Consider the following 144,179-nt stretch of genomic DNA (forward strand, 5'->3'; position numbering starts at 1 on the left):
TCGGCGCGCCCACCCGGGCCCCACGTTTGCCGTGAGGCACCATGAGGGCCTCCCCGACGGCCAGGGCCTCCGCACGGTCGGAGTGGGCAGAGGCCGGCGTTCGACTGGTGGTTTGAAAAGAACACGGACAAACATTCGAGCTCACGCTTTTGCTTTGGCAACAATTTTCGTTAATTGGGCTCCGAGCGGCTCAACAAGCCTGGAAGCCGGCGCATTTAATCACCTCCGAGATCGAAATGTGGCAAATTGCATGCTAATCAGGAGCAAGTTGGCCCAGGGATTGAGAATCAAATTTGCATGTGAAACGGCGGTGCAGGACTCGATTCGAAGGCGAGTGAATACTGCGCGGTGGTGCATTGCAAGTGGACATTATTATCATCCAACAGTGACCAGCATGGTCAAGTATGGTCAAACTAAACCTGACATCCAACATCACGTGGCGAGATGTTCATCCAGCAGTGGAAAACGTAACTTAAAGTAACCAAAATAACAGATGCATGGAAAATAAATCGATCTAATTTTGTATATAAACGCATATAACTCATGTGTACATGCTTGTAAATATACGATTCAGCTAAAAAATGTTAAACACATTTACACAAAGTCGCAAAGACATCAACTCGCTTAAATCTTTACCACTACTCCAGGAGCTTAGAATTATTGCCCAAGTACTGTATATACGTGAGCAAAGTTATAACCATTTACGAAACAATTTGAAAACGTGTCAATATTTTGTCAGAAATTATCTTTGCACGTCTAAAGGACAAGAGAAGCTGTAACGAAATGCGCATTTGTAAACGATTAAACCTTAAAATTTTCTGACACCGACATTTTTTCCAAAAACATTCCTTGTGTGATTGCACAGAGTCCGATGAGGGGTGGGGCAGCTGTGTAAAAAAAACCTGAGGTGAAATTCTCCGTTAAACCGACGATTTAAACAGCAACAGCTCGGGGAATTTTATACTCTGTTCTATGCAGCTGACCGCTGCCCCTTCATACAGTAAATGGCATCCTCACAAGAATAAGTAACCTAACATCCCTTGCAGGGAATCCTCTCGCGATAAAAAAATATCTTCCATTTGCCATCCATCACGAGACCCCTGCGGGTGTCACCGTGCACAATCATACTTCGAAGCTCTTGCTCGGATTCCCCAGAGCTTTGCCCTCTGAGTGGCCACCCTAATGGCCCACTCCGACAGGCCAAACCTGGCACAATTGTAGGTTTTCAACTATAATACACGTTTTATGGGTTAGATCGTTTAAATATATAAATGTGTTGTTAAACCCACCACCACCCGACAGTCAATTAGTAAGGTTTGTCGCGTAAACAGAACATGTCAATTCGTTACTAGTACAGTCCACCAGTGTGTTGGAGAGCAAAGCCACACCATTTACAATCTAAGTACAACATTTCGCCAGCACTAACTAGCTTCATCAGGCGACAGCCATCACTTGTGAGCACTTCTTTCGCGAATTGGGAGGGGAATCAATGAATGCATATGACTATGGGTATCTATTTCCGATTGGGTTATTTATATGTTAATCAACAAACATTATGCATGCGCATTAAGGGACGAGGATTCTCCACGAATCTGGCTGTCGCCTGATGAAGCTGGTTGTAATTACTGGTGAAACATTGTACTCAGATTGTAAATGTTGTGGCTTTGCTCTCCAAGACACCGGTGTGATGTTACTAGTAACGAATTGGCACGTTCTGTTAATGTGACAAACCTTTCGAATTGGCTGTGTCGGGTGGTGGCGGGTTTACCGACACATTTAAATATTTATTACGCGATCTAACCCAAAAAACCCGTGTTATGGATATTGGTCGCGAAAGCCTACGTGTTAAACTGGTTTTCAACTGTTAGATCAGTGGTAGCCGATATGTGAATCGCGATCCATGGGTGGATGATCGCAAAAGATTTTTTATTGTGGATCTCGGGACAAATAGGATTAAACACCTCTAATATAAAGCAATTCTTGTTATAGCAGATGGCAAAACAAAATCCTCGACTAAGAAGTAATGGATTAATAATATATATTTTAAACCAATAGATCGCACTAGCACTTGGCATGTCTACAGTGTTCTATTAGTCGGTGAAATCCATCCGGGTAACTGTTGGTCATATATTGCTGGTAGATCACGGAACATGTTGAGATATACCAGAATGGATCACAGTGCTTTGTGGGTTGGACACTGCTGCATTAGTCAATAAACACCACCGATTCAGTAACCAATATTTTTGTGAAATCACCTTCATCACAAGGGGGTCAGTGTCTTGGCTGGCAAAGAAGTGGGGCATAAGATATCCTAAACCTTTCATACATCTTGACGCGTATACACCTTAATTGGCTGATTGTACTGGTTGGTAAGGTAAAAATTCAAAAAAAAAATTGCGCTACCATTTGAACCGCTGCGACACGAGAACGAAGAACCGGTGACCTCTGGATTGCAAGTTCAGAGTGCAAACCGTCTGTTACTTCAGGGTAGCATTTCTCATAACCGCCACTGCTTTTTTTTCAATTGTTCACCTCTGCTTGCGAGCACAATGTACACTTAATTAACTCTGCAGATGTAAAACCCAGAGTGTGTGCCCACTCATGCACCTCCTCCGGCATCTTGTTGACACCGCATCCACGATACACTAGTGCTGTCTGGGTTTCTTAGGCCGGGGAGAAGGCGAGCCCCATGGGGTGGACTCCGTAGGGTTGTAGCCTGGAATCTGTGACAGCGGACACACAAATGGCACAAACGTACAACAAAGATAGTCACCCAAATAAGCCTTTAACAGACTGTGCTGCTGTTAGGCGGCATGGCCCACGAGGGGGTAAGTGGCCAACACCTCTCCCCAGTGCTGATATTTACACACTGCACCAGGTACTCATTTAAGAAAGAGTTGACCTTGGGTAGGCAAAACAGCAGTTCAGATAATCCTCATTGGTGTTGGCGGTGAGTGGGAATTGGGTTGCCGGGTTCATAGCGCAGCGTGCTAACCACTACACCAATGCTCTCACACACACACATGTGAGTATTTCCAACACAAGTGATACGTTATTATTACACTTAATAACACTGAAAAACTTCGCCAAGTCTGAAGACTTTTGAGGAACAGGGGGAGAGAAGATGACAACTCCACACAGTAACACACTCAAGTTGGGAATCAAACCCAGTTTTCTTGCTGCAAGATGCAAGGGTTTACCAATGTGCCACCCTGCCGCCCATGGCGATACGTAAACTACCTTAATACCAGTTTCAACGCATGCTTATTTTTAGATATGGGAGGAAACCAGAGAACCCAGAGGAAACCCATGCAGAACAGACTCATAGAGTTTTGTTAAGAAATCTGATATCTACCAAGGCTCCCACACCCTGACTTAGCTTGGTATCTTGAGAACTCGCATTCATCAACAACTGCCCCTAACGATCATTTAAATAGGTCACGTTTCAGATAATGGCCCTTCTTGTGCAATGAACTAGGGCCATAATAAAAATCTATTTTATACAACACCTTGCATATCGAAATATCTCAAAAAAGCACTGGACATTAAAAAACTACTCAAGTATAGATATAAGCCAATAGAAATAAAGTAAAAGCCGATAATAACAATAATGACAGTGATACTGACACTTTACACAGCATGCAAAATGCAATAAAAGCTAATCATAATGATTCCCCTCACAGTAATAACCAATCAGAATCCAGGAAAAGCCAATTAATAACGACGTTTTCAAGCTGGATTTAAACACACGAACAGTCACAACTGATATAGGTAGGGATAGTGTCCCATAGTCTTTGGATATACAGTCTGTTCTGTAATACGGTAGTTGCGTACCTCAAGAACACCGCGTTTTGGAAAAATCGTGTTATAATAAATAATATATTATATGGGGTAAAGCGCAGTCCGCAATAACGCGTGAGATGCGTAACACAGGCTGAACAAAGACTAAGGAACTTGGGTAGCATCTAGCAGCATCCAGCAGCATCCCGCCTTGTGTGATGCTACGCCGAGGCAGCCGTTACAACCGCTTATTCCTACTCGCGCGACGTAGTTCCATTCATTCAACCGAGTTATATCCAGTTTGGATCCGCGTTATACAAAAAATGCGTTCCTTCATACATTCATCATCGCGTTATATCCAATTTGCCAGTTACAGGAGGTATAGGACAACAGACTGCAGCTCAAAATGCTAGCTATACATATATTTTTTCCATCCAAGACCAGAGTTTATATTTTATTCCTGTGTTATAAGGGTATTACGTTCAGGGGCTAAATGCCAATGGATGGGTCTGATAGCCACGGGAGAGCCTCAGGAGAGAGTTTGTGTCATCTTGCCACCCCCTCCATTGAAGGAGCGCAGACTACAGTGGTGTAAAATGTGGTCCATAGTTTGGGTTGCATGGCCACAATCGTACAGTAGCTTGTTTTTAATGCACTGCAATGTATCTGCTGGAGTCTCTATGAATCTCTAGGAATCATAATGGGTCGCTCTGTATCTCCTATGTATCTCTGTGTCTCTATGGGTTTCCGATACGGTTCCACAGTTTGGGTTGCATGGCAACAAGCGCTATGCTGTGGCTTGTGTCATTAATTTTCGGCCCGCTGACGTTCCGATGCGGCGAGCGTTTGTTTTTTGTGCACTACTGCTGGCGCAGCAAGCAGCAACAGCAGCATGGTCACAATACAAATCGGTGGTATTCCGAGGTTTCGCGTCGCGCCGCACGGTGAGTACCTCCGGGCGGACGAGGTGCATGCGGATCCGCTGGTGCTGCAGGTTGGACGAATCCAGCGACACGCGCACGCACACGCGGTCGAACATGTTCAGCGCGATGCCCTCCACGCACAGCGTGGGGCCCTACACAAAACACAAAGACATATCTCCAATGTAGCCTTAACAGACTGTTGGGGCAAGTGCTGTTGGCGAGGAGCACAGATGAAGGCCGGCACGGCACACAAGGGGGTGGGTCGCCGGCGCCATGCCCGGCCGCCTTTGTCTCCCCAGTGGCGATGTTTACACACCGCACCAGGCGTTCAATTGAGTTCCGAGTCAACCTAGGGGAGGCCCAGGACCGGTTCAGATAATCATCACTGGTGTTGACTGTGCGAAGGAATCGAACCCATGTCGCTGGGATCGTAGCGCAGAGCGCTAACCGCTACACTACCGCTGACTGCTCTCTACCAAGTGCCCTGCACACAAGCACGGATTGACGTAAACCCAACGTTATTATTCCAACTATTACTGGGTCACTCAGAAAAGCCTCACTGATTCTCAAAACGTTTGCATTCAAGGTCACTGCTACGTCTTTGTAAAAGGAGGCGAACGATTGATATGTGCTCCCCAAATAAGTAATTTGCATGTAATTTGCCAACCTTGGACCATGATGCTGGCACACGAATAATGTTACAGGATCTTTTAACGTCCACTGTTAAAGCGGATAGCCTATAAATATTTTACGCTTAATACACACCACAGTATTAACCGGAGAGGCCACCGAGTTTGAAACGCAAACCTCCACAACACACAGCGAATGCAATACCGCTTGGGCCACCTCAGCGCGAGCTGAAAACCAGGCATGAGAAGCCCTTTTGAGCTTCTGGTCCAAATTAGGCTGTGTGCATTATCCACGCAGAGTGACAATGTAATGCGGCATGCAAGGCATGCTGGAAAGGACCGGATCCACTGGTCACACATGTGCTTTTTGCCATCTAGAGATCACTTTTTGCATCAACTACTATTTCCCTCATTTGTTTTTATTCTACAAGTACTTTTCTGCCCTTTGAGTTTCTCATTGTTTACAGAAAGCATTAGATCTTCTCTATAATTCTTCCGGATCTGAGGGATTTTACTGTATTTTTAATCTGATGTCCTCTCCGTGACAATACGGGCTCCGTCATGGCAGTTATTTCCAAAGCATATTTAATTGTGACCGTTTTATAATTGAAACGCATTTACATCATTAAATTCAGTTTCAGTTTATTTTGGTATAGCCCTGTGAGCCATCCGGCTCTAATGTATCCACTGGTGTAACTTCCTCTGTAATAGTCCACACTGCCAAATGGCAAAAAAACGGAGCTTCGTATCTCACTGCGTTCTTCCACCTTAAACCAAGTGTCTGTGTGTCTGATAGAAACCTAATCGTAGAGAGATGGTCAGGGGGCTTGGGTCCCAGTGCATTAAGCCAGTCCTGGGTTTAAATGCAGAATTCAGCCGTTCGGAAAATGCCAATGCCTCCCGGTTAAGTGAACACATGCCCTACCTCCTCGTCGAAGGTAACGTTGAGCTTGAGATCTTTGGAGTCAAAGAAAACCGTCCCCTCCAAGCCGTACTTGGGAATGAGCACCACCACGGCGTTCTTGCGCACAAACAGCACGAAGCCCTCTTCGCTCACCACTCCCTTGCTCTTGAAGAACAACTGAGACCACAACAACAGCAGCCGTTAATCACCGCTACGTTGCCAAGAGCAGACACACGCGCATCACTTACCAGGCCCACAATTATTTAACAAAATTTAAGGTATTTTTCTGCATCCCCCCCGCTAATTAATTCCAGTTGTGCTATTGGCATCATGTCATGGGGATTATTTTGAGTTCAATCGTGAAGGTACAATGTCAATTGTATTGACTATAATCCTCCATCACCTGACAGAGCCAATCAAATAAAGTTGTCACATCATGGGCAAATGTGCCAAGTAACCAGGTTTTTCAGCAAACACAGAAGAATGCTGAAAAGCAATGTCAAGTGTAGCCAACCAGTACAGCCACGGCACCACCACACGTAAGCGTGCGAATAGAAAACAATTGATTCTTACTACACGCACAATACGATGCCTGCTTTCGTGACCTTAAAAATGGTTTTCAAGAGACGAATGGACGCATTATCAGGTGCCTAAGCACACGCCGTGCAAGCTCCACGTGGCCCACACTTCCGCCTCCCACCTGCATGTGGAAAGCTACAGACGAGCGTTGGGCGTACTGCGCCATCTTGTGGCGGTAGTTGAGGTTGTTGCAGAGCTGCTGCTGATTCTGCTTGTCGGTGAGCGCCGGGTACGTGGGGTCGGCGCCCACGCACACGGCCAGCAGCCGGTGCACAATCACATCCGAGTATCTGTAACGGTACAGGGAGACAACAACAACAACAATATTCACATTTGTTGTAGCCTCTATTTAATATGAAGATTAAATTTACAGTAGATACAGGCTGCGGTATGGCCACGAGATGCCAACGGAGCAGCGGTATTAATCCACCAAGCACCGCGATTCATTCTGGTGGATCTCAGCGGGTTTGACGATCCACCAGAAAGCTACGCAAACAATGACTCAGATGGATTTAATGCTGTGATATAATACTGTACTCTGGCCATACCACGTTCTAGCACCATCTGCTGGTGGAAATTATCTTTGTTAATGTATGAATTTAATTCTTTGTTGAGGATTTTTTAGTTGTCAACAGATGTAGCGCAAATTGCTGCCTGCTCATATCTGTGTTCTTATTTAAGATCCACAACAAAATCGTTAGCGATCCATGGCAGAATTGCATTTCACTTTTGGCCGCCGCTGCAACACGGCAATGGATTCTTGATTCTGCACGTGGAACACTGTCACCCTCCTTGTAGGCGTTGGTGTTCTCCGGATCCTCTAGTTTTTCCCCAACACAAGCCAAACAACCATTTAAGGAATTGGCCAAACTTCCCGTTTATAGGACCTTTTAGAAAAATAACTCAAAATCTGAATCTTTATCCTGGAGAAATCCGATTCGCGATAAAAGCTCGTTTTGACAGATGTCCAGTAGGTATATGATAGGAGTGCTAAGAAGAGGAAAGGTAAACAAATCAGTAAAAGTAAATAATAGAAAAAAGATATACAAGTTGTATGTTAAACTTAATTCGCACCGTACGTAGCCAACCGTGCTAATTGGAGGTGTGCCGTAATCACAAGTTAACATTGCATAAGTACATCAATTAATAAATAAATTCCTAAACTTGGGAAAGGCAGCACAGTCCCAGACCACACCAAGACAACAACATAGTCCCCTCAATAATCGCGAAGGTCGATTTAACGCGTGTGCCTGACGCCAGAGCACGTCACCGTCGAATGGGCGACGTGAAGTGGGTGTAGATGGCGGTGGCGAGCCCGTAGTGGTGGGTGTCGGGCTCCATGCCGGAGCAGAAGTAGATGGCCTGCATCATGCAGCGCGTGGCCAGGATGCGCAGCAGAGTGTTGAGGTATGGTGGCGCTCCCGGCACCGCCGCCCGGTCCAGGGACTCGGCCAACGCCTTAGCCGAGTCCACCTGGATCTCGATGTTCTGCGCAAAAAAATCTGGCACACCGGCGTTTGTGAGGTGACTATCCCGCACGTGGCTTGTAGTTCAGTGCTGGGGAAGCAGCAAGGGTTGTGGTGTATTGGAAAGAAAACGTTATTCAGCGCACTTCCTGTGGGCATTCAGGTTTCCATAACCTGGCTTGCCAGGAGAAGGCAGTACAGCAAGTGGATTAATCTACATCTGGCACAGTGCCTGGCTGCCTTCCAGCGTTGTCTGTGGTTCGTCACACCTTTTGAGTTGTTCTGCCTCTAAGGGCGAGTGGAAACTATACGGCTACATCTCAAGATAAAGGTAAAAGGTGCAGCCCTGCAATTGCTCGCTCAGGCCAATACTGACATCGTTTCAAGACACCTCTGCTTCACAGTAGGGGGTAGCACATTCCCACCCATTTTGAGCATAATGTTCATCACAATAAGTCGACCTGATATTTCAACATTTCAGTGCTGGAATTTATCTAAAATTAAATACAGTACTACATTTATCGTGATGGTTTTTTGTTGCTTATTTCTGTGGAGTAGCTGGGAAACGAGCCGAGTCCTTCAACTCCCTACACTTGATAACACAGTATGTTCAATGTGGCTGCTGGATTTTGAAGCCAGGGTCCCAGCTGTAATCTCTGGGTCATAGGGTGACCCAGGTGACCCTTGCAAATGAGACTATTATGTTCTCTTGAGTTCTCACCCGGTTAAACCAAAAGACCTCAAACAAAAATTTGAGCCACCCGACGACCTCTGAATTCCTTGCGAGGAGGATGATATTGAAGGAAGGTTAACAGCAATCTAGAAACAGTAGAACCCCTCTTAAAGACGGTAATTGGTTCCACGAACACGAGCATTAAAGGATTTGGTCATTAAGCGAGTATAGGAAATACGTGTTAAAAGCTTAATTCGTTCCGATAGCATCGAAAGTTTCCCTTGTTCACCCAAAAAACGTACTTTATAATATTTAAACAATGGATATTAATACATAAAGATACTAACATTATAAACACATCATATTAAAATAAACACTGTTAATAAATGCATGAATTCATTTTGATTTAAAACTTTCGTGACTGCAGGGATTCATATTCTTGGTTCTTTCGGTAAATTCACGTAGAAGGGAAACAATAAAATAATAAAAATATACAACAATAAAATTCTCACGACGTTTCGACTGCAACACAAGCAATCATCATCAGGTGTGAAAACCACAACAAGAAAATTTGAAAAAAGTGGCGGTTATTTTAACGTTAGCACCACGGAGAGAGATTTGATAAGCCATTTCGGGTCTTAATTGATTGATCACGCTTAAGGTGGCTGTCAGAACGCATCCATTATTTTTTGTCTCCCCCCTCCTCTTTTCCGAACATAGATGGACTCGTCCATCTGAACAAACTGTCAAATCTCTCTCCGTGGTGCTAACGTTAAAAATAACTGCCACTTTTTTCAAATTTTCTTGTTGTGGTTTTCACACCTGATGATGATTGCTTGTGTTGCAGTCGAAACGTCGTGATAATTTTATTGTTTTATATTTCTTTTATTGTTTTCCTTCTACGTGGCATTAATTCATATTTACTGTACCTACAAGAGCCCGTCGTTAACAGGGAAATGGTCGGTTAAGCCTACACATTGAGCTCTATGGAGGCCCGTTGTTAAGCGATTAGTTAACAAGGGTGGTCGTTAAAAGGGGTTCTAACTCTACCTTTGATTTCGCCGCCTTCACCAAGATGTCGTAGTTGGAAGGTGGAGGCGCCGGGTGGCGTCGGAGCAGCGCACACTCGGGGAATTCGCCTACGATGCGCTCCGCCACGGAGATGTTGGCGAGCAACATGAACTCCTCCACCATCGAGTTGGTCTCCCTGTGTACACGCACCAGTTTCTGCCACCACAACACATCAACCACAAGGGTCAAGATTCTTTATCTTAGATTATTTTGCTGATAATAAATTTCCCACGTGATAAGCCACTTTGTTCAGCTATCATTTGTGGTCAGGGTTTTACTTGGTAAGATAAAAATAGTTTAGTTTTATTTGTATATTTGTTTAAGTTATTTGTTTACCTTTCCAATACTTTGCAATCCTAACGTGTGCTTGTATTGTTTGTTGTTGTAACGTTGTGACCTGCCCCAACTGGACATCTGTGAAAAAAGAGCTTTATAGCTCATCGGATTCTTCCAGTAGATATATATATATTTTGATTCTGATAGAGAGATCTGCACAACAGTCGGATCGCAGTCATGGGAGGTGTCTTGTTGACGAGACTCACTTGAGTTCCTTGGTCTGCAGGTCGATCGGGTCGTGGGTTTCGCTGTCCATGTGGAATCGGACCTCAGGGGATGCCAGAGTCAATGCCCTACGGGTGGAGAAGGGACATGAGCGATTATCATGTCCAGCCAAAACAACACAGAATCTTAATATAAGACACTTCACAAACTCAGATATTTGAGTTGAACATGCACAGCTCGTTAAGTCAATCCACTGCTGGATGAGGGCCGCCCCATGTCATACGGGTCGTGGGGTGGTTTTACCGTACTTAACCGTGGTGGTCAGTACGCGTTGGCAAAGGTGGGGGAGCACAGACATGGGAGCATTAAGAAGAGTAAAACAATTTTGATTTAAAGCTTTCGTGACTGCAGTAATTCATATTCTTAGTTTTTTCGGTAAAGTCACGTTGAAGAGAAACAACAAAATAACAAAATATATATAAAACAATAAAAAAATTCTCACGACGTTTCGACCATAACTCAAACGGTCATCATCAGGTGTGTCGGTTTGCATAAATTTATTTTGAAAACGGCATATTTATTTATTTATATATATATATAAAATAACGTTTGCGTCACGCGCAACGATTGGCTGTTTGCCAGGACTAGTCCATCTATTTTTTGAAAAGAGGAGGGGGGAGACGAAATTTGTTTTTATGTATGCTGTCTGAAAGCCACTGTAAGCGTGAACAATCAATCAAGAACTGAAATGATTTATCAAATCTTTCCAATGATTGCTAAGATAGAATCCATCTTCTCGGTTGAAATTGTCTCTGTGTTTGTATATGTGGATAGCCTCATGAACGAATCTCTTCAGCTGCTACTATGTCGACCAAATGTAAGGAAAACCTGATTTCCAAATTTAACCTCCTCTTCAACAAAAGACCGGACCCACACACCAAAAAGTTAGACGTTAATAAAGTCGTAATTAATCGCAGTAACAGTTCTATTTCCGATGGTCTGAAATCCGTTTTAGCTAAAGGTCTAAACTTTGCAGTCACACCTAAACACATACCAGTTAATGATATAATTGCCCAAGTAGACGTTGCTCTCAGGGGCCTGGGTCACATCGCTGCAGACGTAGCAAGATCTGAAATCGCTGCAACCCTCAAAAACGCTAAGATGCCAGCTAGCAACCTCAGCAAAGATGAGCGTTTTGAATTATATAAATTAAAAAAGAGGAATGATATTGTAGTTCTCTCAGCTGACAAAGGCAATGCTACTGTTATCATGGATAAAATAGAATACAACAACAAAATTAAAGAATTACTCGACGATGGTAGTTATACAAAAATAAAAAGAGATCCCACCAACAGCCTCGTCACACAAACCAACAAAATAATTTCTGATTCAACCGCATTAATTGATCAATCTAAACAGTTTTCGTTGAAACCTTCTGCTGCCAGGCCACCAAGATTATACGGCTTACCAAAAATACATAAAGTTGATACACCTCTTCGTCCCATAGTCTCTACTATCAGCTCCCCCACCTACAAACTAGCTCGTTTTTTGTCTGAAATCCTGCGTCCTTTCACTGGAAAGACCACCTCTGCGGTACAAAATTCTACTCACCTGGTATCAACAATCAAGGGTATTTCCCTGTCCCCAGACGACCTGCTTGTCAGTTTTGATGTAGTTTCCTTATTCACCAAGGTTCCTGTACCTGACACCATTGCAATCATTGAAGACTTGGTTCATCAAGGACTAAACACTGAGGTACCCCCCCTGGTGAGACACTGTTTAACCAATACATACTTCACTTGGAATGGAACTTTCTACAAACAAACTGAGGGCACCCCAATGGGCTCCCCCCTTTCTCCAGTTATAGCTAACATTTTCATGGAGAAATTTGAGACTGACGCCATCCAGACTGCCACTCTGCGCCCAACCTTATGGAAGAGGTACGTGGATGACACTTTTGTCATCTGGCCACATGGCCGGCCTGCTCTAGACCAATTCTTCGACCACATCAATTCCATACACCCAGCCATCAGATTTACCATGGAAGTCGAAATAGATGGCAAGATACCTTTTTTGGATGTCCTAATTAAAAAGAGACCTGATGGTTCAATGAGCCACTCTGTCTACAGGAAAGCTACCCATACGGATGCTTATCTGAAACCGGATTCCCACCACCATCCATCACAGAAGAATTCTCTCATCAAGACTCTGTATCATAGAGCCCAATGCATATCCGACCAGGAACACATAAGCAGTGAACTCAAGCACGTACACCAAGCTCTTAGGGCTAATGGTTACTCCGACTATACAATCCGCAAAGCTATCACTCAAACCATGAAGAAGAACCCTCTTGAGGAGCCTTTCAAAACCATCACTTTACCCTACATTGCTGGGATCACAAAAAAGATCTCCAAAATCTTGAATAAACACAAGATCCAGGTCCGTTTCAACACATTACATAAAATCCGTGATCTGGTTCCGTCTGTAAAAGATGTGATTCCGGACATACAATACCCTGGTGTCTACAAACTAAGTTGCCTCTGTGGTAGTAGTTACATTGGAGAAACCAAACGCCATATCTCGGACCGCATTCGTGAACATAAAGCAGACCTTAAACACGGTAGGACCAACACCTCGGCCGTAGCAGATCATTGTTCTAATTCAGTAGGCTCACATGCCATTGACTTTTCCAAGACGGAGGTTCTTTGTAAGCCATCTGGCTTCCATGAGAGATTCGTTCATGAGGCTATCCACATATACAAACACAGAGACAATTTCAACCGAGAAGATGGATTCTATCTTAGCAATCATTGGAAAGATTTGATAAATCATTTCAGTTCTTGATTGATTGTTCACGCTTACAGTGGCTTTCAGACAGCATACATAAAAACAAATTTCGTCTCCCCCCTCCTCTTTTCAAAAAATAGATGGACTAGTCCTGGCAAACAGCCAATCGTTGCGCGTGACGCAAACGTTATTTATATATATATAAATAAATAAATATGCCTTTTCAAAATAAATTTATGCAAACCGACACACCTGATGATGACCGTTTGAGTTATGGTCGAAACGTCGTGAGAATTTTTTATTGTTTTATATATATTTTGTTATTTTGTTGTTTCTCTTCAACGTGACTTTACCGAAAAAAACTAAGAATAAGAGTAAAACAATTTATGTCACTGCATTGTCCTCTATTGCCCACAATGTAGCCCCGCAGCAGCCTGTAACACTCCAATCTAGAAGGATGTTATTAACCAGGTAAAACCTTAACTTCTTTATTGTTGCCTTCATTTCCGCATCTCCAGCTTCTTCAGCCTCCCACTCCCAGCCCCACTCACTTCCCCCCCCCCGGCATTTTGCTGTGCTCGCCCCTTTAATCCCTCTAGCAGCACCCCACTTCCCCTACCCCACACCCCCCATCTCTATCTCTCCCCCCTTGCTCCCCCCCACTCTCTTACCTATATAGCCTCTTGTTACAACAGCCCTTTTTTGCCCACTTCAGCAATTGTTTCTGGCTGTGGTTGTCCCACCTGAAGAAGGACGCTTGTGTTGCGCCCGAAACGTCGTGATTTAATTTAGTTGTTATTTTATTTTATAGTTTTACCTACGTGACTTTACCGAAAAAAACCAGAGTATGAATCCTGTAACACTTGTTTGTGCATGATATTCACCCAAGCCTCATGCATCATGGGGTCAAAAAAGCAACAGGTGCAGCCTTGCAATTGCTTGCTCAAGCCACTGCTGGAAGAAGGGGGCTCCCATAAGAGGCGGCCCCTCTAAGGATACACCCTTTTACAGTCCCTCTCAATGTATTTTAGCCTACTCTTCCACGCTGGCCGGATGTCTTAGAAGACACGGGAGTAACCACACTTTACCGCGCCACAGGCGACCTGCCGATCGACTAAATGCGGTGCACACATTAATACGGCTCATCGCTCCAGTGGCGGTGGAGGGGATGAGGATCTTGACAATGAGTTACCCGTTTTGAATGCGCCTCTGCTTGAGGATCTTGGCCAGGGAGTTGAGGCCACGCAAGCTGCTGGTGACCGGATCCTTCCGCCCAGCGTCGTCCATCATTAGCTGAGCCTCTGCGTACGTCAGAGACGCCTGCGGGGATACGATGAACACACCACGGGTGAACCATGGGGTCCTCGCAATTACACAATGCCCACGCCTGATCCAAGCCCAAGCCAGAACTCAACAGATGTCTACGTGGCTCCCGATGACCACTGAGGGTTACACTCACCCAAAGAAAGTAAAATTGATATATTTTTTTAATTCTCAAAGCTGGAATTTAACCAAATTTAGTGCAATGTAATTTGGTGGTCTTTCGTGCAGTGAGTTTAACACGTAGGCTTTCGTGACCAATATCATCCATAATACAGGTTGTTTGGGTTAGATTGTGTAAATACATAAATGTGTCGTTAAACCCGCCACCACCCGACACAGCCGACTAGTAAGGGTTGTCACATAAACAGAACGTGGCCAATTCGTCACTGGTACAACACACCGGTGTGCTGTACTCGTGACGAATTGGCATGTTCTGTTTACGTGACAACCCTTATTAGTTGGCTGTGTCGGGTGGGGGTGGGTTTAATGACACATTTACATATTTACACGATCTAACCTAAAAAAACAAACCTGTGTTTTGTGCAGTGATTGTTGACTGGACAGAGACCATCAACTCACTACTTTCATGTCCTACCTCGCACCTCCGATTAGCACAGTTGGCTACGTACGGTGCGAAAGAAGTTCAACATACATACTACCACTTGTGAACCCGTTTCATCTCGCTACACTTGTGAACTCAGAGGTGCAAGCTCAACGCTCTGACCTCTCAGCCATCCGGAAACCTCAACTGCACTAACATAGCAAGGCACCGATGCAATACACGTGAAAGCAAACGAGAGTTTTACAAAAACTGAACGTCTGTGGGGGGGGGGGGGGAATCACCTTGGAATTGATGATGCTCTTGGTAAAACGTGTGCTCACAATCTCAGCCTTTGGAGTCATCTCCCATATGCACGAGAACGCCAGCCTGCACGCGCACAGCACATGCACCGTCGCCATTCACCGTCGAGTGGCAGAGTCGTCGACATTGGAGTGGTGCAGGGTGTTCACTCAGGAAAGCCTCGCAAAGTCTCGAGACTCTTTTTCAGGAGGGTCTTGCCAAGTTTTTGGTAGTCGAGTCATTCTTTCAGCAGCGGGATGTTTGGCCAAATACCGGTTTGGGTTGTTACAAATTACTCAACTGGAATATATATGTAGCAACCATTGTTCGACTGCAAAAGCTTTGCAGTACCCTCCCGAAGTTATGAGATTCAGTGAGGCTTTCCATGGTTAAGGATCATAGTAGTAATAACACGTTTATGTTAGCAATGAGAGGAAACCTGATAACCTGGAGTCAACCCATGCTAAATAGGGGGAGAACATACAAAATCTACATGGAAAGGCAACCAAGTCGGGCATCAATCTTAGGCCATTCTTGCTGTGAGACATGTGTTACCATTGTGCCATCCTGGTTTGGCTGCTTATGTATGTACACATGCTTGTGTGGATCTGTACAATGACACTTAAACAGTGCCACGCATCATGGGATTACATGTGCACCTGGCAACAACGCACGTTAGCTGCTGAGTATGGGTTGCAATGTGCACACTCGCGAGTTCACAGTTGTTGGTGCATCTCACCGGTCGACGTTGGATCTCAAGGAACACAGGTTTGAGCTCAATAACTCTGGCACCATATCAATCCTCTGCAGGCGCACAAACACATAAACGCAACAACTTCTCTGTCAATAAACACAATCTGGCAAATACATATGCACCAACTCAACGAGTGTTTTGCAAGCAAACCCACACATGATTAAGTCACCTGCAGGTAACTGTTCAGCAAGGGGATGTTTTCGCGAATGCCAGTTAAGATTGTATGGGTTTTATTTAGAAGAAATCTGATGAATCCAGAGGAAACCCATTCACTAACAGGGGGGAGAACAAACAAAGCTGCAAGCAAAAAGGCACAAGAGTTGAGTAATCAAACCCAGCGTCTCCTTGCTGCAAGGCACGAGTGTTACCACTGCGCCGATAGCCTGCCGCTCATGATGTCACGGTACATCATATTATAAGAAATCCACAAAAATCACCTCGTTTAAAACATCATGAGAGATATTTAGCATTGTTGTTGCACATTTTTTAAAATTCTAATTCATTTTTAAGTTATCGTTATTCATACGGGAAGTACTGAAAAGCACGCAAAAAAATGTGGTGAAAATGTCAAATACAATTACAAAGTTGTGGGGAAACTGGTACCGCGATGATCGTTAGATCGTAATATTTTACATCATGTCGTAAAGTTAAGAATGAAAGGATGAAATCGGCGGGTCGTAAAACACTTGATATTGTGGCAAGAAGAAATCCACATCTCACTTTCTCACACAGGTAAACTGTGGTACCACGCAGAGATGCCTCCTCATCCAAGGCATTCCCCGGCCGGATAAAATAGCTCACATCGGCGATGTGTACCCTAACCTAGAACACACATTAACACACCGTCACCACCCTCACATGCATGGATGTGTAATGACAGGGTGATACCTGCCGGCCTGTAAGGGTAATTAAGGTTATAGCTGCATTACATAATGCCTTATTATGAAGGGGCGTATCTGGGGTAAAGGTCAACGGCGGAGTCAGTCGAGAAGCTCCGGGAACCATCCCGAAGGGCCTAGAAGGTTCTAGAAAGGGGGCGTGGCCAGAGGTGGAGCTTGGCCACTCCAGGCAGATATAAAGAGCACCGAATCAGAACTTCGGGGCTGTTAGCGTGGGGTCTGGGTCCTGGTTGCGTCGCTACGGTCATCATCTCTTCGTCTCCGACCACGTGGCTGGTTCTTCTGCAAGAGCAGCTCTGTCTCCGCCGCTACGCTCGTCAACCAGCCAGCGTAGCTACGCAGGACGCAAATGGGCTGCGTGTTTGTACAGCCTAGGTGTAGCCGCGTTACGAAGTGTATCGCCCTGTGTGCTTTTAATAAATAAGACGCCTTCTACTAGACGTCTGGCGGAAGTCGTTCACTCCACATGCATGCATAACCTCCACCATAGCCACTCCAACCAAAGCACAATAATGTGAAATGAAATGCACACCCATTACTACCTGGTGCATTCATTGTGAACCAGGCATTCGGCCAGTGACGTGGACACTTAGGCCAGTGGGGTCTTAGCCATGGCTTGGCTCAGGCTTGGCTCTCGCGCAACATGCATTGAGATTATTTCTATTATTTTGGCTGCTATAAATGTCCAAATGATGGGCCACTTTGTTGAGCTATTCAGTTGTGGCCAGGTCACTAATCAAAAATAAATCAATACCTCAGTGGGCTTTTCCTGGTAAGATGGGGATGGTTTAGTTGTATTTGTTTGTGTTTGGGTTATTTGTTGATCTTTCTTGTACTTTGCACTACTATTATGTTTTTGTACTGTTTGCTGTTGTAACGTCCTTACCCGCCTCTACTGGACATGTGAAAAATAGCTTTATAGCTCATTGGATTCCTCCAGTATAAATATTCTGATTCTAATTCTCAATAAGCCACATCAAAGCAACGCTTAAAACCCAAGCTGCCTCTAAGCATGGTTCCAGCCCTGAGCCTCCGTGTCCCTTGTGCCTCCACGTATATCTCTGCATGCTCCCAGCCACGCTCAGAATTTCCGTGAGCTGAGCCTGAGCCAAGGCACAGCTGAGCCACTCATGCTTCTTTGGAGGCAACGGAGCAGATCAAGCCAGAACCAAGCCATGTTGAAGTCAGTCCTGAGCCGAGCAGATACCAAGAATACGGGCACTAAGGCAACAATGTTTGGAAACTTAATAACAGGAATATTGTCCACCCCTTTGTCAATCCACTGCAGGATGAGGGCTTCTCCATGCCGTAATGGGTTGCGATTGTCATTTGACCTTGCTTTGTTACGATGGTCAATGCAGGTGGTGAAGGGGAGAACTTGGGCAGTTTTTTTTAGATATCACTCTGTACCGGTGTTAGCCATGACTGGAACTAAACCAGCTTGACAGGATGAATGTGCAGTGCACTTATCATTGTGCCACTTAAACTCCCCTTGTAACCTCCGCTAGCATTGACAAAACCATGAAAGGAATAGGCACGAATTACCGCGACCGTGACCACGATTACCACCACCAAATGAATACCTCGGTGTTCCCATTGTCGAGCGGTTTGCAGTGTAGGGCATCGTCGATGTCTGTGCAGCCTGGAGGATCCACACTGCAGATGGACAACGCACGAAGGTCCTCCCTGCCAGCCTGGTCCTTGTACGGGACACACACAGCACCAGGTTCAACAAAACGCTGCCTTACAACAAACAAAACACAGGGTGAGCCATACATGGGTAAACCAACTTCATTCTAATGGCGTTCTATCTTCTCAATAGGCGACTGAATATTCTGAAAGTACAGTCCGTTCTCCTATAACTCTGCGTGTTTTCATATCGTGAATTAGATATAATGCGATGAATGCATTAGGGAACACATTTTTTCATAACATGGATGCGAATTGGATAAAAGGCGATCGAGTGAACAGAACTGCGTTGTGCGAGGCAGAATAAGCGGTTGTACGGTTGCCTCGGTGTAGCATCACACAAGACGGGATGTTTCTGGATGCTTCTAGATGCTACTCACGTACCCGAAGTCTTTGTTAAGCCTGCGTACGCATCTCACGTGTTATCGCGGACTGTGCTTTACCCTATATTATTTATTATGCGATTTTTCCACAATTCGGTGTTCTTCAGGAACGCAAGTACAGCGTTATAGGAAAAAAGTCTGTAGTCCCCTTGCTCCATTCATTTATGTACTGGACCATCTCCACGGCTACTGCAAAGTCCTCCATATCCTGGCTCACCACTTTGATCCGCATCTCTCGAGGCCTGCCTCTCGGGTCTCCGCCCTGGTGCTTCCATAAGTCCATCGCCTTCATTCCTCCGATGTGAATTTCCTCTCTTCTTACGATGATGTGTCCGAGCCATCGACTTTCTTTCAGGTCGACGGCTTTTCTATATACGGTCTGCGGTAAAGGTGTAGAGCCCCGTGGCGTCTCGTTCATGCCAGTGCAGCGGAAGGACCTCGACTGGAGGGAGAGCTCCAGAGAGGTCCTCTAGAAGGTATTCTACGCAGGCCAAACATCTTGAAACTATTGCGGTTTGACAGCACGATGATGATGATGGGGGGTGTTTTCGCATTTGTCTATTGTCGGGGGCCTATACGTCGGGGGCCACACGTCATGGGCCACACCAAAGGCCACCCAGGGGCCACCAGTGGCCCGTGGGCCTTGTAATAAAGAACATTGAAGTAAAGGATTCTCACATGCACGACCGAACACACCAACACACCGCAGGCGTAAGAATTGAACTCAATCGATGAATTGACATATCGTCACACGTCTCATGCGTACCTCTGCTGTGATGCTGAACGTGGGAGGGGGCAGGCATGCAAGTACGGCCTGGCTGAAGGGCTGGTGTGGCACGTCGTGCTCCAGCAGCAGCACCTCCGTCTCCGTCTCCTTATCCCCACATTCGCCCAGAGAGCGCACAAAATGGCCCTGCACAAGCACACCGACGATTAGCACGGTTGTCTACGTATGGTACGGAAGAAGTTCAACATGCATATGCACATACGTGGCCAATCGTCACCGGTATCCCTTTTCCACTGGTACATTGGAACCCAGACAGTGCAGATCTCTCGAAGTGTCTGTGGTCACCCACTGGCTTTTTGCCGTGTCGAACCAGAACCAAACCGTAGTATGCTGGCCCCACAAGGCATCCAAATATATCCGGGGGCCGAGCAGGGCCAGGGGCGGGGCTAGCGACACGTTAATTGTGTGACAGCAGTCAGTACACCGCGGGGACGTGGCACCACAGCGTCATCTGCATGTGCCTAGACTTGTTCAAAGCATTGACCGTCCATGGCATGGATCCGCTTTTGCAGTGGATAAACAACCTGCAGCCTACTAAACCGTGCCAGCCATGGTGTCGCTCGGTTGTGCAGTGGCAAATAGGTATGAAAAGCACAACCACAATGCCAACCTTGTACCTAACGTACATTATGTAGAATATTAACCGACATCTGTTTAAACAAAGATACAACCCAAAGAATACATCTTAACAATATATTTAACTTTTCACCAATTTTGTTTCTCATTGTGTTAATGGTATCGCACAAGACAAGCAATCTATACAAACCCTTCGTGGTCAAGGACGACCCACAGGAGCAGACATAACAGAGCTACTTCTAAGATCCATTGAAGTGAAATGCAGTCCAAATTGTAGGGGGGCAGTGCTTTTCCAACCACTCTGCCAATCAAAGTAATGTTCATCACATGGCAGTCAAACGCAGTAGTTTTCTCAGAGATGGAAATCAAACAATCGAAGTGCACGACCAAATTTAATATCGTTTTTGGTGCAGTTATTGGTGACTGGGCTGAGACTATCAACTTACAACACCTTAATAACCTAGGTTGAATCACAGGTGAGTTTGCCATGCTTTCAAACAAAAAAATATCACAGTGGTGCCACTTCATCCACCCTGACTTCCAATTCACCGTGTCACCGTTCGTGTTTTGGGTTCGACGGCTGTATTGCATACAGAGCCGCGTGGCCGCGCGTCAAGTGACAGAAGGATGAGCCCGACGATGCCGACCACGGGACAGACGGGTGAGGTGTCACGGCGTCCGGGGCGTCACGGTGCAGTCGTACGTTCGGGTAGCGGGAGTGTCGCAGCCAGCCACCGATGGCCACCACGATGCGGTGGGCCTGCAGGGACGCTGCTTGTCTTGTCTCCACCCGCACTCGTGGCATGCGGCGGTCCGCGGGCGTGAACAGGTGGCGGGTGGCCTGCAACACGCCCAAAAAGCCCCCAGTAAGGCATTCAACAAACTGTTTGGGCAAGTGCCGTCAGCACACACCTATTCAAGCTGGTACGGCAAACGACGGGGTGGGTACGGCCAGCACCATGCCCGACCGCCTTTGTCTCCACAGCGCTGATGTTTACATGCCACATCAGAGACTCATTTATGGCCGAGTCGACCTAGGGAAGGGCCCAAGACAGGTTCAGACATTTGGCGCTGTTTATTGGTTATGAGCGATAAATATAATCCAACTCGGGTCCCAGGATTCGTAGCGCAGCGCGCTAACCGCTACATTACCGCTCCCCACACGTACACACACACATGCAGATCAGCCCACCTCCTTGATTGGGCTGGGCATGAGCATGCCGCACAGCGGCCTCGAGTTCCGCTTGATGATGCCGACCACTTTGCCAGTGGGCCGACGCATCTTCCCACTTTCGGCTTTCAGCTGGAGACCAAAACAAAGGACAAACATCGTGTTGCGTAATCTAAGCAAGAGCGACGACAGCAGCAGCAGCTGGGATAGCACCGGGAGATGACAATGCAAACTCAAATGAGCACTCACCACAGTAGCGTCTCTCTCACACACTGAAATAATGAAATAACTATTTTTTTAACCAACTCACTGCATAACACAATACAATTTGGCTTGAAGGGGAAGGAGCAATCCAAAACAATAGCGCTTAACCTGCGGATGTGGTTTCATGCTGTGTCTCATCAGTGTCAATAATGAGACTGACGCTTTGTTAAAATGACAAAAGATCACAGTGAGGAGTCCTCCGTAAATATTTATAAGTTAAAACAGTTCTGGCGATTGATAGAATCAACCGGAACACGCCCATCAGATACCACACGTTTAAAAAAAAACGCGTAAGCTTTTGCGACCAATATTATCTACAACAAAGGTTACCCTCCCATCTAATTCACAATTTGATGCTTAATCTCTCGATTCTTTATGATTTCACTGATTGACATTTTCTCTTACCTGCTTAGCACATCAGTCACCCTATATGTGTTTAATGTTTACGTAACGTTTTAATAAGTATAACTGTGCAATGATCAGCCTATAAATAATCTGCCCAAGCCAACTTGCACTACATGCGATTTAATATCTAACACTTGTTTATGTTTGTGCAATATTGTCGACTTTTCATAAACCACAGTTGTTTTCGTGCCAATTTCAATTAACTTCATTGCTGTACTTTATTATGTTTTGCATTTTGTCACTGTGGTATGTATGCATGTAGAACTTATTTCGCACCGTACACAGCCAACCATGCTAATCGGAGGTGCGCGGAAAGGACAACAATCTAAATACAAAAAGCAGTTCTAAAGAAATTAGTTTTCAATATAGAGGCCACCCTGTGACCCAGGTCACTCTCGCAAATGATACGTGTCCTGATCTCTTGAGTTCTAATTAAGTTAATTAAAATAAACATTAAAAAGGAGCTCAGACCGTGGAAGCGCCACCGTGTTGAGCCTGGATATGCATAACAGGTGGTATAGGCTCTGCGCCAAAATGGCAGGCAGCAGAGCGCAGTACAGCAAAATGAACTGTTGTCCTGTCCTTCTATGCTCCTGATCTATGCCCCCCCCCCCCCGTTCACCAACCCGCATCGAAGTATGGTCAAATAACCCCTACGTACATACAAAAATAGTATGAAATGATTAGCACTCCTGACTTGATTTTGAAGTAATGTAATGTAAAGTCATTTAATAAACGCAAAATCAAGCTAACAGCATCTCTAATGTGGATTGTTGTCTGGTCACACGGTGTTCATTATGTTTAAGGTCTCTCTTGAAGTGGTTGAGTTTTTGCTGTTATTCTTTGTTTAAACTATATTTAAACTATAATCTTAGTTTTTTTTCGGTAAAGTCACGTTGAAGGGAAACAACAAAATAATAAAATATATATAAAACAATAAAAAATTCTCACGACGTTTCGAACATAACTCAAACGGTCGTCTTCAGGTGTGTTGGTTTGCATAAATTTATTTTTAAACGGTGCATTTATAGTTAGACGTTAACAAAGTCGTAATTAATCGCAGTAACAGTTCTATTTCCGATAGTCTGAAATCCGTTTTAGCTAAAGGTCTAAACTTTGCAGTCACACCTAAACACATACCAGTTAATGATATAATTGCCCAAGTAGACGTTGCTCTCAGGGGCCTGGGTCACATCGCTGCAGACGTAGCAAGATCTGAAATCGCTGCAACCCTCAAAAACGCTAAGATGCCAGCTAGCAACCTCAGCAAAGATGAGCGTTTTGAATTATATAAATTAAAAAAGAGGAATGATATTGTAGTCCTCTCAGCTGACAAAGGCAATGCTACTGTCATCATGGATAAAATAGAATACAACAACAAAATTAAAGAATTACTCGACGATGGTAGTTATACAAAAATAAAAAGAGATCCCACCAACAGCCTCGTCACACAAACCAACAAATAATTTCTGATTCAACCGCATTAATTGATCAATCTAAACAGTTTTCGTTGAAACCTTCTGCTGCCAGGCCACCAAGATTATACGGCTTACCAAAAATACATAAAGTAGATACACCCCTTCGTCCCATAGTCTCTACTATCGGCTCCCCCACCTACAAACTAGCTCGTTTTTTGTCTGAAATCCTGCGTCCTTTCACTGGAAAGACCACCTCTGTGGTACAAAATTCAACTCACCTGGTATCGACAATCAAGGGTATTTCCCTGTCCCCAGACGACCTGCTTATCAGTTTTGATGTAGTTTCCTTATTCACCAAGGTTCCTGTACCTGACACCATTGCAATCATTGAAGACTTGGTTCATCAAGGACTAAACACTGAGGTACCCCCCCTGGTGAGACACTGTTTAACCAATACATACTTCACTTGGAATGGAACTTTCTACAAACAAACTAAGGGCACCCCAATGGGCTCCCCCCTTTCTCCAGTTATAGCTAACATTTTCATGGAGAAATTTGAGACTGACGCCATCCAGACTGCCACTCTGCGCCCAACCTTATGGAAGAGGTACGTGGATGACACTTTTGTCATCTGGCCACATGGCCGGCTTGCTCTAGACCAATTCTTCGACCACATCAATTCCATACACCCAGCCATCAGATTTACCATGGAAGTCGAAATAGATGGCAAGATACCTTTTTTGGATGTCCTAATTAAAAAGAGACCTGATGGTTCAATGAGCCACTCTGTCTACAGGAAAGCTACCCATACGGATGCTTATCTGAAACCGGATTCCCACCACCATCCATCCCAGAAGAATTCTCTCATCAAGACTCTGTATCATAGAGCCCAATGCATATCCGACCAGGAACACATAAGCAGTGAACTCAAGCACGTACACCAAGCTCTTAGGGCTAATGGTTACTCCGACTATACAATCCGCAAAGCTATCACTCAAACCATGAAGAAGAACCCTCTTGAGGAGCCTTTCAAAACCATCACTTTACCCTACATTGCGGGGGTCACAAAAAAGATCTCCAAAATCCTGAATAAACACAAGATCCAGGTCCGTTTCAACACATTACATAAAATCCGTGATCTGGTTCCGTCTGTAAAAGATGTGATTCCGGACATACAATACCCTGGTGTCTACAAACTAAGTTGCCTCTGTGGTAGTAGTTACATTGGAGAAACCAAACGCCATGTCTCGGACCGCATTCGTGAACACAAAGCAGACCTTAAACACGGTAGGACCAACACCTCGGCCGTGGCAGATCATTGTTCTAATTCAGTAGGCTCACATGCCATTGACTTTTCCAAGACAGAGGTTCTTTGTAAGCCATCTGGCTTCCATGAGAGATTCGTTCATGAGGCTATCCACATATACAAGCACAGAGACAATTTCAACCGAGAAGATGCATTCTATCTTAGCAATCATTGGAAAGATTTGATAAACCATTTCAGGTCTTAATTGATTGTTCACGCTTACAGTGGCTTTCAGACAGCATACATTATAAAAAATTTCGTCTCCCCCCTCCTCTTTTCAGAATATAGATGGGCTAGTCCTAAATAAACTGCCAAATCGTTGCGCGTGGCGCTAACGTTTTATAAATAAATAAATGCGCCGTTTTAAAATAAATTTATGCAAACCAACACACCTGAAGACGACCGTTTGAGTTATGGTCGAAACGTCGTGAGAATTTTTTTATTGTTTATATATTTTATTATTTTGTTGTTTCCCTTCAACGTGACTTTACCGAAAAAAAACTAAGAATATGAATTACTGCAGTCACGAAAGCTTTAAATCAAAATTTATATTAAAACTATTTAAAAACTATAAACTAAATAACTTTACCAGGTAAGGACCCTGAGAGCTCTATAGCTCTTTTTAAGTGACCTGGCCACAAATGATCGTTCAGTGAAGTATCTTATCACATTTGAAATTGATAGCAGCCACATACTCTAAGTGCATGTCAGATTGTAACTGTGGAGGGAAAAGCCGGAGGACCTGGAGAAAAATCCATGCGACCACGGGGAGAGAGACACGCACACTGCAGGTGTCTGGGTTTGATTTTGGTTCGGCAGTGTTGACGCTCCACTCACCACATCCTCTTCATTCTCTTCTGCAACGTCCCCTGCGACGCCCTCATCGTGCAGGACCAGCGAGGAGGGGGCAACCCAGCGCTCCTCGGGGAACATCTCCACGCACACGATGTCGTCGTGCATCGCGCGGTTTAAATGCTGCAGCCCCTGGATCAACACCTGCACGCAGACAAAAAAGATCCCCCGTATAGTCTTAACAGACCGCTGGGCCAAGTGCTGTTAGAGAGCAGCATATACAGTAAAACCTTGGATTGCGAGTAACTTGGTCTGCGAGTGTTTTACAAGACAAGCAAAATTTGTAATAAATATTAATTTGATAAACGAGCGAGGGTCTTGCAATACGAGCAGCTTTGTACTGCCAAGCGTCACGTGATCACAACTGATATACGAGTGCTTTGATATACGAGTGCTTTGGATTACAAGCACGTTTCTGGAACGAATTATGCTCGCAATCCAAGGTTTTACTGTACAAGAGTTTTAATACCACGAATAAACAATTTAAAATGTAGGACTATGAGCCCATGAATCTTCTGAAACCAATGTTTTTCAGTAACATATGTTCAAGTAGGGCAATTTCTAGACTGGGTTTTTTTTTCCAACAAAGGGCCAATGTACCTAATTGTTATTTAACGTTACATTTTGGAGGTGGAAATAGACCATTCATTTTGTTAACAAAGTAGTCACAACCATCATTAGACCTCCTTTGCCAGTACCAAAATATAATAGGGTTTTTCCCCTTTTTTCTGGCAACAAAACTGAAACCTCTTACAAGGAATCAGGTGTGCATTAACCACAATACTTGTGGTCAAAATGCAAACAAAAACACACTGATAATATTTGCAATATATGCGTACGCCTTTTGGCGTCCTCTGGTCTCGCACCAATTGGGTCGAGGCTCAAAAGAAAGCCGTCCCTGGTGTGAACCAATCAGTCTCAAGGACAATGCATATATTATCATAGCGTGTTTTTGTTTGCATTTTGACCACAAGTATTGTGGTTAATGCACACATGATTCCTTGTAAAAGGTTTCAGTTTTGTTGCCAGAAAAAAGGGAAAAACCCTATTATTAAAGTAGTCACAATTAACGTATATACTGTAGTTGTGGTGGCGTAGCTATCGAGTGTGCAGGCAGTGCAACTGCACCAAGACTCACAGGCCGGGGGGGCAGGAGCCAGGCTATGACACCTACGTAGGGTGCAAAAGACGTTCAAAATACAAATATTTTAGCCCAGTAGCTCTTAACCTTTACTGCAGCCTTGCAGTAAAGGTTAAGAGCTACTGCTCATGCCAAGAACGCTATGCCACTGCTTAATTATAAATTTGTTTTTAAAACTCACACAGATACGATCGGACAGCATTGTTCCTTCCAGACGCAGGCTTGTGAAACGTGTACCTCTTTATCACTGTCACCGTCCCCTCGCACCCTCAGAGTCCCCTCCAGGTAATTCTCACGACTCGCAAGGAAGGTTCCCTGGACAAACCGGCCGGAGCGCACACCTTGCTGCAGCTGGGACAGCGGGAGATGTTCGGGAAGATTACCCGGGACTCCACCACATCCTGCACACGTACACAGCACACGCACGGCACATGCACGCGTCAACAACAATTTTGCAACCGCCATCACGTAACGAGACGAAGGATCCAGTCTGATTTATCTCAGAGCAGTACGGCCATCCGTGTTAGAAAACGTTCCACAAAAGTGGATATCATAGAGCTACCTCTAGAGTTTCACCCTTCCGTCTCTGCTTTTTGGTAAATATGCCACGTTATAAATCTAGGATTTATTTGATTGATTGACCATTGATGGTGAGGATGAGACGTTCTAAACGGGAGCTGTTTAACACGTGTTCTTTTGCGACCAATATTATCCATAATAAAGGTTTTTTGGGTAAGAGCGCGTAAATGTGCGTAGTTAACCCGGCACAGACAATTAGTAAGGTTTGTTACGTAAAACAAAACGTGTCAATTAGTTACTACTGCAGCACGCCAGTGTATTGGAGAGTAAACCCACAACACTTACAAATCGAGTATATCGTTTCCCTGGCGATTACAACCAGCGAAACGTCGTACTCAGCGCAAGGCAAGTGTCCCTTTCTTCAGTGAGGCAGCTGGATGCAACGCGGAAGTGAGGGGTCGGACAAGGGTACAGGCCCGCACCATAAATATGAGGGGGGGGGCAGAGCTGATGCACGCATACGGAGTCTCACCTGCTCCGAGGCCAGTGCCAGACGGTCAATCAACTCAGGGTTGTCCAGCAAGCTGCGCACGTATTCCTCCACTGGGGGTACACAGACACGCGCAGATAAACGCAGAAATTATAATTGGCGACACGATTTACCGGACGATTTAGAGTGCCACCCAAAATGTAAATGTGTTACTTTTCAAGTCATGCCTGCTGGATTTATTAATTTTCCTGTTTAACTGAAGCACTGTTTAACAAGAGGCACTACAGACTTGATTCAAAGCTTTCGTGACTGCAGGAATTACTCTTTGTTTTTTTTCGGTAAAGTCACGTATAAATAAGAAATAATAAAATAACATAATAGCGTACGACGTTTCGGTTGCAACACAAGCAGCCATCATCAGGTACAGAAGAGCTAAATTTACGAGAGAGAGGAAACACATAACCCCATATGTATATACAGACACACAAGTAGGGGGAAACTAACACAGATACAACAGGGGACACAGAGAGAGAAGCATACCAAACAAACAGTATTTAGCAACATTTGGAAACCATATAAAGCAACACAGACGGTCGGTCAAAACATATTTAACGCATAGTCTGGTTGATTACGCTATTACAAAGATTGATGAACTGCAAGTTAAGTATGAAATTTTGTGGTGGGTCCACACACTAAGCATAATAATAGGTAACAGTAGAAATGAGTAACACTGGTCAGGTATAGTGGCTGCTGTTATAGATGTGACCTTGGTAAATAAATAAAAAATACATTTTTATTTAAAGCTTTCGTGACTGCAGGCATTCATATTCTTGGTTCTTTCGATAAAGTCACGTAGAAGGAATGATGATTGCTTGTGTTGCAGTCGAAACGTCGTGAGAATTGTATTGTTTTATATTTTTATTATTTATCTTCTACGAGACTTTACCGAAAGAACCAAGAAAATAAAAAATAGTTTAGTATTTTTTTTTATCATTGGTGTGGTCCCCTTATGCACCACGGGTCACACCTGATTGGGCTCTCACCTAGTTCAGGAGCAATGATTTTCCTACCTTACCAGTTGAGGTGAGGAAGGTGAAGTGAGAAGTAAAATTGCCTGACCTCACCTGGTAGAGGAGGACAAATCTGTCTCTCACCTGATTCAGGAACCCCTCATCCATATGATGAAGTGGTGCTGGACACCTGTGAAAAATAGCTTTATAGCTCATCGGATTGATCCAGGAAAAATATTCAGATTATGATGCTGCCATAATGTGACGGTTATCACACTGGGCTTGGCAACCCAAATGCCGCCGGTTCATCCTCCAAGCGCGGCAGGTGATTGAACCGTTTCTTAAATCCCCCCTCACTGGCCCTGCCGTTGTCCACTCAGCACTGTCAATGGGTAGTCCATCGGCAGGTCGTGTGTGGTGGGGTAAAATGTGGGTTACTCCCACCTCTTCTAAACGTCTGGCTCAACAACATATCCTCCAGAAGGGAGCTTGCAGTGGCGCGAGCCAATATATTTTCAGGGCTGCCTGCACCTTAACCTTCAACCTTTTAGAGTGAGATGGTGGTTTGAGTGAGATGGTGGTTTGAGTGAGATGGTGGTTTGAGTGAGTTTGGTGGTTTGAGTGAGTTGGTGGTTTGAGTGAGTTTGGTGGTTTGAGTGAGTTGGTGGTTTGAGTGAGTTTGGTGGTTTGACTGAGTTGGTGGTTTCAGTGAGATGGTGGTGGTTTGAGTGAGTTGGTGGTTTGAGTGAGTTGGTGGTTTGAGTGAGTTTGTGGTTTGAGTGAAATGGTGGTTTGAGTGAGTTGGTGGTTTGAGTGAGATGGTGGTTTGAGTGAGTTAATGGTTCGAGTGAGATGGTGGTTTGAGTGAGATGGTGGTTTGAGTGAGATGGTGGTTGAGTGAGTTGGTGGTTTGAGTGAGTTGGTGGTTTGAGTGAGATGGTGGTTTGAGTGAGATGGTGGTTTGAGTGAGTTGGTGGTTGAGTGAGATGGTGGTTTGAGTGAGATGCTGGTTTGAGTGAGATGGTGGTTTGAGTGAGTTGGTGGTTGAGTGAGTTGGTGGTTTGAGTGAGATGGTGGTTTGAGTGAGTTGGTGGTTTGAGTGAGTTGATGGTTTGAGTGAGTTGGTGGTTTGAGTGAGATGGTGGTTTGAGTGAGTTGGTGGTTTGAGTGAGATAGTGGTTGAGTGAGTTGATGGTTTGAGTGAGTTGGTGGTTTGAGTGAGTTGGTGGTTTGAGTGAGTTGGTGGTTTGAGTGAGTTGGTGGTTTGAGTGAGATGGTGGTTTGAGTGAGATGGTGGTTTGAGTGAGATGGTGGTTTGAGTGAGTTGATGGTTGAGTGAGTTGGTGGGTTGAGTGAGTTGATGGTTGAGTGAGATGCTGGTTTGAGTGAGATGGTGGTTTGAGTGAGTTGGTGGTTGAGTGAGGTGGTGGTTTGAGTGAGATGCTGGTTTGAGTGAGATGGTGGTTTGAGTGAGTTGATGGTTTGAGTGAGTTGGTGGTTTGAGTGAGATGGTGGTTGAGTGAGTTGATGGTTTGAGTGAGTTGGTGGTTGAGTGAGTTGATGGTTTGAGTGAGTTGGTGGTTTGAGTGAGATGGTGGTTTGAGTGAGATGGTGGTTTGAGTGAGTTGGTGGTTTGAGTGAGATGGTGGTTTGAGTGAGATGGTGGTTTGAGTGAGTTGGTGGTTGAGTGAGGTGGTGGTTTGAGTGAGATGCTGGTTTGAGTGAGATGGTGGTTTGAGTGAGTTGATGGTTTGAGTGAGATGGTGGTTTGAGTGAGTTGGTGGTTGAGTGAGGTGGTGGTTTGAGTGAGATGCTGGTTTGAGTGAGATGGTGGTTTGAGTGAGTTGATGGTTTGAGTGAGTTGGTGGTTTGAGTGAGATGGTGGTTGAGTGAGTTGATGGTTTGAGTGAGTTGGTGGTTGAGTGAGTTGATGGTTTGAGTGAGTTGGTGGTTTGAGTGAGTTGGTGGTTTGAGTGAGTTGGTGGTTTGAGTGAGATGGTGGTTTGAGTGAGATGGTGGTTTGAGTGAGTTGGTGGTTGAGTGAGGTGGTGGTTTGAGTGAGATGCTGGTTTGAGTGAGATGGTGGTTTGAGTGAGTTGATGGTTTGAGTGAGTTGGTGGTTTGAGTGAGATGGTGGTTGAGTGAGTTGATGGTTTGAGTGAGTTGGTGGTTGAGTGAGTTGATGGTTTGAGTGAGTTGGTGGTTTGAGTGAGTTGGTGGTTTGAGTGAGTTGGTGGTTTGAGTGAGTTGGTGGTTTGAGTGAGATGGTGGTTTGAGATGGTGGTTTGAGTGAGATGGTGGTTTGAGTAAGTTGATGGTTGAGTGAGTTGGTGGGTTGAGTGAGTTGATGGTTGAGTGAGTTGGTGGTTTGAGTGAGATGGTGGTTTGAGTGAGTTGGTGGTTGAGTGAGTTGGTGGTTTGAGTGAGTTGGTGGTTTGAGTGAGTTGGTGGTTTGAGTGAGTTGGTGGTTTGAGTTAGATGGTGGTTTGAATGAGATGGTGGTTTGAGTGAGTTGGTGGTTTGAGTGAGTTGGTGGTTTGAGTGAGATGATGGGTTGAGTGAGTTGATGGTTGAGTGAGTTGGTGGTTTGAGTGAGAGTGAGTTGGTGGTTTGAGTGAGATTGAGTTGGTGGTTGAGTGCGTGAATGGGTGAGTTTGTGAGCATAAGATGTCCTAAACTATTCATACATAGTGACGCTTATACACCTCACCTGGCTGTTTGTACTGGTTGGAAAGGTAAAAATTGTAAATTTAAGAAAATTGCGATACTGTTTCAAATGCTGCGATGGGAAAACGAACCAGTAACTTCTGGATTGCAAGTTCAGAGTGCAAACCGCCCGTTACTTCAGGGTAGCGTTTCTCATAACCGCCACTGCTTTTTGTATTGTTCACCTCTGCTTGCGAGCACAATGTACACTTAACTAACTCTGCAGATGTAAAACCCAGAGTGTGTGCCCACTCATGCACCTCTTACCTCTTGCTGACACCGCATACATGATGCACGAGTACTGTCTGGGCTTTTTGGGCCGGGGAGAAGGGGAGCCGCATGGGGTGGACTCCGGAGGGTTGTAGCCTGGAATCTGTGACAGCGGACACACAAGATGGCACAAGCGTACAACAAAGATGAAGATCACCCAAATAAGCCTTAACAGACTGTGCTGCTGTTAGGCGGCATGGCCCACGAGGAGGTGGGTGGCCAGCACCACGCGCATGCAGCCACCTCTGTCTCCCCAGTGCTCATGTCTACACACTGCACCAGGTACTCATTTAAGACAGAGTTTACCTAGGATAGGCACAACACCGGTTGAGATAAGGCAGACTGTCTGCCTCAGCAGCTGTCCCCCTCTCTTTTTTTCTTCCTAATGACAAAAGCTTGTGTTGTGATCGAAACGTCGTAGTTTTTTGTTATTTTTGGTTATTTCATTTGAACCTATTTACGTGACGTTACCGAAAGACCCAAAGAATGTCTTCCTGCAGTTACAAAAGCTTTAAGTCAAGATTTATTATTACATTTGTTTACTGTGCAAAAACTCAAGACTTCTTCATGAGGGTCCTGCGAAGTTTTTGCCGTCACTGTGTAGTCCCAATTGAGTAATTTGCAGGTGATTTTTCAGTATTGGGATGTTTTGCCCAATGCCAGACTCGTTGTATTGGGTATTTTTTTTTACTATGGGAGGAAACTCGAGAACACGGAGGAGACCCAGAAGAGGGGGAGAACATACAATCTTCACCCACTCACACATTCACGCTAACTCACTCGCTCACACACTCACTCAAACACTTCATTGCACTTACACACTCTGACGAACAGGGGGAGAGAAGATGACAACTCCACGCCGAAACGCGCCCGAGTCGGGAATCAAACCCAGCTTTCTTGCTGCAAGGCGCAAGGGTTACTTACCAATGTGCCACCATGCCGCCCATGGCGATTCGTAAACTACATCAGTACCAGTTTCCATGGACTGGGGGCAGCTGCCCCTGTGCAGCCACAGCCTTGCAAGCGGGCTTTACCCTGCCAAGTGGGTTTGTGATGTTATTAGGCAGCTTCCCCGATGGAATAATTTGCGAGTAAATTTCTCAAATTTGGGTAATTACACCACACAACACTTGGCCGACTCTCTTTTTCTAATCATGTACGTGTTCACTCTGTGTCTACTGCGAAGTAGACCGCGTTATTAACCAGAGCGGCCACCGACTTCATTTCAGTGTTAAATATTACAGACGGTACATTATACACTAAATACAACTTTAAAAAATGACAATACTGCACGTATATACATCACTCGATTCAGAGTCTTCGAGATTGGATTGGTAAGTACGGTACAGTAAATAGGTTACATTTTACAGTAGGATATTTATTTCTGTGTATTTGTATGTTTATTCACACCAATTTCATATAGTAAACTAATTTAAAAGACAACAAAACATTCACAACATTTAAAAACAATGCTATGCAAGAATGTGCAAAAAATTAGCTTTTTTAAAATTATTATGTAGTGAATATCCGGCGTTGTTAAAAAAAAATTGGCGTCCCCTTCCCCCCCGTAGCCGCCGAATAATCGATGATCTAGTATAGATACTCTATAGTTAGGGCATTTCTGAATCGTCCGGGCTTCCTTGTGCACCGCAGGCTGGGACGCGTCGTCGTCGGAGAGAGAAGCGATCGTGAGCGACTCTACTCCATCCGGGGTGGACAACCTCCCGAGCTTCTCGGAGCAGGTCGCGAGCGATATGGCCTTCCTCGCTCACAAGAACGTGAGTCGCGAGATGAGTGAATCAGCAGTGAGCCTCTCTCCTCGGTTGAAAGAGTGGTGGAACATAATGATGAAAATACGTGATGATTTTAACCTGTCTCTGTGTCTCTCTGTATGTATCTCCGTGCCTGTCTGTCTCTATCCCTACAGGGCCATGACCATCTTTAAGAACCTCCGGAAATTCACCTCTGTGTTTCAATTTGACCATGTGTGACTGCGCGTGTTTAACTGTTTTGATTTGAAGCCCTCGTCGAGGAGGCCGCTCTCCGATCTTACATTTACATGCTAATTTCTCACATTAACATGACTATCCCCGCCCACTTCTTTATGACCCTTGGGCTACACCTATTTCAAACCTTTTAAAACAGTCTGCCTCAGCAGTAGATCATGCTTTCCCACCTGATGAGGGACACTTGTGTTGCGCCCGAAACGTCGTGATTTGTTTTATTTTATACCTATGTTACTTTACCGAAAGAACCAAAGAGTATGTTTAACTGTATCCCTGTGACTGTGCGTGTTTAACTGTGTCTTTGTATGTGACTGTGTCTGTGGTGCACGTCTTTGTTGCCCTTAATATGTCTGTCTGGGTGGCGAGTGGTCGCTCAGTGGTTAGTTCACTGTGCTACGAACCCAACGGCCAGAGTTCGATTCCCGCTCACGGCCAACACCAGTGACAATTATCTGAACCGGTCTTGGGCCTCCCCAGATGGACTCAGTCTCAAATGAGTACCTGGTGCGGTGTGTAAACATCTACACTGGGGAGACAAAGGCAGCCGGGCGTGGTGCTGGGCACCCACCCCGTCGTGTACCGTGGCCGACCTTCACAGAAGTTGCCCCAAGTTTGTTGAAGGCCACACATGGAATTATTTTCTTTTTTTTAGTGCATCCACCGCGACCTGGCTGCGAGGAATTTGCTGGTAACGCATGGACACATCGCCAAGATTTGCGACTTTGGGCTGGCACGGAACGTCCAGACTGACCCCAACTACGTGGTGAAGGGCAAAGTGAGTCCTTCACCTTACTTAGCATCATCAGCATCATTATCAGTATCGCCAATGTCATCACCATCATCGGAATGGAAGGCCCATCACTTTAATTGTACTCAATGTTTTTATTTTATTTTGCACAGCCCCTAAGAAAAAAAGAGTGGGTGGTGCTGCCACACACGGTGGTGCAATGGCTCTCCCACCCTGGACTTGCAATCCAGAGGTCGGCAATTGGATTCAATCTCCCTGCTCTGCCGACAGTTCAAAATATGGATGCAATTTCACAAATCCCCTTCCTCCTCCCCCCCCCCGTGTGGTACACGGGGTAACTGGCCCAGAATAACAACCTGTGGTGGTGACCACCAGGCTAACTACACTAATTACAACATGACTAGCTACGACAGAACGGGACCACAGCTCGGGTCCCAGTCCATGTGTTGGAGACTCGGTAGAACGTAGACGTAGACAAAGGTTCTTCAGGATGAACAACAACGCCGGTCCCTCTGGGGGACCCAGCTTATATTCTCTGTGGCGTGGCTGGCTCCGCCCTTGGCCACGACCACCTTCTAGAATCATCGAGCAGCAGGATCTGGACCCCGACCACGTGACCACCCCTAGCCCCCACTTGGGGCCCCTTTGTAGACTTAACCGGTCACGTGTCCTCTCGGGTCAACCAGAGTGCCATGGCATTTAGTAACCCGTTTCCTACGGCCGGCACTCCCACACCCTATCCTGTTGGGTTGGCACTGCACGCCAAGCGTGATGCCATCCAGCGGGATCAATCAGCACTGACCGAGCCCCTCTAGGGCCGGTACTACACCCACACCAGAGTGGTATCCGCGATGTCAATAGGGCCGGCACTACACAGTGATATCCCGTGATGTCACTACACATTTAACCCTTCAGGGTAGTGGAGGGCTAGATGACGCTAATTTGGCCAGATGAATGTGGCCTGACGCAAAAAAACGTATGACGAATCGCGATGCATCGGCCTGAACTGAATTTACTGAACGTATTGTTGTTGTGCATGTGGCCATGTGGTCATGTCCATTAGGTGCCTCTGCCTGTAAAGTGGATGTCTTCAGAAAGCATGTTCCATGGGCTCTACAAGGTGCAGAGCGACGTGTGGTCATACGGTATGCTACTGTGAGAAATCTTATATTTTGCTGAGACAAACTTTCACTTGCCACAAACATTCGGGGCCCTGAGTACAGAAGATCCTCACAGCAGACAACGATTTTAGTCTTATCTTACACTATGATTTTTAATTGCGTAAAGTTCAGATTTAAAGCTTTCGTGACTGCAGGGATTCATCTTCTTGGTTCTTTCGATAAAGTAACGTAGAATGGGAAAAAAAATAAAAAAATAAAACGTAATAAAAAATAAAATTTTCACGACGTTTCGGCCACAACACAAGTAGCCTTCTTCAGGTGAAGGAACAGAACTGTCGGGACGACAGCACTTCAATGACTGCTGCTAAGATTCGCAGTGTCGTTTAAACTAGGTGGGAAAGGTAAAGCGCCTTGACAAAGGAGTTTACATATCAAACAGGATAATTTAGCATTGCAATCGCTGTGTTAAAGTGTTGGATCAGCAGGGTGTTAAAGTCAGAAATTAGCATGTAACTGGGAGATTAGCATGATGTTAATGTGAGGGATTAGCATGTGACTGGTCATGGAAATAGCTATGTTAAAGTCAAAGTTTACATCTCAACAGAGACGTTTAGTATATGGACGCTAAAGGACTGCAACTACCCAACTATCATACAATAAACCGATGTGAAAAAAACTAAGTAGAAACTTCATCAATATAATAAATGTACTCAATATATTCTTCAATAAATTGAGCTATAAACATAAAGTAACTGGGTATACACTACACTATCTAATGAATACCATATAGTAAACTAATAAAAAACTAAAATACAAACTACATCAATGTTATCAATAAACTCTATATACTCTCCATCAGCTGAGCTACTAACAATAAGTCGTTATACATTACAATGCCATATGGCGAAAAAAATGGGTGGCGGTTTTTTCCTTCTTTCCAACGTTAGCACCACGGAGAGCGACGAGCCTCATTCAGACGGACGAGTCCATCCATGCTCGGAACGGAGGAGGGGGGAGAAACAGCCACGATGTGCTGCTCTGTCCTGTGTTGCGTTACAACCATGCCATAAACTAGACTACTATACATTGTAATGTTATACCTTCCAATCTAAACTACATTGTATAATATCGTATACACAGCCCAATGTAAGCTCTAACATTATGCATTATATTGATATGTCTCCAAATAAACTTTTTCCTACATTACACAACTATACACCGTAATATACACTACCATAGACAAACCCACCCTTGAATTATACAATGCGTTACTTTACACTACCCTATACTTTAGACTGTAAAATATTAGACTTGTAATATTACACTATGTATTATTCTACCAACCCTACTGTATACCACACAGCTGTATATTCACTATTAAATTACAATACTATATATTGCCTTATGAATTATGTTAAACATTACAATGTTATACTATTTATTATTATATAACATGCTATAAACCAGGGGTGTCCAAACTACGGCCCGCGGGCCAACTGCGGCCCGCCATCCATTTTTAATTGGCCCGTATCAAAGTTTAAAAATATAATGGACTATGGCCCACTGTATTGCATTTCTTAATTTAAACACTAGATGGCGCTATTGTCTTGAACAAGGCAGCGTCTCCACAAAGCAAGCAATCGAAGAAAACATTTGCTCAGGGTCACCAGAAATGCCGGAACCGAAGAGACGCAAGATTGCAAGCGAGTGCAGAAAATTTCAGACTCGGTGGAAAAATGAATTTTTTTTCATAGAAACCAAGGGGAAGTGTGTTTGTTTGATTTGTAATGAGAGTGTTGCCGTGATGAAAGAGTACAATGTACGACGGCATTATGAAACGAAACATCAGACCTTCACGTCCTACACTGGCGCCGAGCGGAGAGAGAAGGTAAAGCAAATGGCAAGCTAGCCTGCTAACGCAGCAGCAGGGTTTTTTTTTCCGTGCTAACAAAGCTCAAGAAAATGCAACAATAGCCAGCAATGAAGTAGCTCAACTCATTGCCCTACACGGGAAACCTTTCTCAGACGGTGACTTCATCAAACAGTGCCTCACTAAAGTCGTGGGAATGTGCCTGGAGAAAATGCAGGATTTTAACGATGTTAGTATGTCCAGAAATAAGGTTGTGCGGCGAATTGAAGACTTGTCGGCTAACTTAAAACAGCAAGTGTCAGATAAAGCTTGTGCTTTCGATTTTTACTCGATTGCATGTGATGAGAGCACAGATGCCACGGACACTGCACGGCTGTTAATTTTTTTGCGGGGAGTTGATGAGAATTTTTGCATTACGGAGGAACTGCTTGATCTTCGGAGTCTAAAGGGGACAACAACTGGGAAGGATATGTTTTGAAGATGTGTCAGATTCAATTAACCAGCCTGGACTTAAATGGGACAAGCTGTGTGGAATTACAACGGATGGGGCTCCAGCAATGACAGGCGAGCGCAAAGGAATGGCTTCTATGGTGAGTGCCAAGGTGCAGGAGAGCGGAGGTGAGACTGTTAAAATGCACTGTATCATCTACCAAGAAGCCCTCTGTGCCAAGATAATCCAGCTTGGCGATGTGATGAACACAGTTGTGAAAAATGTCAAAAAAAATTATGGCCCGAGGGCTTTACCACAGAGAATTGCAAGCGTTCCTCTCTGATGTCGATGCTGAATACGGGGACCTACTCTACCATTCTCAAGTGCGCTGGCTCAGTCGCGGCTCCGTGCTGCAGCGGTTTTATTCCCTGAGATCAAATATCGACAAGTTTTTGAAAGAAAAGGGCAGACCTCTCCATGAGATCAGTGACCCTTTATGGTTGGCAGGCCTGGCTTTTTTAGTTGATCTCACTGATCATCTCAACACCCCGAACAAGAGACTACAAGGCAAAGAGCACCTGGTACCACAGCTGTATGTGCACATGAAAGCATTCCGTGCGAAGCTCCGTCTCTTCAAGTCACAACTGCGCAACTTCAATGTAGCGCACTTCCCCACGCTGACCGAAATCAATGCGCATTTCCAAATGCCAAGCTCTCTGCAAAAATGGGAGAATATGTGTCTGTGATCACATCTCTCATGACAGAATTCAGTCAGCGCTTCCAAGATTTTTCTGTCATTGAGAAGGAAATCACACTGTTTGCGGCTCCGTTTTCAATGGATGCAAAAGAAGTGGAGGAGAGTCTGCAATTAGAACTGATCGAAATTCAGTGTGATGATTCTCTGAAGAATCAGCATCAGCTTCTCTCCCTACCTGACTTCTACCGGAGGTTGGAAAAGGCCAAGTTTCCTCTGACGAGACGCCATGCAAAACGAATGATGAGTCTGTTCGGCTCAACATACATATGTGAGCAGACATTCTCTCTGTTAACGCTGAACAAAAGCAGGCTGAGAACCAGAACGACCGACAGCCATCTCCGTGACGTCCTTCGCATCTCAACCACCAAACTTACTCCTGACCTGCCAGCTATCCTTCAGACCAAAGCGCAGCATCACTGCTCCCACTGAGCGTAACATTATTCCCATTACAGGTGAGTTAAAAATATACACACCGTTTTCATTTGTTAATAAGCCCAATTACTTCATAAATTCAGTCAATTAAAGTTGATGACAATTTTTTTAACAAACGTTAGTTGATGTGTTAACAAGCCCAATAATGTATTTGTGTAATAAGCTTGAAATATCCACATCCCCTATTTGTCTTCTTGGCTCTCCCTTCATGTGGACAATGAAGGGGGATCAGCACCCTAAGAACGAATCTGAGGCTGTCACTGAGAGAATTACCTGCCAACCTTTTTGTAAAAAATAAAATTTAAATCTACTAATGAAGAGCTATGATGGAGGCTTTTTTTCTTCAAACATGTTCAATAATCAAACGTAATTTACCTGCATTTGATTGATTTTGACAATATTAGTGCATGAGAAGTGAGGCAGTATACCTCACGTCTAATGAGTGGCCCAATCCTTCGTATATTTTTCTGTATGTGGCCCTCGGGAAAAAAGTTTGGACACCCCTGCTATAAACCATACCATTGACTGTCGTGTGAAAGGTATTAAGAGGCAGTGGCAGCGAATGGACTGCGATCTGAAAGTCACCATAAAATACAATCAATTAAGTACCAAAATGGTTTATAACGTCTTTCCAATGGTTACTAAGCCAGAATCAATCTTCTCGGTTGAAATTGTTTCTGTGTTTGTATATGTGGATGGCCTCATGAACGAATCTCTCATGGTAGCCGGATGGCTTGCAGAGAATGTCCGTCTTGGAGAAGTCAATGTCATGTGAGCCCACTGAATTATAACAGTGATCTGCCACGGCTGAGGTGCTCGTCCTACCGTGTTTCAAGTCTGCTTTATGTTCACGGATGTGGTCCCAGATATGTCGTTTGGTTTCTCCAATGTAACTGCTACCACAGAGGCAACTTAGTTTGTAGACGCCTGGGTACTGTATGTCTGGAGCCACATCTTTTACAGACGGAACCAGATCACGGATTTTATGTACTGTGTTGAATCGGACTTGGATCTTGTGTTTATTCAGGATTTTGGAGATCTTTTTTGTGACCCCCGCAATGTAGGGTAAGGTGATGGTTTTGAATGGCTCCTCAAGAGGATCCTTCTTCATGGCTGGAGTGATGGCTTTGCGGATTGTGTAGTCGGAGTAACCATTAGCCTTGAGAGCTTGGTGTACGTGCTTAAGTTCACTGGCAATGTGTTCCTGGTCGGAAATGCATTGGGCTCTATGGTATAGAGTCTTGATGAGGGAGTTCTTCTGGCATGGATGGTGGTGGGAATCCGGTTTTAAGTAAGCATTCGTATGCGTAGCTTTCCTGTCGACAGAGTGGCTCATTGAACCATCAGGTCTCCTTTTAATTAGGACATCCAAAAAGGGTAGCTTGCCATCTTTTTCGACCTCCATGGTGAATCTGATGGCTGGGTGTATGGAATTGATGTGGTCGAGGAATTGGTTTGTGTTATGGTCGAAACGTCGTGAGAATTTTTATTGTTTTATATATATTTTATTATTTTGTTGTTTCCCTTCAACGTGACTTTACCGAAAGAACTAAGAATATGAATTAGTGCAGTCACGAAAGCTTTAAAAGAAAATTTCATTGGAAAGACGTTATAAACAATTTCAGTTCTTAATTGATTGTATTTTATGGTGACATTCAGACTGCAGTCCATTCGCTGGCACTGCCTCTTCACACGACGGTCAATGGTATGGTTTATAGCATGTTATAATAATAAATAGTATAACATTGTAATGTTTAACATAATTCAAAAGGCAATATATTGTATCGTAATTGTATTGTGAATATACAGCAGTGTGGTATACAGTAGGGTTGGTAGAATAATACATAGTGTAATATTACAAGTCTAACATTTACAGTCTAAAGTATAGGGTAGTGTAAAGTAACGCATTGTGTAATTCAAGGGTGGGTTTGTCTATGGTAGTGTATATTACGGTGTATAGTCGTGTAATGTATGAAAAAGTTTAGTTGAAGACATATAAATATACTGCATAATGTTCGATCTTACATTGGGCTGTGTATACGATATTATACAATGCAGTTTAGATTGGAAGGTATAACGTTACAATGTATAGTAGTCTAGTTTATGGCATGGTGGTAACGCAACACAGGACAGAGCAGCACATCGTGGCTGTTTCTCCCCCCTCCTCCGTTCCGAGCATGGATGGACTCGTCCGTCTGAACGAGGCTCGTCGCTCTCCGTGGTGCTAACGTTGGAAAGAAGGAAAAAACCGCCACCGATTTTTTCGCCATATGGCATTGTAATGTATAATGAGTTATTGTTAGTAGCTCAGCTGATTGGAGAGTATATAGAGTTTATTAATAACATTGATGTAGTTTATATTTTAGTTTTATTAATTCGTTTACTATATGGTATTCATTATATAGTGTAGTGTATACACAGTTACTTTATGTTTATAGCTCAACATATTGAAGAACATATTGAGTACATTTATTATATTGATGTAGTTTATATTTCGTTTTTTTCACATCGGTTAATTGTATAATAGTTGGGTAGTTGCAGTCCTTTAGCGTCCATATACTAAATGCCTCTGTTGAGATGGAAACTTTAACATAGCTATTTCCGTGACCAGTCGCATGCTAATCCCTCACATTAACATCATGCTAATCTCCCAGTTACATACTAATTTCTGACTTTAACACCCTGCTGATCCAACACTTTAACACAGCTATTTCAATGCTAAATTATCCTGTTTGATATGTAAACTCCTTTGTCAAGGCGCTTTACCTCTCCCACCTAGCCTAAAAGACGCTGCGAATCTTAGCAGCGTTCATTGAAGCGCTCTGCTGATTGGAGAGCATATAGAGTTTATTGATAACATTGATGTAGTTTATACTTAGTTTTTTTCACATCGGTTTATTGTATGATAGTTGGGTAGTTGCAGTCCTTTAGCGTCCATATACTAAACGCCTCTGTTGAGATGTAAACTTTGACTTTAACATAGCTATTTCCGTGACCAGTCACATGCTAATCCCTCACATTAACATCATGCTAATCTCCCAGTTACATGCTTATTTCTGACTTTAACACCCTGCTGATCCAACACTTTAACACAGCGATTTCAATGCTAAATTCTCCTGTTTGATATGTAAACTCCTTTGTCAAGGCACTTTACCTCTCCCACCTAGCTTAAAAGACGCTGCGAATCTTAGCAGCAGTTATTGAAGCGCTGTCGTCCCGGCAGTTCTGTTCCTTCACCTGAAGAAGGCTACTTGTGTTTTGGCAGAATTGTCGTGAGAATTTTATTTTTTATTATGTTTTATTATTTTATTTCCATTCTACGTGACTTTACCAAAATAACCAAGAAGTTGCATGAAGTTGTTGCATGCTTGGGCTCCAGATGCCGAAATTACCTTTTAAAAAACGGCCAGTCTCATCAGATCTCAGAAGCTAAGCTTGCAGCGCCCAGCCCTGATGGTAACCCGGGGATACAAATTAATGTGGAGAAACAAATGTTCCGATTTAAAGCTTTCGTGACTGCAATGATTCATCTTCTTTGGTTCTTTCGGTAAAGTCACGTAGAATGGGAATAAAATAATAAATTGATAAAATAAAATAACACAATAATATTCTCACGACGTTTCGGCCACAACACAAGCGGCCTTCATCAGGTGAAGGGAGCGAGACTGTCTGGTAGGACAGCGCTGGAGTGAGAAAGCCACGTTCAGATCACGGCTTTTAAGCTGTGTGGGAGGAACAAAGAGCCTTGACGAAGGAATTAGCATAAAATTTAGCATTGAAAAGGCTGAATGATTAGCTTGTGACTGGTCACAGAAATAGCTATGTTAAAAGTTAAAGCATACACATCTGCAGAGGCACCCATTGTTAAAAGGAATTAGCATAGAATTTAGCATTGAAATAGCTAAATTAAGGCATTCGCTTGTAACTGCTACAGAAATAGTTACGTTGAAGTCAGAGCATACACATTCACCGAGGCACTTAGTACAAATCAAAACAGGAGAATTTAGCATTGAAATAACTAGGCGAATTTAGCATTGAAATAACTGGGTGATTTGCTGGTGACTGGTCACAGAATACTATATACTATATAGTGAACCAATAAAAACTAAAATATAAATTACCTTCATGTTATCAATAAACTCTATATTCTCCAATCAGCTAAGCTACCAACCATAAGTCGTTATATATCACAATGCTATATGGCGAAAAAATGGGTGGATTCTTACCCTCAAATTTCCGTACCACGGATAGCTACGGGCCCCGTTCAGACGGACGAGTTCGTCCATGGTCGGAACAGAGGAGGGGGAGAGAGACAGCTGCGAAGCCCTAGTATACTCCATGTTGTAAACCATACCATTAACCGTGGTGTGAGAGGTATTAAGAGGCAATGCTGGCGAAAGAGCTGCGGTCTGAAGGTCATCGTAAAATTACAATTAATTAAGAACAGAAATGATTTAACACATCTTTCCAGTGGTTACTAAGCCTGAATCCATCTTCTCGGTTGAAATTGTCTCTGTGCTTGTATATGTGAATGGCCTCATGAACGAATCTCTCATGGTAGCCAGTTGGTTTGCAAAGAACCTCCGTCTTGGAGAAGTCAATGTCATGTGAGCCCACTGAATTGTAACAGTGATCTGCCACGGCAGAGGAGTTCGTCTTACCGTGTTTCAAGTCTGCTTTATGTTCGCGGATGCGGTCCGAGATATGTCTTTTGGAAGAGCATCTTTTACAGATGGAACTAAATCACGGATTTTGTGTACTGTGTTGAATCGGACCTGGATCTTGTGTTTATTCAGGATTTTGGAGATCTTTTTTAGTGACCCCTGCAATGTAGGGTAAGGTGATGGTTTTGAGTGGCTCCACAAGAGGATCCTTCTTCATGACTGGAGTGATGGCTTTGCGGATTGTGTAGTCGGAGTAGCAATTAGCCCTGAGAGCCTGGTGTACGTGCTTGAGTTCACTGGTAATGTGTTCCTGGTCGGAAATGCATTGGGCTCTATGGTATAGAGTCTTGATGAGGCAGTTCTTCTGGGATGGATGGTGGTGGGAATCCGGTTTCAAGTAAGCATCTGTATGGGTAGCTTTCCTGTAGACAGAGTGGCTCATTGAACCATCATGTCTCCTTTTAATTAAGACATCCAGAAAGGGTAGTTTGCCATCTTTCTCCAAGACGGAGGTTCTTTGCAAACCAACTGGCTACCATGAGAGATTCGTTCATGAGGCCATTCACATATACAAGCACAGAGACAATTTCAACCGAGAAGATGGATTCAGGCTTAGTAACCACTGGAAAGATGTGTTAAATCATTTCTGTTCTTAATTAATTGTAATTTTACGATGACCTTCAGACCGCAGCTCTTTCGCCAGCATTGCCTCTTAATACCTCTCACACCACGGTTAATGGTATGGTTTACAACATGGAGTATACTAGGGCTTCGCAGCTGTCTCTCTCCCCCTCCTCTGTTCCGACCATGGACGAACTCGTCCGTCTGAACGGGGCCCGTAGCTATCCGTGGTACGGAAATTTGAGGGTAAGAATCCACCCATTTTTTCGCCATATAGCATTGTGATATATAACGACTTATGGTTGGTAGCTTAGCTGATTGGAGAATATAGAGTTTATTGATAACATGAAGGTAATTTATATTTTAGTTTTTATTGGTTCACTATATAGTATATAGTATTCTGTGACCAGTCACCAGCAAATCACCCAGTTATTTCAATGCTAAATTCGCCTAGTTATTTCAATGCTAAATTCTCCTGTTTTGATTTGTACTAAGTGCCTCGGTGAATGTGTATGCTCTGACTTCAACGTAACTATTTCTGTAGCAGTTACAAGCGAATGCCTTAATTTAGCTATTTCAATGCTAAATTCTATGCTAATTCCTTTTAACAATGGGTGCCTCTGCGGATGTGTATGCTTTAACTTTTAACATAGCTATTTCTGTGACCAGTCACAAGCTAATCATTCAGCCTTTTCAATGCTAAATTTTATGCTAATTCCTTCGTCAAGGCTCTTTGTTCCTCCCACACAGCTTAAAAGCCGTGATCTGAACGTGGCTCTCTCACTCCAGCGCTGTCCTACCAGACAGTCTCGCTCCCTTCACCTGATGAAGGCCGCTTGTGTTGTGGCCGAAACGTCGTGAGAATATTATTGTGTTATTTTATTTTATCAATTTATTATTTTATTCCCATTCTACGTGACTTTACCGAAAGAACCAAAGAAGATGAAACAAATGTTCGCTTGTGACGACCAAGACTACGCCTGTCCTCCCAAGGACAGGCCTCACTGATTCCGAAGACTTTCATTTTCAGGAGGGTCCTGCCGAGTATTTTTGCAGTAGGGAGGCGATGTTGTGCTGTGCAGTGCCGGAGAGTAAGCTCATGCAGCCCGTCCACCCTGTCCCCTCTCCTCCCGTCGGGACGGGTCGGTCACAATAGCATTCAGAAACACCCTCCACGTCACAAAACAGTTCAATTTCTCAATCCGCAGGTCAGCTCAAATCTGTATTGTGGGCGTTCCCTTGTACTCTACTGTGTACGAGGGGCTCTGGATCCAATCCCCTGATCTCCATTGCATTCACTTAAATAATAATAATAAATTCTCCTGGCCACCCATAGAAAATTAGAGTGCACAATTATACGTGTGATTCATCACAGGCGCGCTCACACCGGCCACGCTTCCAGCTTAGGGCCTCGCATTAAGAGAGGGGGGGGATCTCTAAATACGAAACAAGAAATGGACATGAGGTTTCGAGTTTTAACATAATTGCTTAATAAACAAAGATCGGTGAGAAAAAAAGACTCTCCAAAGCAGTTATTTTCATTCTGCTGACAAAAATATACAGGCATTCATAGAAGGGGCCTCTTAAGCTTGACAATGGCATAGGGCGCCAGCAATGCCATCATCCGGCTCTGCTGCCGAGTGTCATCCCAATGAAGTAATTTGCAGGTAACGTTAGCATTGGGATGCTTGGCCAATACCCAGTTACATTGTGATTGTGTTTTCTAGCTATGTGAGCAAACTGGATAATTAATTAACCAAGGCCCTTCTTGTTGCGAGGGTCAAAGATCACCGGTGCACCACCCTGCCATCTGAAACGATAATAGTTCGCTTATAATTTTTTGGTTATTTAGTGTGCACATTTACACGCGATAATCACATCTCATCTCAAGCATTTGAAAAGGGCACCCTCAGTGGCAACTGTTCTCTGTGTGACACACGGTTATTCAGCACCTAACCTGTAAGGAGGTCAAGTGCTGTTTGCTGCGAGCAATCCCAATTGAGTGATTCGCAGTGAAGTTTTTTTTTTACATGACAATTGTCGCCTGTGATGCTGACACACGATGGCCATACTTTATTTTACATAATGTCTTGGGCTCGTTTTTATTTTTTTACGTTGAATTTTATTGAGTAAATCACGAGCCCGTTACAGTGCGCCACGGGACTGCACGTCATTCGAGTGGTGCATTCACAATGCAACCGGACCATTTATTAGGGGGGGCTGACGGGAAGGGGGGAGTGAGGCCTGCGCCCCCCCCATAAACTGGGGGGGGTGGGGGGAGAGGGGGGCATTGTGACAGGCGTATTGTAGTAGGTGTAATCTGCTCCACGTTTGTCTTGATAAAGGAGCCCTGTGCAACCTGCTCGGTGTGTGACGTGCGTGCTCATCGGTGTGTGACGTGCGTGCTGCTCGGTGTGTGATGTGCGTGCTCCTTGGTGTGATGTGCGTGCTCCTTGGTGTGACGTGTGTACCGCTCGGTGTGTGATGTGTGTGGGTGTAGGAGAGGCCCCTTACCCTGGCCCATGGCAGTCGATGACAAGTTCTACCGCTTGATCTGCGATGGCTACTGCATGCAGCCACCCCCCTGCTGTCCACCGCAAGTGTAAGCCGCCCCCCCATACCTCCCACACCAGGTTTTATCCACTGCTGGACTGATGCGTTTCTATTGTCGATGCAGGTGGCTGACGGAGGAGAGTGCGAAGTGTTTGTTCTGGGATATTCTTTGATTTTAATTGTAGTGATTCAATTAATTGATTGAACAATTGCTTAAGGGTGAATTACGTGATGTGTTATTGGCAGTGAGTTGTGCTGGCTGGTTCAGTCTCGTTGACACGGCCATTATGAACCCTCTTAGTCTGGAATGTCCTACTTCCAGCCGTACGTGCTGTTGCGACCCACCGTCTCCTCACATACAATGAGGGAAAAAAAGTATTCGATCCCCTGCTGATTTTGTACGTTTGCCCACTGACAAAGAAATGATCAGTCTATAATTGTAACGGTATGTTTATTTGAACAGTGAGAAACAGAATAACAACAAAAAAATCCAGAAAAATGCATGTCAAAAATGTTATGAATTGATTTGCATTATAATGAGGGAAATAAGTATTTGACCCCTCTGCACTTGGTGGCAAAACCCTTGTTGGCAATCACAGAGGTCAGATGTTTCTTGTAGTTGGCCACCAGGTTTGCACACATCTCAGGAGGGATTTTGTCCCACTCCTCTTTGCAGATCTTCTCCAGTCATTAAGGTTTCGAGGCTGACGTTTGGCAACTCGAACCTTCAGCTCCCTCCACAGATTTTTTATGGGATTAAGGTCTGGAGACTGGCTAGGCTACTCCAGGACCTTAATGTGCTTCTTCTTGAGCCACTCCTTTGTTGCCTTGGCCGTGTGTTTTTGGTTATTGTCATGCTGGAATACCCATCCACGACCCATTTTCAATGCCCTGGCTAAGGGAAGGAGGTTCTCACCCAAGATTTGACGGTACATGGCCCCGTCCATCGTCCCTTTGATGCGGTGAAGTTGTCCTGTCCCCTTAGCAGAAAAACACCCCCAAAGCATAATGTTTCCACCTCCATGCTTGACGGTGGGGATGGTGTTCTTGGGGTCATAGGCAGCATTCCTCCTCCTCCAAACACGGCGAGTTGAGTTGATGCCAAAGAGCTCCATTTTGGTCTCATCTGACCACAACACTTTCACCCAGTTGTCCTCTGAACCATTCAGATGTTTATTGGCAAACTTCAGACCGGCATGTATATGTTCTTTCTTGAGCAGGGGAACCTTTCAGTCCTTCACGGCGTAGTGTATTCCAATTGTTTTCTTGGTGACTATGGTTCCAGCTGCCTTGAGATCATTAACAAGATCCTCCCGTGTAGTTCTGGGCTGATTCCTCACCGTTCTCATGATCATTGCAACTCCACGAGGTGAGATCTTGCATGGAGCCCCATGCCAAGGGAGATTAACAGTTCGTTTGTGTTTCTTCCATTCGCGAATAATCGCACTAACTGTTGTCACCTTCTCACCAAGCTGCTTGGCAATGGTCTTGTAGCCCATTCCAGCCTTGTGTAGGTCTACAATCTTGTCCCTGACATCCTTGGAGAGCTCTTTGGTCTTGGCCATGGTGGAGAGTTTGGAATCTGATTGATTGCTTCTGTGGACAGGTGTCTTTTATACAGGTAACAAGCTGAGATTAGGAGCACTCCCTTTAAGAGTGTGCTCCTAACCTCGGCTCGTTACCTGTATAAAAGACACCTGGGAGCCAGAAATCTTTCTGATTGAGAGGGGGTCAAATACTTATTTCCCTCATTAAAATGCAAATCAATTTATAACATTTTTGACATGCATTTTTCGGTATTTTTTTGTTGTTATTCTGTCTCTCACTGTTCAAATAAACCTACCATTAAAAATATAGACTGATCATTTCTTTGTCAGTGGGCAAACGTACAAAATCAGCAGGGGATCAAATACTTTTTTCCCTGCCAATGAACATCTGAATGATTCAGAGGACAACTGGGTGAAAGTGTTGTGGTCAGATGAGACCAAAATGGAGCTCTTTGGCATCAATTCAACTCGCCGTGTTTGGAGGAGGAGGAATGCTGCCTATGACCCCAAAAACACCATCCCCACCGTCAAGCATGGAGGTGGAAACATTATGCTTTGGGGGTGTTTTTCTGCTAAGGGGACAGGACAACTTCACCGCATCAAAGGGACGATGGACGGGGCCATGTACCGTCAAATCTTGGGTGAGAACCTCCTTCCCTCAGCCAGGGCATTGCAAATGGGTCGTGGATGGGTATTCCAGCATGACAATAACCAAAAACACACGGCCAAGGCAACAAAGGAGTGGCTTAAGCAGAAGCACATTAAGGTCCTGGAGTGGCCTAGCCAGTCTCCAGACCTTAATCCCATAGAAAATCTGTGGAGGGAGCTGAAGGTTCGAGTTGCCAAACGTCAGCCTCGAAACCTTAATGACTTGGAGAAGATCTGCAAAGAGGAGTGGGACAAAATCCCTCCTGAGATGTGTGCAAACCTGGTGGCTAACTACAAGAAACGTCTGACCTCTGTGATTGCCAACAAGGGTTTTGCCACCAAGTGCAGAGGGGTCAAATACTTATTTCCCTCATTAAATGCAAATAAATTTACAACATTTTTGACATGCGTTTTTCTGAATTTTTTTGTTGTTATTCTGTCTCTCACTGTTCAAATAAACCTACCACTAAAATTATAGACTGATCATTTCTTTGTCAGTGGGCAAACGTCCAAAATCAGCAGGGGATCAAATACTTTTTTCCCTCACTGTAGAGACCCACATACTTCTTCTCTCTCTACAAGATAAACATGACCAGTGTTTCTGCACTACGTATGGAGATGCAGTGGCATTTAGACGCCGCTGTGTGAATCCATACTGTACATATTTTATGCCTTCATGACCCTCTACCTACTCACACCCCCCCTCACCCCCCTCGCCACCTGACCCCCTTCATCCCCCTCCGTGACGTCATTAACATCATCGGCACTCATTCAACCATTCTAAAGAACGAACGCGCACTGGAAGAGGTGAAAGCGCAGTCCGAGCTTGTGCGCGATTCGCCTTCCTCGCACCCTCACTGCACCCTCCCCTCGCCCCACAGCCGCAAGGTGATGCACCGCTGCTGGAGCCACGCGCCGTTAGAGCGCCCCAAGTTTGAGGCGATCCTCGCAGAGCTGAGACCGGCCTCCAACGATGACAAGATCGACAAAGGCGAAGAGGTCGGCTGGGAGCCGTCGTCCGTTCCGTCTGAGTACAGCTCCCTCGCTTGCTAGGATCGCCCTCGCTACCTTGTCCACTCTAGGGGTGAATAGTTTTTTTTTATTATCTCAAAGATTGCCGTGCTACATTTGTTTATTCAGAGAAGTCTCACTCTTTTGCAGGAGGGTCCTGTCCAGCTTTCACAGAAGGGGGCGATGTTGCCACGGTGTGTAATCCTTGTTTAAGTAATTTGCAGGTAATATCTTACAGTTAGAATTGGTTGTTCTTTTTTGAAAGCTGAGAACCCTGAGAAAACGCGTGCACAACAGGGGAAGAACATGCAAAGTCCATAAACTCTCACTTACACGCCAAGACTAAGATCCCCCCATGTAACAGACTGTTGGGTAAGTGCCGTTATGAGCACTTATGCAGGCCAGCACAGCATATGGGGTTTGTCTCTGCCAGTGCTGATGTTTTCACAATGCACCAAGTACTCATTTGAGGCCGAGGGTAGGTCCAGGAATGGTTCAGATAATTGCCACTGGTGTTGGCCATGAGCAGAAATTATACCAGGATTTATGGCTCCATAGTACAGCTCGCTAACCCGCTGCACTAACGCTCCCCGTAAACATCGGTAACATAAACAACAGCTCGTACAAATACAAGAACAAATACAAGAACCCCCCCCCCCCCCATAAGGTACATCGTGTTGTTTTGATTTCACTACTCGGCGCGACTCGCGAATACTCAAAGCGAGATGCTCGTGGTTAGTAAACAGGTGTCCAGTAGTCAATCCGTGTTTACTAAAATTTCGTGGTTGGTAAATTAGCGGTTGGCAATGGATTCCTGTACATGTATGCCTCTACTTACGAAAGGGATGCGTTCTTCTAAAAACGCCCGTAAAACAAAATATCGCAAATCGGAATGGCTTTTCCCATTAATTGAATACGAAAAACTTGCGATGTGTTTCAGACAGTCATTTCTACTATAAACCCAAAATAAACACCAATATTTCACAATACAAAAAATAATAGAGAACAAATATTACAACGGTTGAATAATAATCAATTTAAAACAAAAATAATTAACATCTTCAAGGAACTCACCAAAAGATCTGCATGTTGGAATGACTGGAGAGGTGACGAGGCGTTACTTTTGCACTATGGGGATACCGTGACACTGTCGTGAATGGATGACAGCTTCTTGCTTGATGATCTCATGGCGCGTGCCATGTGATATATTGTTTCCGCTGAAATTCTATTTTGTAAGTCGAAAAGTATCCTTAATTTGTCAATTTCGTTTTCACTACATTTCGTGAATGGAACATTCGTAAATCAAAACACAAAGATTTCCTGTACAACCAATATAGACTGTTGGGCCAAGGGCTGTCGTCAAGCACCTAATACAGAAAATAAAAACACGTGCATTCATGCACAACCACGTACAAATACACGTGACCATTAAAAGCACATGCTTTCAACAGAAATTACAAGTGTTATATATTGTGCTTTAATGATTACATTTATATTAGTGTGTCTTAATATTACACAGTAAATATCTTCAAGGACCACTCTTACAGTCCCATCATCACCACCATCATCACCAAATGTATCATTATCATCATCCTAACCATCTGTATAATCAATCACCATCTGTATTATCACCACCAAAGCAAAGACTCCCCGTATAGCCCGAATAGACTATTGGGGCAAGTGCTGTAAGCAAGTACCTGTGAAGGCCAGCATGGCCCACGAGGGGTGGGTGGCCAACACCACGCCCGGCCGCCTTTGTCTCCCCAGTAGTGATGTTTACACCACACCAAGTACTCATTTGAGGCTGAGTCGACCTAGGGGAGGCCCATGACCGGTTCAGAGAGTCGTTACCTGCGTTGCGCATGAGCGAGAATTTAACTCGGGTCGCCGGGTTCGTAGCGCAGCGTGCTAAACGCTACACTACCGCTACCCACCACCTGTATCACCATCATCTTCCAGAGTTAATACATTTCATGTCAATAGCTGGAAATGCTTGTATTTGTAATAACAAAAAATGCATAAGTAGTTGTCACTCACTCACCCACACTCAAACGGTCAGAAAGGACTGAAAGATGAAATATCTTCAGAACCCTACATCCTGAAACTAAATTAATTATTTAAATTTTACCAAGTAAGGCCCACTGAGCTATATCGCACACTCAGGAGTCCTGATTCCACTTCTGGGAGTCTCAAGTCCAACGCCATGGAATTGTATATGTTTAAACATGTGCGTGCATGTGTGTTTGTGTGCACGTATGTGTGCATGCGTGCCTTCATATGCGCATGCGTGTATGGACGTGCGTGTGTAAAATAACTTTAGCCATGGCATTTGGGATATGTTAGGTTTAGGGTTAAGAGCTTTGCGCACGTGAACAGGTGGGTGTGTTAACTCACCAGTGTGTAGCTTACCTCACCGGTGAGCTGGTGTGTACGCTATCTAATCTGTAAGCTTACGACTGTGTGTGTGCACACTAGTGTGTAAGCTCACTGATGTGTAAACCTGCTGGTGTGTGGCCTCACTAATGTGCAGCACATCTTGTGGAAGCTCACTAGTGTGCTTGCACACGAGTGTGCCGGTGAGTGTGAGTGTGTGTGAGTGTGTGGTGAGTGTGTGTAAATTTGTGTGAGTGTGTGTGAGTGAGTGTGTGTGAGTGAATGAGTGCGGTGTGAGTGTGTGTGAGTGTATGTGAATGCGGTGTGAGTGCGGTGTGTGTGAATGTGCAGTCAGAGTGTTGGTAAGTGAGTGTGCGGTGAGTGTGTGTGAATGTGCAGTCAGTGCGCCGGTAAGTGAGTGCGTGGTGAGAGCGCTGAGTGTGTGTGAATGTGCAGTCAGTGTGCCGGTGAGTGCGTGGTGAGTGTGCGGTGTGTGAGTGTGAATGTGCAGTCAGTGTGCCGGTAAGTGAGTGCGTGGTGAGTGTGCGGTGTGTGAGTGTGCAGTGAGTGCCAGTGTGCGAGTGTGCCGGTAAGTGAGTGTGCGGTGAATGTGGTGTGTGTGAGTGTACCGGTGAGTGTGTGGTGAGTGTGTGGCTTGACGTGTCTCCGTATCAGTCTTACTCAGCCACCCCCTTACTTGCCCACGCGTAGATCCGTCCTGCCCACCAGACAGCTACATGCGATTCAAATGTCCACGTACACATGACATCACATTGCGATGCGCATGTGTGACATACATGTGCCACGTGTTGCACACACTACGCACGTCCCATGCACAAAGGGCATGCCTTACAAGTGATGACCACGCGATGCAGGTGCTTGCCTTGTAGATGTCACGTACCCGTGACGCACGTGGCCCGTGCGCGTGACGCGCGTGCTCCGCGCTGCCGTGTGCTTTGACCAGGGCCGTCCATAGGGGGTGCGTGGGGCCCCCCCCCGATGCCTTCAAACTAAACCGGAAGCATTACATGTGACACTGATGTCTACACGTGGGGCCTCCCCCGAAGCGCGGGGCCCGGGATAGTCGGTCCAATTTGCCGGACACTCGGGGACGACTCTTGATTTGGCATACGCGACGCGCACGTTGTGTGTGCTGTGCGTGGGGTGACTGGCCCGATGTGCGTGCCAGGCAGGGCAAGGGGGACTGCCATTGATTGTCGAGACCTTTTGTATGGGTGACGAGATGAACGCCCAAATTCAACGCAGGCCGCCACACAAGGGCTGCACATTTCAATGTTGAGCAGGTCCCTGTGTGTCCGTGCGTGTGGGTCCCTGTGTGTTGTTTCTGTGTGCGTTATGTGAAGGTAGCAGTGGCGCAGTGGATAGTATGCTACGCTCCAAACCCCGCAAACATGCGAGTTGGAGTCCCGCTCATGGCCAACGCCAGTGACGATTATTTATCTGAACCGGTTCTGGGTCGACTCAACCTCAAATAAATACCTGGAGCGGTGTGTGTATACGTCACCACTTGGGAGACAAAGGCGGCCGGGTGTGGTGTTGGCCACCTACCCCCTGATATACCATGCCGACCTTCATTGGTGCTTGCGAACAGCACTTGCCACAACAGTCTGTTAAGGCTATATGGGGGACCTTCGTCTCTGTAGTGGGAAACTCGTAGGTGTGTGCATGTGTGGAGGGAAACCTGTACTGCTGTCGTACGTTGTGACCGGGCGAGGCCAATTTCCGTCCTCATGGTCGGCCACGGCGTCCTGGTCTTCGTACTGCTGCTTGTTTTTGGCTGTAATGACACCCAACATGGACAACCCCATCACCTGCGTTCAAACAAGTGTTACACAGTACGTACACACGCGCAATAAAGCAACCACAAAGCACATACACTTTTAAATATAAAAGCACTGGGGGTCTAGTACTGTAGTCACCAATCCGTGTGTATTATTTATTTATTTGTTGGTCATTCTGATGGCAGCACAAACAGAAGCTGCATCCATAACTTCTCAATCCCCACAGTCCCAGGCCAAGGTCCATTCATGGAATTAATACAAATATTTACTTATTAGAGGGTGTTTTTGTTTGTTTGGGTTAGCTCGCGTAAATCTTAGTCAAGTTTGTCACGTAAACAAAACATGCCAATTAGTGACTAATTCAGCACATCGGTGTGTTGGAGAGTAAACCCACAACATTTACAATTCAAGTACCGTGACGTTTCGCCTGTAACTACAACAACAACCCGCCTCGTCAGGTGACAGCAGCCAGAGTTGTGGTGAAATCCTTCCCCTGTTTCGGTCTTTAATAGACGTAGACGGGGGATAAATGTGACGTCGTCGCTTGTAAGCAGATCCGATACGAAGACGGGGGGGGAGGGGGGGTAATGTATTGATGTAAATTACAATGGATATCTGTTATTGATTGGGTTATTCGCAGTTAATCAACATACATAACTGTTACTCCTGCTATTATGGATTGACTCAAACAGCTAGCGAAGGATGCTAGGTTTAGTAATATATGTTATATATGTCGCTATTGTTAACTTTCAATCACATTTCTTATGATCACTGTTGCATTGTTTTTATAGCATTATTTTAGTAACTTCTAGAAAGGTTTAGTTTAGCCTGATTTTTACATAGTGGACACTGTGTGTGTGTGTGCTGCGAGCTGAGTGGTGGAGGTACCTGGCAACAGTTGAACCGAGCCCGCTCGGCCTCTTCATCCGTGGCGACCAGGGTACAATCCTTACTATATTCTTGGTTCTTTCAGGTAAAGTCACGTAGATAGAAAATAATGACAATAAAAATAAATTAAAATAAAAGAAAAAAACCCACGACGTTTCGATCGCAACACGTGATGAAGACCGCTTGTGTTGCCACCGAAACCTCGTGGGTTTTTTGCCTTCACTTAAAATGTTATTTTCTATCTACGTGACTTTACCGAAAGAACCAAAAATATGAATTCCTGCAAGTTACGAAAGTTTAAAGTAAAAATTTGACAGTCGTGTAACTAATCAGGCCTGGAGGATACAGTGGACCACGTGGTTTCCGGGGTTCGTTACCTTAACAAGTGACGTCACTTCCCTAGCAACGGTCGATCGTTACAGACGGAGGTGGACGCGCGCTCTGTGTGCTTAAAGATCGCATTCGGGAGCACACTTCGACAACGTCGTCAGTGAACATCGATAACGCGGTTAAATTACTTGGTAAACCTCATTGACAAACATCCGTGAGGTTGAACACTTCATTAACACAGTTAACGAAATCTATTGACCAAACGTGACCATCCGTGACTTCTCGTTCTGCCTTCAAGGCGATGTCTTCCGTGAGTACATCCACACGCGCGCTGTATCAGGATAACATTAATCTGAGAGAACATCTATATGTGAATGTGTGTCTGTTCGAAATGTTTAATGATGAGGACGGTAATGATGATGGTGGTGGTGGTGGTTGTAAGCTGTGATATGATTAGAGTCTCACGTACGCTGCTGTGATTTTGTTGCAGGGTGGAGAGATGAGCAAGCCGACGGGAAGTGAGTACTGTAATTCCACACACAGACATACACACAGACACATGCACCTGTATACAAAGACAGATCCCCGTATAGCCTTAACAGACTATTGAGTCAAGTGCTGTTAGCGAGTTAGCACCTATGATGGGGTGGGTGGTCAGCACCGCATCCGGATGCCTTTGTCTCCCCAGTGTTGATGTTTATACGTTGCACGAGGTACTATTTTAAGTTTGAGTAGATGTAGGGGACGCACACGACCAGTTTTATTTATTAGTCACTGATGGTTGTGAATGGGAATCGAACTCAGGTCGATCCCCACAGACACAACTGCTCCCAACCACTCATACAGACACTGCACATAGACACAAACAAAGACAGAAATCTTGTGTATAGCCTTGAAACACTGTAGGAGCAAGTGCTGTTAGTGAGCACCTATGACGGCCGGTACCGCACACGAGGGGTGGGTTGCCAGCACCACACTTGTCCGTCTTTGTCTCCCAAGTGGCGATGTTTACACACCGTATCAGATACTTATTTGAGGCTGAGTGGACGTAGGGGAGGCCCCTAACCGACTCAGATAACAACAACAGCCCTCATTTGCCACTAAGTGACGGAGACGTCACCATGGCGCTTGTGCCAGGCCTGGTGCACTCCGAGGCCACTTGAAGTGTCGAAGGCTTGCCGACAGGAGATCAGGGGACAGACCCCAGTGCGATGGGTTGACTGACTGAGATGACTGGCAGACGCACCACCTTTGCATCCTACTGTGCCAACTTGCTGCGTTTTAGTCATCCAGTGCACCGTCTGTTGTTGTGAGCGTCGCTCCTCTCACCCTCCTTTTTTGCTTGAGGGCAACTGCCACCAACTTCCCATAAGCATCCTTCACGAGCTTCCTCCATAGAGGCAGATCTTGACACCAGTGGTACCAGTCTTTGGCAAGTCCACTTAGTTCCGTATCCTCCTGTACTGCATCAGTCCATCTCTTCTCCAGGCCGTGCCACGCCCATTTAGCCCCCTCTATCTGGAAAAACAGAGGCTGCTTGGGGATGCGGTGGCTGAGCAAGCAGGCTACATGACCCAGGCAATGCAGCCCTGCCCACCAGTGGAGCTCACTGTGAGCTGTTCACACATTCCAGCCTAGTTAAACCCAGGGTGGATCGTAGGCAGGCCAGTCTGAAAGTGTAAAGCTGGTTCAGATTTTTCATTTATTCTATCATTGGCCAAGAAGACCCAGCGTTTTGTGTCGAGTGACAGACCAGGTAGATACCCCAAAGTGTTACGAAGCTGATGAAAATATGCCACTTGACCGATTCGGAGTGAGACCTCTGCTGCCAAACCAGAATTTTTGCATAAGCACACTATCCAGGTACGTAAACTTCTCTCTACAATTACCCCATCACTCAAGAGTAGTTGAGGGGGCGGAGTATTAAATTACACAAAATACTCAGGCGGGTGCTTAGTTTTGGTGGGGCTGATGGTAAGGCACCACCTCTTTGTCACACGCTCCAGGCTTAGCAGCAGAACCTCCAACTATTTTTCAGTGTGAGCATCAACTTCCAAATGATCAGTGTACATAACATGGTTGACCAGTAGGGAGCCATCCCTTGACCTCACCCAGGCATCAATCAGCCTCCCATTGTATCTGTAGCAAATATTAAAAAATCCACCGGTACAGCCATAAAAAAAAACTTCTCGAACTATGTGGTCGAAGATGATGCTAAATAATGTGTCAGCCAGAGTAGATCCCTGTCGCACCCCACTGTAAACAGGAAATTGCTCTGACTCCTGGGCACGCAACTTTATCCGGGCCTGCCCACCATCGTGAAGGTCCTTAATGATTGTGAGCAGAGGGTTAGGGACTCCGGAAATACGAGTAACAATCCAGAGCCCTGGCCTACTGATTGTATCATAGGCCTTGACCAGGTCGGCGCTGCAACACTACACATGTAACGCATGGATTTGTTACACCGTTCAACCACACACACAGACACATTTTAATTAAAACAAGTCCCTGATTTGTAAAAATAAGAATCAGAGTACCAGTCATCAAATAGGCAATTGACACTTGGTCCAAAGAATATGTGATACTGTAATAGAAATACATGAATAGCTAAATTCAGAATTTAGGTTAATAAGGCATAACCCAGTGCACAATATGACATTCATGAAAAGACAAACAGTGCAACAAAGGAAATAAGCTTTCAGTCTGTATCAGACGGTCTCAGACGCTAGTGTTGAGAAGGTGACATGGCAGGCGTTTAGAAACCCGCAGTGCCGGCAGATGTAAAGTCGTTACACACAGTGTCTTTCGAACAATACAACAGTCAGGTGCTTGATGCAGCTGGTGACTTTCCAGATGTGGTGGGGTATTGACGATGTGTAGAACGATGCAATTGTACTTCTTTCTCGAATGTCAGGTGTTGTCGGGCTTTGACGATGTGTAGCACGATGGATTTCCTTCAGTATCCAACGTATAGAGGTGTCTTCACCATGATAATTATTCACAGGCTTGTTGGTTTACAGTCACGTTTTTTCTAAACTCATGTGATTCATGGCACGTGACCTTGCAGCACAGTTTTGAGCAATGCCTTTCCTTCTCCAAGAGACACACATGTATCCTCTCTTTCTGTAAAACTCACTTTAAGTCTTCTTAATTTCACTTGCCATATGTATCGGCTCAATATAAAGTGACAAATGCAAATCTTAAACTTTGCTTTTAAAATCTCCACTGTTTTACCACTATACCGTCTGCACTGCTTAACCACTATACCTCTGAGTGGTTACTCAGCGTTTCAGCCATTCTCGTGCAAGGAATTACTTCTGTTGAGAGCAACCTCACATGCACGGGAGCACATGCTATCCAGCCAACATAAACATTAGGGTTGCCCCTGGCTCTCTGGCCCCTTTGGGCACCCTCCTCTTCTCCTCCCTTTATCTTTTCTAATGTAGCCCACTAATATACTAATTGTATGAATGGACCAGTGTATAAGAATTAATAGTGTATTTCTTATCCAATTCATGTTCTCTCTTGTGAAACAATGGACATCTTTTAAATTTAGCCAGACCTCCACAGCTTGCCCATAAATCCATCTTACTTTTTCTGAGATAACAGAAGTTTTTCTATGTTTGGCCTGTAGTTTCCAGACCTCGCAAACTTAATATGGCCTCCCCAACCAGCCCATAATCCTAATGAAATTATTTGGAGGAGGAGGTGTCTCCGGCACATGAGTCAACCTCCAGACCTCCCTACAGTGTTATCATTGTTACATCGGTCTCAAGTTAAGTTAGATTCCTGTCAATGGTGCCAAGTTTCTTTACCAAAATAACATACAGGAAATACGCCTTTTGGCGTCCTCTGGTCTAACACCGTTTGAGACGAGGCTCAAAAGAAAGCTGTCCCTGGTGTGGACCAATCAGTTTCAAGGACAATGCATATATTATCAGAGTATGTTTTTTGTTTGCATTCTGACCACAAGCATCATGGTTAATGCAAACATGATTCCTTGTAAAAGGTTTCAGTTTGGTGTTTTAACATCTTAACACCTGTTTTGTTGCCAGTAAAAACGGGAAAAACCTATTATCATACAGGAAATACTCAAATACCCATTAACGAATCAATTGTGGTGCTGCTCTCTCCTCCCCATGTGACTCCCCAGACCGTCGCTCAAAGGGGCAGCGAAAGAGGTTCCTCGTTGACACAAGACTAGAAGCTAAGCGCCAGATTCTGGAGCTTGAGATGATCCTGCTGGATCATTGTGCACAGCAGCAGGCCAAATATCAGCGGGAGCTGCTGCAATTCCAGAACAGCACCGAGCTGAAGAGCTTCATCATCCACCACCAACAGCAGCAGCAAAAGGCAGAAGAGCAGCAGCAGGCAGAAGTCAGCACCAATAATGAGGATGTGAAGCAGACAATGCAGAATAGCAACAAGGTTGAGAACGAGATCGAAGAGATGGAGAAAGTGGGGGAGAGAAATGGTATGAAGAAAAAACGTGGGAGTAGGAAGAAACATAAGAACAAGAAGAAAGTTCTGGAGGAGACAGTGGAAGAAGAGGTGGCTGAGAGAGAGGGGAGTGAGGGAGAGCCCATGCAGGAAGTGGTGGAGGTTGGGACGATTGAGGTAGAGATGATTGAGGCAGTGGCTTTGGAGGATGTGATGAATGAGGTAGAGTTGAATAAGGTAGAGGTGTTAGAAGGAGATGGCAAGCGGGAATTATCGAAGGAGGCAGAGGTAGCGGTGATTGAGGTAGAAGCAGTGGCCAAGCAGGAAGTGGTGAAATATATAGCGGCCAATGTCATAGAGGGGATTGACAGAGATGCAAAACAGGTATTAGCAGAAGAGGTAGAGCCAAATGCGGTCGATCGGAATGAGGGAATGGCCAAACAGGAAGTGGCAAAGAAAGTTGATAATGTTGTGGAGACAAAGAAAGAGGGAGAGGATGGTCTTCAGAGGAAACGTAGGAATAGGAAGCTACGAAGGACTGATATGAAAGTGCGGGAAGTAGAAGAGATGAAGGAAAACGAGATTGAGGGAGAGGGGAATGATGGAGAGCCCAAGAAGAAAGTGGCGAGTGAGGTAGAGGTAGTGGTGATTGAGGTAGATGCAGTGGCCACACAGGAATTTGTGAAAGAGGTAGTGGCCAATGTCGTAGAAAGGATTGAGAGAGATGCCAAGGAGAACTTAGGGAAAGAGGTAGAGGAAAGTGAGGTAAATGGGAATGAGGGAATAGCCAAACAGGAAGTGGCTAAGAAAGTTGATAATGTTGTGGAGACAAAGAAAGAGGGAGAGGATGGTGTTCAGAGGAAATGTAGGAATAGGAAGAAACACAAGAACAAGAAGAAAGTTCTGGAGACAGTGAAAGAAGAGGTGGCTGAGAGAGAGGGGAGTGAGGGAGAGCCCATGCAGGAAGTGGTGGAGGTTGGGACGATTGAGGTAGAGATGATTGAGGCAGTGGCTTTGGAGGATGTGATGAATGAGGTAGAGTTGAATAAGGTAGAGGTGTTAGAAGGAGATGGCAAGCGGGAATTAGCGAATGAGGCAGAGGTAGCGGTGAATGAGGTAGAAGCAGTGGCCAAGCAGGAAGTGGTGAAAGATATAGCGGCCAATGTCATAGAGGGGATTGAGAGAGATGCAAAACAGGTATTAGCAGAAGAGGTAGAGCCAAATGAGGTCGATGGGAATGAGGGAATGGCCAAACAGGAAGTGGCGGAGAAAGTTGAGAATGTTTTGGAAACAAAGAAAGAGGGAGAGGATTGTGTTCAGAGGAAACATAGGAATAGGAAGCTACGAAGGATTGAGATGAAAGTGCGGGAAGTAGAAGAGATGAAGGAAAACGAGATTGAGGGAGAGGGGAATGATGGAGAGCCCAAGAAGAAAGTGGCGAGTGAGGTAGAGGTAGTGGTGATTGAGGTAGATGCAGTGGCCACACAGGAATTTGTGAAAGAGGTAGTGGCCAATGTCGTAGAAAGGATTGAGAGAGATGCCAAGGAGAACTTAGGGAAAGAGGTAGAGGAAAGTGAGGTAAATGGGAATGAGGGAATAGCCAAACAGGAAGTGGCTAAGAAAGTTGATAATGTTGTGGAGACAAAGAAAGAGGGAGAGGATGGTGTTCAGAGGAAATGTAGGAATAGGAAGAAACACAAGAACAAGAAGAAAGTTCTGGAGACAGTGAAAGAAGAGGTGGCTGAGAGAGAGGGGAGTGAGGGAGAGCCCATGCAGGAAGTGGTGGAGGTTGGGACGATTGAGGTAGAGATGATTGAGGCAGTGGCTTTGGAGGATGTGATGAATGAGGTAGAGTTGAATAAGGTAGAGGTGTTAGAAGGAGATGGCAAGCGGGAATTAGCGAATGAGGCAGAGGTAGCGGTGAATGAGGTAGAAGCAGTGGCCAAGCAGGAAGTGGTGAAAGATATAGCGGCCAATGTCATAGAGGGGATTGAGAGAGATGCAAAACAGGTATTAGCAGAAGAGGTAGAGCCAAATGAGGTCGATGGGAATGAGGGAATGGCCAAACAGGAAGTGGCGGAGAAAGTTGAGAATGTTTTGGAAACAAAGAAAGAGGGAGAGGATTGTGTTCAGAGGAAACATAGGAATAGGAAGCTACGAAGGATTGAGATGAAAGTTCGGGAAGTAGGAGAGATGAAGGTAAACGAGATTGAGAGAGAGCGGAATGATGTAGAGCTCAAGAAGGAAGTGGCGAGTGAGGTAGAGGCGAATGAGGTAGAGGTAGCGGTGATTGAGGTAGATGCAGTAGCCACACAGGAATTTGTGAAAGAGGTAGTGGCCAATGTCATAGAAGGGATTGAGAGAGATGCCAAGGAGGACTTAGGGGAAGAGGTAGAAGCAAATGAGGTAGATGGGAATGAGGGAATAGCCAAACAGGAAGTGGCTAAGAAAGTTGATAATGTTGTGGAGACAAAGAAAGAGGGAGAGGATGGTGTTCAGAGGAAACGTAGGAATAGGAAGCTACGAAGGACTGAGACGAAAGTGCGGGAAGTAGAAGAGATGAAGGAAAACGAGATTGACGGAGAGGGGAATGATGGAGAGCCCAAGAAGGAAGTGGCGAGTGAGGTAGAGGTAGCGGTGATTGAGGTAGATGCAGTGGCTACACAGGAATTTGTGAAAGAGGTAGTGGCCAATGTCGTAGAAGTGATTGAGAGAGATGCCAAGGAGAACTTAGGGAAAGAGGTAGAGTCAAGTGAGGTAAATGGGAATAAGGGAATAGCCAAACAGGAAGTGGCTAAGAAAGTTGATAATGTTGTGGAGACAAAGAAAGAGGGAGAGGATGGTGTTCAGAGGAAACGTAGGAATAGGAATAAACACAAGAACAAGAAGAAAGTTCTGGAGACAGTGAAAGAAGAGGTGGCTGAGAGAGAGGGGAGTGAGGGAGAGCCCATGCAGGAAGTGGTGGAGGTTGGGACGATTGAGGTAGAGATGATTGAGGCAGTGGCTTTGGAGGATGTGATGAATGAGGTAGAGTTGAATAAGGTAGAGGTGTTAGAAGGAGATGGCAAGCGGGAATTAGCGAATGAGGCAGAGGTAGCGGTGATTGAGGTAGAAGCAGTGGCCAAGCAGGAAGTGGTGAAAGATATATCAGCCAATGTCATAGAGGGGATTGAGAGAGATGCAAAACAGGTATTAGCAGAAGAGGTAGAGCCAAATGAGGTCGATCGGAATGAGGGAATGGCCAAACAGGAAGTGGCTAAGAAAGTTGATAATGTTGTGGAGACAAAGAAAGAGGGAGAGGATGGTCTTCAGAGGAAACGTAGGAATAGGAAGCTACGAAGGACTGATATGAAAGTGCGGGAAGTAGAAGAGATGAAGGAAAACGAGATTGAGGGAGAGGGGAATGATGGAGAGCCCAAGAAGGAAGTGGCGAGGGAGGTAGAGGTAGCGGTGATTGAGGTAGATGCAGTGGCCACACAGGAATTTGTGAAAGAGGTAGTGGCCAATGTCGTAGAAAGGATTGAGAGAGATGCCAAGGAGAACTTAGGGAAAGAGGTAGAGGCAAGTGAGGTAAATGGGAATGAGGGAATAGCCAAACAGGAAGTGGCTAAGAAAGTTGATAATGTTGTGGAGACAAAGATAGAGGGAGAGGATGGTGTTCAGAGGAAACGTAGGAATAGGAAGAAACACAAGAACAAGAAGAAAGTTCTGGAGACATTGAAAGAAGAGGTGGCTGAGACAGAGGGGAGTGAGGGAGAGCCCATGCAGGAAGTGGTGGAGGTTGGGACGATTGAGGTAGAGATGATTGAGGCAGTGGCTTTGGAGGATGTGATGAATGAGGTAGAGTTGAATAAGGTAGAGGTGTTAGAAGGAGATGGCAAGCGGGAATTAGCGAATGAGGCAGAGGTAGCGGTGATTGAGGTAGAAGCAGTGGCCAAGCAGGAAGTGGTGAAAGATATAGCGGCCAATGTCATAGAGGGGAATGAGAGAGATGCAAAACAGGTATTAGCAGAAGAGGTAGAGCCAAATGAGGTCGATGGGAATGAGGGAATGGCCAAACAGGAAGTGGCGGAGAAAGTTGAGAATGTTTTGGAAACAAAGAAAGAGGGAGAGGATTGTGTTCAGAGGAAACATAGGAATAGGAAGCTACGAAGGATTGAGATGAAAGTTTGGGAAGTAGGAGAGATGAAGGTAAACGAGATTGAGAGAGAGCGGAATGATGTAGAGCTCAAGAAGGAAGTGGCGAGTGAGGTAGAGGCAAATGAGGTAGAGGTAGCGGTGATTGAGGTAGATGCAGTAGCCACACAGGAATTTGTGAAAGAGGTAGTGGCCAATGTCATAGAAGGGATTGAGAGAGATGCCAAGGAGGACTTAGGGAAAGAGGTAGAAGCAAATGAGGTAGATGGGAATGAGGGAATAGCCAAACAGGAAGTGGCTAAGAAAGTTGATAATGTTGTGGAGACAAAGAAAGAGGGAGAGGATGGTGTTCAGAGGAAACGTAGGAATAGGAAGCTACGAAGGACTGAGACGAAAGTGCGGGAAGTAGAAGAGATGAAGGAAAACGAGATTGAGGGAGAGGGGAATGATGGAGAGCCCAAGAAGGAAGTGGCGAGTGAGGTAGAGGTAGCGGTGATTGAGGTAGATGCAGTGGCTACACAGGAATTTGTGAAAGAGGTAGTGGCCAATGTCGTAGAAGTGATTGAGAGAGATGCCAAGGAGAACTTAGGGAAAGAGGTAGAGTCAAGTGAGGTAAATGGGAATAAGGGAATAGCCAAACAGGAAGTGGCTAAGAAAGTTGATAATGTTGTGGAGACAAAGAAAGAGGGAGAGGATGGTGTTCAGAGGAAACGTAGGAATAGGAATAAACACAAGAACAAGAAGAAAGTTCTGGAGACAGTGAAAGAAGAGGCGGCTGAGAGAGAGGGGAGTGAGGGAGAGCCCATGCAGGAAGTGGTGGAGGTTGGGACGATTGAGGTAGAGATGATTGAGGCAGTGGCTTTGGAGGATGTGATGAATGAGGTAGAGTTGAATAAGGTAGAGGTGTTAGAAGGAGATGGCAAGCGGGAATTAGCGAATGAGGCAGAGGTAGCGGTGATTGAGGTAGAAGCAGTGGCCAAGCAGGAAGTGGTGAAAGATATATCAGCCAATGTCATAGAGGGGATTGAGAGAGATGCAAAACAGGTATTAGCAGAAGAGGTAGAGCCAAATGAGGTCGATCGGAATGAGGGAATGGCCAAAGAGGAAGTGGCGGAGAAAGTTGAGAATATTGTGGAGACAAAGAAAGAGGGAGAGGATTGTGTTCAGAGGAAACGTAGGAATAGGAAGCTACGAAGGATTGAGATGAAAGTTCGGGAAGTAGAAGAGATGAAGGAAAACGAGATTGAGAGAGAGGGGAATGATGGAGAACCCAAGAAGGAAGTGGCGAGTGAGGTAGAGGCAAATGAGGTAGAGGTAGCGGTGATTGAGGTAGATGCAGTGGCCACACAGGAATTTGTGAAAGAGGTAGTGGCCAATGTCGTAGAAAGGATTGAGAGAGATGCCAAGGAGAACTTAGGGAAAGAGGTAGAGGCAAGTGAGGTAAATGGGAATGAGGGAATAGCCAAACAGGAAGTGGCTAAGAAAGTTGATAATGTTGTGGAGACAAAGATAGAGGGAGAGGATGGTGTTCAGAGGAAACGTAGGAATAGGAAGAAACACAAGAACAAGAAGAAAGTTCTGGAGACATTGAAAGAAGAGGTGGCTGAGACAGAGGGGAGTGAGGGAGAGCCCATGCAGGAAGTGGTGGAGGTTGGGACGATTGAGGTAGAGATGATTGAGGCAGTGGCTTTGGAGGATGTGATGAATGAGGTAGAGTTGAATAAGGTAGAGGTGTTAGAAGGAGATGGCAAGCGGGAATTAGCGAATGAGGCAGAGGTAGCGGTGATTGAGGTAGAAGCAGTGGCCAAGCAGGAAGTGGTGAAAGATATAGCGGCCAATGTCATAGAGGGGAATGAGAGAGATGCAAAACAGGTATTAGCAGAAGAGGTAGAGCCAAATGAGGTCGATGGGAATGAGGGAATGGCCAAACAGGAAGTGGCGGAGAAAGTTGAGAATGTTTTGGAAACAAAGAAAGAGGGAGAGGATTGTGTTCAGAGGAAACATAGGAATAGGAAGCTACGAAGGATTGAGATGAAAGTTTGGGAAGTAGGAGAGATGAAGGTAAACGAGATTGAGAGAGAGCGGAATGATGTAGAGCTCAAGAAGGAAGTGGCGAGTGAGGTAGAGGCAAATGAGGTAGAGGTAGCGGTGATTGAGGTAGATGCAGTAGCCACACAGGAATTTGTGAAAGAGGTAGTGGCCAATGTCATAGAAGGGATTGAGAGAGATGCCAAGGAGGACTTAGGGAAAGAGGTAGAAGCAAATGAGGTAGATGGGAATGAGGGAATAGCCAAACAGGAAGTGGCTAAGAAAGTTGATAATGTTGTGGAGACAAAGAAAGAGGGAGAGGATGGTGTTCAGAGGAAACGTAGGAATAGGAAGCTACGAAGGACTGAGACGAAAGTGCGGGAAGTAGAAGAGATGAAGGAAAACGAGATTGAGGGAGAGGGGAATGATGGAGAGCCCAAGAAGGAAGTGGCGAGTGAGGTAGAGGTAGCGGTGATTGAGGTAGATGCAGTGGCTACACAGGAATTTGTGAAAGAGGTAGTGGCCAATGTCGTAGAAGTGATTGAGAGAGATGCCAAGGAGAACTTAGGGAAAGAGGTAGAGTCAAGTGAGGTAAATGGGAATAAGGGAATAGCCAAACAGGAAGTGGCTAAGAAAGTTGATAATGTTGTGGAGACAAAGAAAGAGGGAGAGGATGGTGTTCAGAGGAAACGTAGGAATAGGAATAAACACAAGAACAAGAAGAAAGTTCTGGAGACAGTGAAAGAAGAGGCGGCTGAGAGAGAGGGGAGTGAGGGAGAGCCCATGCAGGAAGTGGTGGAGGTTGGGACGATTGAGGTAGAGATGATTGAGGCAGTGGCTTTGGAGGATGTGATGAATGAGGTAGAGTTGAATAAGGTAGAGGTGTTAGAAGGAGATGGCAAGCGGGAATTAGCGAATGAGGCAGAGGTAGCGGTGATTGAGGTAGAAGCAGTGGCCAAGCAGGAAGTGGTGAAAGATATATCAGCCAATGTCATAGAGGGGATTGAGAGAGATGCAAAACAGGTATTAGCAGAAGAGGTAGAGCCAAATGAGGTCGATCGGAATGAGGGAATGGCCAAAGAGGAAGTGGCGGAGAAAGTTGAGAATATTGTGGAGACAAAGAAAGAGGGAGAGGATTGTGTTCAGAGGAAACGTAGGAATAGGAAGCTACGAAGGATTGAGATGAAAGTTCGGGAAGTAGAAGAGATGAAGGAAAACGAGATTGAGAGAGAGGGGAATGATGGAGAACCCAAGAAGGAAGTGGCGAGTGAGGTAGAGGCAAATGAGGTAGAGGTAGCGGTGATTGAGGTAGATGCAGTGGCCACACAGGAATTTGTGAAAGAGGTAGTGGCCAATGTCGTAGAAGGGATTGAGAGAGATGCCAAGGAGGACTTAGGGAAAGAGGTAGAGGCAAGTGAGGTAGATGGGAATGAGGGAATAGCCAAACAGGAAGTGGCTAAGAAAGTTGATGATGTTGTGGAGACAAAGAAAGAAGGAGAGGATGGTGTTCAGAGGAAACGTAGGAATAGGAAGCTACGAAGGACTGAGATGAAATTTCGCGAAGTAGAAGAGATGAAGGAAAACGAGATTGAGGGAGAGGGGAATGATGTAGAGCCCAAGAAGGAAGTGGCGAGTGAGGTAGAGGTAGCGGTGATTGAGGTAGATGCAGTGGCCAAGCAGGAAGTGGTGAAAGAGGTTGTGGCCAATGTCGTAGAAGGGATTGCGAGACATACAAAGCAGGAATTGGTGAAACAGGTCGAGGCAATTCAGGTCGACACGATCGAAGAAAAGGCCATGCAGGTCTTGATCAATGAGGTAGACAAGAATGAGCTAAAGGCCAAACAGGAAATGGCAACAAAAGTTGAGAACGTGGTGGAGAAAATAAAGCAGGAAGGGGCAAATGAGGTTGAGGCATATGAAGTAGATGCCATCCAGGAAGTGGCAAAAGAGGTAGAGGAGATTGAGGGAGAGGCCAAGCAGGAGGTGGTTATGGAGGTAGAGCCGAATGAGTTAGAGGCGAATGACGTAGAGGTGATTGAGGTAGAAGTGAAGGTAGGGGATATTGAGGTGGAGGAGAGTGAGGCGATTTTGGTAGAGGCGAATGATGTAGAGGCAATAGAGGTAGACGCAAAAGAAGTAGGAGCTATTGAGTTAGAGGCAAATGAGGTAGAGCTGAAGGAGGTCGACACGATTGAAGACGATACAAAGCAGGAAGTGGTGAATGAGGAAGGAAGATGTGAGCAACCTTGGAGGGCAGAGAGTGTTCAGGAAGAGAAGAAAGAGATTAAGCACATCCCATCTTCTAAGGGAGAGAGAAAGAACAGTTTCTGGCGTTGGGCAATTTGGAGCTTCATGTGCTGCACACGGCAGCTGGAGAAAGATGAAGAGGAGAATGAACGAGGAGGAGACAGAGGGAAGGAGCACCAAGACGAGGAGCTGGGAAACAAGAAGAAAGAAAAGTGGTGGAGACTCCACAGAGGGAGAAACTAGCGTGTTCTCCCAGACATAGACATTGAGACGTGGTTGTATGGACATGTATATTTATATATGTATATACATTTCAGTTGAAATAAAAACGTACTTATGTTTCTTGAACTCGACTTCTGGTATAAAATATGTATTACCTAAGCTATCAACAGAAGGTTTGTACAGGATTAACTGCACTTGTGGCAAATGTTATGTTGGGCAAACAGGACAAATGATCAGCACGAGACTAAAAGAACATCAGAGAAATATTAAATACACACGTTTCAACAAGAACACTCAATCCACTGCTGGATAAAGCCCTCTCCATGCTGCGATTCCTCACATCCCTGTGATGTGGCAATCCATTCAACTCCTGTAAGCAACCTATTTTTATTTGACCAGGTAAGGCCCACTGAGATACATAGCTCTTTTCCAGAAGCAGCCTGGCCACATATGATTGCTCAACGAGGTGGCTTATGTGAAAATTCATAGCAGTCATTATCCCAACGTGACCATGGGGAGAACATGCAAACTCCAAATACGGGAGACCCTTGAATATCACGAGTTCATAGTTCGTGGTTTAGACCTATCGCCGGCAAGCTCTATGTATATCAATTTACCTATCATGGGGATTAGATTTGGTCTTTATTGGGTATACTGTACAAGGAAGTACTATATCATCGTGTGATATCGTGGTGGGGAGCAGGCGAGGGGATTATTTGTTTACTAGCCTTTTGCCCGTCCAAGCATGGGTGTATTGCAGTAAATCTGAAACTTGCAAGCGCAAAGCAGACCACGAAGTGATATTCATTGCATCCATTTGTGTGCAATTTGTAAGCCCGCGGTGACAGACCTATTTCATTTAAAGGTTATAATCCCTTGTTCATCATGACGTTGTTTTTACTTAGATGTCTCAATAGCGTTATGGAGATCGCGTTACGTGAGGGTTCTGCCTTTGTAGTGAGTTTATAAGTTGACGCTTAGGAGGGGAGAGGAGGCACCTCGCCCCCCCCCATGTGGAGTGATGTCACCCGCTAATTATTATCAATGGAGGGGGGTGTCCATTTGGAGGACGTCACCTGTTCATGATTATTAATGAGGGGGGGGGGGGGTCCATGTAGAGGACGTAACCTGTTTATGATTATATTCTATGGGTCCTTTGGTAAAGCCACGTAGATAAAAAATAATAAAAATATCACGACGTTTCGATCGCAACACAAGCAATCGTCTTCAGGTCAGGTGAGAGAGAAAGTTGCTGAGACAAGGTCTTATATAGGCCTGAGATAGGTGCATCAAGGTAGGTTGGTGGAGCTAGAGATGGTCCAACCACAGAGGCTGGGACAGTGGTCTTTGTATTGTGAGTTTAGCAAACTCCTCCGCCATCTCAGTTGAGTACTCTCTATTAACTTATTAAATATTTAAACTTGTTATATACAATAGAACCCCTCTTAACGACCACCCCATGTTAACGAGTAATCCCTTAACGACAGGCCTCCATAGAGCCCAATGTTTACTGTATAGTAGTGGTGTATAATAGTGGAGTGCCTCTGTAGAGCCCAATGTGTTCCCTTACCGATCATTCCCATTGCTAGCGACGGGCTGCTGGTTTATTCTCCTTGACACGAGATCAGCAAGGTATCATGGTTCATGTGTGGCAGTTTCACCACCTGTACGCGATCACGACAGTCGACGCGGCTGACCGGGCCCCACGTTTGTGGTGAGGCACCACGGGGGCCAACGTTTTCATGGAGAAATTTGAAACTGATGCCATCCAGACTGCCACTCTACGCCCGACGTTATGGAAGAGGTACGTGGATGACACTTTTATCATCTGGCCACATGGCCGGCCTGCTCTAGACCAATTCCTCGACCACATCAATTCCATACACCCAGCCATCAGATTTACCATGGAAGTCGAAAAAGATGGCAAGCTACCCTTTGTGTATGTCCATATTAAAAGTAGACCTGATGGTTCAATGAGCCACTCTGTCTACAGGAAAGCTACCCATACGGATGCTTACTTAAAACCGGATTCCCACCACCATCCATCCCAGAAGAACTCCCTCATCAAGACTCTATACCATAGTGCCCAATGCATTTCCGACCAGGAACACATTGCCAGTGAACTCAAGCACGTACACCAAGCTCTCAAGGCTAATGGTTACTCCGACTACACAATCCGCAAAGCCATCACTCCAGCAATGAAGAAGAATCCTCTTGAGGAGCCATTCCAAACCATCACCTTACCCTACATTGCGGGGGTCACAAAAAAGATCTCCAAAATCCTGAATAAACACTAGATCCAGGTCCGATTCAACACAGTACATAAAATCCGTGATCTGGTTCCGTCTGTAAAAGATGTGGTTCCAGACATACAGTACCCGGGCGTCTACAAACTAAGTTGCCTCTGTGGTAGCAGTTACATTGGAGAAAACAAACGACATATCTCGGACCGCATCCGTGAACATAAAGCAGACTTGAAACATGGTAGGACGAACACCTCAGCCATGGCAGATCACTGTTATAATTCAGTGGGCTCACATGACATTGACTTCTCCAAGACGGACGTTCTCTGCAAGCCATCCGGCTACCATGAGAGATTCGTTCATGAGGCCATCCACATATACAAACACAGAGACAATTTCAACCGAGAAGATGGATTCTGGCTTAGTAACCATTGGAAAGATGTTATAAACCATTTCGGTTCTTAATTGATTGTATTTTATGGTGACTTTCAGACCGCAGTCCATTCGCTGGCACTGCCTCTTAATAGCTTTCACACGACGGTCAATGGTATGGTTTATAGCATGTTATATAATAATAAATAGTATAACATTGTAATGTTTAACATAATTCATAAGGCAATATATAGTATCGTAATTGTATAGTGAATATACAGCAGTGTGGTATACAGTAGGGTTGGTAGAATAATACATAGTGTAATATTACAAGTCTAACATTTTACAGTCTAAAGTATAGGGTAGTGTAAAGTAACGCATTGTATAATTCAAGGGTGGGTTTGTCTATGGTAGTGTATATTATGGTGAATAGTCGTGTAATGTTGGAAAATTTTAGTTGGAGACATATCAATATCATGCATAATGTTCGAGCTTACATTGGGCTGTGTATACGATATTATACAATGTAGTTTAGATTGGAAGGTATAACATTACAATGTATAGTAGTCTAGTTTATGGCATGGTTGTAACGCAACACAGGACAGAGCAGCGCATCGTGGCTGTTTCTCCCCCCTCCTCCGTTCCGAGCATGGATGGACTCGTCCGTCTGAACGAGGCTCGTCGCTCTCCATGGTGCTAACGTTTGAAAGAAGGAAAAAACCGCCACCCATTTTTTCGCCATAGGGCATTGTAATGTATAATGACTTATTGTTAGTAGCTCAGCTGATGGGAGAGTATATAGAGTTTATTGATAACATTGATGTAGTTATATTTTAGTTGTATTAATTCGTTTACTATATGGTATTCATTATATAGTGTAGTGTATACCTAGTTACTTTATGTTTATAGCTCAACTTTTTGAAAAATATATTGAGTACATTTATTATATTGATGTAGTTTATACTTAGTTTTTTTTTCACATCGGTTTATTGTATGATAGTTGGGTAGTTGCAGTCCTTTAGCGTCCATATACTAAATGCCTCGCTTGATATGCAAACTTTGACTTTAATATAGCTATTTCCGTGACCAGTCGCATGCTAATCTCTCACATTAACATCATGCTAATCTCCCAGTTACATGCTAATTTCTGACTTTAACACCCTGCTGATCCAACACTTTAACACAGCTATTTCAATGCTAAATTATCCTGTTTGATATGTAAACTCCTTTGTCAAGGCGCTTTACCTCTCACACCTAGCCTAAAAGGCGCTGCGAATCTTAGCAGCGTTCAATGAAGCGCTCTGCTGATTGGAGAGTATATAGAGTTTATTGATGACATTGATGTAGTTTATACTTAGTTTTTTTTCCACATCGGTTTATTGTATGATAGTTGGGTAGTTGCAGTCCTTTAGCGTCCATATACAAAATGCCTCTGTTGAGATGTAAACTTTGACTTTAACATAGCTATTTCCGTGACCAGTCACATGCTAAACCCTCACATTAACATCATGCTAATCTCCCAGTTACATGCTAATTTCTGAATTTAACACCCTGCTGATCCAACACTTTAACACAGCTATTTCAATGCTAAATTCTCCTGTTTGATATGTAAACTCCTTTGTCAAGGCGCTTTACCTCTCACACCTAGCCTAAAAGACGCTGCGAATCTTAGCAGCAGTTATTGAAGCGCTGTCGTCCCGACAGTTCTGTTCCTTCACCTGAAGAAGGCTACTTGTGTTGTGGCCGAAACGTCGTGAGAATTTTTTTATGTTTTAATTTTTTATTATTTTATTTCCATTCTACGTGACTTTACCGAAAGAACCAAGAAGTTGCATAAAGTTGTTGCATGCTTGGGCTCCACGTGCCGAAATTACCTTTTAAAAAACGGCTACCAGTCTCATCAGATCTCAGAAGCTAAGCTTGCAGCGCCCAGCCCTGATAGTAACCCGGAGATACAAATTAATATGGAGAAACAAATGTTCGCTTGTGACGACCAAGACTACGCCTGTCCTCCCAAAGACAGGCCTCACTGATTCCGAAGACTTTTATTTTCAGGAGGGTCCTGCCGAGTTTTTTTGCAGTAGGGAGGCGATGTTGTGCTGTGCAGTGCCGGAGAGTAAGCTCATGCAGCCGGTCCACCCTGTCCTCTCTCCTCCCGTCGGGACGGGTCGGTCACAATAGCGTTCAGAAACACCCTCCACGTCACAACACAGTTCAATTTCTCAATCCGGAGGTCAGCTCAAATCTGTACTGTGGGCGTTCCCTTGTATTCTACTGTGTACGTGGGGCTCTGGGTCCAATCCCCTGATCACCATTGCATTCACTTAAATAATAATACATTCTCCTGGCCACCCATAGAAAATAAGAGTGCGCAATTATACGTGTTATTCATCACAGGCGAGCTCACACCGGCTACACTTACAGCTTAGGGCCTCGCATTAAGAGAGGGGGGGGGGGGGGCTCTAAATACGAAACAAGAAATGGACACGAGGTTTCGAGTTTTAACATAATTGTTTAAAAAAATTAAGATCGGTGAGAAAAAAAGACTCTCCAAAGCAGTTATTTTCATTCTGCTGACAAAAATATACAGGCATTCATAGAAGGGGCCTCTTAAGCTTGACAATGGCATAGGGCCCCAGCAATGTCATCATCCGGCTCTGCTGCCGAGTGTCATCCCAGTGAAGTAATTTGCAGGTAACTTTAGCATTGGGATGCTTGGCCAATACTCAGTTACATTGTGATTGTGTGTTTTCTAGCTACGTGAGCAATGTGGATAACCCATACATGCGCAAAGTGCCAGTCGGATGATTAACCAAGGCCCTTCTTGTTGCGAGGGTCAAAGATCACCGCTGCAACACCCTGCCACCTGAAACAATAATAGTTCGCTTATAATTATGATTTTTTTTTATTTTAGTGTGCACATTTACACGCGATAATCACATCTCATCTCAAGCATTTTAAAAGGGCACCCTCAGTGGCAACTGTTCTCTGTGTGACACACGGTTATTCAGCACCTAACCTGCAAGCAGGTCAAGTGCTCTTTGCTGCGAGCAATCCCAATTGAGTGATTCGGAGTGAAGTTTTTTTTTACATGCCAATTTTCGCCTGTGATGCTGACACACGATGGCCATACTTTATTTTAAATAATGTCTTGGGATCATTTTTATTTTTTTACATTGAATTTTAGTGAGTAAATCACGAGCCCGTTACAGTGCGCCACGGGACTGCACGTCATTCGAGTGGTGCATTCACAATGCAACCGGACCATTTATTAGGGGGGGCTGACGCGAAGGGGTGGAGTGAGGCCCGCGGCCCCCCATAAACTGGGGGGGGGGAGAGGGGGGCATTGTGACAGGCGTAGAAGAGTTGTAGTTGTAATCTGCTCCACGTTTGTCTTGATAAAGGAGACCTGTGCAACCTGCTCGGTGTGTGATGTGCGTGCTCCTCGGTGTGTGACGTGCGTGCTCCTCGGTGTGACGTGTGTGCCGCTCAGTGTGATGTGTGTGGGTGTAGGAGAGGCCCATTACCCTGGCGCATGGCAGTCGATGACAAGTTCTACCGCTTGATCTGCGATGGCTACTGCATCCAGCCACCCCCCTGCTGTCCACCGCAAGTGTAAGCCGCCGCCCCCCCCATACCTCCGACGCCAGGTTTTATCCACTGCTGGACTGATGCGTTTCTATTGTCGATGCAGGTGGCTGACGGAGGAGAGTGCGAAGTGTTTGTTCTGGGAGATTCTTTGGTTTTAATTGTAGTGATTCAATTAATTGATTGAACAATTGCTTAAGGGTGAATTATGTGATATGTGTTATTGGCAGTGAGTTGTGCTGGCTGGTTCAGTATCGTTGACATTGCCATCATTAACCCTCTTAGTCTGGAATGTCCTACTTCCAGCCGTACGTGATGTTGCGACCCACAGACTCCTCACATACATTGAGGGGAAAAAGTATTTGATCCCCTGCTGATTTAGTACGTTTGCCCACTGACGAAGAAATGATCAGTCTATAATTTTAATGGTAGGTTTATTTGAACAGTGAGAGACAGAATAACAACAAAATCCAGAAAAACGCATGTAAAAAATGTTATAAATTGATTTGCATTTTAATCAGGGAAATAAGCATTTGACCCGTGTGCAAAACATGACTTAATACTTGGTGGCAAAAGCCTTGTTGGCAATCACAGAGGTTCGACGTTTCTTGTTGTTGGACCACCAGGTTTGTACACATCTCAGGAGGGATTTTGTCCCACTGCTCTTTGCAGATCATCTCCAAGTCATTAAGGTTTCGAGGCTGACGTTTGGCAACTCGAAACTTCAGCTCCCTCCACAGATTTTCTATGGGATTAAGGTCTGGAGACTGGCTAGGGCACTCCAGGACCTTAATGTGCTTCTTCTTGAGCCACTACTTTGTTGCCTTGGCCGTGTGTTTTGGGTCATTGTCATGCTGGAATACCCATCCATGACCCATTTTCAATGCCCTGGCTGAGGGAAGGAGGTTATCACCCAAGATTTGACTATACATGGCCCCGTCCATCGTCCCTTTGATGCGGTGAAGTTGTCCTGTCCCCTTGGCATAAAAACACCCCCAAAGCATAATGTTTCCACCTCCATGTTTGACGGTGGCGATGGTGTTCTTAGGGTCATAGGCAGCATTCCTCCTCCTCCAAACACGGTGAGTTGAGTTGATGCCAAAGAGCTCCATTTTGGTCTCATCTGACCACAACACTTTCACCCAGTTGTTCTCTGAATCATTCATATGTTCATTGGCAAACTTCAGACGGGCATGTATATGAGTTTTCTTGAGCAGGGGGGCCTTGCGGGCGCTGCAGGATTTCAGTCCTTCACGGCGTAGTGTGTTGCCAATTGTTTTCTTGGTGACTATGGTCCCAGCTGCCTTGAGATCATTGACAAGGTCCTCCCGTGTAGTTCTGGGCTGATTCCTCACCGTTCTCATGATCATTGCAACTCCACGAGGTGAGATCTTGCATGGAGCCCCAGGCCGAGGGAGATTTACAGTTCTTTTGTGTTTCTTCCATTTGCGAATAATCACACCAACTGTTGTCACCTTCGCACCAAGCTGCTTGGCAATGGTCTTGTAGCCCATTCCAGCCTTGTGTAGGTCTACAATTTTGTCCCTGACATCCTTGGAGAGCTCTTTGGTCTTGGCCATGGTGGAGAGTTTGGAATCTGATTGATTGATTGCTTCTGTGGACAGGTGTTTTTTATACAGGTAACAAGCTGAGATTAGGAGCACTCCCTTTAAAAGTGTGCTCCTAATCTCAGCTCATTACCTGTATAAAATACATCTGATAGCCAGAAATATTTCTGATTGAGAGGGGGTCGAATACTCACTTCCCTCATTAAAATGCAAATCAATTTATAACATCTTTGACATGCGTTTTACTGGATTTTGTTGTTGTTATTCTGTCTCTCACTGTTCAAATAAACCTAATATTAAAATTATAGACTGATGATGTATTTGTCAGTGGGCAAACGTACAAATCAGCAGGGGATCAAATACTTTTTTCCCTCACTGTAGATCCCTGTCACACCCCACTGTAAACAGGCAATTGATCTGACTCCCGGGCACGCAACTTTATCCGGGCCTGCCCACCATCGTGAAGGTCCTTACTCATTGTGAGCAGATGGTAAGGGACTCTGAAAACACGAATAACAATCCAGAGCCCTGGCCTACTGATTGTATCATAGGCCTTGCCCAGGTCGGCGCTGCAACACTACACATGTAACGCATGGATTTGTTACACTGTTCAACCACACACACATACACATTTTAAATAAAACAAGTTCCTTATTTGTAAAAAATAATCAGAGTACCAGTCATCAAATAGGCAATTGACACTTGGTCCAAAGAATATGTGATACTGTAATAGAAATACATGAATAGCTAAATTCAGAATTTAGGTTAATAAGGCATAACCCAGTGCACAATATGACATTCATGAAAAGACAAACAGTGCAACAAAGGAAATCAGCTTTCAGTCTGTATCAGACGGTCTCTGACGCTAGTGTTGAGAAGGTGACATGGCAGGCGTTTAGAAATCCGCTGTGCCGGTGGATGTAAAGTCGTTACACACAGTGTCTTTCGAACAATACAACAGTCAGATGCTTGATGCAGCTGGTGACTTTCCAGGTGTTGTAGGGTATTGACGATGTGTAGAACGATGAAATTGTACTTCTCAAATGTCAGGTGTTGTTGTGCTTTTACGATGCGTACGTAGCACGATGGTTTTCCTTCAGTATCCAACGTATAGAGGTGTCTTCACCATGATAATTATTCACAAGCTTGTTGGTTTACAGTCACGTTTTTTCTAAACTCATGTGATTCATGGCACGTGACCTTGCAGCACAGTTTTGAGCAATGCCTTTCCTTCTCCAAGAGGCACACATGTATCCTCTCTTTCCTCCAAGATTTTTTTAGCAACACACTTTAAGTCTTCTATATTTCAGAAATCTCCACTGTTTTTCCACTATATCGTCTCCACTGCTTAACCACTATACCTCTGAGTGGTTACTCAGCGTTTCAGCCATTCTCGTGCAAGGAACGACTTCTGTTGAGAGCAACCTCACATGCACGGGAGCACATGCTATCCAGCCAACATAAACATGAGGGTTGCCCCTGGCTCTCTGGCCCCTCTGGGCACTCTCTGGGCTCCGGGCACCCCGGCCCTCCTCTTCTCCTCTACTCCCTTGATCTTCTCCTTCTCTAACGTAGTCCACTAATATACTAATTGTATGCATGGACCAGTGTATAAGAATTAATAGTGTATTTCTTATCCGAGTCATGTTATCTCTTGTGAAACAATGGACATCTCATGAATTTAGGCAGACCTCCACAGCTTGGTCATCAATCCATCTAACTTTTTCAGAGATAACGGAAGTTTATGTTTGGCCTGGAGTTTCAGACCTCGCAAACTTAATATAGCCTCCCCAACCAGCCAATAAATCTAATGAAGTTCCGAAATGGTTTAAAACATCTTTACAATGGTTCTTAATTAATTGTATTTTACGGTTACCATCAGACCGCAGCTCTTTCGCTGATATTGCCTCTTAATACCTCTCACACCACGGTTAATGGTATGGTTTATAACATGGAGTATAACAACGCATTATGGCTGTCTCTCTCCCTCTTCCGTTCCCGAGCATGGATTGAGTCGTCCGTCTGAACGAAGCTCGTTCGTTGTCCGTGGTGCTGGTCGTTGATGGGAAGAAAAACCGCCATTTTTTGCAATATGGCATTGTGATATATAACGACTTATTGTTGGTGGCTCAGCTGATTGGAGAGTATATAGAGTTTATTGATAACATTGAGGTATTCTTAGTTTTTTCGGTAAAGTCACATTGAAGGGAAACAACAAAATAATAAAAAATATATAAAACACTAAAAAATTCTCACGACGTTTCGACCATAACTCAAACGGTCGTCTTCAGGTGTGTTGGTTTGCATAAATTTATTTTTAAACGGCGCATTTATTTATTTATAAATGCATATCCGACCAGGAACACATAAGCAGTGAACTCAAGCACGTACACCAAGCTCTTAGGGCTAATGGTTACTCCGACTATACAATCCGCAAAGCTATCACTCAAACCATGAAGAAGAACCCTCTTGAGGAGCCTTTCAAAACCATCACTTTACCCTACATTGCGGGGATCACAAAAAAATCTCCAAAATCTTGAATAAACACAAGATCCAGGTCCGTTTCAACACATTACATAAAATCCGTGATCTGGTTCTGTCTGTAAAAGATGTGATTCCGGACATACAATACCCTGGTGTCTACAAACTAAGTTGCCTCTGTGGTAGTAGTTACATTGGAGAAACCAAACGCCATGTCTCGGACCGCATTCGTGAACACAAAGCAGACCTTAAACACGGTAGGACCAACACCTCGGCCGTGGCAGATCATTGTTCTAATTCAGTAGGCTCACATGCCATTGACTTTTCCAAGACAGAGGTTCTTTGTAAGCCATCTGGCTTCCATGAGAGATTCGTTCATGAGGCTATCCACATATACAAGCACAGAGACAATTTCAACCGAGAAGATGGATTCTATCTTAGCAATCATTGGAAAGATTTGATAAACCATTTCAGGTCTTAATTGATTGTTCACGCTTACAGTGGCTTTCAGACAGCATACATTATAAAAAATTTCGTCTCCCCCCTCCTCTTTTCAGAATATAGATGGACTAGTCCTAAATAAACTGCCAAATCGTTGCGCGTGGCGCTAACGTTTTTATAAATAAATAAATGCGCCGTTTAAAAATAAATTTATGCAAACCAACACACCTGAAGACGACCGTTTGAGTTATGGTCGAAACGTCGTGAGAATTTTTTGTTTATATATATATATATTATTATTTTGTTGTTTCCCTTCAACGTGACTTTACCGAAAAAACTAAGAATATGAATTACTGCAGTCACGAAAGCTTTAAATCAAAACATTGAGGTAGTTTATATTTTGGTTTTCATTGGTTTTACTATATGGTATTAATATTGGAAGGAACGAAGTTGTAAACTGAGTGTACCAACCTGCAATAGACAAAATTCCAATGTTCCTACCAGCCCACCCTGCAGGGACCTGTTTATATAGTGTAGTGTATACCCAGTTGCTTTGTGATTAATAGCTCAGCTTATTGAAGAATATATCAAGTACAATTATTATACTGATGTAATATAGACTTGGTTTTTTCCCACATTGGTTTACTGTATGATAGTTGGGTAGTTGGAGGCCCTTTAGCGTCCATATACTAAATGCCTCTGTTGATATGTAAACTTTGACTTTAACACAGCTATTTTTTGTCACAAGCTAATCCCTAGCTATTTCAATGCTAAATTCTCCTGCTTTCTAGGTCATTCACACCTATCACCGAGCTTAAAAGACGCCACGAATCTCAGCAGCACTCATTGAAGCACTGTCGTCCCGACAGTTATGTTCTTTCACCTGAAGAAGGCCGCTTGTGTTGCGGCCGAAACGTCGTGAGAATTTTATTGTCTTATTTTTATTTTATTATTTTATTCTCATTCTACGTGACTTTACCGAAAGAACCAAAGAAGATAAACAGATACTTTAAACACCTTCATTTGGAAGTGCACGCTTACGTTTACTATTTGCAAAACATAAACCAGGATCAATCCACTGCTGGATGAAGCCCTCTCCATGCTGCGATTCCTTGCGTCCCTGTGATGTGGCAATCCATTCAGCTCCTGTAAGCGACCTATTTTTATTTGACCAGGTAAGGCCCACCGAGATATATAGCTCTTTTCCAGAAGCAGCCTGGCCACATATGATTGCTCAACGTAGTGGCTTATGTGAATATTTATAGCAGTAATTATCTTAACGCATGTTTTTAGATGTGGAGAAAAAAACCGGAGGACCTGGAGAAAAGGATACGTGACCATGGGGAGAACATGCACACTCCAAATACGGGAGACCCTTGAATATCACGAGTTCATAGTTCGTGGTTTAGACCTATCGCCGGCAAGCTCTATGTATATCAATTTACCTATCATGGGGATTAGTTTTGGTCTTTAGCGGGTATACTGTACAAGGAAGTACTATATCATTGTGTGATATTGTGGTGGGGAGCAGGCGAGGGGATTATTTGTTTACTAGCCTTTTGCCCGTCCAAGGATGGGTGTATTGCAGTAAATGTATTGCAGTAAATCAGACCGCGAAATGATATTCATTGCATCCATTTGTGTGCAATTTGTAAGGCCGCGGTGACAGACCTATTTCATTTAAAGGTTATAATCCCTTGTTCATCATGACGTCCTTTTTACTTTGATGTCTCAATAGCGTTAGGGAGATCGCGTGACGTGAGGGTTCTGCCTTTGTAGTGAGTTTCTAAGTTGATGCTGAGGAGGGGGGAGGAGGCACCTCGCCCCCCCCCCCCCATGTGGAGTGACGTCACCCGAAAGTTGCTGAGACAAGGTCTTATATAGGCCTGAGATGAGTGCATCAAGGTAGGTGGGTGGAGCTAGAGATGGTCCAACCACAGAGGCTGGGGCAGTGGCCTTTGTATTGTAAGATTAGCATGTCAATGGCTGTGGCAGTGGCCTTTGTATTGTGAGAGATTAGTCTATTCATGAGTATTAATGAGGGGGCCTGCTCGACGTGGAGTGACGTCACGTGTGGGACACAGACATTATTGGCTCATTATAGTAGTAAATTTGGCATTCAGTACAGCACATTTCCATTGTGATGTGTCTATTTTTGGTTGCGTGTATGTAAGCTCATTATTTAGGTCAAGCTTAAGTATTGAATATCACGCTTTTGGCTTTTACTACACTTTCCAAAAATGTAACCACCTCGATATCCAAGGTACTCCTTATAAAGGCATCAGGGTCGGGATCAAACCCTCGGCCTCCTCCATACCAGGTGAGGTAGTTAACATCTCCTAGCCACCGAGCTGATTCAGTCTCTGTGGCAATGATTGTCCATGCTTTGCACAAGCAAATACTGTAGAAGCATAACTCGCTTTTTGTGTCTCCACATAAATCAGAATACGATGTTTAAATACATCAGCCTAATGGCTTTTCCCACCAACATTCCCCAGCAGCATTTGTTTTAAGCAATATAATTATACCGGCTCCCATTTGGGTTTCATCAGTTAGGCTTGTTAAACTAATGGTGGTTGTTATTCAAAAAAGAGCCGGCCATTTGCGTCAGTGCCACAGTCCAAATTTACCAGACTTTAAATAATACTTTCCAATTATCCAATTGGTTAAAACCACAGAGCAGCATTGCCCTTAATGTGAAACCATGGCACACTCTACCCGTCTGTAAAACATATCACCTTCGTGAGAGCCTTGCATTGTAGGAATGGTGCAAATACATCTGGTAATGATTTCATCTAATTAGATCTGAGGAAGAGTTATTACTATAAATCTTGACTTAAAGCTTTCGTGACTGCAGGAATTCATATTATTTGGGTCTTTCGGTAAAGTCACGTAGATAGGTTCAAATTAATAAAAATAAAATAAACAAAAAAGCTCTGACGTTTTAATCACAACACAAGTGATCGTCATCAGGAAGAAGAAAGAGGGGGAAAGCTGCTGAGGCAGACTGTTTTAAAGGTTGAAAATGGGTGTAGCCCAAGGGTCATAAACGACGTGGCTAGTGATGTTAATGTGAGAAATTAGCACATTAATGTAAGATCGGAAAGCGGCCTTCATGACGAGGGCGCGGAGGTGGTTAGGTTAATGTGAGAGATTGGCATGTTAATGTAAGATCGCAGAGCTGCCGCCACGTCTAGGTCAGCATGCGGAAGGGGCTATGTTGGTGTGAAATTTGTTTCACCTGTTAATGTAAGATCGGAGAGCCGAACCTACGGGGAAAATAAAAACTAACATCGGAAGGTGGCAGGATGAGAACAACACCAGTTATGACTTAAACTGGTTGATGACGTTCTTCCAATGATTGCTGAGTTTGTACCCATCGTCTCGGTCGAAAATGTGACTGTGTCTGTATATGTGGATGGCTTCATGAACGAATTTTTTTGATAGCCAGTGGGCTTACAAAGTACCTTCGTCTTAGAGAAATCAATTGGTGTGTGAGCCAACCGCATTAAAACAATGATCAGCCAAGGCTACCGTGTTGGTCCTACCGTGTTTCAAATCTTCCTTATGCTCATGAACACAGTCCGAGACATGTCGGTTAGTTTCCCCAATGTAACTACTGCCACAGACACGGCTTATTTTGTAGACGCCAGGGTATTGTATATCAGGGACCCAGCGTATCCGCAGGTGGTGGATAGTGGAACGACCTTCTGTGAACTTTAGCTGCAAAATAAGCAGCGGCAACCCTGGCGGATAAGCAGTTGTGGACCAAGCAGTGACAGCACCACCAGGGTGTGGTTAGGACTGAAAACGCCAATGGTTTTCCTCTTGAAAAGCGACATATACCCTTTAACGATGCTTCCACATGGCGAGTATAGGCCGCCATTATAATAAGCATGTCTGCCACCAGCCATGGGTTAACAAGTCCTCAACAGCAGAGCAGGAGGAAGAAGATGTTAACATCTCAACAGCTGTGAAGGCGGACCAAGACTGCAGCAGAACGATATCTCCAATCGTACTGGTCTCCTTGCCATTGGATTCATGGTCCCATTCTCTCAAGAACTGTGTGGAAGCTACTGTACAACAGCTTTTTGGCATCATCTGGTCCAACACCATGTGAGACTAGGCTCTAAGGAACGCTGTCTCGGGTGTGGACCAATCAATTTCAAGGACAGTGCATACATTATCAGAGTTATGTTTTTGTTTGCATTCCGACCGCGGGTATTGTGGTCAATGCAAACATGACTCCTTGTAAAAAACAGGTGTCAGTTTTGTTGCCAGATAACAGGGTAAAAAAACAATTATTAGCTTCTCCACAATAAAATAAATCATGCACAGGCGTGTTTCATTAAAGGAACAACATCTTCTGGCCCATTCAATACAGTGTTTTTGGTGACCAGCTAGTGACGACGGGAGCTTGATTGTGAAGTCTGGAAGCTTCTAGTGGCAGCTACAAGAAGGTCGTCTAACACTCAGCAGAAACAAGAGTGTGTTTCTGCAGCTGTACCTGCGACTAAGAAGTCTTTTCAAATGATCCACTCTGCTCACCCCACGTGGGGAAGGAGCTAGGAAAGTGGCCCTAAACATAGTCTGTCTCACTTCTTCCGGACTGGATAACCACGTTCAGAAGGATCCCCATTACTGTGGTGGAAACAAAACTAAAAGTCAGATAATTACCTTTGGGAACTGGAATGTCAGGACCCTTATGGACAAGACTAAAAGTGAACGCCCAGAATGCTGCACCTTAATCGTGGCCCGGAAACTCAGACGACACAACACTGACGTAGCTGCCCTCAATGATACTCGACGAGAAGAGAAGGGGCAGCTCAAGGAACAAGGAGCTGGCTGTACCCTCTTCTGGAAAGGCAGACAGGAAGAACAGCGGCGGCTGCACAGAGTTGGTTTCTCCATCAAGAATTTACTTGATGAGTGAGCGCCTCATGACTCTATTCTCAAACTGGTGGGGAGCCAATATTCTACTGTCATCAGCGTATATGCCCTGATTCTTCACTCCGATTATGAATGTTACGTCAACCTTGATCAGGTCCTTTCTACTGTTCCTGTGGGAGACAAACTTATTCTGCTCGGTGATATGCATGTCAGAGTTGGAAGAAACATAAACCTCTGTAATGGAACCATCGGGAAAGAAGGAGTGGGTAAAGTCAATTCCAACGGCATCCTTCCTTTGACTAAATGCACGGAAAATGGAGTCATCATCATCAACACCCTGTTACGCCAGAAAAAACAAATACAAAACATCATAGCATCATCCGTGATCTAAGCACCGCCACTTGATCGATTACGTCATTGTCCATGAACAGGATCCCAAAGATGTCTGCATCATCCAGGCTGTTCTAGTAGCTGCTGGTGGCTGGACTGATCATTGACTCATCTGCTCAACCATGCTCATAAAACTGGCTCGCAAGTGACGGCTTCATCAGAAGAGATGTCTACAGAAGATTAACATTGAAGCTTTATAGGACTCCATTAAGCAAGACCTCTTCCACCAATGCCTCAATGAAAAACTGTCAAACTTGATTAACCAAAAGTGGGAGAATGTAGTTCGTCAGAGAAAGTGCTTCAAGGATGTCCTCAAGTCCAACATGAAGAAGTGCTCCATCGACACTAACTCAAGGGAGTATCTTTCCCAGGATCACCTCAGATGGAGACAGTCTATTTCAAGAAGCCAAACATTTTAAAACTTAATAGCAGAAACAGAAAAAGTGGGAATGGCGGAAACAACAGCCTGCAGCCCGACTAATGCAGTTCCACCCACCACTATTTCTGGACACATGTGCCAGAGTTGCGGCAGAATCTGTCGATCCCAGATTGGTCTCTTCAGCCATCTTTGGACCCACAGAAAATCCAAATTTTCTCTGGAAGGCAATCCTCGATTGCGAGGGAAAGCCTATGATGACACTTGGGTCCCTGGTTCCATTGAAAAGGACGCAGTTGGGTTCATATTTTCACTAACACCACACCGTTGCGGGCCCTATCCACTGCTATTTGTGACTCAGTCTATGGGCCTCTGAGTCTATGAGTTTGTATGTACAACGTTAGTTCATGGGCTTCTCTGGACAGGCAAGATATTGGTAAGTTAAGGGGAGTTCTGTTCATACGGTAAAGTCACGTAGAATGAGAATAAAATAATAAATTGATAAAATAAAATAACACAATAATATTCTCACGTTTCGGCCACAACACAAGCGGCGTGAGAATATTATTGTGTTATTTTATTTTATCAATTTATTATTTTATTCTCATTCTACGTGACTTTACCGAAAGAACCAAAGAAGATGAATCATTGCAGTCACGAAAGCTTTAAATCGAAAAAGTTCTGTTCATAGTTACAAATAAACCGTGTTGCCTCTAAAGACGTCTCCAGTCTCCGTGGAACCCACTACATATGTGTATTTTTATATTTTTACCACTGTGATATACACGTTGCCTGCGTGCGGCGACGCTGGATGCTTTTCCCTCTTCCTTTTCCTCATCCCTTCACCACAGAATGAACACGGTAACGCGGTCATGCACCTCAGATCCAACGTTGTCATCCCAACCCAGCTCATGCTGGCAGATGCACCACTGCCTCCCCAGCTTTTGCTGGGAGATCCACCACCGCCTGTGCCAAAGCCACCAGGTTCGGCAAATTGCGTAAATTTATTCGAGAACTTCACTGGTCGGCTACTGCTGGAAGATCCACCGCCGCTACCCCTACATCTGCAGGCCGATCTACCGCCGCCACCCCAGCGTCTGCAGGCCAATCCACCACCACCCCAAGGTCTGCAGGCCAATCCACCACCACCCCAACGTCTGCAGGCCAATCCACCGCTGCCACCTGTGGGTCTGCAGGTTGATGCACCTTCACCACTCCTGGGACTTCATATTCAATACCCGTTGAGAAATACAACTGAGATTCTTGCATTACGTGTAGTCATTACACTTTCGGTGTTTTGCTTTCACTGGTGTTTGTCACGCCAAAACAAAGGTCAAATGTTGCTTTCGGGAGGTTATAGCTGGGAGGGAGAGGACAAGTGTGGCAGAAAAGAACCAGAGCTTTGTATGAAGTGATAGGCCATGTAACTTTTATACAGCACTAAGCAGCTGAAAAAAAGGATATGCCACTGAACTAATTCAGAGTAAGACCTCCGCTCTGAAATCGGAGCTGGTCATAAACAACTGCCCAGATATGGGAATACCTCCACTCTTTCCACAACTACCTATCATGCGGAGTTGAGGGGGTGGAGTCCTTGAAGACATACAAAATATCAAGGCAGGTATTGCTTTGATTTGTTTGGTAGGGCGAATGGTAAGGCCCTACCTCTTATTGGCACGATCCAGGTTCACCATCAGACTCTCCCACTCCTTGAAGTGAACAGCCATTACGAGATCATCACCAACATCATCAGCACACAGATCATCCGTTGTTCCCTCCTTCCAGATTAAGAAAAACCATGGGGCATGTTACACGTTAACATTATTGATACATTACGATTCGTAGATCAAAGTAGATTTTAATACAATCAGTCCTCGCTTAGAATGCTCCCGTAGAACACTGATTCGTTACAGTGATAGGTGTGGGGCCAAATGTTCTGGACTGACTTCTACCACCAAGCCAGCTTCACAACATCTGCGCGTTTCTCCGGTTTCTTCCTACGTGCCGAACCCTGATGCTTGAAATTGTCCAAACATCTTAATGCAGCACGGAGCTAATAATGAGTCTCGAGACTCAATGTGGCTCTCCTGGGTACATACAGGATATTTCTAGATTTGATTATATTTATTCATATGATTCAGCCTAGCAGCTGCACTGCGATGTGCCAGCCTTGCCACTGTGTCATGGTGGTAGTGGTGGTAAAACCGATTCGGAATAATATGTTCAGTGCGCGTTGTGATTTTTTCTTTTAAAAGTGTTAATCAAACGAGTTGCAGTGACGTCATGGTCGAGTAAGCAGCAATGACCGCTCCAACCCCTACATTAGAACATTACCTTTTTCGACCCAACATAACCACTCGCTTTCCTGTTTGATAGTTTTCTTATTTTTCTACCTGGCCTCAGGCACTTTATAGGGGGCCTTGGAAAGCTGTTTTTTTTACTTTGGAGCTTCCTAGGGCGATCCACAGCCTCCTTAGGTGTAGGGTCCTCAGTAAGCAACTCGAGCCTGACCTCATGGCTAGGCCAAGGGGACCTTCCGCCTGTATCTTTGTGCTCCATGGAAGACAGATCCCCTGGGAAAAAAAGCCATAGCTTTGTCTCCCCCCCCCCACCCCGTTCAAGTTGACACCAGAGATCCCGGTGGGAGGAACGAGAGCTCTTACAAGCCCTTTTGTAAAAAAAAAAACAAAGAGAATACTGCCCTTCTTCGGGTCCTCAACGAGATGTCGAGTAAGGTTTGCAGGAGGGTGAAGATTCAGGAGGCAGCCACATATGACCCTTCAGACTATGCTAGACGAGCAGAGCGGTGCAATGAAGACCTACGAAGCCAGGCTGCTGGAACCTGAGGAGGCTTACATCAGACTGGACTCTAAGGGACGGGAGTGCCAAGTAAACCATACGGCCTCCCGGAGGGGGTCGAGGGCAACGCTCCTCAAGATGCTCTATCCTACATTCGGCTACATCTGCTCGAAGCTCCGGCATTCCTCTCTACAACTGGGCCATCACCACCTACACTAGTCGGCGCTGCGCTGTGACCACGGCGTGCCTCCACGCGTGCCTGTCGACGGTCGTCCTCAAGACTGCCCGCATCGAACGCGAGCTCATCTCATTCGTATGGCAATGCTTGCTTCCCGCAGAGCAGACTCTTGTCCACAACCTCTCTCGCATAGATGTAGCGTAATAAATGCACATCCTATACCGTCGGTATACTTACCTGCAGTTGCGGGCACAAGCCCATAGGGGGTGCCACCCTGAGCTGGGGAAGGACAGAGAGAGCCAGGCCCCAGGTGAGGGGTTGGGGGGTTCTTCCAGAGCCCCCTGGAAGGTTCTAGAGAGGGGGCGGCACCGGGGGCGGAGAGCCCCCGAGAGGTGTATTAAAGGGGCACCTCTGGGACAGCTCGGGGCAGTGCTCCGAAGACGAAGAACAGAAGACCATCCTAGCTAGGACCCTGGGATCCGACATCCTTATAAGGGTCGGGGCCGAGCGCGGACCAGTGGTCAGGACCCGCACCTTGGCTGGGTCGGGTCAGAGTAGCCTCCCTAGCTAGAACCCTGGGACCTCGAGCCCGACGTCCTTGTAAGGGCCGCGCCGAGCTCGGACCAGTGGTCAGGACCCGTACCTTGGCTGGGTCGGGTCAGTTAGCCTCCCCTAGGGCACAGATAGCCAGAGGGCTGAGAGCCAGGTTTGATCAGTGCGAGGGCACGCTAGCCCGGAGGCTGTACCTCCCTAGATAGTGGGAGTTAAGGGGAGTTCTGTTCATAGTTACAAATAAACCGTGTTGCCTCTAAAGACGTCTCCAGTCTCCGTGGAACCCACTACATATGTGTATTTTTATATTTTTACCACTGTGATATACACGTTGCCTGCGTGCGGCGACGCTGGATGCTTTCCCCTCTTCCTTTTCCTCATCTCTTCACCACAGAATGAACACGGTAACGCGGTCATGCACCTCGGGGGGGGGGGGGGGGTCAGGGGTCAGACATTTGTGACGATGTGTGACGTGGGGGAGGGGGGGGGGGTTGAGAAATGTGACGTCACATCAAAATGCGCAACTTTAAGTATAGAATTGTTATAACACTAATTGTTATAACACTCCTACATCAGTGCAGCGCCACGCACTACAATGGCAATAGTTGAAGCATGTTTTATTTTCAAAATGGAAATATGGTTTTGGGGGGGGGGCAGAGCTTTGTGACGCCATATTTGAGGGGGGGGGGTCTGACTTTTTGTGACGCCGAGTGACGAGGTCAAAAATTGCGTGACGTCATTTATGGACGGCCCCTCAAGTGAATGGCAAAATTGGTTTCGATTTACGTTGTTTCACTTACTGTCGTGTTTTTCAATGTACTAAATCGAGAACTTCAGTGCTTGGGGGATTTTGGAGCTGGCTCACCGCCTGGGCTGCTGCTGCCTTCCCACTCGGCTGTGGTTGCTCGAACCTCCGAGTCGTTCATAGCTCGTGGCTTCTAATATCGGAAGGAAGCGGTGATCGTCTTTGTTCGATGGCCAAGAGCTGCTGCTGCGAGGATGACCGGAGTTTGCGTGATGACCGTTTATGCTCCTGGACACGAGATCAGCAAGGTGTGATGTTTCATTTGTGGGAGTTGCACCGCCTGTACGCGATCAACCGTCGACGCGCCCACCCGGGCCCCACGTTTGCCGTGAGGCACCATGAGGGCCTCCCCGACGGCCAGGGCCTCCGCACGGTCGGAGTGGGCAGAGGCCGGCGTTCGACTGGTGGTTTGAAAAGAACACGGACAAACATTCGAGCTCACGCTTTTGCTTTGGCAACAATTTTCGTTAATTGGGCTCCGAGCGGCTCAACAAGCCTGGAAGCCGGCGCATTTAATCACCTCCGAGATCGAAATGTGGCAAATCGAATGCTAATCAGGAGCAAGTTGGCCCAGGGATTGTGAATCAAATTTGCATGTGAAACGGCGGTGCAGGACTCGATTCGAAGGTGAGTGAATACTGCGCGGTGGTGCATTGCAAGTGGACATTATTATCATCCAACAGTGACCAGCATGGTGAAGTATGGTCAAACTAAAGCTGGCATCCAACATCACGTGGCGAGATGTTCATCCAGCAGTGGAAAACGTAACTTAAAGTAACCAAAATAACTAGATGCATGGAAAATAAATCGGTTTAATTTTGTATATAAACGCGTATAACTCATGTGTACATGCTTGTAAATATACGATTCAGCTAAAAAATGTTAAACACATTTACACAAAGTCGCAAAGACATCAACTCGCTTAAATCTTTACCAGTACTCCAGGAGCTCAGAATTATTGCCCAAGTACTGTATATACGTGAGCAAAGTTACGACCATTTACGAAACAATTTGAAAACGTGTCAATATTTTGTCAGAAATTATCTTTGCACGTCTAAAGGACAAGAGAAGCTGTAACGAAATGCGCATTTGTAAACGATTAAACCTTAAAATTTTCTGACACCGACATTTTTTCCAAAAAACATTCCTTGTGTGATTGCACAGAGTCCGATGAGGGGTGGGGCAGCTGTGTAAAAAAAACCTGAGGTGAAATTCTCCGTTAAACCGACGATTTAAACAGCAACAGCTCGGGGAATTTTATACTATGTTCTATGCAGCTGACCGCTGCCCCTTCATACAGTAAATGGCATCCTCACAAGAATAAGTAACCTAACATCCCTTGCAGGGAATCCTCTCGCGATAAAAAATCTTCAATTTTCCATCCATCACGAGACCCCTGCGGGTATCACCGTGCACAATCATACTTCGAAGCTCTTGCTCGGATTCCCCAGAGCTTTGCCCTCCGAGTGGCCACCCTAATGGCCCACTCCGACAGGCCAAACCTGGCACAATTGTAGGTTTTCAACTATAATACACATTTTATGGGTTAGATCGTTTAAATATATAAATGTGTTGTTAAACCCACCACCACCCGACAGCCAATTAGTAAGGTTTGTCATGTAAACAGAACATGTCAATTCGTTACTAGTACAGTCCACCAGTGTGTTGGAGAGCAAAGCCACACCATTTACAATCTAAGTACAACATTTCGCCAGCACTAACTAGCTTCATCAGGCGACAGCCATCACTTGTGAGCACTTCTTTCGCGAATTGGGAGGGGAATCAATGAATGCATTGACTATGGGTATCCATTGCCGATTGGGTTATTTATATGTTAATCAACACACATTATGCATGCGCATTAAGGAACGAGGATTCTCCACGAATCTGGCTATCGCCTGATGAAGCTGGTTGTAAATACTGGTGAAACATTGTACTCAGATTGTAAATGTTGTGGCTTTGCTCTCCAAGACACCGGTGTGATGTTACTAGTACCGAATTGGCACGTTCTGTTAATGTGACAAACCTTTCGAATTGGCTGTGTCGGGTGGTGGCGGGTTTACCGACACATTTAAATATTTATTACGCGATCTAACCCAAAAAACCCGTGTTATGGATATTGGTCGCGAAAGCCTACATGTTAAACTGGTTTTCAACTGTTAGATCAGTGGTAGCCGATATGTGAATCGCGATCCATGGGTGGATGATCGCAAAAGATTTTGATTGTGGATCTCGGGACAAATAGGAATAAACACCTCTAATATAAAGCATTTCTTGTTATAGCAGATGGCAAAACAAAATCCCCGACTAAGAATTAATGGATTAATAATATATATTTTAAACCAATAGATTGCACTAGCACTTGGCATGTCTACAGTGTTCTATTAGTCGGTTAAATCCATCCGGGTAACTGCTGGTCATATATTGCTGGTAGATCACGGAACATGTTGAGATATACCAAATGGATCACAGTGCTTTGTGGGTTGGACGCTGCTGCGTTAGTCAATAAACACCACCGATTCAGTAACCAATATTTTTGTGAAATCACCTTCATCACAAGGGGGTCAGTGTCTTGGCTGGCAAAGAAGTTGGGCATAAGATATCCTAAACCTTTGATTTAAAGCTTTCGTGACTGCAGTAATTCATATTCTTAGTTCTTTCGGTAAAGTCACGTTGAAGGGAAACAATAAAATAATAATAAAATATATATTTTATTATGTTATTGTTTCCCTTCAACGTAATAATAATAAAATATATATTATTTTATTGTTTCCCTTCAACGCGACTTTACCGAAAGAACTAAGAATATATCCTAAACCTTTCATACATCTTGATGCGTATACACCTTAATTGGCTGATTGTACTGGTTGGCAAGGTAAAAATTCTAAATAAAAAAAAATTGCGCTACCGTTTGAACCGCTGCGACAGGAGAACAAAGAACCGGTGACCTCTGGATTGCAAGTTCAGAGTGCAAACCGTCTGTTACTTCAGGGTAGCAATTCTCATAACCGCCACTGCTTTTTTCAATTGTTCACCTCTGCTTGCGAGCACAATGTACACTTAATTAACTCTGCAGATGTAAAACCCAGAGTGTGTGCCCACTCATGCACCTGCTCCGACATCTTGTTGACACCGCATCCACGATACACTAGTGCTGTCTGGGTTTCTTAGGCCGGGGAGAAGGCGAGCCCCATGGGGTAGACTCCGCAGGGTTGTAGCCTGGAATCTGTGACAGCGGACACACAAATGGCACAAACGTACAACGAAGATAGTCACCCAAATAAGCCTTTAACAGACTGTGCTGCTGTTAGACGGCATGGCCCACGAGGGGGTAAGTGGCCAACACCTCTCCCCAGTGCTGATGTTTACACACTGCACCAGGTACTCATTTAAGAAAGAGTTGACCTTGGGTAGGCAAAACAGCAGTTCAGATAATCCTCACTGGTGTTGGCGGTGAGTGGGAATTGGGTTGCCGGGTTCATAGCGCAGCGTGCTAACCACTACACCAATGCTCTCACACACACACATGCGGGTATTTCCAACACAAGTGATACGTTATTATTACACTTATTAACACTGAAAAACTTAACAACTCCACACAGTAACACTCTAGTTGGGAATCAAACCCAGTTTTCTTGCTGCAAGACGCAAGGGTTTACCAATGTGCCACCCTGCCGCCCATGGCGATACGTAAACTACCTTAATACCAGTTTCAACGCATGATTCTTTTTAGATATGGGAGGAAACCAGAGAACCCGGAGGAAACCCATGCAGAACAGACTCATGGAGTTTTGTTAAGAAATCTGATATCTACCAAGGCTCCCACACCCTGACTTAGCTTGGCATCTTGAGAACTCGCATTCATCAACAACAGCCCCAAACGATCATTTAAATAGGTCACGTTTCAGATAATGGCCCTTCTTGTGCAATGAACTAGGGCCATAATAAAAATCTATTTTATACAGCACCTTGCATATCGAAACATCTCAAAAAAGCACTGGACATTAAAAAACTACTCAAGTATAGATACAAGCCAATACAAATAAAGTAAAAGCCGATAATAACAATGATAGTGATACTGACACTTTACACAGCATGCAAAATGCAATAAAAGCTAATTATAATGATTCCCCTCACAGTAATAACCAATCAGAATCCAGGAAAAGCCAATTAATAACGACGTTTTCAAGCTGGATTTAAACACACGGACAGTCACAACTGATATAGGTAGGGATAGTATCCCATAGTCTTTGGATATACAGTCTGTTCTATAATACGGTAGTTGCGTACCTCAAGAACACGACGTTTTGGAAAAATCGTGTTATGATAAATAATATATTATATGGGGTAAAGCGCAGTCCGCAATAACGCGTGAGATGCGTAACACAGGCTGAACAAAGACTAAGGAACGTGGGTAGCATCTAGAAGCATCCAGCAGCATCCCGCCTTGTGTGATGCTACGCCGAGGCAGCCGTTACGACCGCTTATTCCTACTCGCGCGACGTAGTTCCATTCATTCAACCGAGTTAAATCCAGTTCGGATCCGCGTTATACAAAAAATGCGTTCCTTCATACATTCATCATCGCGTTATATCCAATTTGCCAGTTACAGGAGGTATAGGACAACAGACTGCAGCTCAAAATGCTAGCTAAACATATATTTTTTCCATCCAAGACCGGAGTTTATATTTTATTCCTGTGTTATAAGGGTATTACGTTCAGGGGCTAAATGCCAATGTATGGGTCTGATAGCCACGGGAGAGCCTCAGGAGAGAGTTTGTGTCATCTTGCCACCCCCTCCATTGAAGGAGCGCAGACTACAGTGGTGTAAAATGTGGTCCATAGTTTGGGTTGCATGGCCACAATCGTACAGTAGCTTATTTTTAATGCTCTGCTATGTATCTGTATGAGTCTCTATGAATCTCTAGGAATCATAATGGGTCTCTCTGTATCTCCTATGTATCTCTGTGTCTCTATGGGTTTACTATACGGTCCCACAGTTTGGGTTGCATGGCAACAAGCGCTATGCTGTGGCTTGTGTCATTAATTTTCGGCCCGCTGACGTTCCGATGCGGCGAGCGTTTGTTTTTTGTGCACTACTGCTGGCGCAGCAAGCAGCAACAGCAGCATGGTCACAATACAAATCGGTGGTATTCCGAGGTTGCGCGTCGCGCCGCACGGTGAGTACCTCCGGGCGGACGAGGTGCATGCGGATCCGCTGGTGCTGCAGGTTGGACGAATCCAGCGACACACGCACGCACACGCGGTCGAACATGTTCAGCGCGATGCTCTCCACGCACAGCGTGGGGCCCTACACAAAACACAAAGACATATCTCCAATGTAGCCTTAACAGACTGTTGGGGCAAGTGCTGTTGGCGAGGAGGACAGATGAAGGCCGGCACGGCACACAAGGGGGTGGGTCGCCAGCACCATGCCCGGCCGCCTTTGTCTTCCCAGTGGCGATGTTTACACACCGCACCAGGCATTCAATTGAGTTCCGAGTCAACCTAGGGGAGGCCCAGGACCGGTTCAGATAATCATCACTGGTGTTGACCGTGCGAAGGAATTGAACCCAAGTCGCCGGGATCGTAGCGCAGAGCGCTAACCACTACACTACCGCTGACTGCTCTCTGCCAAGTGCCCTGCACACAAGCACGGATTGATGTAAACCCAACGTTATTATTCATACTATTACATGGGTCACTCAGAAAAGCCTCACTGATTCTCAAAACGTTTGCATTCAAGGTCACTGCTACGTCTTTGTAAAAGGAGGCGAACGATTGATATGTGCTCCCCAAATAAGTAATTTGCATTTTTCGATTTAAAGCTTTCGTGACTGCAATGATTCATCTTCTTTGGTTCTTTCGGTAAAGTCACGTAGAATGAGAATAAAATAATAAATTGATAAAATAAAATAACACAATAATATTCTCACGACGTTTCGGCCCTCTTTGTTCCTCTCACACAGCTTAAAAGCCGTGATCTGAACGTGGCTCTCTCACTCCAGCGCTGTCCTACCAGACAGTCTCGCTCCCTTCACCTGATGAAGGCCGCTTGTGTTGTGGCCGAAACGTCGTGAGAATATTATTGTGTTATTTTATTTTATCAATTTATTATTTTATTCTCATTCTACGTGACTTTACCGAAAGAACCAAAGAAGAAGTAATTTGCATGTAATTTGCCAACCTTGGACCATGATGCTGGCACACGAATAACGTTACAGGATCTTTTAACGTACACTGTTAAAGCGGATTGCCTGTAAATATTTTACGCTTAATACACACCACAGTATTAACCGGAGTGGCCACCGAGTTTGAAACGCAAACCTCCACAACACACAGCGAATGCAATACCGCTTGGGCCACCTCAGCGCGAGCTGAAAACCAGGCATGAGAAGCCCTTTTGAGCTTCTGGTCCAAATTAGGCTGTGTGCATTATCCGCGCAGAGTGACAATGTAATGCGGCATGCAAGGCATGCTGGAAAGGACCGGATCCACTGGTCACACATGTGCTTTTTGCCATCTAGAGATCACTTTTTGCATCAACTACTATTTCCCTCATTTGTTTTTATTCTACAAGTACTTTTCTGCCCTTTGAGTTTCTCATTGTTTACAGAAAGCATTAGATTTTCTCTATAATTCTTCCGGATCTGAGGGATTTTACTGTATTTTTAATCTGATGTCCTCTCCGTGACAATACGGGCTCCGTCATGGCAGTTATTTCCAAAGCATATTTAATTGTGACCGTTTTATAATTGAAACGCATTTACATCATTAAATTCAGTTTCAGTTTATTTTGGTATAGCCCTGTGAGCCATCCGGCTCTAATGTATCCACCGGTGTAACTTCCTCTGTAATAGTCCACACTGCCAAATGGCAAAAAAACGGAGCTTCGTATCTCACTGCGTTCTTCCACCTTAAACCAAGTGTCTGTGTGTCTGATAGAAACCTAATCGTAGAGAGATGGTCAGGGGGCTTGGGTCCCAGTGCATTAAGCCAGTCCTGGGTTTAAATGCAGAATTCAGCCATTCGGGAAATGCCAATGTCTCCCGGTTAAGTGAACACATGCCCTACCTCCTCGTCGAAGGTAACGTTGAGCTTGAGATCTTTGGAGTCAAAGAAAACCGTCCCCTCCAAGCCGTACTTGGGAATGAGCACCACCACGGCGTTTTTGCGCGCAAACAGCACGAAGCCCTCTTCGCTCACCACTCTCTTAGTCTTGAAGAACAACTGAGACCACAACAACAATGAGCACCACCACGGCGTTTTTGCGCGCAAACAGCACGAAGCCCTCTTCGCTCACCACTCTCTTAGTCTTGAAGAACAACTGAGACCACAACAACAACAGCCGTTAATCACCGCTACGTGGCAAAGAGCAGACACACGCGCATCACTTACCAAGCCCATAATTATTTAACAAAATTTAAGGTAATTTTCCTGCATCCCCCCGCTAATTTATTCCAGTTGTGCTATTGGCATCATGTCATGGGGATTATTTTGAGTTCAATCGTGAAGGTACAATGTCAATTGTATTGACTATAATCCTCCATCACCTGACAGAGCCAATCAAATAAAGTTGTCACATCATGGGCAAATGTGCCAAGTGACTAGGTTTTTCAGCAAACACAGAAGAATGCTGAAAAGCAATGTCAAGTGTAGCCAACCAGTACAGCCACGGCACCACCACACGTAAGCGTGCGAATAGAAAACAATTGATTCTTACTACACGCACAATACGATGCCTGCTTTCGTGACCTTAAAAATGGTTTTCAAGAGACGAATGGACGCATTATCAGGTGCCTAAGCACACGCCGTGCAAGCTCCACGTGGCCCACACTTCCGCCTCCCACCTGCGTGTGGAAAGCTACAGACGAGCGTTGGGCGTACTGCGCCATCTTGTGGCGGTAGTTGAGGTTGTTGCAGAGCTGCTGCTGATTCTGCTTGTCGGTGAGCGCCGGGTACGTGGGGTCGGCGCCCACGCACACGGCCAGCAGCCGGTGCACAATCACATCCGAGTATCTGTAACGGTACAGGGAGACAACAACAACAACAATATTAACATTTGTTGTAGCCTCTATTTAATATGAAGATTAAATTTACAGTAGATACAGGCTGCGGTATGGCCACGAGATGCCAACGGAGCAGCGGTATTAATCCACCAAGCACCGCGATTCATTCTGGTGGATCTCAGCGGGTTTCACGATCCACCAGAAAGCTACGCAAACAATGACTCAGATGGATTTAACGCTGTGATAGAATACTGTACTCTGGACATACCACGTTCTAGCACCATCTGCTGGTGGAAATTATCTTTGTTAATGTATGAATTTAATTCTTTGTTGAGGATTTTTTATTTGTGATCAGATGTCACGCAAATTGCTGCCTGCTCATATCTGTGTTCTTATTTAAGATCCACAACAAAATCGTTAGCGATCCATGGCAGAATTGCAATTCACTTTTGGCCGCCGCTGCAACACGGCAATGGATTCTTGATTCTGCACGTGGAACACTGTCACCCTCCTTCTAGGCGTTGGTGTTCTCCGGATCCTCTAGTTTTTCTCCAACACAAGCCAAACAACCATTTAAGGAATTGGCCAAACTTCCCGTTTATAGGACCTTTTAGAAAAATAAGTAAAAATCTGAATCTTTATCCTGGAGAAATCCGATTCGCGATAAAAGCTCTTTTTGACAGATGTCCAGTAGGTAGATGATAGGAGTGCTAAGAATAGGAAAGCTAAACAAATCACTAAAAGTAAATAATAGAAAAAAGATATACAAGTTGTATGTTGAACTTCATTCGGACCGTACGTAGCCAATCGTGCTAATCGGAGGTGTGCCATAATGACAAGTTAACATTGCATAAGTACATCAATTAATAAATAAATTCCTAAACTTGGGAAAGGCAGCACAGTCCCAGACCACACCAAGACAACAACATAGTCCCCTCAATAATCGCGAAGGTCGATTTCACGCGTGTGCCTGACGCCAGAGCACGTCACCGTCGAATGGGCGACGTGAAGTGGGTGTAGATGGTGGCGGCGAGCCCGTAGTGGTGGGTGTCGGGCTCCATGCCGGAGCAGAAGTAGATGGCCTGCATCATGCAGCGCGTGGCCAGGATGCGCAGCAGAGTGTTGAGGTATAGTAGCGCTCCCGGCACCGCCGCCCGGTCCAGGGACTCGGCCAACGCCTTAGCCGAGTCCACCTGGATCTCGATGTTCTGCGCAAAAAAATCGGGCACACCGGCGTTTGTGAGGTGACTATCCCGCACGTGGCTTGTAGTTCAGTGCTGGGGAAGCAGCAAGGGTTGTGGTGTATTGGAAAGAAAACGTTATTCAGCGCACTTCCTGTAGGCATTCAGGTTTCCATAACCTGGCTTGCCAGGAGAAGGCAGTACAGCAAGTGGATTAATCTACATCTGGCACAGTGCCTGGCTGCCTTCCAGCGTTGTCTGTGGTTCGTCACACCTTTTGAGTTGTTCTGTCTCTAAGGGCGAGTGGAAACTATACGGCTACATCTCAAGATAAAGGTAAAAGGTGCAGCCCTGCAATTGCTCGCTCAGGCCAATACTGACATCGTTTCAAGACACCTCTGCTTCACAGTAGGGGGTAGCACATTCCCACCCATTTTGAGCATAATGTTCATCACAATAAGTCGACCTGATATTTCAACATTTCAGTGCTGGAATTTATCTAAAATTAAATACAGTACTACATTTATCGTGATGGTTTTTTGTTGCTTATTTCTGTGGAGTAGCTGGGAAACGAGCCGAGTCCTTCAACTCCCTACACTTGATAACACAGTATGTTCAATGCGGCTGCTGGATTTTGAAGCCAGGGTCCCAGCTGTAATCTTTGGGGCATAGGGTGACCCAGGTGACCCTTGCAAATGAGACTATTATGGTCTCTTGAGTTCTCACCCGGTTAAACCAAAAGACCTCAAACTAAAATTTGAGCCACTCGGCGACCTCTGAATTCCTTGTGAGGAGGATGATATTGAAGTTAGGTTAACAGCAATCTAGAGACAGTAGAACCCCTCTTAAAGACGGTAATTGGTTCCACGAACCCGAGCATTAAAGGATTTGGTCATTAAGCGAGTATAGGAAATACGTGTTAAAAGCTTAATTCGGTCCGATAGCATCGAAAGTTTCCCTTGTTCACCCAAAAAACGTACTTTATAATATTTAAACAATGGATATTAATACATAAAGATACTAACATTATAAACACATCATATTAAAATAAACACTGTTAATAAATGCATTAATTCATTTTGATTTAAAGTTTTCGTGACTGCAGGGATTCATATTCTTGGTTCTTTCGGTAAATTCACGTGGAAGGGAAACAGTAAAATAATAAAATATAAAACAAAAAAATTATCACGACGTTTCGACTGCAACACAAGCAATCATCATCAGGTGTGAAAACCACAACAAGAAAATTTGAAAAAAGTGGCGGTTATTTTAACGTTAGCACCACGGAGATTTGATAAACAATTTCGGGTCTTAATTTATTGATCACGCTTAAGGTGGCTTTCAGAACGCATCCATTATTTTTCGTCTCCCCCCTCCTCTTTTCCGAACATAGATGGACTCATCCATCTGACCAAACTGTCAAATCTCTCTCCGTGGTGCTAACGTTAAAAATAATTGCCGCTTTTTTTCAAATTTTCTTGTTGTGGTTTTCACACCTGATGATGATTGCTTGTGTTGCAGTCGAAACGTCTTGAGAATTTTACTTTTTTATATTTTTATTATTTTATTGTTTCCCTTCTAAGTGGCATTAATTCATATTTACTGTACCTAAAACAGCCCGTCGTTAACAGAGAAATGGTCGGTTAAGCCTACACATTGAGCTCTATGGAGGCCCGTTGTTAAGCGATTAGTTAACAAGGGTGGTCGTTAAAAGGGGTTCTAACTCTATCTTTGATTTCGCCGCCTTCACCAAGATGTCGTAGTTGGAAGGCGGAGGCGCCGGGTGGCGTCGGAGCAGCGCACACTCGGGGAATTCGTCTACGATGCGCTCCGCCACGGAGATGTTGGCGAGCAACATGAACTCCTCCACCATCGAGTTGGTCTCCCTGTGTACACGTACCAGTTTCCGCCACCACAACACATAACCACAAGGGTCAAGAATCTTTATCTTAGATTATTTTGCTGATAATAAATTTCCCACGTGATAAGCCACTTTGTTCAGCTATCATTTGTGGTCAGGGTTTTACTTGGTAAGATAAAAATAGTTTAGTTTTATTTGTATATTTGTTTAAGTTATTTGTTTACCTTTCCAATACTTTGCAATCCTAACGTGTGCTTGTATTGTTTGTTGTTGTAACGTTGTGACCTGCCCCAACTGGACATCTGTGAAAAAAGAGCTTTATAGCTCATCGGATTCTTCCAGTAGAAATATATATATATATTTTGATTCTGATAGAGAGATCTGCACAACAGTCGGATTGCAGTCATGGGAGGTGTCTTGTTGACGAGACTCACTTGAGTTCCTTGGTCTGCAGGTCGATCGGGTCGTGGGTTTCGCTGTCCATGTGGAATCGGACCTCAGGGGATGCCAGAGTCAATGCCCTACGGGTGGAGAAGGGACATGAGCGATTATCATGTCCAGCCAAAACAACACAGAATCTTAATATAAGACACTTCACAAACTCAGATATTTGAGTTGAACATGCACAGCTCGTTAAGTCAATCCACTGCTGGATGAGGGCCGCCCCATGTCATGCGGGTCGTGGGGTGGTTTTACCGTACTTAACCGTGGTGGTCAGTACGCGTTGGCAAAGGTGGGGGAGCACAGACATGGGAGCATTAAGTAGAGTAAAACAATTTATGGCACTGCATTGTCCTCTATTGCCCACAATGTAGCCCCGCAGCAGCCTGTAACACTCCAATCTAGAAGGATGTTATTAACCAGGTAAAACCTTAACTTCTTTATTGTTGCCTTCATTTCCGCATCTCCAGCTTCTTCAGCCTCCCACTCCCAGCCCCGCTCACTTCCCCCCCCCCCCCCCCCGGCATTTTGCCGTGCTCGCCCCTTTAATCCCTCTAGCAGCACCCCACTTCCCCTACCCCACACCCCCCCTCTCTATCTCTCCCCCCTTGCCCCCCTCCACTCTCTTACCTATATAGCCTCTTGTTACAACAGCCCTTTTTTGCCCACTTCAGCAATTGTTTCTGGCTGTGGTTGTCCCACCTGAAGAAGGACGCTTGTGTTGCACCCGAAATGTCGTGAATTAATTTTGTTGTTATTTTATTTTATAGTTTTACCTACGTGACTTTACCGAAAAAAAACCAGAGTATGAATCCTGTAACACTTGTTTATGCATGATATTCACCCAAGCCTCATGCATCATGGGGTCAAAAAAGCAACAGGTGCAGCCTTGCAATTACTTTCTCAAGCCACTGCTGGAAGAAGGGGGCTCCCATAAGAGGCGGCCCCTCTAGAGATACACCCTTTTACAGTCCCCCTCAATGTATTTTAGCCTACTCTTCCACGCTGGCCGGATGTCTTAGAAGACACGGGAGTAACCACACTTTACCGCGCCACAGGCGACCTGCCGATCGACTAAATGTGGTGCACCCATTAATACTGCTCAGCGCTCCAGAGGCGGTGGAGGGGATGAGGATCTTGACAATGAGTTACCCGTTTTGAATGCGCCTCTGCTTGAGGATCTTGGCCAGGGAGTTGAGGCCACGCAAGCTGCTGGTGACCGGATCCTTCCGCCCAGCGTCGTCCATCATTAGCTGAGCCTCTGCGTACGTCAGAGACGCCTGCGGGGATACGATGAACACACCACGGGTGAACCATGGGGTCCTCGCAATTACACAATGCCCACGCCTGATCCAAGCCCAAGCCAGAACTCAACAGATGTCTACGTGGCTCCCGATGACCACTGAGGGTTACGCTCACCCAAAGAAAGTAAAATTGATATATTTTTTTAATTCTCAAAGCTGGAATTTAACCAAATTTAGTGCAATGTAATTTGGTGGTCTTTCGTGCAGTGAGTTTAACACGTAGGCTTTCGTGACCAATATCATCCATAATACAGGTTGTTTGGGTTAGATTGTGTAAATACATAAATGTGTCGTTAAACCCGCCACCACCCGACACAGCCGACTAGTAAGGGTTGTCACATAAACAGAACGTGGCCAATTCGTCACTGGTACAACACACCGGTGTGCTGTACTCGTGACGAATTGGCATGTTCTGTTTACGTGACAACCCTTATTAGTTGGCTGTGTCGGGTGGGGGTGGGTTTAATGACACATTTACATATTTACACGATCTAACCTAAAAAAACAAACCTGTGTTTTGTGCAGTGATTGTTGACTGGACAGAGACCATCAACTCACTACTTTCATGTCCTACCTCGCACCTCCGATTAGCACAGTTGGCTACGTACGGTGCGAAAGAAGTTCAACATACATACTACCACTTGTGAACCCGTTTCATCTCGCTACACTTGTGAACTCAGAGGTGCAAGCTCAACGCTCTGACCTCTCAGCCATCCGGAAACCTCAACTGCACTAACATAGCAAGGCACCGATACAATACACGTGAAAGCAAACGAGAGTTTTACAAAAACTAAACGTCTGTGGGGGGGGGGGGGGGGGGAATCACCTTGGAATTGATGATGCTCTTGGTAAAACGTGTGCTCACAATCTCAGCCTTTGGAGTCATCTCCCATATGCACGAGAACGCCAGCCTGCACGCGCACAGCACATGCACCGTCGCCATTCACCGTCGAGTGGCAGAGTCGTCGACATTGGAGTGGTGCAGGGTGTTCACTCAGGAAAGCCTCGCAAAGTCTCGAGACTCTTTTTCAGGAGGGTCTTGCCAAGTTTTTGGTAGTCGAGTCATTCTTTCAGCAGCAGGATGTTTGGCCAAATACCGGTTTGGGTTGTTACAAATTACTCAACTGGAATATATATGTAGCAACCATTGTTCGACTGCAAAAGCTTTGCAGTACCCTCCCGAAGTTATGAGATTCAGTGAGGCTTTCCATGGTTAAGGATCATAGTAGTAATAACACGTTTATGTTAGCGATGAGAGGAAACCTGATAACCTGGAGTCAACCCATGCTAAATAGGGGGAGAACATACAAAATCTACATGGAAAGGCAACCAAGTCGGGCATCAATCTTAGGCCATTCTTGCTGTGAGACATGTGTTACCATTGTGCCATCCTGGTTTGGCTGCTTATGTATGTACACATGCTTGTGTGGATCTGTACAATGACACTTAAACAGTGCCACGCATCATGGGATTACATGTGCACCTGGCAACAACGCACGTTAGCTGCTGAGTATGGGTTGCAATGTGCACACTCGCGAGTTCACAGTTGTTGGTGCATCTCACCGGTCGACGTTGGATCTCAAGGAACACAGGTTTGAGCTCAATAACTCTGGCACCATATCAATCCTCTGCAGGCACACAAACACATAAATGCAACAACTTCTCTGTCAATAAACACAATCTGGCAAATACATATGCACCAACTCAACGAGTGTTTTGCAAGCAAACCCACACATGATTAAGTCACCTTCAGGTAACTGTTCAGCAAGGGGATGTTTTCGCGAATGCCAGTTAAGATTGTATGGGTTTTATTTAGAGGAAATCTGATGAATCCAGAGGAAACCCATTCACTAACAGGGGGGAGAACAAACAAAGCTGCAAGCAAAAAGGCACAAGAGTTGAGTAATCAAACCCAGCGTCTCCTTGCTGCAAGGCACGAGTGTTACCACTGCGCCGATAGCCTGCCGCTCATGATGTCACGGTACATCATATTATAAGAAATCCACAAAAATCACCTCGTTTAAAACATCATGAGAGATATTTAGCATTGTTGTTGCACATTTTTTAAATTCTAATTCATTTTTAAGTTATCGTTATTCATACGGGAAGTACTGAAAAGCACGCAAAAAAATGTGGTGAAAATGTCAAATACAATTACAAAGTTGTGGGGAAACTGGTACCGCGATGATCGTTACATCGTAATATTTTACATCATGTCGTAAAGTTAAGAATGAAAGGATGAAATCGGCGGGTCGTAAAACACTTGATATTGTGGCAAGAAGAAATCCACATCTCACCTTCTCACACAGGTAAACTGTGGTACCACGCAGAGATGCCTCCTCATCCAAGGCATTCCCCGGCCGGATAAAATAGCTCACATCGGCAATGTGTACCCCAACCTAGAACACACATTAACACACCGTCACCACCCTCACATGCATGGATGTGTAATGACAGGGTGATACCTGCCGGCCTGTAAGGGTAATTAAGGTTATAGCTGCATTACATAATGCCTTATTATGAAGGGGCGTATCTGGGGTAAAGGTCAACGGCGGAGTCAGTCGAGAAGCTCCGGGAACCATCCCGAAGGGCCTAGAAGGTTCTAGAAAGGGGGCGTGGCCAGAGGTGGAGCTTGGCCACTCCAGGCAGATATAAAGAGCACCGAATCAGAACTTCGGGGCTGTTAGCGTGGGGTCTGGGTCCTGGTTGCGTCGCTATGGTCGTCATCTCTTCGTCTCCGACCACGTGGCTGGTTCTTCTGCAAGAGCAGCTCTGTCTCCGCCGCTACGCTCGTCAACCAGCCAGCGTAGCTACGCAGGACGCATATGGGCTGCGTGTTTGTACAGCCTAGGTGTAGCCGCGTTACGAAGTGTATCGCCCTGTGTGCTTTTAATAAATAAGACGCCTTCTACTAGACGTCTGGCGGAAGTCGCTCACTCCACATGCATGCATAACCTCCACCATAGCCACTCCAACCAAAGCACAATAATGTGAAATGAAATGCACACCCATTACTACCTGGTGCATTCATTGTGAACCAGGCATTCGGCCAGTGACGTGGACACTTAGGCCAGTGGGGTCTTAGCCATGGCTTGGCTCAGGCTTGGCTCTCGCGCAACATGCATTGAGATTATTTCTATTATTTTGGCTGCTATAAATGTCCAAATGATGGGCCACTTTGTTGAGCTATTCAGTTGTGGCCAGGTCACTAATCAAAAATAAATCAATACCTCAGTGGGCTTTTCCTGGTAAGATGGGGATGGTTTAGTTGTATTTGTTTGTGTTTGGGTTATTTGTTGATCTTTCTTGTACTTTGCACTACTATTATGTTTTTGTACTGTTTGCTGTTGTAACGTTCTTACCCGCCTCTACTGGACATGTGAAAAATAGCTTTATAGCTCATTGGATTCCTCCAGTATAAATATTCTGATTCTAATTCTCAATAAGCCACATCAAAGCAACGCTTAAAACCCAAGCTGCCTCTAAGCATGGTTCCAGCCCTGAGCCTCCGTGTCCCTTGTGCCTCCACGTATATCTCTGCATGCTCCCAGCCACGCTCAGAATTTCCGTGAGCTGAGCCTGAGCCAAGGCACAGCTGAGCCACTCATACTTCTTTGGAGGCAACGGAGCAGATCAAGCCAGAACCAAGCCATGTTGAAGTCAGTCCTGAGCCGAGCAGAGACCAAGAATACGGGCACTAAGGCAACAATGTTTGGAAACTTAATAACAGGAATATTGTCCACCCCTTTGTCAATCCACTGCAGGATGAGGGCTTCTCCATGCCGTAATGGGTTGCGATTGTCATTTGACCTTGCTTTGTTACGATGGTCAATGCAGGTGGTGAAGGGGAGAACTTGGGAAGTTTTTTTTAGATATCACTCTGTACCGGTGTTAGCCATGACTGGAACTAAACCAGCTTGACAGGATGAATGTGCAGTGCACTTATCATTGTGCCACTTAAACTCCCCTTGTAACCTCCGCTAGCATTGACAAAACCATGAAAGGAATAGGCACGAATTACCGCGACCGTGACCACGATTACCACCACCAAATGAATACCTCGGTGTTCCCATTGTCGAGCGGTTTGCAGTGTAGGGCATCGTCGATGTCTGTGCAGCCTGGAGGATCCACACTGCAGATGGACAACGCACGAAGGTCCTCCCTGCCAGCCCGGTCCTTGTACGGGACACACACAGCACCAGGTTCAACAAAACGCTGCCTTACAACAAACAAAACACAGGGTGAGCCATACATGGGTAAACCAACTTCATTCTAATGGCGTTCTATCTTCTCAATAGGCGACTGAATATTCTGAAAGTACAGTCCGTTCTCCTATAACTCTGCGTGTTTTCATATCGTGAATTAGATATAATGCGATGAATGCATTAGGGAACACATTTTTTCATAACATGGATGCGAATTGGATAAAAGGCGATCGAGTGAACAGAACTGCGTTGTGCGAGGCAGAATAAGCGGTTGTACGGTTGCCTCGGTGTAGCATCACACAAGGCGGGATGTTTCTGGATGCTTCTAGATGCTACTCACGTACCCGAAGTCTTTGTTAAGCCTGCGTACGCATCTCACGTGTTATCGCGGACTGTGCTTTACCCTATATTATTTATTATGCGATTTTTCCACAATTCGGTGTTCTTCAGGAACGCAAGTACAGCGTTATAGGAAAAAAGTCTGTAGTCCCCTTGCTCCATTCATTTATGTACTGGACCATCTCCACGGCTACTGCAAAGTCCTCCATATCCTGGCTCACCACTTTGATCCGCATCTCTCGAGGCCTGCCTCTTGGGTCTCCGCCCTGGTGCTTCCATAAGTCCGTCGCCTTCCTTCCTCCGATGTGAATTTCCTCTCTTCTTACGATGATGTGTCCGAGCCATCGACTTTCTTTCAGGTCGACGGCTTTTCTATATACGGTCTGCGGTAAAGGTGTAGAGCCCCGTGGCGTCTCGTTCATGCCAGTGCAGCGGAAGGACCTCGACTGGAGGGAGAGCTCCAGAGAGGCCCTCTAGAAGGTATTCTACGCAGGCCAAACATCTTGAAACTATTGAGGTTTGACAGCACGATGATGATGATGCGGGGTGTTTTCGCATTTGTCTATTGTCAGGGGCCTATACGTCGGGGGCCACACCAAAGGCCACCCAGGGGCCACCAGTGGCCCGTGGGCCTTGTAATAAAGAACATTGAAGTAAATGATTCTCACATGCACGACCGAACACACCAACACACCGCAGGCGTAAGAATTGAACTCAATCGATGAATTGACATATCGTCACACGTCTCATGCGTACCTCTGCTGTGATGCTGAACGTGGGAGGGGGCAGGCATGCAAGTACGGCCTGGCTGAAGGGCTGGTGTGGCACGTCGTGCTCCAGCAGCAGCACCTCCGTCTCCGTCTCCTTATCCCCACATTCGCCCAGAGAGCGCACAAAATGGCCCTGCACAAGCACACCGACGATTAGCACGGTTGTCTACGTATGGTACGGAAGAAGTTCAACATGCATATGCACATACGTGGCCAATCGTCACCGGTATCCCTTTTCCACTGGTACATTGGAACCCAGACAGTGCAGATCTCTCGAAGTGTCTGTGGTCACCCACTGGCTTTTTGCCGTGTCGAACCAGAACCAAACCGTAGTATGCCGGCCCCACAAGGCATCCAAATATATCCGGGGGCCGAGCAGGGCCAGGGGCGGGGCTAGCGACACGTTAATTGTGTGACGGCAGTCAGTACACCGCGGGGACGTGGCACCACAGCGTCATCTGCACGTGCCTAGCCTTGTTCAAAGCATTGACCGTCCATGGCATGGATCCGCTTTTGCAGTGGATAAACAACCTGCAGCCTACTAAACCGTGCCAGCCATGGTGTCGCTCGGTTGTGCAGTGGCAAATAGGTATGAAAAGCACAACCACAATGCCAACCTTGTACCTAACGTACATTATGTAGAATATTAACCGACATCTGTTTAAACAAAGATACAACCCAAAGAATACATCTTAACAATATATTTAACTTTTCACCAATTTTGTTTCTCATTGTGTTAATGGTATCGCACAAGACAAGCAATCTATACAAACCCTTCGTGGTCAAGGACGACCCACAGGAGCAGACATAACAGAGCTACTTCTAAGATCCATTGAAGTGAAATGCAGTCCAAATTGTAGGGGGGCAGTACTTTTCCAACCACTCTGCCAATCAAAGTAATGTTCATCACATGGCAGTCAAACGCAGTAGTTTTCTCAGAGATGGAAATCAAACAATCGAAGTGCACGACCAAATTTAATATCGTTTTTGGTGCAGTTATTGGTGACTGGGCTGAGACTATCAACTTACAACACCTTAATAACCTAGGTTGAATCACAGGTGAGTTTGCCATGCTTTCAAACAAAAAAATATCACAGTGGTGCCACTTCATCCACCCTGACTTCCAATTCACCGTGTCACCGTTCGTGTTTTGGGTTCGACGGCTGTATTGCATACAGAGCCGCGTGGCCGCGCGTCAAGTGACAGAAGGATGAGCCCGACGATGCCGACCACGGGACAGACGGGTGAGGTGTCACGGCGTCCGGGGCGTCACGGTGCAGTCGTACGTTCGGGTAGCGGGAGTGTCGCAGCCAGCCACCGATGGCCACCACGATGCGGTGGGCCTGCAGGGACGCTGCTTGTCTTGTCTCCACCCGCACTCGTGGCATGCGGCGGTCCGCGGGCGTGAACAGGTGGCGGGTGGCCTGCAACACGCACAAAGAGCCCCCAGTAAGGCATTCAACAAACTGTTTGGGCAAGTGCCGTCAGCACACACCTATTCAAGCTGGTACGGCAAACGACGGGGTGGGTACGGCCAGCACCATGCCCGACCGCCTTTGTCTCCACAGCGCTGATGTTTACATGCCACATCAGAGACTCATTTATGGCCGAGTCGACCTAGGGAAGGGCCCAAGACAGGTTCAGACATTTGGCGCTGTTTATTGGTTATGAGCGATAAATATAATCCAACTCGGGTCCCAGGATTCGTAGCGCAGCGCGCTAACCGCTACATTACCGCTCCCCACACGTACACACACACATGCAGATCAGCCCACCTCCTTGATTGGGCTGGGCATGAGCATGCCGCACAGCGGCCTCGAGTTCCGCTTGATGATGCCGACCACTTTGCCAGTGGGCCGACGCATCTTCCCACTTTCGGCTTTCAGCTGGAGACCAAAACAAAGGACAAACATCGTGTTGCGTAATCTAAGCAAGAGCGACGACAGCAGCAGCAGCTGGGATAGCACCGGGAGATGACAACGCAAACTCAAATGAGCACTCACCACAGTAGCGTCTCTCTCACACACTGAAATAATGAAATAACTATTTTTTTTTACCAACTCACTGCATAACACAATACAATTTGGCTTGAAGGGGAAGGAGCAATCCAAAACAATAGCGCTTAACCTGCGGATGTGGTTTCATGCTGTGTCTCATCAATGTCAATAATGAGACTGACGCTTTGTTAAAATGACAAAAGATCACAGTAAGGAGTCCTCCGTAAATATTTATAAGTTAAAACAGTTCTGGCGATTGATAGAATCAACCGGAACACGCCCATCAGATACCACACGTTTAAAAAAAAACGCGTAAGCTTTTGCGACCAATATTATCTACAACAAAGGTTACCCTCCCATCGAATTCACAATTTGATGCTTAATCTCTCGATTCTTTATGATTTCACTGATTGACATTTTCTCTTACCTGCTTAGCACATCAGTCACCCTATATGTGTTTAATGTTTACGTAACGTTTTAATAAGTATAACTGTGCAATGATCAGCCTATAAATAATCTGCCCAAGCCAACTTGCACTACATGCGATTTAATATCTAACACTTGTTTATGTTTGTGCAATATTGTCGACTTTTCATAAACCACAGTTGTTTTCGTGCCAATTTCAATTAACTTCATTGCTGTACTTTATTATGTTTTGCATTTTGTCACTGTGGTATGTATGCATGTAGAACTTATTTCGCACCGTACACAGCCAACCATGCTAATCGGAGGTGCGCGGAAAGGACAACAATCTAAATACAAAAAGCAGTTCTAAAGAAATTAGTTTTCAATATAGAGGCCACCCTGTGACCCAGGTCACTCTCGCAAATGATACGTGTCCTGATCTCTTGAGTTCTAATTAAGTTAATTAAAAGAAACATTAAAAAGGAGCTCAGACCGTGGAAGCGACGCCGTGTTGAGCCTGGATATGCATAACAGGTGGTATAGGCTCTGCGCCAAAATGGCTGGCAGCAGAGCGCAGTACAGCAAAATGAACTGATGTCCTGTCCTTCTATGCTCCTGATCTATGCCCCCCCCCGTTCACCAACCCGCATCGAAGTATGGTCAAATAACCCCTACGTACATACAAAAATAGTATGAAATGATTAGCACTCCTGACTTGATTTTGAAGTAATGTAATGTAAAGTCATTTAATAAACGCAAAATCAAGCTAACAGCATCTCTAATGTGGATTGTTGTCTGGTCACACGGTGTTCATTATGTTTAAGGTCTCTCTTGAAGTGGTTGAGTTTTTGTTGTTATTCTTTGTTTAAACTATATTAAAACTATAATCTTAGTTTTTTTTCGGTAAAGTCACGTTGAAGGGAAACAACAAAATAATAAAATATATATAAAACAATAAAAAATTCTCACGACGTTTCGAACATAACTCAAACGGTCGTCTTCAGGTGTGTTGGTTTGCATAAATTTATCTTTAAACGGTGCATTTATAGTTAGACGTTAACAAAGTCGTAATTAATCGCAGTAACAGTTCTATTTCCGATAGTCTGAAATCCGTTTTAGCTAAAGGTCTAAACTTTGCAGTCACACCTAAACACATACCAGTTAATGATATAATTGCCCAAGTAGACGTTGCTCTCAGGGGCCTGGGTCACATCGCTGCAGACGTAGCAAGATCTGAAATCGCTGCAACCCTCAAAAACGCTAAGATGCCAGCTAGCAACCTCAGCAAAGATGAGCGTTTTGAATTATATAAATTAAAAAAGAGGAATGATATTGTAGTCCTCTCAGCTGACAAAGGCAATGCTACTGTCATCATGGATAAAATAGAATACAACAACAAAATTAAATAATTACTCGACGATGGTAGTTATACAAAAATAAAAAGAGATCCCACCAACAGCCTCGTCACACAAACCAACAAAATAATTTCTGATTCAACCGCATTACTTGATCAATCTAAATAGTTTTCGTTGAAACCTTCTGCTGCCAGGCCACCAAGATTATACGGCTTACCAAAAATACATAAAGTAGATACACCCCTTCGTCCCATAGTCTCTACTATCGGCTCCCCCACCTACAAACTAGCTCGTTTTTTGTCTGAAATCCTGCGTCCTTTCACTGGAAAGACCACCTCTGTGGTACAAAATTCGACTCACCTGGTATCGACAATCAAGGGTATTTCCCTGTCCCCAGACGACCTGCTTATCAGTTTTGATGTAGTTTCCTTATTCACCAAGGTTCCTGTACCTGACACCATTGCAATCATTGAAGACTTGGTTCATCAAGGACTAAACACTGAGGTACCCCCCCTGGTGAGACACTGTTTAACCAATACATACTTCACTTGGAATGGAACTTTCTACAAACAAACTGAGGGCACCCCAATGGGCTCCCCCCTTTCTCCAGTTATAGCTAACATTTTCATGGAGAAATTTGAGACTGACGCCATCCAGACTGCCACTCTGCGCCCAACCTTATGGAAGAGGTACGTGGATGACACTTTTGTCATCTGGCCACATGGCCGGCTTGCTCTAGACCAATTCTTCGACCACATCAATTCCATACACCCAGCCATCAGATTTACCATGGAAGTCGAAATAGATGGCAAGATACCTTTTTTGGATGTCCTAATTAAAAAGAGACCTGATGGTTCAATGAGCCACTCTGTCTACAGGAAAGCTACCCATACGGATGCTTATCTGAAACCGGATTCCCACCACCATCCATCACAGAAGAATTCTCTCATCAAGACTCTGTATCATAGAGCCCAATGCATATCCGACCAGGAACACATAAGCAGTGAACTCAAGCACGTACACCAAGCTCTTAGGGCTAATGGTTACTCCGACTATACAATCCGCAAAGCTATCACTCAAACCATGAAGAAGAACCCTCTTGAGGAGCCTTTCAAAACCATCACTTTACCCTACATTGCGGGGGTCACAAAAAAGATCTCCAAAATCCTGAATAAACACAAGATCCAGGTCCGTTTCAACACATTACATAAAATCCGTGATCTGGTTCCGTCTGTAAAAGATGTGATTCCGGACATACAATACCCTGGTGTCTACAAACTAAGTTGCCTCTGTGGTAGTAGTTACATTGGAGAAACCAAACGCCATGTCTCGGACCGCATTCGTGAACACAAAGCAGACCTTAAACACGGTAGGACCAACACCTCGGCCGTGGCAGATCATTGTTCTAATTCAGTAGGCTCACATGCCATTGACTTTTCCAAGACAGAGGTTCTTTGTAAGCCATCTGGCTTCCATGAGAGATTCGTTCATGAGGCTATCCACATATACAAGCACAGAGACAATTTCAACCGAGAAGATGGATTCTATCTTAGCAATCATTGGAAAGATTTGATAAACCATTCCAGGTCTTAATTGATTGTTCACGCTTACAGTGGCTTTCAGACAGCATACATTATAAAAAATTTCGTCTCCCCCCTCCTCTTTTCAGAATATAGATGGGCTAGTCCTAAATAAACTGCCAAATCGTTGCGCGTGGCGCTAACGTTTTTATAAATAAATAAATGCGCCGTTTAAAAATAAATTTATGCAAACCAACACACCTGAAGACGACCGTTTGAGTTATGGTCGAAACGTCGTGAATTTTTTTATTGTTTTATATATTTTATTATTTTGTTGTTTCCCTTCAACGTGACTTTACCGAAAAAAAACTAAGAATATGAATTACTGCAGTCACGAAAGCTTTAAATCAAAATTTATATTAAAACTATTTAAAAACTATAAACTAAATAACTTTACCAGGTAAGGACCCTGAGAGCTCTATAGCTCTTTTTAAGTGACCTGGCCACAAATGATCGTTCAGTGAAGTATCTTATCACATTTGAAATTGATAGCAGCCACATACTCTAAGTGCATGTCAGATTGTAACTGTGGAGGGAAAAGCCGGAGGACCTGGAGAAAAATCCATGCGACCACGGGGAGAGAGACACGCACACTGCAGGTGTCTGGGTTTGATTTTGGTTCGGCAGTGTTGACGCTCCACTCACCACATCCTCTTCATTCTCTTCTGCAACGTCCCCTGCGACGCCCTCATCGTGCAGGACCAGCGAGGAGGGGGCAACCCAGCGCTCCTCGGGGAACATCTCCACGCACACGATGTCGTCGTGCATCGCGCGGTTTAAATGCTGCAGCCCCTGGATCAACACCTGCACGCAGACAAAAAAGATCCCCCGTATAGTCTTAACAGACCGCTGGGCCAAGTGCTGTTAGAGAGCAGCATATACAGTAAAACCTTGGATTGCGAGTAACTTGGTCTGCGAGTGTTTTACAAGACAAGCAAAATTTGTAATAAATATTAATTTGATAAACGAGCGAGGGTCTTGCAATACGAGCAGCTTTGTACTGCCGAGCGTCACGTGATCACAACTGATATACGAGTGCTTTGATATACGAGTGCTTTGGATTACAAACACGTTTCCGGAACGAATTATGCTCGCAATCCAAGGTTTTACTGTACAAGAGTTTTAATACCACGAATAAACAATTTAAAATGTAGGACTATGAGCCCATGAATCTTCTGAAACCAATGTTTTTCAGTAACATATGTTCAAGTAGGGCAATTTCTAGACTGGGTTTTTTTTTTCCAACAAAGGGCCAATGTACCTAATTGTTATTTAACGTTACATTTTGGAGGTGGAAATAGACCATTCATTTTGTTAACAAAGTAGTCACAACCATCATTAGACCTCCTTTTCCAGTACCAAAATATAATAGGGTTTTTCCCCTTTTTTCTGGCAACAAAACTGAAACCTCTTACAAGGAATCAGGTGTGCATTAACCACAATACTTGTGGTCAAAATGCAAACAAAAACACACTGATAATATTTGCAATATATGCGTACGCCTTTTGGCGTCCTCTGGTCTCGCACCAATTGGGTCGAGGCTCAAAAGAAAGCCGTCCCTGGTGTGAACCACTCAGTCTCAAGGACAATGCATATATTATCATAGTGTGTTTTTTGTTTGCATTTTGACCACAAGTATTGTGGTTAATGCACACATGATTCCTTGTAAAAGGTTTTAGTTTTGTTGCCAGAAAAAAAGGGAAAAACCCTATTATTAAAGTAGTCACAATTAACGTATATACTGTAGTTGTGGTGGCGTAGCTATCGAGTGTGCAGGCAGTGCAACTGCACCAAGACTCACAGGCCGGGGGGGCAGGAGCCAGGCTATGACACCTACGTAGGGTGCAAAAGACGTTCAAAATACAAATATTTTAGCCCAGTAGCTCTTAACCTTTACTGCAGCCTTGCAGTAAAGGTTAAGAGCTACTGCTCATGCCAAGAACGCTATGCCACTGCTTAATTATAAATGTGTTTTTAAAACTCACACAGATACGATCGAACAGCATTGTTCCTTCCAGACGCAGGCTTGTGAAACGTGTACCTCTTTATCACTGTCACCGTCCCCTCGCACCCTCAGAGTCCCCTCCAGGTAATTCTCACGACTCGCAAGGAAGGTTCCCTGGACAAACCGGCCGGAGCGCACACCTTGCTGCAGCTGGGACAGCGGGAGATGTTCGGGGAAGATTACCCGGGACTCCACCACATCCTGCACACGTACACAGCACACACACGGCACATGCACGCGTCAACAACAATTTTGCAACCGCCATCACGTAACGAGACGAAGGATCCAGTCTGATTTATCTCAGAGCAGTACGGCCATCCGTGTTAGAGAACGTTCCACAAAAGCGGATATCATAGAGCTACCTCTAGAGTTTCACCCTTCCGTCTCTGCTTTTTGCTAAATATGCCACGTTATAAATCTAGGATTTATTTGATTGATTGACCATTGCTGGTGAGGAAGAGACGTTCTAAAAGGGCGCTGTTTAACACGTATTCTTTCGCGACCAAAATTATCCATAATAAAGGTTTTTTGGGTAAGAACGCGTAAATGTGTGTAGTTAACCCGGTACAGACAATTAGTAAGGTTTGTTACGTAAAACAAAACGTGTCAATTAGTTACTACTGCAGCACGCCAGTGTATTGGAGAGTAAACCCACAACACTTACAAATCGAGTATATCGTTTCCCTGGCGATTACAACCAGCGAAACGTCGTACTCAGCGCAAGGCAAGTGTCCCTTTCTTCAATGAGGCAGCTGGATGCAACGCGGAAGTGAGGGGTCGGACAAGGGTACAGGCCCGCACCATAAATATGAAGGGGGGGCAAAGCTGATGCACGCATACGGAGTCTCACCTGCTCCGAGGCCAGTGCCAGACGGTCAATCAACTCAGGGTTGTCCAGCAAGCTGCGCACGTATTCCTCCACTGGGGGTACACAGACACGCGCAGATAAACGCAGAAATTATAATTGGCGACACGATTTACCGGACAATATAGAGTGCCACCCAAAATGTAAATTTGTTACTTTTCAAGTCATGCCTGCTGGATTTATTAATTTTCCTGTTCAACTGAAGCACTGTTTAACAAGAGGCACTACAGACTTGATTCAAAGCTTTCGTGACTGCAGGAATTACTCTTTTTTTTTCGGTAAAGTCACGTATAAATAAGAAATAATGAAATAACATAATAGCGTACGACGTTTCGGTTGCAACACAAGCAGCCATCATCAGCTACAGAAGAGCTAAATTTACGAGAGATAAGAAACATAACCCCAGATGTATATACAGACACTCAAGTAGGGGGGAACTAACACAGATACAACAGGGGCCACAGAGAGAGAAGCATACCAAACAAACAGGGTTTAGCAAAATCGCTGCTTGTAATCGCCAAGGAAACGATATACAGTCCTAGAATGAAGGACTGTGCATTTGATAAGGCCACGTGAAGGTGTTGTGATCCCCGCTCTCTATTAGGGTGAGGGCTATCTCTTTGCAAACACCCATGACCTCACGACCACAACGAAGAGCATGTAAGAGATTTGTGGCTGGCCAGATGGTGTCGTACACACGTGTCATTTGGCATTGTGGTGAAACAAATTCAGCTCCATTATAATGTGACTGGACATGCTCGGGAACAATGCCCCATATAAACGTGGATGTCCAGCCAGATGAGCTGGCACGCAGCTGTAGGCTGACCCCATAGCCAGGTGATATCACACTCCTCCATAATCTTGTTGATGTGCTCAGTTGAGGTGATGCCTACCTGTAGTTCTACTGATCGGAGGCTGACACTCATTGATCATTTGAAGACGAGAACAATTCACTTTAATGGCCAACATCAAGTGCACAAATCCTCATATGCTGTTATCTAAATTTTGTATCTCCTCGGTGATTTAGTTAAATTGCAATGAAGAGAACTGGTGTATAAATCAGCCAAACGTGTGCTCAACGAGTGTACGGTTGGCAGATATAAATAGATATTATTGTTTTCTGCTCTACTGACAAACCATGACTTTATTTACCAATATATATCTTTGATAGCACAGTACACTGTTTTACATGTTTATTTTAAAATGTGTTGTGTTTATATAGTATCTCTATCAATATGCTAAGTATGACACTCCTTTAATTAAATCTCAAGTGAGAGATATGGTGAGTGAAAAATATAAGGGAGTGAGATGACGCTCCGCGCACAAAGATCCTGCTGGAACAAAGACCGAGGAAGAGGAAGGTACGCTGGGTATCACAGCATACATCAGTACTACAGCTTCTAGCATCATCCAACAACACTGCTAACACCGACGCCGCTCAGAAAAGTAGTCCGCGACCACGCGCTATACTTGCAATGTAGCGAGCGCGGTTGAGCGTTAAAATCTAAACACTTTCCATAAAAAGGTAAAACCGTGTTAAAGCCAAAACGCGGAGTGTGAACGCGCATTCAACGGGGATCTACCGTACGGTCAAACAACCTTGCACAACCTCGCACAGAACGAGGCCCACACCCAGCAGTGGATTGAAAAAGAGGGCTGTTACATGTGAAAAGCAGTGTGACAAGATTTTAAGCTTTCGTGACTGCAAGGATCCATACTCTTTGGTTTTATTCTGTAAAGTCACGTAGATAAAATAAAACAAAATAAAAGAAAACAATTGAATCACGACGTTTTGGAGGCAACACAAGCTTCCGTCTTCAGGTGGAATAGTCAACACAGAATATCGGATGGCTCGGTCGTTACGGTCATTGGAAGGCTCTCCCTTCTCCTGCTCCACGTACGTGTCTCTGAGACACACGACAATCAAGTTACGGCGCTGTTAGACAATCACACTAGGCGTTGCTGTGTAATCACTTCCACGCGAGTCACAGTAACAAAGTTGTGGAGTTGAAATGGTGCTTAAGAGGTCGACTAGGAAATGTGTACCTCTTCTGGGGCAGTAAAATGAGCACAGCTCTGCGAGAAGTGTAAATCATGTAGTTCCGTGAGTTGTTAGGCATGTCAGAGGTTTCCCTCCGAGTGCTGGAAACGCCTTCAGAAATCCAGTTTTAATGACAAGAAATGTATTTAATAATCATGAATTACATTTATAAAACGCCTTTCTGCTCGGTAACTCAAGCCACGGGGGCGTTCAGTCCCACGAGCTGAATCAGATGCACAGTTTATTATCTCAACTGTACATAGCACAGTTGGCTAAGTACTGTGTGAAGGAAGTTCAACATACATACAATTCAAACCCCACCCCACGGAGTGCCAAAATTCAATAAAAGGAGTGCAATTAATTTCAGCCCTGGCGAAAAAATCAGCTACCAATCCTTGGCCATCTGGACAGGGGCAGCCTTATGCACAACGCCACTACGCCACCAACTCCGCTGGCCCTCATGGCACTGGGAAACAGTCCCAACGAGACTTTGCGCCACCAACCGCCACCGTGTGCCACAGTTCAGAAGTAAAGAGGCGTCAATTCGTGTGCCGTGCACACTGGATTGGCGAGATGGCTAGGACCGGTTGGAGAGCTGCGCCTACCGATGGTGCTCATTGGTGAAGGCGTAGAAGTGTTTCTGCGGAGTGGAGATGATGTCGCAAAGTCTCTTGTAGACAGGAGCGGAGCGATGGCGGATCTCCTGCAACACCGTCTGTAGAATCACCACGTTAAGCAGGCACGGGTCCTCCAGCAGGTCAATCTGAGAAGCAAGCACACACGCAAACGTACACACGAGGGGAGCATTCATTAGCCGGGCGGCGGTGGTGCACGCCTGTAATCCAACACCGTTGAGGCGAGGATTCATGGATCACGCAAATGTTGCGAAACTTCTTTCCCGTGAGCATGCAGGAAGTGCCATACCCTGGATATGCCAAAAGGCAGCAGAGCAAAATGTGGACTAATATTATCTGTCCCTTCTGTATGGGGTAAAGTGTTGCCCCCCTACGTGAATAAACACGCATACATTGGCTGGAATATATTGGTATATAGAGCTTGGGCAATTGTTGGTGCTGGCTCACCGCTTGGCTGCAGTGACATTGTTCATGCAATTTGCATGAACGGCGCTCCAACTAAAACTAAACATTATTATATCATATGATCGTAATGTGGGTGTGTGTCTCAAGAGGTCTGAGCGCTGAGCTGGTACACCTTTGCCTGTCAGTCGACACAACTCCCCACATTCGGCTTGCAGCTGAAGAAAACACTCAGCACTGCCATCCCCTGGTCACCTGACAGTCACACGTCTGTAGCTCAGGGCAAGCCCAGGCTTAAGTCTGCTTAGCATCGGAGATCATATGAGAACTAAGGTGATAAAGTTGTAGCAGGGGTATAACGCATTGTGGTGGGTCCACACACTAATCATAATAATAATAGGTAAAAGTAGAAATGGGTAACACTGGTCAGGTATAGTGGCTGCTGTTATAGATGTGACCTTGGTAAATAAATACAAAATACATTTTGATTTAAAGCTTTCGTGACTGCAGGGATTCATATTCTTAGTTCTTTCGGTAAAGTCACGTAGAAGCGATGATGATTGCTTGTGTTGCAGTCGAAACGTCGTGAGAATTGTATTGTTTTATATTTTTATTATTTCCCTTCTACGAGACTTTACCGAAAGAACCAAGAAAATAAAAAAGAGTTTAGTATTTTTTTTTTATCATTGGTGTGGTCCCCTTATGCACCACAGGTCACACCTGATTGGGCTCTCACCTAGTTCAGGAGCAATGATTTTCCTACCTTACCAGTTGAGGTGAGGAAGGTGAAGTGAGAAGTAAAATTGCCCGACCTCACCTGGTAGAGGAGGACAAATCTGTCTCTCACCTGATTCAGGAACCCCTCATCCAAATGATGAAGTGGTGCTGGACACCTGTGAAAAAGAGCTTTATAGCTCATCGGATTGATCCAGGAAAAATATTCAGATTATGATGCTGCCATAATGTGACAGTTATCACACTGGGCTTGGCGACCCAAATGCCGCCGGTTCGTCCTCCAAGCGCGGCAGGTGATTGAACCGTTTTTTAAATCCCCCCTCACTGGCCCTGCCGTTGTCCACTCAGCACTGTCAATGGGTAGTCCATCGGCAGTTCGTGTGTGGGTAACATGTGGGTTACTCCCACCTCTTCCAAACGTCTGGCTCAACAACATATCCTCCAGAAGGGAGCTTGCAGTGGCGCGAGCCAATATATTTTCAGGGGTGCCTGCACCTTAACCTTCAACCTTTTAGAGTGAGATGGTGGTTTGAGTGAGATGGTGGTTTGAGTGAGATGGTGGTTTGAGTGAGTTTGGTGGTTTGAGTGAGTTGGTGGTTTGAGTGAGTTGGTGGTTTGAGTGAGTTTGTGGTTTGAGTGAGATGGTGGTTTGAGTGAGTTGGTGGTTTGAGTGAGTTGGTGGTTTGAGTGAGATGGTGGTTTGAGTGAGTTGGTGGTTTGAGTGAGTTGGTGGTTTGAGTGAGATGGTGGTTTGAGTGAGATGGTGGTTTGAGTGAGATGGTGGTTTGAGTGAGTTGGTGGTTTGAGTGAGATGGTGGTGGTTTGAGTGAGTTGGTGGTTTGAGTGAGTTGGTGGTTTGAGTGAGTTTGTGGTTTGAGTGAGATGGTGGTTTGAGTGAGTTGGTGGTTTGAGTGAGTTGGTGGTTTGAGTGAGATGGTGGTTTGAGTGAGTTGGTGGTTTGAGTGAGTTGGTGGTTTGAGTGAGATGGTGGTTTGAGTGAGATGGTGGTTTGAGTGAGTTGGTGGTTTGAGTGAGATGGTGGTGGTTTGAGTGAGTTGGTGGTTTGAGTGAGATGGTGGTTTGAGTGAGTTGGTGGTTTGAGTGAGATCGTGGTTTGAGTGAGATGGTGGTTTGAGTGAGTTGGTGGTTTGAGTGAGTTGGTGGTTTGAGTGAGATGGTGGTTTGAGTGAGATGGTGGTTTGAGTGAGTTGGTGGTTTGAGTGAGATGGTGGTGGTTTGAGTGAGATGGTGGTTTGAGTGAGTTGGTAGTTTGAGTGAGTGAGTTGGTGGTTTGAGTGAGTTGGTGGTTTGAGTGAGATGGTGGTTTGAGTGAGATGGTGGTTTGAGTGAGATGGTGGTTGAGTGAGTTGGTGGTTTGAGTGAGTTGGTGGTTTGAGTGAGATGGTGGTTGAGTGAGTTGGTGGTTTGAGTGAGAGTGAGTTGGTGGTTTGAGTGAGATTGAGTTGGTGGTTGAGTGCGTGAACGGGTGAGTTTGTGAGCATAAGATGTCCTAAACTATTCATACATAGTGACGCTTATACACCTCACCTGGCTGTTTGTACTGGTTGGCAAGGTAAAAATTGTAAATTTAAGAAAATTGTGCCACTGTTTCAAACGCTGCGATGGGAAAACGAACCAGTAACTTCTGGATTGCAAGTTCAGAGTGCAAACCGCCCGTTTCTTCAGGGTAGCGTTTCTCATAACCGCGACTGATATTTTTTATTGTTCACCTCTGCTTGCGAGCACATTGTACACTTAACTAACTCTGCAGATGTGAAACCCAGAGTGTGTGCCCACTCATGCACCTCTTACCTCTTGTTGACACCGCATGCATGATGCACGAGTACTGTCTGGGTTTTTTAGGCCGGGGAGAAGGGGAGCCCCATGGGGTGGACTCCGGAGGGATGTAGCCTGGAATCTTTGACAGCGGACACACAAGATGGCACAAGCGTACAACAAAGATGAAGATCACCCAAATAAGCCTTAACAGACTGTGCTGCTGTTAGGCGGCATGGCCCACGAGGAGGTGGGTGGCCAGCACCACGCACATGCAGCCACCTCTGTCTCCCCAGTGCTCATGTCTACACACTGCACCAGGTACTCATTTAAGACAGAGTTTACCTAGGATAGGCACAACACTGGTTGAAATAAGGCAGACTGTCTAGCTCAGCAGCTGTCCCCCTCTCTTTTTTTCTTCCTGATGATGAAGGCTTGTGTTGCGATCGAAAGGTCGTAGTTTTTTGTTATTTTTGGTTATTTTATTTGAACCTATCTACGTGACGTTACCGAAAGACCCAAATAATGTCTTCCTGCAGTCACAAAAGCTTTAAGTCAAGATTTATTATTACATTTGTTTACTGTGCAAAAACTCAAGACTTCTTCATGAGGGTCCTGCGAAGTTTTTGCCGTCACTGTGTAGTCCCAATTGAGTAATTTGCAGGTGATTTTTCAGTATTGGGATGTTTTGCCCAATGCCAGACTCGTTGTATTGGGTATTTTTTTTACTATGGGAGGAAACTCGAGAACGCGGAGGAGACCCAGAAGAGGGGGAGAACATACAATCTTCACACACTCACACATTCACGCTAACTCACTCGCTCACACACTCACTCAAACACTCCATTGCACTTACACACTCTGACGAACAGGGGGAGAGAAGATGACAACTCCACGCCGAAACGCGCCCGAGTCGGGAATCAAACCCAGCTTTCTTGCTGCAAGGCGCAAGGGTTACTTACCAATGTGCCACCATGCCGCCCATGGCGATTCGTAAACTACATCAATACCAGTTTCCATGAACTGGGGGTAGCTGCCCCTGTGCAGCCACAGCCTTGCAAGCGGGCTTTACCCTGCCAAGTGGGTTTGTGATGTTATTAGGCAGCTTCCCCGATGGAATAATTTGCGAGTAAATTTCTCAAATTTGTATAATTACACCACACAACACTTGGCCGACTCTCTTTTTCGAATCATGTACGTGTTCGCTCTAACTGTGTCTACTGCGAAGTAGACCGCGGTATTAACCAGAGCGGCCACCGACTTCATTTCACTGTTAAATATTACAGACGGTACATTATACACTAAATACAACTTTAAAAAATGACAATACTGCACGTATATACATCACTCCATTCAGAGTCTTCGAGATTGGATTGGTAAGTACGGTACAGTAAATAGGTTACATTTTACAGTAGGATATTTATTTTTGTGTATTTGTATGTTTATTCATACCAATTTCATATAGTAAACTAATTTAAAAGACAACAACATTCACAACATTTAAAAACATAATGTTATGCAAGAATGTGCAAAAAATTTGCTATTTCAAATTATTATGTAGTGAATATCCGGCGTTGTTAAAAAATGTGGCATCCCCTTCCCCCCCGTAGCCGCCGAATAATCGATGATCTACTATAGATACTCTATAGTTAGGGCATTTCTGAATCGTCCGGGCTTCCTTGTGCGCCGCAGGCTGGGACGCGTCGTCGTCGGAGAGAGAAGCGATCGTGAGCGACTCTACTCCATCCGGGGTGGACAACCTCCCGAGTCTCGAAGCAGGTCGCGAGCGGTATGGCCTTCCTCGCTCACAAGAACGTGAGTCGCGAGAGGAGTGAATCAGCAGTGAGCCTCTCTCCTCGGTTAAAAGAGTGGTGGAACATAATGATGAAAATACGTGATGATTTTAACCTGTCTCTGTGTCTCTCTGTATGTGTCTCCGTGCCTGTCTGTCTCTATCCCTACAGGGCCATGACCATCTTTAAGAACCTCAGGAAATTCACCTCTGTGTTTCAATTTGACCATGTGTGACTGCGCGTGTTTAACTGTCTTGATTTGAAGCCCTCGTCGAGGAGGCCGCTCTCCGATCTTACATTTACATGCTAATTTCTCACATTAACATCACTAGCCCCGCCCACTTCTTTATGACCCTAGGGCTACACCCATTTCAAACCTTTTAAAACAGTCTGCCTCAGCAGCAGATCATGCTTTCCCACCTGATGAGGGACGCTTGTGTTGCGCCCGAAACGTCGTGATTTATTTTATTTTATACCTACGTTACTTTACCGAAGAACCAAAGAGTATGTTTAACTGTGTCTCTGTGACTGTGCGTGTTTACCTGTGTCTCGGAAAGTGACTGTGTCTGTGGTGCACATCATTGTTGCCCTTAATGTCTGTCTGGGTGGCGAGTGGTTGCCGAGAGGTTAGTTCACTGCGGTACGAACCCAACGGCCAGAGTTCGCTTCCCGCTCACGGCCAACACCAGTGACAATTATCTGAACAGGTCTTGGGCCTCCTCAGGTGGACTCAAATGAGTACCTGGTGCGGTGTGTAAACATCTACACTGGGCAGACAAAGGTGGCCAGGCGTGGTGCTGGGCACCCACCCCGTCGTGGACCGTGGCCAACCTTCACAGAAGTTGCCCCAAGTTTGTTGAAGGCCACACAGGGAATTTTTTTCTTTTTTTTAGTGCATCCACCGCGACCTGGCTGCGAGGAATTTGCTGGTAACGCATGGACACATCGCCAAGATTTGCGACTTTGGGCTGGCACGGGACGTCCAGACTGACCCCAACTACGTGGTGAAGGGCAACGTGAGTCCTTCACCTTACTTAGGATCATCAGCATCATTATCAGTATCACCAATGTCATCACCATCATCGGGATAGAAGGCCCATCACTTTAATTGTACTCAATGTTTTTATTTTATTTTGCACAGCCCCTAAGAAAAAAAGAGTGGGGGGTGCTGCCACACACGGTGGTGCAATGGCTCTCCCACCCTGGATTTGCAATCCAGAGGTCGGCAATTGGATTCAATCTCCCTGCTCTGCCGACAGTTCAAAATATGGGGCAATTTCACAAATCCCCTTCCTCCTCCCCCCCAATGTGGTACACGGGGTAACTGGCCCAGAATAACAACCTGTGGTGGTGACCACCAGGCTAACTACACTAATTACAACATGACTAGCTACGACAGAACGGGACCACAGCTCGGGTCCCAGTCCATGTGTTGGAGACTCGGTAGAACGTAGACGTAGACAAAGGTTCTTCAGGATGAACAACAACGCCGGTCCCTCTGGGGGACCCAGCTTATATTCTCTGTGGCGTGGCTGGCTCCGCCCTTGGCCACGACCACCTTCTAGAATCATCGAGCAGCAGGATCTAGACCCCGACCACGTGACCACCCCTAGCCCCCACTTGGGGCCCCTTTGTAGACTTAACCGGTCACGTGTCCTCTCGGGTCAACCAGAGTGCCATGGCATTTAGTAACCCGTTTCCTACGGCCGGCACTCCCACACCCTATCCTGTTGGATTGGCACTGCACGCCAAGCGTGATGCCATCCAGCGGGATCAATCAGCGCTGACCGAGCCCCTCTAGGGCCGGTACTACACCCACACCAGAGTGGTATCCGCGATGTCAATACACCGCACGCCGTGCCTCTCTAGGGCCGGCACTACACAGTGACATCCCGTGATGTCACTACACATTTAACCCTTCAGGGTAGTGGAGGGCTAGATGACGCTAATTTGGCAAGATGAATGTGGCCTGACGCAAAAAACGTATGACGGATCGCGATGCATCGGCCTGAACTGAATTTACTGAACATATTGTTGTTGTGCTTGTGGCCATGCGGTCATGTCCATTAGGTGCCTCTGCCTGTAAGGTGGATGTCTTCAGAAAGCATGTTCCATGGGCTCTATAAGGTGCAGAGCGACGTGTGGTCATACGGTATGCTACTGTGAGAAATCTTATATTTTGCTGAGACAAACTTTCACTTGCCACAAACATTCGGGGCCCTGAGTAGAGAAGATCCTCACAGCAGACAACGATTGTAGTCTTATCTTACACTATGATTTTTTATTGCGTAAAGTTCAGATTTAAAGCTTTCGTGACTGCAGGGATTCATCTTCTTGGTTCTTTCGGTAAAGTAACGTAGAATAGAAAAAAATAAAATAAAATAAAACGTAATAAAAAATAAAATTTTCACGACGTTTCGGCCACAACACAAGTAGCCTTTCAAGTGAAGGAACAGAACTGTCGGGACGACAGCACTTCAATGACTGCTGCTAAAATTCGCAGTGTCGTTTAAACTAGGTGGGAGAGGTAAAGCGCCTTGACAAAGGAGTTTACATATCAAACAGGATAATTTAGCATTGAAATAGCTGCGTTAAAGTGTTGGATCCGCAGGGTGTTAAAGTCAGAAATTAGCATGTAACTGGGAGATTAGCATGATGTTAATGTGAGGGATTAGCATGTGACTGGTCACGGAAATAGCTATGTTAAAGTCAAAGTTTCCATCTCAACAGAGGCATTTAGTATATTGACGCTAAAGGACTGCAACTACCCAACTATCATACAATAAACCGATGTGAAAAAAAACTAAGTAGAAACTTCATCAATATAATAAATGTACTCAATATATTCTTCAATAAATTGAGCTATAAACATAAAGTAACTGGGTATACACTACACTATCTAATGAATACCATATAGTAAACTAATAAAAAAACTAAAATACAAACTACATCAATGTTATCAATAAACTCTATATACTCTCCATCAGCTGAGCTACTAACAATAAGTCGTTATACATTACAATGCCATATGGCGAAAAAAATGGGTGGCGTTTTTTCCTTCTTTCCAACGTTAGCACCACGGAGAGCGACGAGCCTCGTTCAGACGGACGAGTCCATCCATGCTCGGAACGGAGGAGGGGGGAGAAACAGCCACGATGCGCTGCTCTGTCCTGTGTTGCGTTACAACCATGCCATAAACTAGACTACTATACATTGTAATGTTATACCTTCCAATCTAAACTACATTGTATAATATCGTATACACAGCCCAATGTAAGCTCTAACATTATGCATTATATTGATATGTCTCCAAATAAACTTTTTCCTACATTACACAACTATACACCGTAATATACACTACCATAGACAAACCCACCCTTGAATTATACAATGCGTTACTTTAGACTACCCTATACTTTAGACTGTAAAATATTAGACTTGTAATATTACACTATGTATTATTCTACCAACCCTACTGTATACCACACAGCTGTATATTCACTATAAAATTACAATACTATATATTGCCTTATGAATTATGTTAAACATTACAATGTTATACTATTTATTATTATATAACATGCTATAAACCAGGGGTGTCCAAACTACGGCCCGCGGGCCAACTGCGGCCCGCCATCCATTTTTAATTGGCCCGTATCAAAGTTTAAAAATATAATGGACTATGGCCCACTGTATTGCATTTCTTAATTTAAACACTAGATGGCGCTATTGTCTTGAACAAGGCAGCGTCTCCACAAAGCAAGCAATCGAAGAAAACATTTGCTCAGGGTCACCAGAAATGCCGGAACCGAAGAGACGCAAGGTTGCAAGCGAGTGCAGGAAATTTCAGACTCGGTGGAATTTTTTTTTTCATAGAAACCAAGGGGAAGTGTGTTTGTTTGATTTGTAATGAGAGTGTTGCCGTGATGAAAGAGTACAATGTACGACGGCATTATGAAACCAAACATCAGACCTTCACGTCCTACACTGGCGCCGAGCGGAGAGAGAAGGTAAAGCAAATGGCAAGCTAGCCTGCTAACGCAGCAGCAGGGTTTTTTTTTCTGTGCTAACAAAGCTCAAGAAAATGCAACAATAGCCAGCAATGAAGTAGCTCAACTCATTGCCCTACACGGGAAACCTTTCTCAGACGGTGACTTCATCAAACAGTGCATCACTAAAGTCGTGGGAATGTGCCTGGAGAAAATTCAGGATTTTAACGATGTTAGTATGTCCAGAAATAAGGTTGTGCGGCGAATTGAAGACTTGTCGGCTAACTTAAAACAGCAAGTGTCAGATAAAGCTTGTGCTTTCGATTTTTACTCGATTGCATGTGATGAGAGCACAGATGCCACGGACACTGCACGGCTGTTAATTTTTTTGCGGGGAGTTGATGAGAATTTTTGCATTACGGAGGAACTGCTTGATCTTCGGAGTCTAAAGGGGACAACAACTGGGAAGGATATGTTTTGAAGCTGTGTCAGATTCAATTAACCAGGCTGGACTTAAATGGGACAAGCTGTGTGGAATTACAATGGATGGGGCTCCAGCAATGACAGGCGAGCGCAAAGGAATGGCTTCTATGGTGAGTGCCAAGGTGCAGGAGAGCGGAGGTGAGACTGTTAAAATGCACTGTATCATCTACCAAGAAGCCCTCTGTGCCAAGATAATCCAGCTTGGCGATGTGATGAACACAGTTGTGAAAAATGTCAAAAAATTATGGCCCGAGGGCTTTACCACAGAGAATTGCAAGCGTTCCTCTCTGATGTCGATGCTGAATACGGGGACCTACTCTACCATTCCCAAGTGCGCTGGCTCAGTCGCGGCTCCGTGCTGCAGTGGTTTTATTCCCTGAGATCAAATATCGACAAGTTTTTGAAAGAAAAGGGCAGACCTCTCCATGAGATCAGTGACCCTTTATGGTTGGCAGGCCTGGCTTTTTTAGTTGATCTCACTGATCATCTCAACACCCCGAACAAGAGACTACAAGGCAAAGAGCAGCTGGTACCACAGCTGTATGTGCACATGAAAGCATTCCGTGCGAAGCTCCGTCTCTTCGAGTCACAACTGCGCAACTTCAATGTAGCGCACTTCCCCACGCTGACCGAAATCAATGCGCATTTCCAAATGCCAAGCTCTCTGCAAAAATGGGAGAATATGTGTCTGTGATCACATCTCTCATGACAGAATTCAGTCAGCGCTTCCAAGATTTTTCTGTCATTGAGAAGGAAATCACACTGTTTGCGGCTCCGTTTTCAATGGATGCAAAAGAAGTGGAGGAGAGTCTGCAATTAGAACTGATCGAAATTCAGTGTGATGATTCTCTGAAGAATCAGCATCAGCTTCTCTCCCTACCTGACTTCTACCGGAGTTTGGAAAAGGCCAAGTTTCCTCTGACGAGACGCCATGCAAAACGAATGATGAGTCTGTTCGGCTCAACATACATATGTGAGCAGACATTCTCTCTGTTAACGCTGAACAAAAGCAGGCTGAGAACCAGAACGACCGACAGCCATCTCCGTGACGTCCTTCGCATCTCAACCACCAAACTTACTCCTGACCTGCCAGCTATCCTTCAGACCAAAGCGCAGCATCACTGCTCCCACTGAGCGTAACATTATTCCCATTACAGGTGAGTTAAAAATATACACACCGTTTTCATTTGTTAATAAGCCCAATTACGTCATAAATTCAGTCAATTAAAGTTGATGACAATTTTTTTAACAAACGTTAGTTGATGTATTAACAAGCCCAATAATTTATTTGTGTAATAAGCTTGAAATATCCACATCCCCTATTTGTCTCTCCCTTCATATGGACAATGAAGGGGGATCAGCACCCTAAGAACCAATCTGAGGCTGTCACTGAGAGAATTACCTGCCAACCTTTTTGTAAAAAATAAAATTAAAATCTACTAATGAAGAGCTATGATGGAGGCTTTTTTTCTTCAAACATGTTCAATAATCAAACGTAATTTACCTGCATTTGATTGATTTTGACAATATTAGTGCATGAGAAGTGAGGCAGTATACCTCACGTCTAGTGAGTGGCCCAATCCTTCGTATATTTTTCTGTATGTGGCCCTCGGGAAAAAAAGTTTGGACACCCCTGCTATAAACCATACCATTGACCGTCGTGTGAAAGGTATTAAGAGGCAGTGGCAGCGAATGGACTGCGATCTGAAAGTCACCATAAAATACAATCAATTAAGTACCAAAATGGTTTATAACGTCTTTCCAATGGTTACTAAGCCAGAATCCATCTTCTCGGTTGAAATTGTTTCTGTGTTTGTATATGTGTATGGCCTCATGAACGAATCTCTCATGGTAGCCGGATGGCTTGCAGAGAACGTCCGTCTTGGAGAAGTCAATGTCATGTGAGCCCACTAAATTATAACAGTGATCTGCCACGGCTGAGGTACTCGTCCTACCGTGTTTCAAGTCTGCTTTATGTTCACGGATGCAGTCCCAGATATGTCGTTTGGTTTCTCCAATGTAACTGCTACCACAGAGGCAACTTAGTTTGTAGACGCCCGGGTACTGTATGTCTGGAACCACATCTTTTACAGACGAAACCAGATCACGGATTTTATGTACTGTGTTGAATCAGACCTGGATCTTGTGTTTATTCAGGATTTTGGAGATATTTTTTGTGACCCCCGCAATGTAGGGTAAGGTGATGGTTTTGAATGGCTCCTCAAGAGGATCCTTCTTCATGGCTGGAGTGATGGCTTTGCGGATTGTGTAGTCGGAGTAACCATTAGCCTTGAGATCTTGGTGTACGTGCTTAAGTTCACTGGCAATGTGTTCCTGGTCGGAAATGCATTGGGCTCTATGGTATAGAGTCTTGATGAGGGAGTTCTTCTGGCATGGATGGTGGTGGGAATCCGGTTTTAAGTAAGCATTCGTATGCGTAGCTTTCCTGTCAACAGAGTGGCTCATTGAACCATCAGGTCTCCTTTTAATAAGGACATCCAAAAAGGGTAGCTTGCCATCTTTTTCGACCTCCATGGTGAATCTGATGGCTGGGTGTATGGAATTGCTGTGGTCGAGGAATTGGTTTGTGTTATGGTCGAAACGTCGTGAGAATTTTTATTGTTTTATATATTTTATTATTTTGTTGTTTCCCTTCAACGTGACTTTACCGAAAGAACTAAGAATATGAATTACTGCAGTCACGAAAGCTTTAAATCAAAATTTCATTGGATAGACATTATAAACAATTTCAGTTCTTAATTGATTGTATTTTATGGTGACATTCAGACTGCAGTCCATTCGCTGGCACTGCCTCTTCATACGACGGTCAATGGTATGGTTTATAGCATGTTATATAATAATAAATAGTATAACATTGTAATGTTTAACATAATTCATAAGGCAATATATAGTATCGTAATTGTATTGTGAATATACAGCAGTGTGGTATACAGTAGGGTTGGTAGAATAATACATAGTGTAATATTACAAGTCTAACATTTTACAGTCTAAAGTATAGGGTAGTGGAAAGTAACGCATTGTGTAATTCAAGGGTGGGTTTGTCTATGGTAGTGTATATTACGGTGTATAGTCGTGTAATGTAGGAAAAAGTTTAGTTGAAGACATATAAATACACTGCATAATGTTCGAGCTTACATTGGGCTGTGTATACGATATTATACAATGTAGTTTTGATTGGAAGGTATAACATTACAATGTATAGTAGTCTAGTTTATGGCATGGTTGTAACGCAACACAGGACAGAGCAGCACATCGTGGCTGTTTCTCCCCCCTCCTCCGTTCCGAGCATGGATGGACTCGTCCGTCTGAACGAGGCTCGTCGCTCTCCGTGGTGCTAACGTTGGAAAGAAGGAAAAAACCGCCACCCATTTTTTCGCCATATGGCATTGTAATGTATAATGACTTATAATGACTTATTGTTATTTTGTTGTTTCTCTTCAACGTGACTTTACCGAAAAAACTAAGAATATAAATATAACATTGATGTAGTTTATATTTTAGTTTTATTAATTCGTTTACTATATGGTATTCATTATATAGTGTAGTGTATACACAGTTACTTTATGTTTATAGCTCAACATATTGAAGAACATATTGAGTACATTTATTATATTGATGTAGTTTATACTTTTTCACATCGGTTAATTGTATAATAGTTGGGTAGTTGCAGTCCTTTAGCGTCCATATACTAAATGCCTCTGTTGAGATGGAAACTTTGACTTTAACATAGCTATTTCCGTGACCAGTCGCATGCTAATCCCTCACATTAACATCATGCTAATCTCCCAGTTACATGCTAATTTCTGACTTTAACACCCTGCTGATCCAACACTTTAACACAGCTATTTCAATGCTAAATTCTCCTGTTTGATATGTAAACTCCTTTGTCAAGGCGCTTTACCTCTCCCACCTAGCCTAAAAGACGCTGCGAATCTTAGCAGCGTTCATTGAAGCGCTCTGCTGATTGGAGAGCATATAGAGTTTATTGATAACATTGATGTAGTTTATACTTAGTTTTTTTCACATCGGTTTATTGTATGATAGTTGGGTAGTTGCAGTCCTTTAGCGTCCATATACTAAACGCCTCTGTTGAGATGTAAACTTTGACTTTAACATAGCTATTTCTGTGACCAGTGACATGCTAATCCCTCACATTAGCATCATGCTAATCTCCCAGTTACATGCTTATTTCTGACTTTAACACCCTGCTGATCCAACACTTTAACACAGCGATTTCAATGCTAAATTCTCCTGTTTGATATGTAAACTCCTTTGTCAAGGCACTTTACCTCTCCCACCTAGCTTAAAAGACGCTGCGAATCTTAGCAGCAGTTATTGAAGCGCTGTCGTCCCGACAGTTCTGTTCCTTCACCTGAAGGCTACTTGTGTTGTGGCCGAAACGTCGTGAGAATTATTTTTTATTACGTTTTATTTTTATTATTTTATTTCCATTCTACGTGACTTTACCAAAATAACCAAGAAGTTGCATAAAGTTGTTGCATGCTTGGGCTCCAGATGCCGAAATTACCTTTTAAAAAACGGCCAGTCTCATCAGATCTCAGAAGCTAAGCTTGCAGCGCCCAGCCCTGATGGTAACCCGGGGATACAAATTAATGTGGAGAAACAAATGTTCGCTTGTGACGACCAAGACTACGCCTGTCCTCCCAAGGACAGGCCTCACTGATTCCGAAGACTTTCATTTTCAGGAGGGTCCTGCCGAGTATTTTTGCAGTAGGGAGGCGATGTTGTGCTGTGCAGTGCCGGAGAGTAAGCTCATGCAGCCCGTCCACCTTGTCCCCTCTCCTCCCGTCGGGACGGGTCGGTCACAATAGCATTCAGAAACACCCTCCACGTCACAAAACAGTTCAATTTCTCAATCCGCAGGTCAGCTCAAATCTGTATTGTGGGCGTTCCCTTGTACTCTACTGTGTACGAGGGGCTCTGGATCCAATCCCCTGATCACCATTGCATTCACTTAAATAATAAATTCTCCTGGCCACCCATAGAAAATTAGAGTGCACAATTATACGTGTGATTCATCACAGGCGAGCTCACACCGGCCACGCTTCCAGCTTAGGGCCTCGCATTAAGAGAGGGGGGGGGGATCTCTAAATACGAAACAAGAAATGGACATGAGGTTTCGAGTTTTAACATAATTGCTTAATAAATAAAGATCGGTGAGAAAAAAAGACTCTCCAAAGCAGTTATTTTCATTCTGCTGACAAAAATATACAGGCATTCATAGAAGGGGCCTCTTAAGCTTGACAATGGCATAGGGCGCCAGCAATGCCATCATCCGGCTCTGCTGCCGAGTGTCATCCCAATGAAGTAATTTGCAGGTAACGTTAGCATTGGGATGCTTGGCCAATACCCAGTTACATTGTGATTGTGTGTTTTCTAGCTATGTGAGCAAACTGGATAATTAATTAACCAAGGCCCTTCTTGTTGCGAGGGTCAAAGATCACCGGTGCACCACCCTGCCACCTGAAACGATAATAGTTCGCTTATAATTTTTTGGTTATTTTAGTGTGCACATTTACACGCGATAATCACATCTCATCTCAAGCATTTGAAAAGGGCACCCTCAGCGGCAACTGTTCTCTGTGTGACACACGGTTATTCAGCACCTAACCTGTAAGGAGGTCAAGTGCTGTTTGCTGCGAGCAATCCCAATTGAGTGATTCGCAGTGAAGTTTTTTTTTTACATGACAATTGTCGCCTGTGATGCTGACACACGATGGCCATACTTTATTTTAAATAATGTCTTGGGCTCGTTTTTATTTTTTTACGTTGAATTTTATTGAGTAAACCACGAGCCCGTTACAGTGCGCCACGGGACTGCACGTCATTCGAGTGGTGCATTCACAATGCAACCGGACCATTTATTAGGGGGGGCTGACGGGAAGGGGGGAGTGAGGCCTGCGCCCCCCCATAAACTGGGGGGTGGGGGGGAGAGGGGGGCATTGTGACAGGCGTATTGTAGTAGGTGTAATCTGCTCCACGTTTGTTTTGATAAAGGAGCCCTGTGCAACCTGCTCGGTGTGTGACGTGCGTGCTCATCGGTGTGTGACGTGCGTGCTGCTCGGTGTGTGATGTGCGTGCTCCTTGGTGTGATGTGCGTGCTCCTTGGTGTGACGTGTGTACCGCTCGGTGTGTGATGTGTGTGGGTGTAGGAGAGGCCCCTTACCCTGGCCCATGGCAGTCGATGACAAGTTCTACCGCTTGATCTGCGATGGCTACTGCATGCAGCCACCCCCCTGCTGTCCACCGCAAGTGTAAGCCGCCCCCTCATACCTCCCACACCAGGTTTTATCCACTGCTGGACTGATGCGTTTCTATTGTGGATGCAGGTGGCTGACGGAGGAGAGTGCGAAGTGTTTGTTCTGGGATATTCTTTGATTTTAATTGTAGTGATTCAATTAATTGATTGAACAATTGCTTAAGGGTGAATTACGTGATGTGTTATTGGCAGTGAGTTGTGCTGGCTGGTTCAGTCTCGTTGACACGGCCATTATGAACCCTCTTAGTCTGGAATGTCCTACTTCCAGCCGTACGTGCTGTTGCGACCCACAGACTCCTCACATACAATGAGGGAAAAAAAGTATTCGATCCCCTGCTGATTTTGTACGTTTGCCCACTGACAAAGAAATGATCAGTCTATAATTTTAATGGAATGTTTATTTGAACAGTGAGAAACAGAATAACAACAAAAAAATCCAGAAAAATGCATGTCAAAAATGTTATGAATTGATTTGCATTATAATGAGGGAAATAAGTATTTGACCCCTCTGCACTTGGTGGCAAAACCCTTGTTGGCAATCACAGAGGTCAGATGTTTCTTGTAGTTGGCCACCAGGTTTGCACACATCTCAGGAGGGATTTTGTCCCACTCCTCTTTGCAGATCTTCTCCAGTCATTAAGGTTTCGAGGCTGACGTTTGGCAACTCGAACCTTCAGCTCCCTCCACAGATTTTTTATGGGATTAAGGTCTGGAGACTGGCTAGGCTACTCCAGGACCTTAATGTGCTTCTTCTTGAGCCACTCCTTTGTTGCCTTGGCCGTGTGTTTTTGGTTATTGTCATGCTGGAATACCCATCCACGACCCATTTTCAATGCCCTGGCTAAGGGAAGGAGGTTCTCACCCAAGATTTGACGGTACATGGCCCCGTCCATCGTCCCTTTGATGCGGTGAAGTTGTCCTGTCCCCTTAGCAGAAAAACACCCCCAAAGCATAATGTTTCCACCTCCATGCTTGACGGTGGGGATGGTGTTCTTGGGGTCATAGGCAGCATTCCTCCTCCTCCAAACACGGCGAGTTGAGTTGATGCCAAAGAGCTCCATTTTGGTCTCATCTGACCACAACACTTTCACCCAGTTGTCCTCTGAACCATTCAGATGTTTATTGGCAAACTTCAGACCGGCATGTATATGTGCTTTCTTGAGCAGGGGAACCTTTCAGTCCTTCACGGCGTAGTGTATTCCAATTGTTTTCTTGGTGACTATGGTCCCAGCTGCCTTGAGATCATTAACAAGATCCTCCCGTGTAGTTCTGGGCTGATTCCTCACCGTTCTCATGATCATTGCAACTCCACGAGGTGAGATCTTGCATGGAGCCCCATGCCAAGGGAGATTAACAGTTCGTTTGTGTTTCTTCCATTCGCGAATAATCGCACTAACTGTTGTCACCTTCTCACCAAGCTGCTTGGCAATGGTCTTGTAGCCCATTCCAGCCTTGTGTAGGTCTACAATCTTGTCTCTGACATCCTTGGAGAGCTCTTTGATCTTGGCCATGGTGGAGAGTTTGGAATCTGATTGATTGCTTCTGTGGACAGGTGTCTTTTATACAGGTAACAAGCTGAGATTAGGAGCACTCCCTTTAAGAGTGTGCTCCTAACCTCGGCTCGTTACCTGTATAAAAGACACCTGGGAGCCAGAAATCTTTCTGATTGAGAGGGGGTCAAATACTTATTTCCCTCATTAAAATGCAAATCAATTTATAACATTTTTGACATGCATTTTTCTGTATTTTTTTGTTGTTATTCTGTCTCTCACTGTTCAAATAAACCTACCATTAAAAATATAGACTCATCAATTCTTTGTCAGTGGGCAAACGTACAAAATCAGCAGGGGATCAAATACTTTTTTCCCTGCCAATGAACATCTGAATGATTCAGAGGACAACTGGGTGAAAGTGTTGTGGTCAGATGAGACCAAAATGGAGCTCTTTGGCATCAATTCAACTCGCCGTGTTTGGAGGAGGAGGAATGCTGCCTATGACCCCAAAAACACCATCCCCACCGTCAAGCATGGAGGTGGAAACATTATGCTTTGGGGGTGTTTTTCTGCTAAGGGGACAGGACAACTTCACCGCATCAAAGGGACTATGGACGGGGCCATGTACCGTCAAATCTTGGGTGAGAACCTCCTTCCCTCAGCCAGGGCATTGCAAATGGGTCGTGGATGGGTATTCCAGCATGACAATAACCAAAAACACACGGCCAAGGCAACAAAGGAGTGGCTCAAGCAGAAGCACATTAAGGTCCTGGAGTGGCCTAGCCAGTCTCCAGACCTTAATCCCATAGAAAATCTGTGGAGGGAGCTGAAGGTTCGAGTTGCCAAACGTCAGCCTCGAAACCTTAATGACTTGGAGAAGATCTGCAAAGAGGAGTGGGACAAAATCCCTCCTGAGATGTGTGCAAACCTGGTGGCCAACTACAAGAAACGTCTGACCTCTGTGATTGCCAACAAGGGTTTTGCCACCAAGTGCAGAGGGGTCAAATACTCATTTCCCTCATTAAATGCAAATAAATTTACAACATTTTTGACATGCGTTTTTCTGGATTTTTTTGTTGTTATTCTGTCTCTCACTGTTCAAATAAACCTACCACTAAAATTATAGACTGATCATTTCTTTGTCAGTGGGCAAACGTCCAAAATCAGCAGGGGATCAAATACTTTTTTCCCTCACTGTAGAGACCCACATACTTCTTCTCTCTCTACAAGATAAACATGACCAGTGTTTCTGCACTACGTATGGAGATGCAGTGGCATTTAGACGCCGCTGTGTGAATCCATACTGTAGATATTTTATGCCTTCATGACCCTCTACCTACTCACACCCCCCCTCACCCCCCTCGCCACCTGACCCCCTTCATCCCCCTCCGTGACGTCATTAACATCATCGGCACTCATTCAACCATTCTGAGAACGAACGCGCACTGGAAGAGGTGAAAGCGCAGTCCGAGCTTGTGCACGATTCGCCTTCCTCGCACCCTTACCGCACCTTCCCCTCACCCCACAGCCGCAAGGTGATGCACCACTGCTGGAGCCACGCGCCGTTAGAGCGCCCCACGTTTGAGGCGATCCTCGCAGAGCTGAGACCGGCCTCCAACGATGACAAGATCGACAAAGGCGAAGAGGTCGGCTGGGAGCCGTCGTCCGTTCCGTCTGAGTACACCTCCCTCACTTGCTAGGATCGCCCTCGTTACCCTGTCCACTCTAGGGGTGAATAGTTTATTTTATTATTTCAAAGATTACCGTGCTACACTTGTTTATTCAGGGAAGTCTCACTCTTTTGCAGGAGGGTCCTGTCCAGCTTTCACAGAAGGGGGCGATGTTGCCACGGTGTGTAATCCCTGTTTAAGTAATTTGCAAGTAAAATCTCACTGTTAGTATTGGTTGTTCTTTTTTGAAAGCTGAGAACCCTGAGAAAACGCGTGCACAACAGGGGAAGAACATGCAAAGTCCACAAACTCTCACTTACACGCCAAGACTAAGATCCCCCCATGTAACAGACTGTTGGGTAAGTGCCGTTATGAGCACTTATGCAGGCCAGCACAGCATATGGGGTTTGTCTCTGCCAGTGCTGATGTTTTCACAATGCACCAAGTACTCATTTGAGGCCAAGGGTAGGTCCAGGAATGGTTCAGATAATTGCCACTGGTGTTGGCCATGAGCAGGAATTATACCAGGATTAATGGATTCATAGTACAGCTCGCTAACCCGCTGCACTAACGCTCCCCATAAACATCAGTAACATAAACAAACAACAGCTCGTACAAATACAAGAACAAATACAAGAACCCCCCCCCCCATAAGGTACATCGTGTTGTTTTGATTTCACGACTCGGCGCGACTCGCGAATACTCAAAGCGAGATGCTCGTGGTTAGTAAACAGGTGTCCAGTAGTCAATCCGTGTTTACTAAAATCTCGTGGTTGGTAAATTAGCGGTTGGCAATGGATTCCTGTACATGTATGCCTCTACTTACGAAAGGGATGCGTTCTTCGAAAAACGCACATAAAACAAAATATCGTAAATCGGAATGGCGTTTTCTCATTAATTGAATACGAAAAACTTGCGATGTGTTTCAGACAGTCATTTCTACTATAAACCCAAAATAAACACCAACATTTCACAATGCAAAAAATAATAAAGAACAAATATTACAACGGTTGAATAATAATCAATTTAAAACAAAAATAATTAACATCTTCAAGGAACTCACCAAAAGATCTGCATGTTGGAATGACTGGAGAGGTGACGAGGCGTTACTTTTGCACTATGGGGATACCGTGACACTGTCGTGGATGGATGACAGCTTTTTGCTTGATGATCTCATGGTGCGTGCCATGTGATATATTGTTTCCGCTGAAATCCTATTTCGTAAGTCGAAAAGTATCCTTAATTTGTCAATTTCGTTTTCACTAAATTTCGTGAATGGAACATTCATGAATCAAAACACAAAGATTTCCTGTACAACCAATATAGACTGTTGGGCCAAGTGCTGTCGTCAAGCACCTCATACAGAAAATAAAAAACACGTGCATTCATGCACAACCACGTACAAATACACGTCACAATTATAAGCACATGCTTTCAACAGAAATTACAAATGTTATATATTGTGCTTTAATGATTACATTTTATATTAGTGTCTTAATATTACACAGTAAATATCTTCAAGGACGACTCTTACAGTGCCATCATCACCACCATCATCACCAAATGTATCATTATCATCATCCTAACCATCTGTATAATAAATCACCATCTGTATCATCACCACCAAAGCAAAGACTCCCTGTATAGCCCGAATAGACTGTTGGGGCAAGTGCTGTTAGCGAGTACCTGTGAAGGTCAGCATGGCACACGAGGGGTGGGTGGCCAACACCACGCCCGGCCGCCTTTGTCTCCCCAGTAGTGATGTTTACACCACACCAGGTACTCATTTGAGGCTGAGTCGACCTAGGGGAGGTCCATGACCGGTTCAGAGAGTCGTTACCAGCGTTGGGCATGAGCGAGAATTTAACTCGGGTCGCCGGGTTCGTAGTGCAGCGTGCTAAACGCTACACTACCGCTACCCACCACCTGTATCACCATCATCTTCCAGAGTTAATACATTTCATGTCAATAGCTGGAAATGCTTATATTTGTAATAAAAAAAAATGCATAAGTAGTTGTCACTCACTCACCCACACTCAAACGGTCAGAAAGGACTGAAAGATGAAATATCTTCAGAACCCTACATCCTGAAACTAAACTAATTATTTCAATTTTACCAAGAAAGGCCCACTGAGCTATATCGCACACTAAGGAGTCCTGATTCCACTTCTGGGAGTCTCAAGTCCAACGCCATGGAATTGTATATGTTTAAACATGTGCGTGCATGTGTGATTGTGTGCACGTATGTGTGCATGCGTGCCTTCATAAGCGCATGCGTGTATGCACGTGCGTGTGTATGCACGTGCGTGTGTAAAATAACTTTAGCCATGACATTTGGGATATGTTAGGTTTAGGGTTAAGAGCTTTGCGCACGTAAACAGGTGGGTGTGTTAACTCACCAGTGTGTAGCTCACCTCACCGGTGAGCTGGTGTGTACGCTATCTAATCTGTAAGCTTACGACTGTGTGTGTGCACACTAGTGTGTAAGCTCACTGATGTCTAAACCTGCTGGTGTGTGGCCTCACTAATGTGCAGCACATTTTGTGGAAGCTCACTAGTGTGCTTGCACACGAGTGTGCCGGTGAGTGTGATTGTGTGTGAGTGTGCGGTGAGTGTGTGTAAATTTGTGTGAGTGCGTGTGTGAGTGTGTGTGAGTGAATGAGTGCGGTGTGAGTGTGTGTGAGTGTGTGTGAATGCGGTGTGAGTGCGGTGTGTGTGAGTGTGCAGTCAGAGTGTTGGTAAGTGAGTGTGCGGTGAGTGTGTGTGAATGTGCAGTAAGTGTGCCGGTGAGTGCGTGGTGAGTGTGCAGTGAGGGTCCAGTGAGTGTGTGAATGTGCAGTCAGTGTGCCGGTAAGTGAGTGTGCGGTGAATGTGGTGTGTGTGAGTGTGCCGGTGAGTGTGTGGTGAGTGTGTGGCTTGACGTGTCTCCGTATCAGTCTTACTCAGCCACCCCCTTACTTGCCCACGCGTAGATCCGTCCTGCCCACCAGACAGCTACATGCGATTCAAATGTCCACGTACACATGACATCACGTTGCGATGCGCATGTGTGACATACATGTGCCACGTGTTGCACACACTACGCACGTCCCATGCACAAAGGGCATGCCTTACAAGTGATGACCACGCGATGCAGGTGCTTGCCTTGTAGATGTCACGTACCCGTGACGCACGTGGCCCGTGCGCGTGACGCGCGTGCTCCGCGCTGCCGTGTGCTTTGACCAGGGCCGTCCATAGGGGGTGCGTGGGCCCCCCCCGATGCCTTCAAACTAAACCGGAAGCATTACATGTGACACTGATGTCTACACGTGGGGCCTCCCCCGAAGCGCGGGGCCCGGGATAGTCGGTCCAATTTGCCGGACACTCGGGGACGACTCTTGATTTGGCATACGCGACGCGCACGTTGTGTGTGCTGTGCGTGGGGTGACTGGCCCGATGTGCGTGCCAGGCAGGGCAAGGGGGACTGCCATTGATTGTGTCGAGACCTTTTGTATGGGTGACGAGATGAACGCCCAATTCAATGCAGGCCACCACACAAGGGCTGCACATTTCAATGTTGAGCAGGCCCCTGTGTGTCCGTGCGTGTGGGTCCCTGTGTGTTGTTTCTGTGTGCGTTATGTGAGGGTAGCAGTGACGCAGTGATAGTACGCTACGCTCCGAACCCCGCAAACATGCGAGTTGGAGTCCCGCTCATGGCCAACACCAATAACGATTATTTATCTGAACTGGTCCTGGGTCGATTCAATCTCAAATGAATACCTGGAGCGGTGTGTGTATACGTCACCACTTGGGAGACAAAGGCGGCCGGGTGTGGTGTTGGCCACCTACCCCCTGGTATACCATGCCGACCTTCATTGGTGCTTGCGAACAGCACTTGCCACAACAGTCTGTTAAGGCTATATGGGGGATCTTCGTCTCTGTAGTGGGAAACTCGTAGGTGTGTGCATGTGTGGAGGGAAACCTGTACTGCTGTCGTACGTTGTGACCGGGCGAGGCCAATTTCCGTCCTCATGGTCGGCCACGGCGTCCTGGTCTTCATACTGCTGCTTGTTTTTGGCTGTAATGACACCCAACATGGACAACCCCATCACCTGCGTTCAAACAAGTGTTACACAGTATGAACAACATGCGCAATAAAGCAACCACAAAGCACATACACTTTTAAATATAAAAGCACTGGGGGTCTAGTACTGTAGTCACCAATCCGTGTGTATTATTTATTTATTTGTTGGTCATTCTGATGGCAGGACAAACAGAAGCTGCATCCATAACTTCTCAATCCGCACAGTCCCAGGCCAAGGTCCATTCGTGGAATTAATACAAATATTTACTTATTAGAGGGTGTTTTTGTTTGTTTGGGTTAGATCGCGTAAATCTTAGTCAAGTTTGTCACGTAAACAAAACATGCCAATTAGTGACTAATTCAGCACATCGGTGTGTTGGAGAGTAAACCCACAACATTTACAATTCAAGTACCGTGACGTTTCGCCTGTAACTACAACAACAACCCGCCTCGTCAGGTGACAGCCAGAGTTGTGGTGAAATCCTTCCCCTGTTTCGGTCTTTAATAGACGTAGACGGGGGATAAATGTGACGTCGTCGCTTGTAAGCAGATCCGATACGAAGACGGGGGGGGGGGGGGTAATGTATTGATGTAAATTACAATGGATATCTGTTATTGATTGGGTTATTCGCAGTTAATCAACATACATAATTGTTACTCCTGCTATTATGGATTGACTCAAGCAGCTAGCGAAGGATGCTAGGTTTAGTAATATATGTTATATATGTCGCTATTGTTAACTTTCAATCACATGTCTTATGATCACTGTTGCATTGTTTTTATAGCATTATTTTATTAACTTCTAGAAAGGTTTAGTTTAGCCTGATTTTTACATAGTGGACACTGTGTGTGTGTGTGCTGCGAGCTGAGTGGTGGAGGTACCTGGCAACAGTTGAACCGAGCCCGCTCGGCCTCTTCATCCGTGGCGACCAGGGTACAATCGTTACTATATTCTTGGTTCTTTCAGGTAAAGTCACGTAGATAGAAAATAATAACAATAAAATAAAAATAAATTAAAACAAAAAACCCACGACGTTTCGATCGCAACACGTGATGAAGACCGCTTGTGTTGCCACCGAAACCTCGTGGGTTTTTTGCCTTCACTTAAAATGTTATTTTCTATCTACGTGACTTTACCGAAAGAACCAAAAATTATGAATTCCTGCAAGTTACGAAAGTTTAAAGTAAAAATTTGACAGTCGTGTAACTAATCAGGCCTGGAGGATACAGTGGACCACGTGGTTTCCGGGGTTTGCTACTTTAACAAGTGACGTCACTTCCCTAGCAACGGTCGATCGTTACAGACGGAGGTGGACGCGCGCTCTGTGTGCTTAAAGATCGCATTCGGGAGCACACTTCGACAACGTCGTCAGTGAACATCGATAACGCGGTTAAATTACTTGGTAAACCTCATTGACAAACATCCGTGAGGTTGAACACTTCATTAACACAGTTAACGAAATCTATTGACAAAACGTGACCATCCGTGACTTCTCGTTCTGCCTTCAAGGCGATGTCTTCCGTGAGTACATCCACACGCGCGCTGTATCAGGATAACATTAATCTGAGAGAACATCTATATGTGAATGTGTGTCTGTTCGAAATGTTTAATGATGAGGACGGTAATGATGATGGTGGTGGTGGTTGTAAGCTGTGATATGATTAGAGTCTCACGTGCGCTGCTGTGATTTTGTTGCAGGGTGGAGAGATGAGCAAGCCGACGGGAAGTGAGTACTGTAATTCCACACACAGACATACACACAGACACATGCACCTGTATACAAAGACAGATCCCCGTATAGCCTTAACAGACTATTGAGTCAAGTGCTGTTAGCGAGTTAGCACCTATGATGGGGTGGGTGGTCAGCACCGCATCCGGATGCCTTTGTCTCCCCACATTTGATGTTTATACGTTGCACGAGGTACTATTTTAAGTTTGAGTAGATGTAGGGGACGCACACGACCGGTTTTATTTATTAGTCACTGATGGTTGTGAATGGGAATCGAACTCAGGTCGATCCCCACAGACACAACTGCTCCCAACCACTCATACAGACACTGCACATAGACACAAACAAAGACAGAAATCTTGTGTATAGCCTTGAAACACTGTAGGAGCAAGTGCTGTTAGTGAGCACCTATGACGGCCGGCACCGCACACGAGGGGTGGGTTGCCAGCACCACACTTGTCCGTCTTTGTCTCCCAAGTGGCGATGTTTACACACCGTATCAGATACTTATTTGAGGCTGAGTGGACCTAGGGGAGGCCCCTAACCGACTCAGATAACAACAGCCCTCATTCGCCACTAAGTGACGGAGACGTCACCATGGCGCTTGTGCCAGGCCTGGTGCACTCCGAGGCCACTTGAAGTGTCGAAGGCTTGCCGACAGGAGATCAGGGGACAGACCCCAGTGCGATGGGTTGACTGACTGAGATGACTGGCAGACGCACCACCTTTGCATCCTACTGTGCCAACTTGCTGCGTTTTAGTCATCCAGTGCACCGTCTGTTGTTGTGAGCGTCGCTCCTCTCACCCTCCTTTTTTGCTTGAGGGCAACTGCCACCAACTTCCCATAAGCATCCTTCACGAGCTTCCTCCATAGAGGCAGATCTTGACACCAGTGGTACCAGTCTTTGGCAAGTCCACTTAGTTCCGTATCCTCCTGTACTGCATCAGTCCATCTCTTCTCCAGGCCGTGCCACGCCCATTTAGCCCCCTCTATCTGGAAAAACAGAGGCTGCTTGGGGATGCGGTGGCTGAGCAAGCAGGCTACATGACCCAGGCAATGCAGCCCTGCCCACCAG

The 144,179-nt window shown here is 45.1% G+C and overlaps 1 protein-coding gene across 1 annotated transcript; it reads right to left on the minus strand.

Annotated features, from left to right (window-relative positions):
• Positions 1 to 8,065: 8,065 nt before the first annotated feature.
• Positions 8,066 to 119,314, minus strand: LOC142923792 (exosome complex exonuclease RRP44-like). Its single transcript, XM_076064770.1, has 4 exons — positions 119,276 to 119,314; positions 118,639 to 118,796; positions 10,005 to 10,161; positions 8,066 to 8,303 (listed from the first exon to the last, which is right to left on the minus strand). The coding sequence occupies exons 1-4, from the start codon at positions 119,312 to 119,314 to the stop codon at positions 8,082 to 8,084; spliced, it is 576 nt and encodes a 191-aa protein (XP_075920885.1). The 3' UTR covers positions 8,066 to 8,081.
• Between the last annotated feature and the right edge of the window lie 24,865 nt (positions 119,315 to 144,179).

The sequence above is a fragment of the Petromyzon marinus genome, unplaced genomic scaffold (genome assembly GCF_048934315.1).
Source record: "Petromyzon marinus isolate PM22_M1 ecotype Great Lakes invasive population unplaced genomic scaffold, UKy_Petmar_22M1.pri1.0 PM_Scaffold_7, whole genome shotgun sequence".
In the NCBI taxonomy this organism is placed as follows: domain Eukaryota; kingdom Metazoa; phylum Chordata; class Hyperoartia; order Petromyzontiformes; family Petromyzontidae; genus Petromyzon; species Petromyzon marinus.

Excerpts from the sequence above, each read along its gene's own strand:
- LOC142923792 (XM_076064770.1), bottom strand. The coding sequence starts at position 119,314 with ATGGCAGTGCTGAGTGTTTTCTTCAGCTGCAAGCCGAAT. Across the intron at positions 10,162-118,638 it reads TTCACCAATGAGCACCATCG|GGAGACCAACTCGATGGTGG; the intron begins GTAGGCGCAGCT and ends GCGTGTACACAG. Across the intron at positions 8,304-10,004 it reads TGAAGGCGGCGAAATCAAAG|AACATCGAGATCCAGGTGGA; the intron begins GTAGAGTTAGAA and ends TTTTTTGCGCAG.